General features: G+C 43.0%; 1 protein-coding gene across 7 annotated transcripts; it reads left to right on the plus strand.

Annotated features, from left to right (window-relative positions):
• The first annotated feature begins 5303 nt into the window (after positions 1-5303).
• KIF26A (kinesin family member 26A) lies at positions 5304-107833 on the plus strand. 7 transcript variants are annotated; one of them, XM_069018406.1, is made up of 16 exons: positions 5304-5540; positions 6221-6382; positions 8683-8928; positions 38863-39363; positions 56418-56584; positions 79391-79574; positions 91512-91721; positions 93699-93792; positions 94277-94539; positions 94790-94973; positions 95264-95423; positions 97093-97255; positions 97811-101195; positions 104633-104823; positions 105700-105850; positions 106363-107833. In XM_069018406.1, the coding sequence occupies exons 2-16, from the start codon at positions 6248-6250 to the stop codon at positions 106536-106538; spliced, it is 6210 nt and encodes a 2069-aa protein (XP_068874507.1). In that variant the 5' UTR covers positions 5304-5540; positions 6221-6247; the 3' UTR covers positions 106539-107833. The 7 variants fall into 7 exon arrangements, with proteins under 7 accessions (XP_068874507.1, XP_068874505.1, XP_068874510.1 ...); XM_069018404.1 differs by lacking the exons at positions 5304-5540; positions 6221-6382 and adding an exon at positions 8241-8520; XM_069018408.1 differs by lacking the exons at positions 5304-5540; positions 6221-6382; positions 8683-8928 and adding exons at positions 35172-35429; positions 35636-35698.
• The last annotated feature ends 6289 nt before the right edge of the window (positions 107834-114122 follow it).

The raw sequence follows: 114122 nt of genomic DNA on the forward strand, positions 1-114122 counted from the left end.
GGCTTCCCGTCCCTCCCGGCAGCACGGAAAGGGGACCAGCCTTGGTGCCCACCCCCCGTACTGCGCAGCCTTACCGGGGACTCCCCGGAAGCGTGTCCCGCACCGAGGGAAAAGGTGGTTCTAAAGCGGCAGGCAGAGCACGGAAAAAGTAATCCTCACCCCTACCCTCCCCATTGAAAAACACCCAACCAAACATTGAAAAGAAGGCAGTTGTGGGCTTTGGGATTTTTCGTTTTGTTTGTTTTTGTTTTGTTTCTTTGTTTCCCACTCTTCCTCCGGGCTGTGGGTGCTCAAATGCATCTGGGAAGAAGTCACTGGAATAGTTTTAGAACCCCAAATCTACAGTGCAAGCAGGATACTAATGTGCCTGGGCAGGCTGTTGATTCACAGGGTAGAGATGGTAGCTAGGGCTGAGCGTAAGAAGCACCTAGGCAAGCAAGTGAGGGTTAAACTGGCATGATTAGAGTGACAAGAAATTAAACGCGAGACCATGGACTGCATACTGTCTCTCTTTATGACTTGCAAATTAGAATGGAAATTAAAAAGCTTGAACACAGAGATCCCCACGCCTCCCAGACACGGACAACTGAGCAAAAGATTGTCTGTAACTGTCTTTCATTAAGTGATGTCAAGCTTTCCTTCCCCTGACCTTCACCAGTTGTTTACAGGAGGGTTTTCGATCTCCTGTTGGAGAGAAGGGTCACGAAGAGGCAAGACACCGAGACAGAGCAGACCCGAGATCAGCTCCGAGCTGCCAAGCCCAGGCAGTGACAGGAGAGTCCTTGCACCAAGCTGTTTTACCCAGCCCTCCCTACGAGGCAGGTCACGACCTGGCGCTTACTTAAGCCCCTACTTTGCTCCGGACTTGTGAGATCCACGTTGTGGCTTGCATTGCCCTAAGGGCAGGCGGGACATGGTCGCGGCATGGCAGGGAGCCCCGTTATTGTGGTGGGAACTGAAAAGGGGTCCTGTAGGCTGGGCTGGGCCCCGCAGGACAACAGGTGTGGCAAGGAAGCACAGTTAAGATGAGCAGAGGGTAGAGCGCCAGAAAGAGGCACCCAAGCGCAGAGCTGGATGGAGAGCTACTTAGAGGCAGGACGGAGTTGGCCAGCCTGACTCACCTCGGGGACAGAGAGGAAATCTGCCTCTGCGGGTGAATTTAGCCACTCTTCTCCGTGTGTTCCCCCTGTCGCTTCTGGTGCAGGCATATCCCGCTTGCGGAGTCACTGCTGAGGCATTGCAGAGTCACCCCGGAGCTGGTACTGGTATGCCCCTAACTGGTGACCGGGAGAGGGCCGGGGACTTCTCCGAACACCCTCCCCCCGGGCCCCAGGGGTGTCCCAGGCGGTCGGTCCAGCCCTGCAGCTTCAGCCGGGTACCGCCAGTTCTCCGGGGTGGCCGCGTCCCCAGGTGCGTGTGAACACGCGCGGGGGAAGGCGGGGGCTGTGTCTGCCGCTTTCACCGATACGATCGTTCTTGTCTCCGCAGCGTGCAAGGGCTGAAGTTTCCCTTGATGGTCTCAACTGCCCGCCCTGCAGATCAATTAAACCGGCCTGATCAACATAAAGGGGAGGCCGCACAGCAAACAAACAAACCAACCCAAAACAAACCGGCGCCCCCGCGGCTCCCAGGGCCCCCCCGCGCCCCCCGGGCAGCCCGCGGTGGAGAGCGCCCGGGAACGCCCCGAAACCTGCAGCGCCCCGCGGGGAAACAGCTCCGCTTTACCCGCAGGGACCGGGAGACGCCCCCGGAGCCCTCCCCGCTGCCCCGTGGGCCCCGGGGCTCCCCGAGACGGACGAGGCCGGGGGAAGCCGCCTCCGGGGCGGCGGGGAAGGGGCTCCCCGAGGGGTCCCGCTGCCCCCTCTGAGGTCCGGGCCCCGCTTGGTTTGCCTCGGGGCCGGCTTTGAATCGGGCCGTGCCCGCCTCCCCTGGCCTCCCTCCCAGCCCACTCCGCCATCGCTCTCTTTAAAGAACCACTCATTTATCGTGTTTTCCTAATTACGTTTTATTCAGCTATTCATGAGCTATTTGGTGTTCCACTGACTAGGGTTATTCTTGCTCTGCTTTCCTTTCCCTCCCTCCCCCTCTTCCCTCGCTTTGATGTCCTCTTGCATATTATACAAACAAGATCAAAAGCTACTTTTGCCACCTCCGCCAACCTCACACAATATTTGTTACGGGAGAAAGTGTGTTTCGGGTCGAAACGCTGGCTTGTTAAAGAGAGGTACTACCCAGCTGAAACCGGGGGGAGGGAGGGGAGAACGGGAAGGGGGGGGCACAATATCAAGTACTTGAACTTTAAAGTGAGCCCTATTACCACGTTGTTTAAAGGTCTGATCATGTCAGGTATAATACTGAAGAAAAATGTTATGTCGGACAAAATGCTTATATTTTCCTGCAGTATTAATGAGAAGCTTGCCCTGGGCTATTTCCCCATCTCAGAGGGCAGCAGATGCAAAAAGTCCTTGGGGAGTAGATCTTTGAAATTTCATCAGCATTCATGGGTGACCTAGCCTTTTCAAGCACAATGATAGACATGATAAATCATCTTTGCAACGAATTCTAATTATCCTTTATATGGCCAGGTTGCCTCTTGAAAAGCAGATATCTAACACTTTTCCACATTGCTTCCAGATTTCAGCGAGGATGTCAAAAGTCTTGTGCCATCCTTCTTCCCTGCTGCTGACCATGTTGTGTGACATTAGCCCTAAACCCCTGAGTGTGCCAGAGTCAAACTACTCTATTAAGTTACACGCTTGCCTGTATTGAACTAAATTTAATTCCTCTTCTCTCTTACCCAATGAAATTATGTGGTGCAGTGTAAGATAGGATTAGAAGTATATCATTATAGCAATTAATACTATAATGCCTCCATGATTAGTGTGCTACATTGAATTTCATGGATTTTTGCTCACTGTTGCCTAGATTTCCCTTGGGTCCTCTAGCCCAAACCATTGTATTCTTAGTAAATTAAATGTGAAACCACAGCAATATACTTAATAAATCCACTATCACCTGTACAGTGTATTAATAAAGGGGTCTGGTGCAACCTGTACAGCGTCACCTTGCAGCCTGAGATGCACACACTGAGAAGGCCATTTCCCTCGAGATGGGAGTTGGCTGCCATGTCCCTCCTCTCCTGCCCAATTTTCTCTCTGCTTGCAGAGCAGGCCCAGGGGGGCAGAACTGCGGGGAGCCCAGCACTGCTCACCCCAAAGCAGGGCACAAAGGGGATTCATTTAGGCTCGTGGTTTGCAGGCAGAACGTCTTGCTCCATGGTTATTTGTGGAAGGGAATGCATTGCAATGCAGTAACCCCACACCATGCTTGGGGACTTGGATGAAATCCCTTACCCAGGGAGGTTCAAGCCTTTCCCCACCTCCCCTCAGGGAAGAGGTGGAGGTCTTTAAAGAGAAGCCTGTTTGAAGTGGCCCTGATGGAAATGGGGTTATTTCAGAGGTACAGTAATGGCTGTCTGGTTATCTGCAGTCAGGGCTCTGTGGAGGGGAGATAAGATATTTATTAAGAGACCCGTTTTAATGCTCAGGGATCGCTTTCAGAGGGCCCAAGAAAAATGGACTTTATCTAGTATATTATTATGTACAGTCACCCTGTTGATGTTTTACTTTAGTTTAGACACCATGAATAAAAGGTAATAACTTTCCCTTCAGCTCGTTTATCGGCAAGACACCTGAGGGCAGTGGGGTGGGGAGATATTTGCTTTAATAGGGGTGATTAAAGGAAGACTCTCCAGGATTAGGGGTGAGGTTGGGGTTGCACAGGGACTCTTGGTGCCTGACATTCAGGATCTCTTTTAGACCCAGACCTTCCTAGGGACTTTGCCAAGAGTCAGGGAAGAGGGAAAAACTGTGCTGAGGAAGGGAGATGTGGTGGGCTGGAGGTGGCGTGAGGACAGGGAAGGCCTGGGCTCTCTTTAAGGCCAGGCCAGCATGGTGTGAGTGCTTAAATTTGGTTGGTCTGAAAATGTGGGGGATGGAGACAGATGCTTCAGGCCTTCTCCAGAGCAGGCAACAAGCCTTTGTTTTTCTCAGCTCTTGAATGTTTCCAGGCCAAGGTGGGAAAGACTCCAATGCATGGGAAATGACATTTCATGCTTCTGGTTCTAGTGATGGGCACTGTTCTATCTCATGCTGAACACCTGAGCTGAGAGCCTGGGGACAGTTTTTACCTGGACTGTTGATGTCCATACTACCATTTTGCTTGAATAGGTTTTCATTCTGTCCTCCTCTTCACCCACTTCTTCCTACTCCCTTGGTAATGTGACACCTTCCAAGCACGGGGATCTTCTGTGGCAGGGGAACATCCCACTTGTGCAGGGGAGGGTGGTGGAAGACTTTGAATGCATTTGCACTTTGCACAACAAGACAGGAGGCTGGGACAGGGTTGGTGGGGGGTGAGAGGGTGAGTCTGGGCAAGATGGCCCAGGGATTGAGTCCCTGCAGACACTATTCCCAGACAGGTTCAGGGACCAGCTAACACACTGGCACATCTTGGGTCCGATATTTGGACATCAGGAAGGGATGCAATGAGGAGCCAAACAAATCCTTGCACCTTTGCTGTAAGCATCTCACCAATCCCATCCTCCTCTCCTCCCTCCCAGCACTGCTTGAGTGCCTGCCTGTTACATCTGTACACCTCGATCCTACAGACACACACATTAACTCACTTTCTTCATTTAACACACACAACCATCATCAGCTGGAAGCCCAGAACAGACAACTGAGTAAATTCAGAATAAAAAACCTACGGTGTCTTTTCATAGCCATAGAGACTTAAGACTTCTCTCTTCTCTCCCCTTCCTCTATTTCCTTTCTTTCCTCCCTCCCTCCCTTCTCCCTTAATTCCCCTTCTCTTTCCTCATCTCTATGTCTCCTTTCCTCCTTCCCTCCCTGCTCTCCTGTAGCCGCCACCGTCCCGTAGCTCCCTCCCGACGTGCCGGGCTCCGACCGGGGCCAGGCTGCGGGGCAGGAGCTCAGCCCTGCCCCGGACGCAGTTGCGGATGGGAGCAGTGGGCCCGGCTGCCCCCCGCCCAGCAGCACCCGGTGGCCGGGCGGGGCGGCCGGAGCGGAGCCCGTATAAACAGATTATTCAACTCCCTTTCACTGCGGACTATATGAAGTTGCATAATGCCTTTGTCGGGGAGGATTATTTGTTCAGCGGGAAAGTACGCGGGAAGGGATTAACGCTTTGCCCGGAGCCCCCTCCCCGCTTCCATCCATCCCGCCCCGACGGAACGGGCCGCTCCTCAGCGGGGACCCCCGAGCTCTGCCCGGCCCCTGGGCTGGGACACGCGGCGGAGGCGGCGGCCGGAGCGGCAGCCTGCAGGGAGGGCTGCCCGATCCGGGAGCATCCATCGAGCACCTGTGTCTCGGCCCCTCGATGAGGAGGAGCTCGCTCCTTCCTGCCGTCCGCACCCACTGCAAATACAATTAAGCAGTGGGGAGAAAAGAGGGGGAAGCTTTTTGGAGGAGTCAAAGGCCGCGTCCCTTCTGGAAAGTGCTTCACCTCTGCTCCCTCAGGTTTTCCTTTTTTTTTTTTTACCTTCCCTTTTTTTTTTTTTTTTTTTCCTGTGCGTGTCTTTTTTCCCTCCTAAAGTGACTTCACTGGCAGCTTTTCCCTCCTTGCGCTCACCCCGGAGGAGGAGGAGAAGGAGGAGGGAAAAAACAACCCACCAACCCAGCCACTAAACCCACCCAGCAGTGGATGGGGGGAGGCAGGAGGCTCGCAGTGCGGGCTCCTGGCCAGCGGGAGGTGGGAGCCCCCTCGCTCGGCGAGCTGATGGCCGGCGGCGGGGGAGCAGGGCGCTGCCGGCCCCGCGCACCCAGCGCAGCGGCGGCCCCGGCCGCGGCCCCAGCGCCGGTGGGGCGCTGAGGGCTCCGCGCCCGCGCTCGCTCGCCAGGCAAGGTGCGCTGAGGGGGATAAAACGGGAGGGAGAGCGGCGGAGAGCAGCAGAGAGAGGCAGGGAGACTGGCGGGTCTGCCCGGCTGCTGACTACCTCACCCCGGCGGCGCATCCTGGCATATGACGGAGTAACTCACCCGCGTCTGGCTTTTTTTTTTTCTTTTTTTCTTTTTTTTTGTTTTCCCCCTTCTTTTTTAAGGGGTGGGAGGTGTTTGCTATTTTATCCCCCCCTTTTTTTTTTCTTCCCCCCCCCCCCACCCCGTGAGTGTGTGTATACAAATACATCGCCTCCGCTCAGGGAGCCGGATATTTCCAACCCCGAACTATGGCTTTTCAAAAATCGCCCGATGCCTCCAACGCCACGAGGAAAAATCCCAGCCTCTTGGAGATAGGAGCCTTGTGTTTGGACTCGGAGATCATCTTCGGCTTCACCAGCCACCTCCTGCGGAGGAAAGCCAAGGTAATGGGATCTTGCCGTGGTCCGGGGGAACTGGGGCCCGGGAGGGGGTTGAGGGCTGGCTCACGGGAAGGGGGTGGCAAACTTGGCGGTGCGAAGTTGCGGGCGGCGGTGCCGGGCAGGTTTCAGCACCACGAACAGTCCTGGCGGCACCGCGGAGCGGCGCGGGGGGACCGCGCTGCCGGATTGCTCCTGGGGCTTCCCCATGGGGTCTGCGGCACCTTACGTGACCCCGGTTTCAGATGGGGAGGGTGGCACCGCGTTTTGCTATTTCCAGGAGGGCTTTGTATTTACCGAGAAAAAGAGGTTGCTTAGCCCCGTAGCGCGGCTCACCCCAGCGCCGGTCGGGAAACCCACCCCTTTATCCCCCGCCCCGTCCAACCCGAGCCTTGGAGACGCGGGAGGGTTTTGCAGACGTTGTTTGGGCACAGGACATTTCGGAGGAACTTCCCGGAGAGCAGCATTGCCCCGAGCAGGCGGGAGAAGGAAGCCGGGGCGCAGCGCCCGGGTGCGTGTGTCTGTGCCAGTCCCGCTTCCCCTCCCGCCCCAAGAGGGGCACACGGCAGCTCCTGGGTACCAGCCCGTGGCCCCCGTGTCTCCGCTTCACTCCCGCACCCAGACGTTTCTCGGGCTGCCGGCGGGCGGTCCGGGCGGGCGGGGGGGGCACATCACAGTGTAGGGGGGGCTCTGCCCGACGTGCGGGGCGCGCCTCAGGGCTGTGCTTGTCGCCCACGGCCCCAGCCGTGCTCCAGGGTATGCACCTTTGGGGGTGGGGCCGGTGGGGCGCTTCACACACGTGCTTGGCAGAGTCAGAAAAGTTTAACCGGCGGGGGGAGAGGTGCCCCTTGGGCGGGATTATTTTTTCCCCACTCTTTGTGTTCGGCGCTGCCCACTTCACCACAGACCCTACCCCACGCGCCAGCAGCACCCACTGGCGCGGCGGCGGGGAAGGGGCCCAGGAGCCGCGTTGGCACCTCCGGGGAAGCGGCCGCCTTCTCCCGGCGCGGCCCCGCGGGGCTCCGGCTGCGGCTCGGGCTCCTCCGTCGCGGGCGGGACCGCGGGCGCGGCGGCGCCGGCAGGGGGCGCTCTGGTCACAGAGACGGCGGCGGCCGCGCCGAGCCCGCGGGGCCCGGGCCCGTGTCGGCCCCGCCAGCGCCGCCCGCGCGGGACCGGCCCCGTGACAGACAGCGGCACGCGCTTCTCTCTCTGGGGGCAAAAACTAAAGAAAGGAGAAAAGTGCTAAATATACGAGCCGGAGCGGCAGCCAAGTAGACAATTAGCTGCGAACGTTAATTTTTCCATCTGTCAGGTCAATTTTCGCGTGTAGGAGCATCCCGTCGCGCCCGCTGAGCGGCGGGGGAGTCGGCCCCGCGGGGTCTGTGCCCCGCGGCACCGCGCATCTGCCCGCGGAGGGGGGGCACCGTATCCTAGCCCGCGCAGGAGAGCGGCAGTGGCGGGGCGGAGCGAGGGGAGCGGATCCCGGCCGGACCCTTGAGCCCCGCTGGCAGCTGGTCCGCACCCCCAGCGCCGCTTTTCTGCCCCCGCGCCGGGACCCGCACCCCGCGCCCGGCCCTTTTTTCCGACTCCCAAGGAACTTGAGTGTTAGAATGTGAAGGAGGCAACGACTTAAGTCACACTGATTTTGGGACTATCCCGTAGGGTCACTGTGAAATGGCATCTTCCTCCCCCCGCCGCTATCCCAAACCTAAACCCAAACCCCAGCCCGCCCCGGCCGAGGCTCCCCCGCCCCGTTTACCCCACCCCACCCGCCCCCGCCCAGCCCCTCCTCCCCTGCCCTCCAAGCACTTTTCCAGCTTTTTTTGCCGGCGTGCTCCCGTGCTCTGGGTCCTTCCCCGTGCCGCCGTGGGGAGCTCACTCCGCCTCCGTCTCCCATCCCAAACTTCACTCTTGTCTCATCATGGGAGGCAGCATCACCTAGAGCGGCAGCCCGGGCGGCGGGGACGCGGCGCGATCACTGTTGGCACCCCTGACCCCCGCCCCGCCATGGGCGCCCCGGGCCGGCCGCTCCGCCGGGCACCGCGCCGCCCGCACTAGCGGAGCGGGGCACGGGAGCATCCCCCGCTGTCATGATCACGGCCGCCGGCAGGAAGGCTCTGGGACCTGATCCCCGGGCGCCGGGGGTAAGTTGCTACAACACTCCTCCCCACGGCTGAGCTTTTTTTTTTTTTTTTTTCCTTTAAAAAAAAAAAATTTCTCACTTTTTTTTTTTCTCTTCCTCGCGAGGAGGGTGGGAGCAGCGTTGCCTCCGCGTCCCGCGTTGCTGAGCTGTGCTGTCTCCGCAGGTGGCGGAGGGGAGCGCGGCGCGGGAGCTCTCCCCGCGGAAGAGGCCGCCGGCCGCCGCCGAGGAGGAGCGCTGCGCCAGCCGCCCGCCGCCCGAGGGAGCGGGAGCCGCCGCGGGGGCCGAGCCGCGGCCGCTGGAGCGGGCGGCGGCCGGGGGCTGGTGCCGGAGCTGCCAGGCGCAGCTGGCCGAGCTGAGGAGGCAGGCGGCCCGGCTGGCTGCCGGCGGCTGCCCGCCCAACGCCCCGCCGGTAAGTGCAGCGCCCAGCACCGCTGGGGGGGTTGTGGGGAGGGGCGCGGGAGCCTGGCCCCGGCCCGCACGGGGTCACAGGTACATCCCCAAAGGATTTGGGAGGGGAGCGTGGCGGCAAAGCCGGAGATTTCCAACCCAGGAGGGTTCTTCAGAAGTTCAAGGATTTCCCGTCCCGGACTTCTACCAGAAAGCGAAACTGTGCGGCTGGACGCTCACCCGCTGTTACAGCCACCGGCTGGCAGAAACAGTTAAAAATAAAATAGGGAGTTTGGGAAGAGGAGCGAAAGCGCTGAGGAGCGGCTGTGCGGCTGCTGTCCGGGACGCGCCCTCGGGGCCGCCCCAAAGCCCTGGTGCCGCGGAGCTCCCCGTGTTGCTCCGCAGGACCTGGGGCCGCCCAACCCTGTTGACAGCGCCGCGGGGATGCCGGCTCGGTGTTGCGACTGGGATTTGTCTTCATCCTTCTTAAGAGAAGCTGCCGGTGGTAGACGTTCAGCTCCTCCTTCCGAGAAGCCCATAAAGTGCAGCTGAGAATCAAACACTCATGTTTATGGCACTGGAGGAAACTTTGAGGGGGATGATTTTTGAGTGGGCTGTGCTTTTGCCCTCGGGGTGCTTCAGTGTGCCTGGCTGGCTGATGGGCTCACTCCTGTCCTTAATGTCCCTTGGGCAAGCATTAGCTGTGTCATTTTCCTTCAGTTTGTGCTGCATGGTGGCACTTCATATCTGGTAGGGAGTGGAGAAAGTGCATGATGATGCCAAGAGGTTCTCTCTTACACAAGTGCAGCTTTATTTGTGTGTATTGTAACTGTCTGCACAGTTTTTCCATTCCGTGTTTATGTCTAGCAAAGGTCTTTATTATCCTTGTCCCTTTTCCTTTGTCAGAGCAGGTAGAGCAAAGCTTTTGAAAGGTGAAAAAAGACAGTCTTGGTACAGAGTCTTGCCTAGACATCTGAAGAGATCCTGAGAATTAGCTGATGGGGCAAAATGCAACAGAAGACCCTGAGATTCTGTTTCAGGACACACAAAACGTGTGTTGGGGTTTTGATAACATTTGGAACTAATGTATTGTTTTCTAAACAATGCTTATCTGGATGTTTGCAAGAATGGGGAGGAGGGTCTGAAGAGGAAGCCAAACCCTACTGACCTTCGTTTTCATTCAGAGAGTTCCTGTATGATCTACAGAATTCCCATTGAATCTAAATATAGTTTTGTTTGGAAGTGCATTGTGGAGCAGTGTCCGAATGCAGAGTGAGGTTTGGATTTTCAGGCCAGATCCAAAGCCCTTTGAAATCGAGAGGAATCTCTCTTTTGACTTGCTGGGTTTGGAGTGGGCTCTTATTTCTGTGGTGTAAAAGGTGTATCTTACCTCATTGGATTCAGGACTGCTGGACCTTTTGTTTTCTTGGTTGCTGCAAATGGTTGAAAGGAGTTTAGTTTGTCATGTGAAGTGCCTGAGATCGGCTGTTTCAATGAGGAGCACAGAAACCCCTCTTCCTGTTGTTGGGGTGTGCCTCTGCCATGAAGAATTGTGTCCTATCTGGGAGCGGATCTCTGCCATGGGAAAAAAAATTCCAGTGTAGGAGAGTAGGGGGCCTCAGCCAGGTGTTCAGGTGAGGAGACCTGTGAGCAAAGGCCTGTTTGTGTGGTCTCCTTCCTGCAGGTCTCAGGGGACTTCCTTGATAAGCACTTGATGATGGGTAAATTAATCCCCCTTTTCTGCAGGGTTTCAAAGCATGCCTAGGAACGTAATAAAATAGGAGTTGTCACAGTGTCAGAACCTCGGCAGACCTGAGCACGGAGTAACGGATACCTGGAGTTTACTCAGTGTGCAGTATGCAGTAGGGCTCGATGGTTGAAATTTTTTGGAAACTCTATTCTCTGACACTTGTGAGACCTGTAGCCTAATTGCAAGCTCAGATTCCCTCTAATCCTGGTGTGGTGAGCAGCTCCTCAGGAAGGAAGATGCAATAAACAGTTGTACTTACTGCCTCGTGAGCGTGAAGTAGGTTAGCAGGAGATAACAGTCAGGGGTTCGGCTACTCAGCTGCTGTGAATTGGCCTTGCAGTGGGAATCTGATGCAATATGCTGGCAGGGTGAGCACTGTGTAATGTTTGTGCCAAAAAGGCAGCTTGCTTGATTTTCCCCCCTCCCTTTCTTGTTTAATTATATAACAAGACATCTGAAAAAGCAGCTCCTCTCTGTAAGGGTTTCATGCCTGTACAATGCAAGTCCAGAGTTTCTTACAAGCTCTTGTCAAACTAAGCAACTACTGGATGAGTAAACACTAGAAGGCTGCTGCTTGGAGCATGCTGCTCTCAAAGGATTTACCTCCTTTGCCATAATAATTAAGAGATCTTTCAGCACAGATTCAGAAAGGTTTCCACACCTGGTTGAAAGCCCTTTGGAAAGGTGGGTGGGTGCCTCAGAGATGAAAGAAGGGCTAGTTTCCTGCTGTTGATATCTTTCCTGATGAAAGAGTGGAGGTGTATTCTCATGCGTGGGGCAGCTGACAAGGGATTGAATTCACATTAGAATAGAAAGCCAACATACTGTTTGCAGTCTGCAGGGATAACAAATCTAATTACTCGAGAGGGCTATGATTCATACCGTTTGTGTTGCTATCCTTTCAATTAGACATATTTAAAATATATAAATAATTTAAAGTTTCGGTGCTCAGATGATGTGCATTGATTACAGAATACTGTTAGTTGTTTGCCTTCTCTTCAAAGTCCTCCAAATCTCTGTGGACAGCTGATAGAAAGATACACCTCTTTGCTTATGTTAAAACTCTTTAAAACAGTCTCCCAAGCACAAGATTTACTGCATCCTACACTCTCAATTTCCTTCATTTTACTGCTGCTGCCTTTACAGTTTTCCACCACAGTGAGGCCTGTGTGTGAATCAGAATGTGATTTTCATTAAGTGTGGATGGAACCGAGCAATGTTTAATCTGAAATTATCCCAGATTAACATTTTGGTATTGCAGTTTGACATCAGTTACTGGGTCATGCACTGAACTAACATAGGAGGGAAAAACAAGGTGTCTTGGTTTACTCCTAATTGAAAGTTTTGCAGGCTGTGTCCCTGGAGAGTAGGTAATGGGATACAGGATCCCTACTGCCAGAGTTCTGGCTGGAGTGGAGAGCAGGTTGCTGTGCCTGGAAGTTGTTGCTGTTGGCAGCTGTGGGACAATCCAGGGGAAATGAGTTGGTGGTCTGTGTCTCACTCCTAGTTGGCAAATAGCCTTGTCACAAACCACCACAATTACCACTAATTGGCATAATTGTTGGCAGTTCCAGGGACAGGCTGAGGACTGAATGGGATGTAGATTAAATTAGTAATAATATTACTTAGCATTACTTACTAAATTCTTCATAGTGCTTCAAAAATGCTAATTAATCAATTTGTGTGATGCCCCTGTTGGGTAAAACCCAAACATGCTGTCATTTCTGAAGAGGTGTATGTCAGTGAGGTGTGTGTCTCCAGCAGGAAGTGGAGAGGCAGGAACTCTTCAGTATGAGAGATGTGCTCCTGTAGCTGCATTTCTAGAAGTAAACTCTCTGCTGCCTCTGGCACAGGCAATAGCCTTAAGGATATACAGCTACTGTAAAATGGTTTTAGCTAATGCCTTATGAGCAGAGGAAAAAAGACCTTGTGGTGTGAGGAATGCACACACGGATGCAACTACATCCACAGGAGGGATTTATACTGGTGTAAATACTTTGGTTGTAGAAGATTAATGCTTGTGCCCAGGTATACTGTATTAGAAGAACTGTTTTATCAGTACTGAAAGGAGGCCAAGCCCAGCAGAAGTTCACTTTGGAAGTGATTAGCTTTGATGATCACGTTTCTCCCAGCCCAGGGATTCAGACAGCCCATTTCACTTTTCCCCATCCACCCTTACCCCCAGTCTGAGCAGTTAATACAGTACCTACTGACAGTGCAGGTGGGTGCCAGAGGCAGCATGAAACAGGGCAGAAACATTCATATTTTGTTATAGCCTGAGTTCAGGAATTTCTTGCTGTCCTAGTTTTAAAGAGCTGCTTTTCTTCCCTGTTCTGTTGTTTCATTTTTAATTTTCACCCGTTACATTATCTGCACTGTGTGTTACATGAGGCACACCACTGAACAGCTTCCAAGGGTCTGAAGGACAAAGAAGACAGTGTGGCTCTATTGTTGATGGGGTTGGCAATTTTTTATTCCCCAATACCTAGAAAGTCCTGTATTCCCAGTTGCCCACGTAAGCTGCAGCTGGGTACAAAGGATCATGCTGCCAGGCCTGGTCTGCAGGGAGCCTCAGTGACCAGGACAGGTTATACCTTTGTTGCTAGTGAACCATGAATCATTTCAGGGAGCTGAGCAAGTCCTAGCCTGCTGTATCCTTGTCAGGGCTCGGATTTACACTAGCCAGAGTTGGAGGAATCTTGGGTTCTCTGGGAAAAAAGGGAGGATGGCACTGGCTTTAGACGTGCTGTTTAATGGATGTGTCTTACCTGTGCAAATGCCAGACAGTGCTGCTGGAGTGAACTCCCATCACTCCTCCTTCTGCTCAGAGTGATGGTCTCTGGGGGGCACACCTGTATGTGCTGCTGATTGTGTCACATGAGGCGGAGATGAAGAGCAGAGTTTTGGGATGGGCATGCTCTTCCCTGTGGGTTTCTCCTGTATGCTAAATAATCCCCCCATGTTTCCACAAGCAGCATAACTAGGGAAGGAGGGTTTGGTAGGATGGATTTTCACTGCATTTGTTCTCCCCATCCTTCTGCATTAATCCCAGCTGTTCCCTCCTTGTCCCAGATGACTCCATAAGAGACAGCATCTTCTCTGCAGCTGCACACACACTGTTTGGTTGACAGTAAGATAGTACTTGGACATCTGGCTGCTGCCAAACAACTAATAACACATGGGTACTGCCCAATTTCTCTCACAGACAGTTTGTGGAAGTTGTAGGAACTTGTTCTGAGCCTTCTACCTCAATTTCAGATCATTTGACAGGTTCAAAAGCTGTTAAGAAGGGCTGTCAGTAAGAAGGGTGGAAAGAAGGGCAGTGGAGCCATTCTTCTTGCTTTGGAAAACCAGGCTGAGAGGACAGGCATGGGGTTGAGGACTGTGGTCTTAATGTGTGAGAGTCAGGGATGCTTTGTAATTCCCTCCTTGGCTACTCTGATGGCCTGGTATCAGCAGAAATAGTGGCAAGGAGAGCTCATGTGATCCCTGGCCCCCAGCACCTGCCTCCTCACTGTGGTGTGCACTGTTGAGTGCTCCAGGAGCCTGTGCTACATGTGGAACAACTTGGGAGAGGGCTCTGTGTCCTCAGTGTTTGCCTTCAGGGTCATGCTCCCCTGAAAGAACAAGGATTCAGAGCATATGGGGGCTTCTTGCAGCATTTGAGGTGCATGTGGAATAGGTCTAAGCTTTTAGAAGCAATCCCCAGCTTCACTGCGTTTTCCTTCGTGTGCCCGTTGTTTTCTCTTACTGTGTCAGCCCTTACTACTGGGTCGCCCTTACTGCCTTGAATTTGGGAGTCACAATGGTGACACAGCTGAGTCTTGGCTAAGTTTGGGGTCCTCTGTTACTTAGGGGCTCTTCTTATTTTCGTGGGAGGTCTTTCTGCAACTGCATTGATATGGATAAGGGGAATTGAGTGGGAGAGCTGTCTTTCACAGATTGCTCTCTAGAGGAATCCAATTTTCACGGCTCTTTACAAGCACTAAATGCACCTTAAAATGTTCTATATTTAACATTTCAAAAATACATAAGTGGAAAAGTAATGTCTTAGTTAAAAAACATGAAACTACGGGGCATTTTTTAAAGATGCACATTAAATATTTTGTGAGAGAGACTCTTGCAGAGACTTGGCCGTGGAGTGCTGCAGGCAATGAGCTCAGATGTGGATTTCAGGTACGTGTGCAGTCTAATAAGAGGGTTAGTGACAGCACTGTGTCAAATGTGTTGACATGAGCAGTTCCCGTTTCAGGCAGCGCAGTCGTTCCCCATGTGACAGGACAGGCTGCGGAAACTAATTGTAATGAGTTTGCTTTAGACACTTAGGATTTTCAAGCACGGCCTTTTAAAATACAGGTGAGAGGGATTCTCTTGCAGTTTGGATGCTGGAGGCAAGAGACTTTCTCACTGGGGGATCTGAAGTGGGGGAGTGGGGATTGCACAATTAGCTGAAGGTGCTGTGGTCTCCCGGCTAGCTGAGGGTAATTAGTGTTGCTCTGGCTCTTTCCCTGGCTAATTCCTTCAGCACCCTGCCCTATTAGGGGGAAGGGAGGAAACACATAAACCATTTCAAAATCCCAGGGGGTGGAAAAGAGCATCTGCTCCTAACATCTGAGGTTACTTTGAACCTGTTGAAATATGTAGTAGCTGCTTTATTGTTTTTGCCAAGAGTTTCCACCTACAGTGATCCCAACCTCTGACTTGTTAACAGTGAGGTTGTTGGAGGCAGCAGTCATCCTCCTCCTCTTCCCTGGCTCACAGCAGCTGATAGTGGCTGCTGCTCTGGACCTGGCACTGCAGGGTGTAGGAGTCTGAAACCACCAAGACTTTCTTTTTTTTTTTCCCCTCAAGTCCAGGATTACCCATTGTGTTCACAGTTGCTGCATGTATCTCCTGCTGCTTGGGTACCCCAAAATAGCTGCACTCTCTGGGCCTGAGTTGTCCTTGCCACAGTGACAATGCTGATGTAGAGAAGAGCCAGTTAGTCCCTGGGCTTTCAGCTGGCAGGTGAACATTTTGTCATGAAAAGTGAGCAGAGATTTTGCTTCACCCTGGTTACATGAGGAGAATCTCTCTGGAAGCATCTGCATGTCTTATGGAATATTTTTCCATGCCAATGCTGTTGCCTTTTTCAAAACTGATTACCTTGAGGAACTAGATCTGTTTGGATATTGGTCACACTGAGTATGGCAGGCAGCTGTCCAGTTGGAAGTACTGTATCTGCTCTTTATTACTTACTGGAAATAAGTGGAATTTAACTTGTCTGGATTTGTCTCCTTGTCCTCTGACTGCAGACCTGCAGCACTGGAATAACTATTTTGTATTTATGTATTCAGTATATCCCCAAGTGGAAGGCACATTGGGAAGGTGGGAATCTTGTCTATTGCTGGCTGTGCTTGTGATTGGGACCTGCCTGACTTCTTTTACAAGTGTCTACTAATTTTGTGTAGTCTTTCACATGAGTGGTGCTTGGGAGACAACCTGGGCCTTACTTCCAGGAGAATCATGCTCCCTGCTGCATCTGTTAAGAGGAATTGTGTCCCCCTTCAGGGATTCAAGATCTGAATGAATCCCCAGATCTGTCACTGAGTTTGTGGGCAAGCAGCTGAATTTGGGCAAGCAGCTTAATATGCATGGGCTTAATTTCTCTTCTGCTCACCAAAGAGAAAATGCTTCCATCTTTTGTCCATTTCCAGTAAAAACATCTTTTGTGGTGGGGACTGTCTCTTGCTTGTATGGCATTAAGCATCATCAACTGCTGTTTGTAGAGCTGACTGCTCCTGTAATATGCATAATAAGAATATATAAGATAGGAACACAGAAAACAGCGGGCTCTGTGACTTGAAACTGAACTTTCAGGTGAGGTGTCAGGGAGGGGTTTCTGGAGCTGGGGTCACTGCAACAGCAGAAAGAGCAAGAAAAGCTGGGGATTTCAGATAAACTGTAGAGGCAGTAGCAGATAGTTCTGAAAATCTGCTGGTTCACCAGCAGAGGATTGGTGAGGCTGTGGAAGGAGACTGAAGGTCTGTGGTGTGTGTCCAGTTGAAGTGGAGCTTCGGTAAGCAGCAGGTATCAGATCAGCTCAGGGTGAAGGGGTTAGAGCTGTGCTGATGGTATCTAAAAAAGGTGTATCTGCATACTGCACGATGCCTCCTTGTGATGGAACTGGAAATCTGCCTTGTGGAAATGTGATGTGGCCTTGTAAGCTGGGGGCTCTTCAGTGGCTTCAGTCCCTCCTACTGCTGTTGAACTTTATACCAACGTGTATTACTTACTAGTTTTCCATAAGAAATGTGTTACTTTTAAATCAAAAGAAAGGTAAATTTTATAGAGGAACTTAAGAGCAAAGCTTCAAATTACTATTCCAGTCATTAGCAGGAGTAATATATTCTTCTCTAGGATAAGCTAAAGTGAATGTAAATCTTTGGCATATAGTTCTTTGGACTGACTTTGCTTTGAAGCTGTGTGAGCCTTTAAGACATAGCTGGCAGATGTTCATTCTCATGCTGGAGAAAGAATGTTTAGTGTAAATATATCCACCTATTTTAGGCAGCATAATGCCATTGTTGTGTGTTTGTTTTATCACCAAGAGTCTGACTGCCATATACATCACCCTAATGTACAGTGAATCAGGGAAATCTCAGCTCTTGCTCACACAAAGAAGCTTAAGTGAGTACAACCATCCTTCTTTGAGTCAAGTCTTAAAATTTGTCTTTGATCAGCATTCCTGGAGTTTGCAAGCTGCTGTGAGTTTCATCTGGGGCTGGGCTGGCATTACCAAACATCAGTATCTGTGCAGGATTGACTGGAACACTGGACAGCTGTGGGAAGATGATCAATTTTCGTTTAGCTCTTAGCAAATCTTCCCCTGATGTTGCTGAGGGATTTTACACTGCTGGGTGAATGGGATAGGAAGCCTTCTGTACAAAACTGAAATGTGATACTTCTGGCTAGGTGGGCATTGACTGGCTTTCAGCCTGAATGGTGAAAGAGAAGCATTAGTCCTAGTTCTCACAGCATTCAGAAGGTTATGTTTAAATGTGTTTCCTGTTTTATTGCAACATGCCGTTTGTTACAGCATGGTTTGTGTTGCTGTCTGTGTGTATACATTGATCAGTGCTGATTATACTGTAAATGGGCAGCGTTTGGCTTTGTGTTTGAACTCACTTGGGATGTTAGATGTACTCAGCTTGCATTGTATTCTCTTTTTATTGCCTTGTGTTGTTCTCACTGTATTGTATGTTGTAGCATGTATTTACTCATATTGGCACTGCTGCTTTTCTCCTAAATCTTAGACTACAGCAGTTTCCTACAGCTTGCATATAGCTTTATCAAGTAAAAACTCGTTTGCAGGGGTTGCCTACTGCTTTTGCATCTGAACTCCCTGAGGAGTTCAGGGATGGTGTCTATGCCCAGGGTAGATCACATGGCCTTCAGCAGAGTGGTGCTGCTGGGTGTTTTGGAGGAGGTGAGACTACTGAAGTCATTGAGATCAGTGGCACTGTGCTGGACCGGAGGGACATGTCCAATTCCCGCCCCAAAACAGGGCAGCAGGAGCTGCTGCCATCCCCAGACTGTGAGCTGTCTCCAGGGACTCTGTGGAGTGTGACAGTCTTTACAGTTGTCAGAAACTTGAAGACAAACATGTGGCTTGTACGATCAGGAAATCTGGCCATCCTTGTTTCTATTGCTCTACTCCTTTGGGGTCAGCCATGGTCTTCCCATATACTGCTGCTTGGCCCTGGGAAATCTGGTTCCAAGGAAGCACTCATTAATGATGGGAAACAAATTTGCTCTGCAAGATTTGGCCTTTTAAAGGATGGAGGGGAAGGACAAATGTCTTTGCCTCTGTCATTTTTGAGCAATGCTCGGTGCTACCTTTCTGGTCAGTGAGCAGAAGATGGGAGGGCTGGTTTGTCCCAAATACCCTTTTTTAGAAGATGTGCCTTAGGCGTAATATGATCTTTAATACAGGTACTGCAGAGTGTTTGTAAGCTATCTTGAAAACTATGCTGTGGGCGAGACATGGGGCAGGATTTGGCCTATAACTGTTTTGCCTGTAGCTTGAAATGCAAAGTTAAACCCAGAATTTGCAGTCAAAATGTTCAGGTGTTAGTGTAACTTGTATAACTGCAAGCTGTGAACTATTTGTTTGTCTTTCTCTGAAGATTTTGCTGCAAAGGCAGGCAAATATACATTTGACATTCCTCCAACAAGCTCTCACAAGGGTAATTTTGCGTGGATGATTGAGTGGCATCGAAACACTGTAAGATATCATCCTTTTGTGGATTTTGTAAAGAGGAGATACAGTTGTAATAATTCACAATATGCACAGAATCTCATTAGTCTGCTGAGATAGCTTCTTTCAGCAATTACCTATAAGAATAAAGTAAAAAGCATTTATTATTGATACTCACTTTTCAAATATTAAGAAATATTTCTTCTGATATTGTTAATTTTTTATTTGTAGGCTCCGAAGTAGTGTAGAGTAAGACAAATGTGTTCAAGGAAGAAAAATATATGAGTTAATATGTTAAGTTTACATATTTTTCATTTGATGGATTTATGGTTTTTAATTACATCTTCATGTCTTGCATTGGGATCCCTGGGGGCCCTTTCTGAATTTCATACTTGTACTCTTGTACACATGAGATGCTTTAACCTGCCACCTCGTGCAGTCTTACTGCTGCTTGACTGACCCCTGGTGAAGTTACTTGTTATTCAAGTTTAAAATCTGAGACTTCCACAGAGAGCTAAATGATTAGAACATTTGTGTGAGTGAGAGAGTTTCTCATGCTGACACATTGTGAAACACAGGCTGTGAAGGATTTTCTCTGATTTTTGTGTGGAAGGTGGACTTTGTGCTCAGCATTTGCTCAGCTGATCGTGAGGAGCAACACCCTGGCTCAGCCTTACTGGCTCCTTGAGGGCAGTTTGGCAGTGGGAAGTAGTCATGTCTTTGATAGCAGCCCTTTGGGGAGCCATGGCTGGGTTTAGGGAAGAGTATTTTCAGCAATATGTCATCCTGAATGTACATCTCCGTACTTCTGTCTCCAGTTGCAGGCGACACTGGATTTTCATTTCATAGCAGTTTGCATCGTGGTTCTTCTATTGACAGTGGAATCAATAACCTGTGTTAACAGGTGGAAAATGAAGCCTGTTGGCTCTTGTGCAGTTTCAGTTGATTTACATGGGTGAATTGCAGAGGAAGCCAGGCTGCACAACTGGTCAATGTCTGTATTCCAAATCCATCTCTCTGTGTTGGTATCATTACCACTTTTCTCCAGCACATCCTCTTCATTTTCTCTTCAGTGGGAACATAATTACCTGTTTATGTCTATATGTGTGGAAATAGTGCCAGGATCTGTTTGTTATAACTATTATACAGCTTATTGAAGAGGCAAACAGCCCTGGCTGACAATTTTCAGGCTTTCCAAAAGAAATTTGCTTTTGGGACTGACAGGGAGTGTGAATATTCAGGCACAGCTTGAGCTCCTCAGATTTCTGCTGTGTGTTCTTTTATTATTCTGATCATGGCTGCTCATAAGCACATGCAGCTCAAAAGCAAAATCGCTCTGTTTGTGCTATAAGAATTTAGTTGGGTTTCAGCTTCTTATTGGCAAGTCTTTTGATGACATGAAAGATGTGTTACATGCAGGGTTGGCTTTCCTGACTCACCCTGAGTTCTTCACTGAGTGTTTAATTCCTGTGGGAGGGTTTGGCTCTTGGAGGATTGGGTGCAGTGAGAAGTGTGGAGTAGATAGTTAAAGAACTGCAGTGTAGAACACTTAACCCTGAGAAGTGAACACAAGTGAGAACACAAAGGCATTGTCCTCTGAGGTGATTCATTGGAAGTCTCTACTTTATTGTTTTCTTTTTATAGTTTCTATTTTAATTTCTCTTGGTAGAATCATAGAATATCCTGAGTTGGAAGGGACCCACAAGTCTAGCTCCTGGCCCTGGACAGGAACACCCCAAGAATCACACCACGCTGGTCCAGGCTCAATCTGATTTTTTGGAGATTTTGCCACTGGAGCAGCAGTCCTGTTTGCTAGTGTGGGAAAATAGTCCATGGCATTCCATCCTTCCGAGAGGCTGTGCTTGTGCTTTCTTTGGGAAAGCTGTCTCACTAAACATAATGGTAAGAAATGGTCCACCTGCTGCTAAAGAAGTGAGCTGAAAAATGTCTGTGGTTATTAAGCGAGAAAAAACATAGATCCACTGAGTGAAAAACGTATTTCTCTCTGTACCTGAGCAGGATTCCTGAAGACTGTGCAACAACAAAGAGTTAAGGTAATTCTGATCTTACATAGTGAGTTAACCCAGGCATTTTGTAGCTCAGATGAGAACAAAACAGGAGTGACATCAGTGAGAGATTAGAATAAGCTTTGTTATCTTCAAAGACTGTTTACTTAGCAGTTGGAGAATCGCTGTTTGTAGGTAGAGGTAGGAAATGTCCTGGGGCAGGTGGGAGCTTGATAGCATTACACAGAGCCCGCAGTGTGTCTCCTCATGCATCCCTGCACTGCCTCCCAGCCTGCTGGCTGTCACTGCTTTTGTGTGCACCAACCATACTGAGGTCTTTAAGAGATTGCCAAGGTTATTTTGGATGCTAACACCGAACCCAAGCAGTATCCTTAATTTCTACCAATCCTGGTACAGTATCACTTGTATTTTTCTTACATGTATAGATCTATAAGTTTTCCTTAAAGTATTGGTTAGAGGTATTTTAAAAATCTCAGAGTTGAATTCTGAGGATAGTTACCTACCCTTGAGTATTTCAGCTATTGCTTGGTATCACATGGAAGACAATTTGGATTTGGGTTTTTGGAGGATTCTTGTGGAGGATTCTTGGATCTTTTCTGCAGAATTCCTTTTGACAGCAGTTAAGTTACATCTGATCTCCAGAAAAAGGACAACCTGATTTGCAGATTTATATGTAAAAACTGCTATAAACTTAATTTGGAGCCTGCTGGGATACATGTGCCACATGCAACTGTTTAGCAAAATCCTTTTTTCTTTATGAAAACATTCCTGTAAAAGTGGTCTTGAAAGTGAATTTTTGCCTCATTGGCATTTTTCAAAAGACAAAACACAGATGCAGTGTTCCAGGCAGATATATTTTTGTTCCCAGCTGTTTTGAATGCTCATTTGATGTTAAGTCTTTGTTCAATCCAGTCCTATGTCATTAATGACTCTGGAGTAAGTAGGTATGCAGTGCTGGAGGAAATCCTGTTTTATGCGTTCCTGTTCTAGGGGAGCCTCAGAAAGACTAACAATAATGTGTCTTGGTGAGGTAATGGGTAAACATAGTAAGAAATAAAATGTGCTTATTCCTTACTGAAGCAGAAAAACAGCTTATGAAGCATAATGTTGTCTTTGATAAGTGTAGATAATCTGACCTGCTTCAGTCTGTGGATTAAGGCATTAACTGGGGAAGGTGAAACAGCTTCTTGTAAAGAACCTGTCCCTCTGGTTGCAAAGGAGGTGTCAGCAAATGTTAATGAGGATTAAAAAGGGCTAGGAGCCCAGTCATAACCCAGCAGAGTCACATGAAAGGCTCTTCCTGCCCTTGGTGGTCAGTGAATTCCCACCTGAGGTCGAGGGTTGTGTTGTGCAGTTCAGCCTTACCCTGACTCCCATGTGGGTGCTGCTTCCAGTCAAGGGTGGGTGGTGCACAGCAAAGGTCTGGTGGAGTCTTGGGTCTGTAGGTGTCCTCTTCATGGTCCTCCCAAGATGCTGTGGGAAGGAGAAGATGGGAGCATCCGCCAGCTTTTCCTTTCTTCTGCTGAATGAGTGAAATTTAGTAGAAGTGTTTGTTTTCAAGGGTTCTGGTGGGAATTTCTTCATCGAGTTCTTGAGGAAGTTAAGGCTGGATTTGATCCTGGTCAGTAGATGGGTAGTAGGTAGAAAAACAGGATGAAATTTTGTGGACTGCTTTTTTGAGAAGAAAATGTGAAATTGTGTAGTTTTTCCATCATCCAGCTTCCACAGCAGCATGTGTGAATGCAGTGAAACATCTGAACTCCAGCCCGCTCACACTGTCTGTGTTGCAGACCTCCCTAGGGACCCAGGGCAATTCAGCTGGCATTACATTCTTAGATAAGCTTATCCCATTTAGCACATGCATTTTGATCAGCCTGTGATTACAGACTAGTGACTTGCATGCATATGTACCAGGGCCCTGGTGTTGGTGCTCCTTACACATGCACTGGTTTTAGTGGTTTAATCTGGTGTGTGCTCTTCAGCCGTGTTTCTAATCCACCTCTACCTTCATCTTTTTGACTGTGAAACAGCAGAGGTCCCTTTTCTTTGAGTGAGTAGGCAGAATCATACTTGTGAGGTGTTTTAAGACTACTTAGAAGATAAAAGCTTGTTTAAGTGCTTGTGGTTTATCTGGTTTTGCTTTATTTGATTGCTTAAATGTCAGCCACTCTGAACAGTTCTAGTATTTTCCACCTTTGTTTGGGAAGTGTCAGTTGATGAGAGGGCAGCTGATGTGCTGAAAGCATCACTCCCTTAGGAATTTGGTGTGTGAAGTGTTTAGCTGGGAAGAAAGCCCCGTGACAGTTACCCTTTCGTTTTTGTTTTCTTTTGCCTTTGTCCCCCCTGAAAAACTGTGGTTTTGCCCTGCTGGTTTAATGGTTCAAGAATGCTGCAACTCTGTTCAGCTGTGCAATGCCTTTCAGGTAGTGAAAGGTATCTGAGGAATGAGAGGGATCCCATGGGAATAACTGGCTGGCACTTGGTTGACCTAATCTGACGGGTCTATACATAGTCCCAGTTCCTGCCAAGAGAGCATCTGATGCAGCAGCAGCTGCCGGGGGTGTGACCCCTTCTGGTTTGTGGGGCCTGCGTGGGCATGTGCCTCCCTACCTGTCTGGTGGGTGTGTCTGCCTCCAACCCTTCCTGCTCTGCTATGCTCCTGGAGAAGGCTGCCCCTTCAGGAGACCTTGGCCTAGGTGGAGGGAGCTGTTGGAGCCCCGGCGGCAGGAGGGAGCTGGGATGGATACCTGTGCCTATCTTCTGTAGAGGAGCAGCTGATCGTGGCTCCATTACGCACACAGTGCTTATTGGTGGAGTGTTTAGGGGAAGGGAGTGAAGGGGTGGATATGCATTTGGCATCACAAGCTTGCAAATGCCTGGTGAAAAGTGCAAAGCGGGAGGTTGCTTGAAGCATCTCCCTCTCCTGGACCCCACTGTGGTACTGGCTCCAAGAGAGCCCACAGGAAGGATGGAAACCATCCAGTTGCTACTGCTTTCCAGAAACACTTGAGATCAGAGTCTTATGAGTATGTATCACCTCTCTTGTATCTTGCTTGTTTCAGGTTATGTTGTGATGGCAGTCCTGATCATTATCTCATTTTAATTTTCTAGAGCATGATGTATGTGGATACACCTACTGCGCTCAGAGATTTCACTGCGAGATTAGAGACATGTTTAGGAAATTAGTAATGAGAGAAAAACACGTAATTAAAAATGATATCAGTTTGGAAGCTCATCCATCTTCAGCCAGCTTGCTGGAAGAGAAAGGAGTCTTACACAATACCTAGTGGTGGGAAAATGCATTTGGCTCTCTACATTTTAAACAGGAAGGAACTATTTAAATGACAGACTTACAATAGTAATTGGGGCATTTACTTGGGAACACTGGATAACATATTGTAGCTGAGTAATGTTGCAGTAATTCTGTATAAAGTTAAGGCAGATCTTGTTATATTTGTTTTCTTTTAATGATGCCTTCACACAGTTTTTTAGAAATTTATTTGGAGCCTTTCTAAAGCAGTTGGGTAATTGTACTGAAAATAGCATTCATATTTTGAGGTAGTCATGTTTGCATATGCCAAATATCGTCTGTAACATTATGAGGATGCACACTTAACAATTTATTTGTTTCCTGAGATATGCAATTTTATGTGAAATGTCTTAAACTCAAAATCTGCAACAGAATTTTAGCTCTTCATCCCCAATGACCATTATAAAGTTGCCATATGTCTTAAAATGTGCTCAGCACAACTGCAATTGTTCAGACTGTGAATTTGCTCTCATTTTATGATGAAATCCTTAGTTTAGAATAATTTTATTCTTTAATAGGGGAAACAACATTTGGTCATATATAGTTTATTATAAAAATTCCAAACATTACATGTGCTTCATTTGAGTTTTTATGCCATTTTTCATGAACAATTAACAGTACCTTGTTGTCATTTTTGTCATGAAATGCCCATAAACTCAATTATTTTCCTGTTTGGTCCAACTTACACAGAAAACCTAAGCAGATGTCAAGAGCAATAACCAGGTGTACGCTGTAGTACTTTGCAAACTTTTAATTGCTGCAGGGATGTTTCCTAGTTAATGGCTGTGTTTATTAAGTGCTCCTATCTGTTGTACCTTGTTGAGGAATGTGCCTTACACATGGTATTCTCAGGCTGAGGCTGGCTGGTTTATGCAGTGACAGCCTTGGAGTACCCTTGCAGAGGGATGTGCTTTTTCAGTTACGTTGTTTGTAGTGTGGTTAGCAAAACTGCTGAATTGCTTGTGGTGTAGGGTCCTGTGTAATCATACATTCTGTGATCCTTGGGTGGCTGCTAATGGTGGCTGTTGACTGTCCATCTGTTAAGAGATGATGAGTGTTGTTATCTGGGAGGATGGACAGTAGGTGAGGAGGGCGTGGCCAAAATGACTTGCCAAAGGGCAGCAGTTCTTGGTGGTGCTTGGAGCAGGGAGCCCTTAGTTGGTGGCCAGGGGACCCTTTGTCTCTGGGATCTGGAGGTCAGCACCTGTGGTGGAGAGTGTGGGCATCTCTTTGGCGTTCTCTTTTGTACTTACCCATGGAGAACTGGCCTTCCAGGAGAGGTGTGAGGGGAAGAACAGTCTTGACAGTCTCCTTGGGGTCTGTGCTGTTGTGCATGAATGGGGAGATACAGATATGGACTGAGGATGGCTCTGTGTTCACTGCCCAGAAGCAACAGCACAGTGGGAAAAGCAGACTCTTGATTCATGACCCTGTGCAGTCGTGTTTGTACCCAGAGCAGGCCAAGGAGCCAGGATTGGTTTTGTTAAGAGATATATCATGTATTGATGAAAGAATGAGAGAGATCATATTTTCCCAGGAATTAAATAATTGCTTCCTGGATGAAAGGACCCAACATCTGGCTCTTGTGTTTCATGTATTTTGTCATGTAGATGTAACTGTTTGCTTTGTTCCTGCAGTAATGTTAACCTACTAATGTAGGAAGCTGTTTCAGGTCAGTGAAAAACTGCATATACATCTTTATTACATGTACTTGATTGTCTTTAGCTCTTTATAAGATATAATTAGCACCCAGTAATCATATTGTGGTGCTGTTTCTGTGATTACCCTGGTAGTTAGTGTGCACTGCAACCCGTGTTTTATAGACTGGATCTAATGTTAGCTTGATTGGAATAAAGGATAAACATTGGCCTGTGTTGTTGGCCAGTTAATTTTCTCACCTTTCAGCTGCCCAGTTCCATTGCCTCCTGCAGTTCTGAGTGAGATGTGGCTTCTGATTAGAGAACTGATCTTCAGTACGTGGTGCTTCAGGTTGAAGTGGGGCCACTTTCAGTGATGGTGTCTGTGATGGGAGGGAAGAAGAGGATTGTGGCAGGTCTTCAAGGACGGTAACTTGGCGAAGCACTAGTGCCTAGAAATGTTTTGATCCTATTGTAATGAATAGCTGCTAGTTCCTGTTGTTGTTTCTGTTTTGATTGAGTGCCCAGCTGGTGTGTGGTGCAGATAGGATGTTGGGGCAGGGAAAGGAAGTAACTGTCAAAAGTGCATCTCCCTTAGGAAAGCAAGAATGTGGAGGCATGGTAGAATTGGGGTTTAAATAGCACTTATTTTTCCTTAGTTTTCATAGTGCACTGATCATATGCAATTTTCCACATGCTGGGTAATGGAAAATTGGCCCCAGAGGAAGTCACTTTATAAATCAAGTTTGGGATTATAAAATCAATCACTCTTGAGTCACTAATTGATGTGGAAGGTAGGAATTTCCTATACAGTATGATAAGTTCGTTGGTTTTCTGGCAGGGTGTGTACAGTGCACTGTTTAGCCAACGATATTCTTTCCTGATTCTGTTGTTAACTCAGGAAAAGCATCAGGTCATTTACAGCTACACCCAAGTTGTGGGTTTGTTTCTGAGTAGTAAGGGGAGGGTGGAGGGAGTTTGTCGTGTAGGATCTACATGTGTTTTATGAAGTTTGTTTTCATCTCTTTGTGGCATAATAGCGAAGCTTGGCAGCCATGTGGGAACCATGAAGATTGATTGCTCTTGGTGTTAAGCATCTTGTATCTCTGAGTTTATATCAACACTACCCTTCTTCCAGCAGCAGCATCTGGCTCATTGGCAAGATCTGTGGACAGTTGTTTTGACCGCTCTGGAGATGCCTCTGGCTGTCACGTGGCTGCTGCCTTGGCCGTGCTGCTTTGTTATTTTAGCTGGTCCCATTTTCATTTATTTATTTTTTGGCTTACCTTTGATTCTGATTAACTGCTCCAGATACTGCAGTCTTGAATAAATCTTGCCTAACTTTCTCATACAGGGACTTCCATGAGATGCTGATGTTAATTTTTTTCAGTGACTGTTTGCTGATGGAGCTTGGAGCAGTAACATCCCAGTCTGTGCCTTCTGTGCAGGTTTTCCCCGTGAATCGCAGCGTTGGTCATGTGAAGTAAAACACACATCTTTCAGCATATCCTGCATAATGGCTTTCTCTGAGACTGGAGCTGCAAGTGTACATAAAATATTAACAGTACACAGTCAGTGCCTGAAATGGTGCTGAGAGTCCTGGAATCAACTGCTTGGATTTTTAAAGTTGACCATTGGGAGCAGAGTTTCTGGCCCTGCTGATATAAAGTGTCACAGGAGCAAATAGTAGTGTGTGTCAGCTCTGGGTTTATAGCCTCAATTGCGGTTCCTACATGCTTGATTGTGTTTTTTATTCATATACTGTCTACTTTAAAAACATAATTTTATTCAGAAATACTGTAGGTTTGGAAGACACATGGGCTTAAATAAAATTGAGTGTTTCTTAAAATATGAAAGCATCTACTTTCATTAAAGAAGCCTGTCAGGGTCACTTCTTCTCATGGTTGAAATTATCAGAGCTGTGATGTGCAGGAGGTGGGACAAGGTAGTTATCTTCACTGCCCTTTAATGGTCTGTAGAACTGCTTCAGTGCTGTCCACCATGGGGGCTATTTGACAAGCTGTCAGATTTTATAAGGATGTTAGCAAGGCATGATTACACAACTGGTTTTAAATGTGTATTTACATCTGTAATGATAATAAAGGCAACTTGGGTGGCAGGTATTTTTTTTTTAATGATTCACTGCAAATTTGACACATAAGTTATTGCCACAAAACCTTGTTTTAAAAAGAATGGGGAAATTTTCACACCAAGATGTAACTTAAGTTGTCACCCAACAACTACAAACATGCATTTCATGGGCATTTTATGAAATGGAGAGGCAGGTTGGTGAAAGAGTTCATTGCTAATTTGAAATTAGAAACAGGGATGCTTCAATTTAGAGGGGGATGCAATGACTTTGCATTCAGTATGAATGTTGCCATGGATTTCTTTTGGGCCCAGGTCTCACTCCGGGGCTGTAATTTCTGTTCTTAAAAGAACCCTTTTTTCCACTGTACTTGGCCTTTTCCAGCAGGTGATGAGGCACCTTCTTTTGCAAGGTCCCAGAACACAAATGAAAATAAAACCATCCTTTCATGTAGTACCTTCAACTGAACGGAAACATAAATGTATCTGTGATGTTAGGCATTGTCTACGGTTGTGGAATTTCTGTAGAGGTAACGTTAGCTACAGTAAATGTTTAAGAGCCTTGTTAAGTGTGACTGGTAGGACGAGCTAGTGCCTTTCATCTCTTAGTTGCTGGTTTTAATAGAATCTGGCTTGAAGGGTTTTGAAAGTTGTTGCCAGGTATTTGATTGCTTCTGTGTCTCGGGAGACAAGGCTTGTTTTGTGTGTGTGTGAGGAGCCTGAAAGGGTTTACAGAGGTATTTTTGCCCGTCATCTGTGGGCATGTCTACATGTGCGTGTGTTATAGGCAGATACAAGCTAACTTTGCCCATGGGTTTAATATGTTTGTATCCTGTGCCTTAGCAGAGTTAAAAAACCCTATTAGCATGGCTTTTGAGATGCTTTGAGCATGGGCAGAGTGGGTTTTTGTCTGCCTGTGGGTGTAGTCCCATGGATTTATGTTTGTAGAAGACAGACCTTAGGCAAAGGAAGCTGCTCCTCTTTGATCACACCAGTCCTTTGGATGGTGAGAGGTTGCAGAGCTTGCAGTTTTCACAGGACCACTGCAGGACTTCTTAACAAAAGGGTTACAGGTGGGTATTGATCACCAGACTGCTGCTGTCATCCCAGTCACATGAGTGTGGTTTGTTGGGCTTATAAGGGCAATTCTTACCCAAGCCCGTTTTCCGAGGGCTGCTCTCAATCCATTCATCCCCAGCCTGGATTGATGTTGGGGGTTGTCCTCACCCAGGTGCAGGACCAGCACTTGGTCTTGTTAAACCTCATGAGATTCCCATGGAATCAAGCTTGGCCAGGTCCCTCTGGATGACATCCCATCCTTCAGGTGTGTCAACAGCACCACTCAGCTTGGTGTCATCTGCAGATCTGCTGAGGCTGCACTCGATCCCTTCATCTATGGCATTATTGATGGTGTTAAATAACACTGATCCCAGTATGGACCCTGAGGGACACCACTTGTCACTGATGTCCTTTGAGATGGACAGACAGGAGTAGCTTGACTTGCACCGTCTAATTTAGGCATCTCATTTTGATTCCTAAATCTGGTCCCTGAACTTGCAGGGAATGAAATGTAGCAATTCTGTACTTGGTAAGGGAAGGTTGAAAGTGGGATATAATACGTAGCACAATTAATGATAAAGTTCTGGGTGTGGTGATGATGGGTTGTATTTGACACAAGAATTTTTCAAAGTGAATAGAGGGTCACAGCTAGGATGGGAGGTATGAAATTAATATAAGAATCATGCAGGTTGGAAAACTTGCTGTGAGCAAGATAGTGTTCCTAAAAATAACCTAACAGTAACTAATAGTCATCTAAGTTGAGCAGTATTTTGAAGTCTGTGGCACTTCGACCCAAGCAACAAGTCTGTGTACAGATGTGTTACTCATCTTTCCAAAAGTAGTATCATAGGGCTGGGGAATGATCTTCAGACCTTTGAAAAGTAGTCCAGCTTCCTCCATTGAAATGGGGCCATCTATCTCTTGATCACTTCCCATGGATGTTTTTCACCTGCTCTTCAGAAATTCTCAAAAGTACAGGATTTCTCAACACCATTCTGTAGCAATTGCCAATACTCACCTTTGATAGTTTTTCTTGAGTCACCTTTGCTTAAAAGTAGAATTATTTCCTATTTTCCTTACCCAAGTGGACATGGAAAGTAATTTGTCACCAGTCTCTTTGTAACCACTTTTTGTACTAGAGGACTCTGATTACACTAAATATACCAAAATCCTTTAACTTCCTACAGTATTCCTGTTTTTTAAACAACATTCTTGTTTTTTAAACTGCTATTTTTCCTGTAGACAGACCATCCCCAAATGGTCTGTCTCCACCTACGTTTTATTTGGTTGGGATCATACTTCACCCTAATGAGATTTCATAGGAGGATCACTCGATTCTTTGGGCAATATCCTCCACCTGCAGATATCCCTTAGGATCTGCATATGTATCTTTTCTTTCTAATGTAAGCTGGGGTGAGCAGAATGGGATCAATTGCATCTCTGCACTGGTATCCTGTCTGAAACTGAGGGAAAGCAACGGACCTTACTTCCATCCTAGTCCGGAGATACTGAAGGCGCAGGACCAACAGGTAGCTGATGGCAGATTTGTGAATTTATTTGCTGAAGTTGCGCTGCTGAAGAGTGGTATTAAAAAAAGCCATCCAAGAATCCACTTTAAAGAGCTGCTGTGGGATGAACAGATTGGAGAGGGAGGTTGTGTCTCATACATGCCACCTAGTAAGCAAAGGAGCTGAAGCAGACTCTGCTCTGAGGCAGAGCGTGGACGTGTGGCCAGCTTGTGGTTGAGGAGTTACAGAGTTACAGATGGTCTTCATCATTCCTTTCCTATTTATTCTGGCTTAGAGTTTTTTTTTTCTTTTTTTTTTTTTTCCTTGATTAAGTCCAGGCAAGGAGAAGAAGTTCGATCTCCACTACAGTATTGACTAAATTCAGATGTAACCCCAAAATTTTTCAGCCAAAACAGAATTTTTTTTTTTTTGGCAAAGCAGTCCAACTGAGACAGTGGAACTTAATTAAGATGAAGAATAAGTGAAATCCACTTTTGTAATAATAAAAACTGCATGGTGTGCTAACTGTGCACTGCATGCAGTAATTTGTAGCTTGCAAGGGAGTGCACAATGGGCAGCCTTTTGGTTGTGAAGGCTAAATCATTTCTGTAGGGTCCTCAAGTATTCATTTACCAAATAATTGATAAAATGAGCAAGTGAATGAGACACTAAGAGAGTGTGATCCAATGCCAAGCGCTGGTTTCCATAGTTGATTTTAAATCTACATTATGCTAATGATGCTCATTTGGAAAATGTGTCCACTCCCTAACTTCTGCTGCTGAGCGTTCTGGTAATTGGATTCAGATGGTTGGACTGAAGCAGTTGTAGGGTTCGTATACAGAGGAGTGTTCCAAGCACCTTTTTTTTTCCTATTCAGTCTTTCTAAGCTGGAGTTGCTTTCATTGTGGCTGGTGTCCAGCTGTTCTTGAACTCCCTCATCAAAGGTCTGTCTGGAACAAATGGGCACGGTTGTACTGGGACAAAGGAAGTTATGATCACTTAAACATGCTGAAGATCTCATCTGGGGCATGATTTGTCTCCCAGTGCATTGAGCTGGCTGGGCTGGGTTGCTGGTCAGAGTTCATCAGTGAGGGAGTCCATTTCACCAGGCTCACAGAGCAATTTGTCAGTGTGGAAACATAGGCTGTCATCTGAATTCTAATAGCGGGAACAGCCTTTGTTTCCCATAAAATGATATTAAGAGTTGGTGTTTCTGAGGCATTTTGACAAGGCAGCATGTTTCTGTGTAATGGTGCTGTGCTCTGATTTTCATCCCTATGCTGAAATTTAGAGCTACTTTATTATCTGGGCAGCCTCACTGAACTGAAACTGTATGTGGAGTTGGTGGCATTCAATGTGATGAGGACATCAGACAGCACTTTCTCAAGTAGCTGTTCTAACCCATGAGCACTTGGTTTGCTCTGAAGGGGAAGGAGAAGTTGTGACTTTTTATGCAGTTGTGATTCTCATAGGCAGAGTTTTTATAATCTGATTTACTGTGCTCATAGGCTAACCAAAATTTATTCTCTGGTTTCAAAGAAAAAATAATTAGGGATGGAAAGCTTTTTATCTTTTTAACAAAAGTGTCTAATTTCTATCAGAGGTTTTTGTCTGAATTTCTGAAAGTCAACTTCAGCTAAGTGTCTATTTCTGAAAGTAGTCAAACAAAGGCTTTTCAGACACCAAGTGTTGTGTGGTGATAGATATGCAACTATTTCTACACGTACTTGCTGCTGTTCCAAGTGATAATACTTTTCTGAAGGTTTATGAAAGAAATAAGAGGGAAATTAAAAAAGACACAGCGAGTGTTGGAAGATGGTGTTTTCATATGAGCAAAATCGGTACTGAATTTACATTGTGAAGTTATAGTAAACCACAGACCCAAGAGGGAAAATTAAAAGATTACTTAAAACCAACAATAAACATGCAAATTAAAAGTCATCAATTTTAAATGAAGTCATACACTATTAAAAATAAGCATAAAATTGCATAGTAGTTTGGATGTGTAGTTTATAGAATACACCAAATGTTAAAATTGGATGAAATTAAGAAAAACATTTTCCAAAGGCAAGTAAAATATCTGTTTAATTAGATTGTAAAGAAAGAAGATTAAAAGTAATATTTTGTGAAACAGTAATTACTGGTTTTCAGAAGTAGTCAGATTCCTGTGTGTTGATCTAAATTTACCAGTGATAGCAGATCTCTTTGGGGTCTTTTGTTTTGTTTGTGTCTTTTAATTAATTTAAATGGCAACCACTACCTTTATTTTGTTTTCTTTGTGCTGAACACACTGCATGGCTGTTTGTTCCAGTACTCTGCCAGCTCATGAAAGTAAATCTGGGAGATCAGCTCATCCCCTCTGGTTCTCCGAGGTTAAAAGCCAACTCATTGCAGGGGACTATACAGCAAGATAACAGGAAAGGCAGCTGAAGCCATTGGGAGGTGGGTTGAGGTGCTGATGGGAGCCTGAGATGTAAATAAACCAGATTGCTCTCATTTCCTCTTTCCACTGTATTATGCATTGCAATAGCACTATTCATCTTTATGACAGACACCTATTGCTTTAACTTTACTGCAGGCCACTGAAGTACATTAAAGTGGGCAGGAAATGGAAATAAATAGAGTTCAGTGGAGCTGCCGAATAACTAAACACAGCGCAGTCATTTTTAGTGCGGGGTCATGCGGTTTTGAGCAGATTTATCGTACTGCTTGGCTTTTGTTAGAAGGATGGGCTCTGTTTAAAAGAGATACTCTGGGTTTTTTTGTTTTGGTTTTTTTTTTTGGTGGTGTTTTTTTTTAATAAGTAAGAAAATGTGCTTGGATTTTTTTTCACAAACTCTTTGGGATGCCAGAGATGAAAAGAAACTGGGTTGAGTCTCAGCTGGGTAGAGTTAAGGGGATGCGTCTGCGTGTGCACTACCTCAGGTTGTGGCTGGAAACAGAATAATGGGATTGGAGATTTGAAGAAATCCTACTAGCAAATAGAATGGGAGGAGGGCCACAGTCCATTGGCTTAAATTAACCTTCCACCTAAAGGTAGTGAGACATTACTGTAGAGAGGCCAAACAGAATTTGGCCTTAAAAATGTATCTGCCTTTTTTCTAATGCCTGCACATTTTGCTCACTTTGGAAATGTGCATTGCTCTCCTGCTTGTTCAGAGGGATGTTTTCAAGGACAGTGAAGTTAACACTGCAAGTTCCAGATACCCTTAACACTCAGGAGATGGGACTCCAGGTGAATTCTGTTTTTGTGAAGGCTTCATGTGTTTGTTTTTCCTTGATTGTTTATATTCTGATAAGATGAGGTCAGTGACTGAATGAATTCACAACACGGGTTACTTGAAGACTTAAAGCTCATATTTTCACTCCCTTGAGATTAGTCAGATAGTTGGAAACTTTTCTTTAAAAAAGAATCATTAGCATTGTGTTTTTTTCCTTGATTACATTGAGCACTCTCTGGGTTTGCTGAATATAGTGCTTGCTTATTTTTGTTTGTTTGTTTTGACAGTGACTGCTATGTAGTTGAAAGCAGGCATCAGCCTTCAAGGTATTTGTCAATATAGAAGATATTAGGGGATATTTCACAATGTCATGTAAGATAAAAACTAATTTGTAAGCAGTGTGGCAGAGATCTGGAAGGACAATTAAGACAAAAAATCATTAACATTGATTCTTTTGCACTGGGGTAGTACATTCCTTTCTCCAAAAGCATCCTTTTAAAATGTTGTTCACCTCGGTCTGTGTTTAATTATATATTTCAGTGTGACATTCAATGATTCTTTTTTCTCTTACATTATATTTATATCAAGACTTTAATTCAGTTCAGAATACTGCTTCAGATACACTCGCACTGCAGAAACCAGTGCCAGGCAAAATTGCGGGTAATTACTGAGGACGGTTGTTGGCAATTTGACTTTTCATCATTTGTTCGTCATCGTTTGTTCGCACTCTGTGCATAGTTCCTCACTGAAAGGATTAGGTTACAGATGGGTGGGTATTACTTCAGGGACTTCTTAAGTGAGAATCCAGATGCTTTTCTGCCTCCTCTCGCTTAGTTTGGGAGTTAGAAGTCAGTAGCTGCAGGTAAGATTCAAAGCTTGTGTCTTTGTTTCTCTTTTGCAATGGAAAAAAGCTCTCTATTCTTTCTTGTTAGTTGAAAGGAAAATCTAACTGCAAACTCTGAGTACTTGGGAAGTGACAGATTAAGCTATAATTTCAAAATAATCTAATTTGAGTGCACTTATCACTGACAAACTGCTTCAAGTTCTCAGAATAGTTCAGGTCCAGGAAGGTAATTTGGTGTTTCATGCTTTGAAAACCTGGCTATGACTTTGGTGTCTGAGATGTAGCCGGGATTTTTGGAGCTTGGCCTTTGGCCACATCCCAGTTGCTTTGAGTTATGTCTGTAGTTTCAAGGGCAGTGGTCTGGGGATGTAGCATTTTACAGTTGTGAGATGTGGGTTTTGTTTGTGTGCCCCACCTGCAGCACGTGGTGTTACCCCCACAGCTGAAGCCCGGCTGGCTCCTCGCTTGTTCCTGGGGAGGCGGCAGAGCTGAGGTGTTACATCAGAGACGGAAGCCTCAATTACAGGGACTGTTGCCCTCGCTTTGTTACGTGTTGCTGGATGTGCTTTCAAATCTGTGCTCCTTTTCCCTACTCCTGATTTCGGAGGTGAAGCCTGAAGGCAGGCTTCAGGCTAAATGCTCCAGCGCTGCAGGAAATGGGTCTTTTGCCGTGTGTTCTAGCGGGAGCACAGCCCTGCTTTTCTAAGTTTGCCATCCTGCCCAGCTGTACCTGCAGACCAGCTCCTCTCATGTGGGCAGTTTGCATGTGTGTGTTTAATCTCCCAGCAGCAGTTGGCAGGCTGGCTTGTGTCTGTAAGAACTGCGTGCTGAAAAGCAGTGGTAAATTCAAGCATTCAGAAAATTTGTCCTCATATAAGAACATGTAATTATCTCATGCCCTGACCTTGCTGGGGGCTGCTGGGCTCCTCAGTTCCTAGTAGCGCCATTTGTTTTACAATTCTAACAGTCTGTGATGTTTGAATATCTAAAATTTGTATGCAAAAGTTAACAAGCTGAGTCTGAAATTAGGGTTTTGGTTTCTGCAGTGGGAGGGGAAGCTGTGAGTGTTACAGCATCACAGTATTCTGCTTATCCTGCTTGTTCAGGAGGTAAGAAGAGCATTTGGAAAGTAGGTGTGACAAAGACAGAATAGTTTATTTATGCTGTGGAGGAACAAAAGAGTCATGTTCTTTGTAGCACAGCAGACTAAAGGGGTTTTGGAGCACTGTTTGGAATAGAGGCTTGTGTGCTGTATGTTTAATTTTTGTGCCATTCCCCTGAGTGATTTGCACACCCCCTTTGTTTGACTTGCCTGTCTGCTGGTGGAGCTGTAGCAAGGATGGCTTTGGCTGCTTCACCCCTCCCACGTGTGTGTCTAACACATTTGGTCACTCCAGTTTTGTTTCTTCCCTCTGTTAAACACGAGAGTGTAACTTCCACCCCAGCCTTGTTAGGGCACGAGCTGCTGAAGCAGGGGCCCCCCAGGACCAGGCATTGTCACTGGGCAGTAAAACCTCTTTAATGGGGCTGGCTAAACTTCTAAGTTATGGTTAATGTTTTTAACAGTAACTTGTGTTTCCTCTGGCCTTCACGCCCAACCATTAGCCAGGTGTTTTTGTCTCTCAGAGTGGAAAAATAAAAGTAATCTAACTATCCAGCTGGGCCCTCACTGAAGTGCTGGAGGAGATTGGCCACAATGCAAGCTGGAGGTCACAGAGGCTGGATGTGTAGGTTAAGAGGCTCCTTGTAAATGCCTGGCAAAATATAAGCATTGGTAATGAGATGCCTTTTTTTTTTTTTTTTGCTATAATTTATGAGGTTTAAATTTTGCATGCTATGTGCCTATAAGATTTGCTCTGTGTAATTTTCTAAATATATATTTTTTAAATTTTTTTTTTGTTCCCCCCTTTAATATGACATTCACTTGATTTCTTTGTAACTGCGAGACAGGCCTGACTCTGATCTGCCATATGCTGTAAACTGTGTTTATGGAGCTAGAATTGGGGTCATTAATTTTCTTTACATCAAAAGAAGTAATTTCTTTTAAATGAGAAGCCTGTTTCACCTAGTAATTCGCTTTAATTGCTTATTTGAAACTTTTGACATTTGATAGCAATTTAAACATTGCCAGATGAGGCTCATGCAGTTGGGACCTGCAGGTGCTTCCTTACGTGCCCAACTTGGATCAAAGGAGTGAGCCCAGGGATGTGCCTGGCCGCAGACGGGGCGCCCTGTGCTGGAAGGTGCTGTGTTTTGGGGCTGTTTGAATAGATGCTGTGTGTCAGCCTCAGCAAGTATTTGCTCAGAGGGCTCTCCCTTGGAGAAGTTTCTGAGGAGCACTGAGCACCACGGCGCTGTTTGTTTTTCTTGGGAGATAGACTGCATGGCCTTTGTTTTGCCCAAGGCTAAATAGTGCTTGCAGCACTGAGTCTCTGTGGGTTTTTTCTAAAATCTATAGACTTTAGAAAGTGCAATAGCACTTTCTGCTGAAGGGCTAGAAAAAAGTTCTTAAAATATTAATTGCCTTTTTTTTCCTGACTCATATCTCTTCATTTAGTATTACCATCTTCTGGGAGGTTTGGTGGGAAAGAATTTTCTTCCTCATGAGGGTAAGCAAATGGTGCAACTTCAAAGGCATTTTCAGCAGGATCTAAACTTCAATAAAGAGAACAGACAAAAATGAAACAGTGTCTTTCACTTCACTTTTTATGCTGGTTCACTAATGTGAATGCAATTTATTGTTCATTCAGTGGCAGGAGTAACTTTTCTGAGCCTGAGAAGTTTTTTTTTTAAGTCAATAAACAATAATTCAGATTATTGTGGAAAGAGCAGCTTTGGTTAATGGGTTTTGGCTGTGGAATAATGTGATGCTAGATACACTCACAGTGCTTTCTATCAACATTATACTGTGTCTCGTGAGAGATTAAGAACTATTGCAGGAGAGGTCCAACGGCTGAACATGAGACAAACTCTGTGCTGCTGCTGCAGAAGTTAAGCAGTGTTTTAGTACTTTCTGAATTTAGAGCAAAGCCAAAGTACCAGTGCCAAGACTTCTTTAAAGGGGTTTATTGATGTGCATTGTAATTAAAACCAGAATTAGTTTTCTAATAGGACATTCATTTTCTAGAGAGCAATTGCAGCTTGGCATAAAGTAATACATTTTTAAAAACAAGTGCCAATCTGGGGATATCCCCAGCATATGTTGGATGGCTGATTTACCAGCCATGTGTGTCCTACTTATTAACAAGAAAATTAAATATTTTCATTTAAGATAGTTATACAAATAAACCTTTGGCTGTGCTGTGATTTCATTAAAACCTTAATTGTTTAGAGAGCTCTATGAGAGTGTGTGAAGTTGGGTCAGTTTTACTGCCCAGTGTTAGTCTTGATAGCAGATTTACGACAGGGCTGGATTTAATCTCTTGACTGATCTTTACCATAGTAGGCCTGGGATGGGAAGGTGTTTGTGTGTTTCAGGAGATAGGTAGCTCTATCTATGAAGTGGAAACACAGTGCTGGGTTTCAAAATGTCTGAGCAGCCTTAAAATGAACTAGCCAAGGGGTGGTGGGGAATTGCTCTGTGGAAACAAAATAGGTGTTGCTTTTAAATCAGCGTCTTAGTCTGTGCACTGTCACACCTTCACACATGGCTGTAGGCTCAAATCTATTTCTCATCAAAGCAACTGTAGCAGAAGGGAATATTGTGACCATCTGGATTGCAAAGATCAGAAATAACAGTCCTGTGGGCAGCACCATATAAACTGGCTTTTATGCCACTTGATTAATAATTTCTGAGGGTAAGGACAGAAAGATGTTTACCAGGTCAAGCATTAATTTTTAAAAATACTTTAAAGTCTGATTTTCCTGGGTTTCTGATGGTGGTGTGCCTTTGAATAGAGCTATTGTATTTGTAGGTTCAGTATCTCAACTAACATTGTTCCTGAGCATGGGCAACACGGGCACCTTAGATGTCTCCAAAGGAGAGTTAATTAGAAGAATGAGCAGTTACCAAATACACTGCAGCTCCACTGTTTAATTCTGATGATAATTTTCATGCTGGGTCTAATACAAATGAATTCACTTATGGTTTATTAATCCACTGCGAGCCTGTTAGGGTATTTAGCAGGAAAAATGCTGAGAGTTACCAGAACAGATTTAAAGTACTTCCGTGAGTGGAGAGCAAATCAGAGAACTGTTTTTTTCCTCTTCTTTTTTCTTTCTGCACTGTTTTAACTGAGTATGGTTTCTCTTCCCTCTTTCTTCACTTCTTTAGGACCCACGATTATCAGCTTTAATTTTTGACAAGCTTCAAGTGCCTGACTATTTACAGAAAAACAGGAATGAAGGAGAGAGCAGATGCGAAACTTGTGCCACTCACTTGAATCAGCTGAAGCAGGAAGCCATTCAGATGATGCACACCCTCAGCCAAGCCAGCTACCCAGAAATGCCCGACCTCCCGCCCAGCGCCGGGGCAGTGACCAGCATGGTACCCAGGATGGTCACTGTCTCTTCCCAGAGAGACCTGCCACTCATTGCTGGGCAGGTAGGCAGGCAGCCTGGAAAGTCACCCAGTCTCTTCTCTGCGGCAGAGAGGAAGAAGGGACTTGGATGGTCTCAAGGTGTGGGCAGTTTTCCTAACTCCAGCGTTCAAGTGACGGTGGCCCCCAGCGGTCTCAGTGGTGCCCTGAGCTCTGTCACCATCCAAGCTCAGCAGTACCTCGAGGGCATGTGGAGTATCTCCAGGGTGAACAGCTTCCTGCCTCAGGCTTGTCTAGTAAGTAGTGATAATTCAGCTGCTTGAGTTTTGTTTGCATGTGTGTGGACATAAAGAAAGACACAGGTAAAATCTGAGATATATTTATCTTAGTGGGGATCAGCTAATGATATTCTAAGCCATGTTTCAAGAACTGAAGAGTTAGAGCTTTGAATGATGTTCTATCAGATGTCACAAGGAATTTTCTTTCTTATCTCGCATGGTGAGATCCTTCAGATGTTTTTGCACCTATTTTAGCTTCATATTTGCAGGTGATGTTATTTGTCTGTCACATACCTGGTAACCCCTTTAGAAAAACACAAAAGGCCAAGTTTGTCACACATGAAGCTCTGGGAGTTTCATGGGATTATATCAAAGATGAACTTGACCCTCAAGTCTAGTGCTGAGCTTCTAATGCTGTGTACAGTTCAGCAGTTGCTGTTGATGGACTGTGATGCAGAGCATTAATCTGCAGCTTAGATGTGTTGCAAAACAGTTTGCTGCTGAGGAGGGGGCTCAGAAGGTTGCTTCAGAGCCACATGCCTGTAAATGTCACTGCACTTGGATTTTAAGCCTTGATGTTGATTTCCTGTATTCTGTGTGCATTTTATGAACTCTCGTGGGAAATGAAGAAGCTTTATAGAGGTGCATGTTACCTTTAAAAGCAAGTTCATTATGTGGCTATCTATGGAACTGTGCTAAGAAGAAGGATACAATATGTGGCTGGTTTTGACTAAGATTTATTCCTGACCAGTTTTCAGGTAGTGAACAGGGGAGTGTATATAGTTATGAAGTGTGTACAATTTGAAGTAATGGTTTTCACTTAAAGATGATGTAGCAGGTCTTGCGAGGTCAGGTATGCTGGTGCCAGGCAGCTTTAAATTTAACATAATGCCTTATGTACTGTTGTATGTAAAAACTACCTAATATTGCTTGGTAGCTTCAGCTGGTTGAGCTCCAAGATCATCAGAGATAAATATTTGCGTGCTGCTGTGTAACATTACTTTTCCAGGCTGACGTTGTGTTTCCTTCCAGAAAAGGCTTGGAGACTTGATTCTTCCCTCCCATACCTTTCTCTCATAAGGAAATTCAGCTGCATTCCACCTCTGAGGGGTTCCCATTTAAATCCAGTGAATCTCTGCTGACATCAGATCATTCACTGAGAAGAGGGAAAATGGCCTGTTCAGGTCTTCATAGTTTATAAGGAAATGCTGCTGTGAGAGCTTTTCTCTAAAATGTTGGTCCGTGCATTAGGGATCAATTTGGCCATATAAGGTGTATGATTGTACCTTTAAATTGCCTTTTAAGTTCTTTGTATATCACAGAAATAGAGAAGGAAAAATGGGAAAGCTACTGGGCTAAGAAGCCTGCACTCTGAAAGCAGAAGTATTTCCATCTGTCTGCTCATTCCTTGTCTGCCCTTATTCTTGTCCTAAATAATTCAGTAACAGCCAGCTCCAGATTTCTTCCTGCTTAACCACGCTGACTGATAGATGTGGTTTTCCCTAACCACTGCGCTATTCTAAGATAAAACTGTTGCCTCATTTAACCCCTGTGAAGGAAAAATGTGTATAATGCACCAGAGCTTAAGTGTGATTTAGAAATGTGCAAAGAAACTCAGTAGCCTGGAAAACAGTGACCTTTAACGAAAGGACAAACACTGTGAGTTTGTCTCACTGTGAGGCAGCTTGGATGGGATCCAGTCATCTGCAAGGATCATTTAGATTTATAAGCAGTTTTTGGAGAGAAGCTAGTCTTCAGTTGTTTCATCTCTCCTCTCTCTTTATTTATTTTATTCATTTAAACCCAAATGTAGTTACTGAAGACTGTGAGTGCATCTCTTTCCAGATGGTGCTTCTTGTGTCTGTCTGAATTCTTCCACTGCCTTTTGTATTGTTAAGAACCTGGTGTCTGATGAAGTTTTTTGGGTGGGTGAGGCAAAGTGCTTCCCCTACGCTCTTCCCCTGAGGAATCACAGGTGTTGAAGGAAATAGGATTGGAGAAATTTCAGGAAACAGCTAGTCTAGCCCTTGTCTAGTATAGTATCCACTGCAGGACATTCTTGTCCAATGCTTATCTTACCTCATCTTTTAATTTTTCAAAGACTGGGATTTTCTGATTTCTATTGATTCTCACATCTGAACTTCCTTCCCTATTAGAAAAGTTTATTTATATACTTTTTTTTTTACAGGTTAGAGAGTTAATTTTGTCTTTTCTTTCCTGAAGTTAGGGACACGGTTTAGGTTTCAGATTAACCCAGAAGAGAGCTGTGGATATACATACTTTTAGTGATGTATGTCTTAGTAGTATTTCCTGTCTTGTGGAGAAAAGCTGGTCTGGCTAGAGGAATTCTGGAGCAAGAGCTACTACAGTAGAAAGAACAGCATTGAATATACTATTTATTATGTGTGACTGGATCTTGAAGTCTTCAGCTTCCAGTTAGGCAACATACTGCACAAATGCAGAAGAGAAAGATGGCTCTTTCCCCAGGGAGTTTCCACTCTTGGTTGTGATACCAGTTATTTTGACCACCCTGTAAATACTCCTGTTTCACTGGTAATCTGTACTTATGCCTTTTTTCCTTATGCAAGGGTACTTGAAACAGGTGCTGAACTCTCTGGTGGGAGGCTCCTATCCAGTGCCTACCCTCCCAGTGATTTAACCCACATATGAAGTGGCCATGATTAATTTTATAAAATTGGCAAGACAAAGGTAAAAGCTGGGGTTCATCTCAAGTATTTTTAATTGCCAAAACCCCAGGTGTTTATTATAAGATAATTACTGAGGCTTCCTTTGTGGCTGTGGAAGACCAACAGGCACTTCCAGGAGATGCTTTGTCCTTCTCATGTTGGATGTGTGTCTTGGCCTGCCTGTGGCTGAAGGTGCCTGTGGCTGAAGGTGCCTGTGGCTTCCAGCTGGTGCTGGTAGAGCCCAGGTAGGTCATGTGGAGCAAATTCTTTTTTGGATGCGGGGTGCTGTGTCCCCAGTGCCTTCTGGGTGGGAAAATAAACCCCAGTGTACATCTGCCAAAACCCAGGAGACCTTGCAGCAGCACACATTTCTCCAGGATCCGTATTTTTTATTCATGGTTAGTTCTAATAGTGGCAGTAGTGGAATTGTCTGTGGAGAGAAAAAAAAAATAGATTTGATTTCTGCTCCTCTCATCTCCCTCCCCAAACTCGCATGTATTATCTTGTAATGTCACTTATGGTTGTGAAAACACTTCTGGGCTGAATGTTGGGGGTCAGAAGTGCAGGACATCATAAATTTTTAATATGTGTTTGGAGTTCAAGTGTGAAAAATCCATTATATAGATTATAAATTTTTTGAACAGGAACGTGTGTTTGAAGCATAGTCTGGGTGCTGCTCAAACCAAAATAATAACCATGGGCTTTGGGAGCCGTGAAGAGGAACAGTAATTAAGGATCTGGAGGAAGGTTCAGGGGAGGGGAAGACTAGGATTGCAACCAAGGTGCAAAAGGTGAAGATGTAATCAGCTGCTTTACCCAAGTGGCCTGTTGTGAAAGATTACAAAAAATAATCAGCAGTAGCAGTGGTAAGTTGTCCGAGCAGACAGTGAACACAGTGATGGGGAGAGAGCTGGTATAACTCTGGGTAAGGCAGCTGATTTGTGGTGAATGCCTGACAACTATAATTAATAAATAGTTCTATATTGATGTTTCTAGTTCTAGACCTGACAAGTGAATATAAGGTTACTACTCAAATGAAAAACATTAATAGTGCTCAGCACTGCTACCCAGTTTTATGCAGGAGAGGACTGAGGGGAGTTTGGGCTTCCCAGATGTGTTGGAATCTGGCTGAGAGGTAGAACATTAAAACCCCTGAAAACACCTTTTACGCCTGTTAGAAGTAACTGCATTTATTGTGTATTGTAGACAAAAGAGGTCTTACTGTATATTTTAAATTGACTATGTTATTATTATGCAGTGTTATGTACTGCATAAAAGTGCTAAAGTAGCCATGCCATGTGCTATAAAGACATCTCAGTGAAATAGAGCTGATTTGCAAATTGCTTTTTCTTTCATCTTACACAAAATGAAATCCTGGTCACACTGTATTTCTTACTTGAGTATATACAATTGGCCCTGGATATAAGGCAAAGTATTGTGACTCCTTGAATACTTACCAGTCTGTAAGTGGATTAAAAAATATATTTAAAAATGCACCATTAAGAAATTGAAAAAGTTAGAGCACTAAAAAATTTGAAGTACCTTAAGTAAAACTTTTAAAGCCTATGTATGTAAAGTTGTAAAATTATCAAAAGGTCAATATATGTCCCTGAGAGTATCCACAAATTTAAATTTAGGTATGAGTTTATTGCTTGGATCTGTGAGGTTCAGAGAGGGAGGGTTCATCCACAGCACAGCACATGTAAATGTGTGCATAGACTCTAAAGTTAAAGAACTTACATTTATTTGTCTTACATGAAAAACCTGTGAGTTATTTTAGTCACAATTCAGGCTTTCCTGTAGTTTGAGTAAGTCTTCTGCTTACCCTAATCTAAACCAGATGGATTCATCTGAGAGTAGTTTAGCCTCTGTTGACTTTCCTTAAAGCCTCTTTGTTTGTTTATAGCACGGGTGACTTACATTTTGTTTAAAAGATGCAATAAAAAGCTGACTGTGGAAAACAGAACAATGACAAGATTTACTTTCCAGCATTTACTTTTTTACTTTGATAAATGTCATACCAAATGGATTTTTAAATTAATTTTTAAAACCCTTCTTGATAGCTTTCTCAGTGACCTTTTATTAATACAATGTGGGAAATATATTTTGTAATGAAACAATTAAAATACAGTGCGTTGACCATAAATCTTGTCTGTGAGACATATGGATGTCTTTGAGCTTTGGGACATTACTCAGACTCCACGTATAACATCTTGATCCTCAAGAAGTCAATGTCAGACAGATGGTAAGGCAGGGACTGCACAGAGGCTTTTCTGTTTTCCTTTTAGCTCCAGTGTTGTTGGTGTCACTGCTCTTGTAGAGGAAGTACATAAACAAAAGCAGGTGGCAGAAAATACTGATCTTCAAAGTTGGTGTTGGTCACTCTCCATAACAAGTCTCAACAGCAGAAAGAAATCTTTTGGTCCAAGTTACTAGATGCTTTCTCATACTAACATAATTTCTGCTCCCAGGGAAAAGACCTTTCCTATGACTGCTGCATCTCAGCTGTGCAGTCACGCCTTGCTTTGAGCTTTGCTGCCTTGGCAAATGCAGAGGGAAAGGTGTGATGTGGGAGGACAACACTGCCACTGTCAGTGCCCCTGATGCCTTTTCCTGGTCTTAAAATCAAGAGTCAAACACGGTTAGAAGGGAAAAAGGGATTTTACCTCTGTATTTATTTTAAGGATCCTTAGGTGCACCACATCCAGGTGGAATGCACCTCAATGCACACCGCAGTGCACCCCTAAAAGATCTGGTATAACATTACAGGTCTTACTAATTAGCATATCTGTCAAAGATTCCCCAGTGAGAGGCTTGAATGAGCCCCCCGCCCAGAGGAACCTTCTTCTGGATGGTTCTCTTAGTTTACAAAATGTGTTCTGGAGAGGACCTTGGGGTCTGGGGCTTTCTGATCCCAGCTATGAAGCTTCTAAGATGTTTAGTCTCCTAGCTTGACAAACAAGTCTAAGAATGTAGGTGAAAAGCACTAAGAATACAGAAGCTATAAAAAGGTATATAAAAGGGGTATAAAAGAAAAGGCAAAAAATCATCATGGCATCACCTCAGCAACCAGGGAGCAGACTAGCTTGGAAAGGGTGGGTTGGAAATTCAGCCTTAAACGTACAGCTGAAAATGTAGCCCTCTGTTTTGTGCAGTTGCTGGGACCTTTGTGGTCTCTTATTCTAGATTTCCCTAGTGTAGGGTGCTGAAGGTGAAAACGAGGTTACTTTTGAATGTATTTCCAGGTATCAGAGTGATACAGGAAAAACATTAGGAGTTAACAGAAAGGTTATTGGCTACTAGATGTAAATGAACATTTTCTTAGGTGAGGGTGTGGATTGCATTTCTTTTTATTGTGTTTGACACTTCCACCACAGTATTGGTTTTACAGTTGTGGGGTGGGGTAACTATTTGAGAACTCAGACCCTCTTGTGGCTCAAATTACCACCTGTAACCAGTTCTTTAGATCTTTCACCCCTCCAGGCTAAGCAGTTGTTATTACAGCTCTCAGGAGGAAACAAGTCCATACTTGCCTCTGTTGCCAATTGAAGTCAACAGGCAATAATAAGGAATGTTTGCCCAGAGTTCACCTGTAACTCATCAGAGGTAGATTTAAGACAAGCAGACTTTAGAGATTATGTGGAAATGATAATCCACTGGATTTACGTTTGGCCCACAGTTCATTCTCTCATCTGGCAAGTGTATCATAAGCTACACTAAATACCCCAAGTATTTAAATTCTCTACTCTTGCCTTTCAGCTTGTTTCTTTGGCCTTTTCTGTTCACTTTGCTCCCTTCAGCTTCTTTTGCATCCTGCTGGTCCATTTATACTGTGAATTTGCTCCACTATAAATCCTCCAGTTAACTGATAATGAGTGCATTCCATGCCACCCCAGCACTAGAAGTCACCATACAAGGAAGATTCATACTTTTTGGTTGGAGATCAGAAGTGGTGTCATCCAAGATTTCAGAAAGAACAGCTTTAATGAGGCTACTGTTGCATGGACTACATGGGTTAAGGGTGGGCTGCAGCTGAATAATACCCTTTGGCTTCAGAAGTTAATGCAGCAGAGAAACCAAATAAATTCAGGCTGAGCTCAGACCTTAGTTGTGTACAGGCTGGTGGAGGGGAAAGTCTTGCAGTGGTGTCTGTATAGAACATGAAAGGAACTGATTTACCCAGCTGGATGCAGGTAGGATTGCCCAGCTGTCCTGCTTGTGTTAAAATAGAATTTGAGCATCTCTTTTTCGTTTGGGAAGTGCTTTGAGTTTGACATTTTCTCAGTAGGCTGTTTACTGGAGTGATGGCATGTTGAGGTTGTGGGCCTTAAGATGGTTGACCTGTGCACAGTATGTGCATTGCTGAAAGCATCTCCTGCTGGAAGCATCCTGGCATGAGCGGCTGAGCATGGGGCAAAAATTGGTGCTCTTTGTTACTTGCAACTAGAATCACTGAAGTGCCCTGCCTGGTAGCTTCTGACAGGAGGTTTAAAAAGCATTCATAGAAAATGATGTATCTATTTTTGTGTTTCAGCACTTAGGAGAGAATTTATGATGTATGGAGAGAGTTCATAGATATTTCAAGCATTTCATATGTATGTGTTTAATGGAATGGATTGCCACTTTAGTGAACATTGCATCAAATCAGCTCTGTTAATTGAAAAAGATTTTTCACATTATTGCTAATGATGTGACACAGTTTTGTTAGAGATGGTGCATAAAATAGTGCTACTTCAAGTGACGTTAATGTATGAATTTAACTTCCTTTTTCCCCATTTACGTGCATTATTGATTTTATTTCATTGTTGAGCAGCTAATGGATTTATAATTTGAATACAGTCACTGTAATCAATGATGGGATTATTAGACTTATAAATAGAACTTCAAAACTACGATGAGGTAATTTCCCAGTGACATTGTAGAGAGTGGGCTGCCCAATCAGGAAGACTGAGTGGATGCGGTTCTCCAAAGACAGATAGGAACAACCTCATGTTCAGAAGTCCTGGTCCCCCTGAGGGACTTCAACCACCTTGATACCTTTTGGAGGGACAACACAGCAGGGCATAAGCAATCTAGGAGGTTTCTGGAATGTGTTGATGATAATTTTCTTCTCCAAATGACGGAAGGGCCATTGAGAAGAGGTGCTGTGCTGGACCTTGGTTGTGGTCAGTGATGAAGAGTCTACTTGGAGCCCTGAAGCCGGTGGTGTTCCCCAGGGTTCTGTGCTGATTCCAGTGTAGTTCATATTATTCATCAATGCCCTGGATGAAGGGACAGAGTGCAGCCTTGGGAAGTTCGCTGAGGAGGAATGGCTGGTACCCCAAAGTGCTATGCTGCCATTCAGCAAGACCTGGACAGGCTGGAGATGTGGGCAGAGAGGAACATATTGAAATTCAACCAAGACAAGTGCAAGGTCCTGCACCTGAGGAGGGCTAACCCCATGTAACAGCACAGACTGGGGGCTGACCTACTGGAAAGCAGCTCTGGGAGTCCTGGTAGACAAGAAGTTAACCACGAGCCAGCAGTGCCCTTGTGAACAAGAAGGCCAGTGGTATTCAGGGCTGCATTAGGAAGAGGATTGCCAGCAGGTCGAGGGGGATGATGCTGGACACCTGCTCAGCCATGGCTGAGGCCACATCTGGAGTGCTATGTCCAGTTCTGGGCTCCTCTGTTTAAGAAAGACACAGAGCTCCTGGAGAGGGTCCCATGGAGGGGCTGTGAAGATGATAAAGGGGACTGGAGCATCTCTCTTATGAGAAAAGGCTGAGGGAGCTGGGCCTGTTTAGCCTGGGAAGAGACAGCTGAGTTAATTCCTCTGCATTTGCATAGCTGCTGCTATTTCAAATCTGGATGGGTTTGTTCTTTTCTGATACCTTATCTGAAGGGAGCATTTGAAAGGTGTTGTAGGCACGAGTCCATTGCTGTGGTTTTGGTGTTGTTGGGCAAAGATAATGGATCTGCCATTCAGAACTGTCCCGGTTCTGCTTCTCAAAAAAGAAGGTGATGAAGTTGTGCAAGGCAGTTGGCTGTTTTAGGGGGCAGGTGGCAGTGGAAGGATGAAGAAGGGGAGAGTGGTCCTTGTGATGCCTGGCTTGGGAATGGTCTAGGTTTAGTTTGTTCATGCGCAGTAGCTGTGTGGGCATCCCCTTGAGTCTCGTCAGCATCTACAGATGACTCTGAAGTACTCATGGGGGATATGGGAACAGCACAACCTCCTGTTATTGGTTAAGCTAAGATTCTCGTGAAAAGATGGAATGGGAATGATAAGAACATTAGTAATGTCCTGCTGAGTCTCAGCTGCAGCCTGTCTAGCCCAGGGCTGTCTCCAGCAGTGAAGCTGGAAATGGTATTTAGGCAGAGCTGTGGAGCCTGGCTGCTTTCTCCAGTCTTCTTATACTCCCCAGCATGCTCAGTTGGAGTATTCACAGGGACACATACCTGTCTGTTCCCTTTAGGATCTGTTTAGGGACCTGCTGTTCAGGAATTTATCCAAACCCTCTCTGACCCTGAGACACTCTCTAGCTCCACAGCCTTCTTTGTTCCAGCAGGTTCCATGAGTTCACTAGCCCAGTGCAAAGAAGTATTTCACTTTCACTCAGTTTATTCAGCACCTCCATGACTTTGTAAACCTCAGTCAGGCTGTCCTCAGTCTTCCCTTCTCCAAGCAAGAGTCCCAGCCTCCATCATCTCTCCTCCTGGGGCAGCTGCTTTATCTTGACCATTTACTTGCTTGTCTCTGTAATTTCTCTTATTCCACTCACCTGTCTTGAGATGCAGCACTAGGACTCAATATGTGGTGCTCATTATGTGGACACTTTCCTTGTTCTTTGTGCCCTGCCTTGTGATATCCAGAATTTGCTTGCTGGGTTTTTTTTTGGCTGCTGCTACATCTTGATTTAGAGGAACTGTCAATGACCCTTAGATCTTCCAAGTCATAGCTGCAAGTTTTGAGTTCAGCATTGCTGAGGAGTCATTTAGGTTGTTTTTCCCCATATATGTAGTATTATCTATGTCAAATCTCACCTGACATGTCTTTGCCCAGTCACACTTAGGAATTTATTCTGGGATTCCTTATTATTGCCATTTGGTTACTTGAAAGAGCTTTGGGACATCTGCAGGCTTGCAGATTTCACTCTAGTCATGGTGAATCATGTTTGGGTTACATGGCCCCAACACTGGGAGAAAAGAGCAGGTCAGCAGAAACACCCACAAGAAAAGAGTGTCATCTGCACAGCTCTATCCCTAAGTTGGGACCTCCGTGTCCTTCAACAATGATTCCAGTGATCACAGTTGTCCTTGTCTTTGCAAACTTAATGCTGCTTCATGAGCTTGCCTGTATTGAGCTTTGGTCTCTAAATATGGATGTAATAAAGAGCCAGTTTTCCCTTCAGGTAATGAGGGCTTGTACCTCGTCGGGTGAGCTGCTAGTGAAGGGTGCCTTCCATGTGGTATCTGTCAGGCAAATTGATCCCAAGGGATGTTCTTTTTAAAGCAGCCACATCTAGTATATAAGCAGTTCAAGTGTGATTGAGATAGTAATCAGCTATGACAATCTCTGTCCACCTTTGCTTTATTTGATGACATTGTATGTCAATCATTGTAACAATACAGTGATTATAATGAAATTGGGAATATGGTAATTTCTTTTGCTGAATAGAGAGTAATCAACATATGGTGAGATTTTGGTTGAGTTGCCCAAATCATGGAGAAGTTCTGTTGTTGAGTCAGGAAGGTGGCACAAGTTCTCCCAATTCAGAGCTCTGTCTCCTGTGTTTAGTGGCTGTTAGAAACACATCTGGCCCATGGAAGTCAGTCCTAATGGAAAAGCATTTGTCATCTTGTAGGAAACCCAATCCTGAAATGACAGAAATTTGCATTATTATGATCCTGTTAATAAATTCCTTTGCTTGCTCGTATCAACCTTTGACAAAAAGCAGGGATTCAATTGTATATTTGTCCATTTGAATAAATACCCAGAGCAGTACACAGACATGTTTTTTGGCTTTGGAGGCTGTAACTATCGTAATACATGTCAACAGGGAGGGCTCTGGGCAACACTTTCTGATGCTTGCTTGCCTAGAGGCATTAGAAAAAACAGTTCCTCTAGGCTGGCTGTTTTAAATCCACTGCACATGAAAAATTCTGTTTTGAGAGTGTTAATGTGTAGCAGGATCTATGTCCTTGTTGGTAGCTCATTTCATGACCTCCTGACTTTTCAGGTGGTGGGATTACATGTGCAGGTAGGAGGGTGCTGTTCATGTGACAGTCGGTCAGATAGCTGTGAAGAAGGAAAGGAAAAAGGACATTGCTTGCTGTCTCTGTGGCTGTTGGTATCCTGAGTAGCCGAAGTGAAGGAATTGGTCAGTCACTGTCTGCTGACATCTTTGCACTACCAGAGCCCTGCCTGCAGGGGTTGCCCACATTCTCAATCCAAAATAAGGAATGACTGACGCTTCATTTTATAGGATGAGGCCTGCCCAAAACCCTAATAAATTTCTCAAGGACCAAGGAGCATGGTTTAGGAGAGATCTGGGTCAGATTGAGATCAAAAGCCTTTGGTCAGAAGGGAGAAGCTGCTGATTCCCCATCCTTGTACTGCCAAGGATACCAGGGCTGGATGTAGCTGGGTGTGGGCCCTGCCCAAAAAGATGAAGAAGCACAGACTGCTGATGATTTTTGGTGGTAAAGATACAAACCTTAAACCTCTTTAGTAATTCAGATATTATTTCAAAAAGCAAGCACTCTGAGGTTGTCTTTGGATCGCCTATATTACTTTCCAGTCTGTGACAGCAGATGGGCCTCCTATTTCTATTTAATTCTACTTCTCTATAATTTTTCTCCTTCTGCCTCATCTTCAGAGATTGATGATAAGCCAGGCATTAGCAACTCTTGTAGCTGAAAAACCTTTTTTCAGAGAAGGGATATTATGCTCTGCATTTGATTTACATTGAACACGAGATGCATATAAAAGTCTGAAACTACAGGTTTCGGCATTCTTGTTACCACATTGCAGCTGCAGGTTATAAATGACTACAGTAGTGTATTGTAGTTATAAAATGCCCTACTTATTTTATAATGAGCCCTGGCAGAAACAATGTCAAATGGCAGTAAAAAGTTTATCCAGAACACGTTTCACTTCAGCCTGGCATATGCTGCCCTGTAAACTTCACGTAATGCTCGTCAGGCAGGAGGAGAGATTTCTCACAGGAGACGCATGCAGGACTTACCCACGCTTATGGAAAAGAAGGGTTTATAGTGGGAGCATTATCCAGCTCGAGATTTACGTCACGTTTGTTCCAGTCAGTGGTAGTAGGTCATAAGAGTCTTTGCATGAATCATTTAGGCGGAAAATTACTGTTTTATCATATATAAACAGTAGATTTAATATATTACAAAATCATTACATCAAGCAGTTTTTACAGTTTAATTGACTGTGACGTTCTAGGACGTTCTAGTCAGAAAGGGGAAAGTAGTAAGTTAAAGTGAGTTCTCTAAATTCTCTGTCTGCCTGCTAGTCAAAAAGGGGTAAAAAAACTTAGAAAAGCGGGGGGGGGGGGAATCACCAGTACAGACTCGGGCTGTACCAGAGCAGTTAGAGCTTCACCTGCACGGCCCTGTTGAGTGCTTCCATTATGGGACCAACTTTTTGAAGTAAAATAAATTGTATTGAGTTGTGATTCTGATAAACAGATGTGTGTCAGACTCGTAGAGGTTCTTCTAATTTTCTTCATTTCCTCTTTAGTGATTCTGTTCTCGATACTCTTTTGCAGCTCTATCAACCTTCTGGTTTTCTTTTGCCATGACAGTATTATCCTGGGACTGATCTGTTTTTCTGTAGGTTTTTATAGTCCCATGTTTTACTTGCCTGTCACCGGATACATATTTTGCATGTGTTTCAGAGACCAAGTGGCATGACCTAGCTTGGATTTTTAGGATTCCTGGACATTCTTTGGACAAAGGTCAATGTCCAGAGAATGGAAATACTCAGAAATCTGGAAAAAATATGGCTTAGTTTTTGGCTTTGCACTTCAAATGCATGAAGAGCTGTTAGAATTGTAATTGGCCTTTGGATGGTAGTGGCCTGACAGAGTCCTGTGTATCTGGAAATTTCATCTAGGGCCAACTTCTTTATAGTGTAATTTTGGACTAGTCTGACTTGCTTAAGCCTGGGCAGATGTTTCCTGCCATCTAGTCACAGCAGTGAGCCTGTGTGCTGGGAGTCAGAGATGGGACAGGGGATGCCCCTGTTCTGCTCAGCACACCTCCACCTCCGTACCCTGAGGATGTCAGGTCACCTCCATCTCATCCTGCCCTGTCCCCCAGCCTTTGGCTCTCTTAACTGGGAACAACTCAAGCTGTAACTTCTTGTGGTGGCCCTGCCAACTTCAGCTGTGTGTGTGGATGCTGCCAGCTCGGAATGCAGCATGGCTAACTTGGCTCCCATGTCCTCAGGATGGGCACTGGGACCTGGTCCCAAAACCCTCCTGTCCATGACACAGGCACTGACGTGAAGCACCAAGACATTGCTCATTCCTGCACATGTAAAATGCTTAGTTTGACATTTTCAAATGTTGTCCTTGCTGTGCTCTTACTGGTGCCAGTTTTCATGTGGTTTTGGAGAGAGTAGATGGAAGGGGTCCTATAGAGCAGTTTTGGAAATCCTTCCTTTGAGATTTAGCTTCTTTCCAGAGGGTTTTTGTTTTTTTTTCCAATGGCTTTTGTACAGCAAACATTTTCTTAGAAAATTGAAACAAACATTACTCTCTGGATGTGGAGCCCTATGACATTTTAAATATTCAGTGCAGTCTGTAACACTTTATAGTGACAAGGTTGTGCTTTCTGCATTTGATCATTAATGATTTATGAAAATTCAGTAAATGGAGAAGCACAGTTCCCTCTCAGCTGCAGTCTGGAGGCTTCTCTCTGTGCAGACTTGCACGCTTGAAAAAGTCAAAAGTTGCTCACATTCCTCCAAAGAATTCTGTTTTCCACACACAGTCCTCAGAAAAGTACTTGTTGAGATGAGGGAGGTGCATGGAATAATGCCTGCATTTAGTTTAGAGGGGGGAAAAAAAAGCCCCTTTTTTCTTTTTTTTTGTGGTGTGGCAAACTGGAGTGTCCAGGCCTGGGAATGTCCCATTACTTGTCTTTAGTTTTCTTGCCTCAGGGTAAATGACCTGGACCTGACAAATTTCCTCATACGTGGGCCTTCCTCATCTCCTGTGAGATGTAGCTTCTCAGGGAGAGCTGAATGTGGCTGTGCTGGAAAATCCTGCCACTTTGGATGGTGCAAGCAGTCCTTGAAATGAATCTTAAACTTGGAAGAACTTTTGTGGTTTTTCAGTGTCTCACCATGCAGCAAAACTAATGTTACCTCTGTATTTAATATTAACTGGGGAGTTGAAGACAATGAAAATTATACTGGTTGTCTTCTGCAGTAGTCTTCTGATGATTTTATCTTGTATACCTTCACTTTTTCTTCCTTTATAAGAATCAGTGCCTTCTCATTGGCTTCCCGTCATCCTCTTTTTGTGCTCGCACAGAGCTGAGAATAAAACTTAGAGAAGCAGAAATTACAGTTTGAGTTTTCAAATGTGCCTAATGTGGGAATGGCAATTTATCCAACTTAGATATGTTGATTTGGAAAGTATATTAACCATCTGCCATCTGAAATATCAGGTTTGATTTGGATATTTCAAGTTACATGCCTTATATGTCCACAATCATTGGTCTCTTAGAAATGTAGGCTTTTAACTTCTCATAGAAATAAAAAAGTGGTGTAAAAGGAATGTGTGTTACACATGGCTTGTATTTTTGTTAAGTGTGAATAGTCTTTACAGGAATTGATCTGTTAACAGATTCCAGTCACTTCTTACAAGTCTGTTGCACTTTGCTGTAAAATTCAATAAAGTTTTGTGCTAACTGTACAGATTTCATATTTAGCTTTAGATCATGCCATCATTTGGATTATGCATTAATTAGTCTGATTAGTTAGAAACACATTACTGCTCCTGTCTTTTTTTCCAAATTTTGCTTAAATGCAATTTTCTTTGAGTCAAGGTCTCTTGTCTAGTATAGCCCCTGTTGAAAGTGAGTGGAAAAATATGTCTTGGGAATTCGACTTGAGCCTGTAATTTTTAATCTGAGACAGCAGCTTGTGTGGCAGAGGGTTATGGTTGTCTTCCTGACAGAATGTGGAGGAGTATTCAGACACAGATGTTATCCTTCCAGTGGTTGTGGGGTTGGGTGTCCTCCTCTCGCTGGCCATCATGGCACTGCTGCTGAGCAGGGCTGTTCCTGGTGTGCCACTGTAGGCTCCTTGTGCTGGCTCCAGAGGTTGTGGTGTAGATTTTTTTTAGTTTGTAAATTGCTAAATCCGTATAAGCTCCACTTGCTGCCAGTTCATGTAACCCTGAAGTTCAGACGTCACACTGGATTTTACCCATCTACATGTTGTTCCACATGCCATAATATTTCTGTGACTGGTATAGGTCAAGACACACATTTGTTGCTTCAGTGCGTTAATGATCCAATACCTGCTGTATCGACCCCCTCAAGGTTCATTACTCCATCACTTAGTTATAAGCAGTTAACCACGAGTGGATCTGATCCTTTTCCAAGCTTTTCTGTTCCTGGCTGTCATTGCCAGTAGATCATGGATAGGGTAGACAGACAAACTCCCTTTTTAAAGCACTTTTTCCTGCCACACCATTTCTTTGTGCCAGTCTTGACCTCTAGCAGTGCTTGGTCTTTCTGCTTTCATCACAAAGAAATCTGATCTCATGAGATTTCTGTATTACAAAGTGAAGGGTTTTGCAGAGGGTTGTTCAAAGTTTCCAGTTTGGCTTCTAGCATGAGTAGCTTCACTAGGATTAAGTTTATCTGCATGAATATTATTTTGTGTCTTAGTCTCAGATCTCTTAGGTGATCTCCATAAAAGTACTTTTCTGTATAGCATTCTATAGTAAAGCATTAGTCAGCCACTCCATAATACTGATAATAGTATTAATCTTGAAAGAGCAGACCTTCAGAAGAGCTGGGTGCACTTTCTTCTTGTTGACTTTGTTGGGAACTGGGAGTATAGCACTCAACCTATAGGACTGAGTTCAGATGAAACTCCAGACAGGCTTTCATGCACCAGTTGAGCCCTACTTGGTTGGCAGAGTTTTTTTCCTTGGTACCTAATAACCGGGTTGCCTCAGTTCTCATGAGAAAATCTCTGTTTGTATTGTCAGTGTATGAGAAAATTGAGGGTGTGTATGTAACTGGGAATGCCCTGTTACCATGTCTGCATATCTGTAGTAGTAAAACATGATCTATGGCAGCTCAAAATCTAAAATTTGGTGGCATCCCAGGAAGTACCTAATTGTGCTTGTGCTTAATTACAAGGCTGTCTCCTTTCCTGGAATCTATTTTAGCTAATTAGTTGGAAATGTCAAAGTAGTATTTCAGATGACAGAAACATCATATATTATCATACATGAAGCAATTAACTCTTTTGACAAATATTTATTGTGGTGTCATCTTTAATTAAATCTTCAGGACTCCTAGACACAGAGCAGGTTCTTCTGAAAAGGAGCCTTCCCAGCACTGTCAAGGAGCATTTGACTGATGGCGCTTAATTGAACTCAGTACTTGAAAGAGTTGGTCGCCTAAACATGAAGATATAGACCTGACACAATTTCACAATACAGATGTCTGATATTTTGGCAAACTCTCAAAACAATTGCCCCACTCCAAACTGTGTCTCAGATACTGCAAATGCTTTATGCTGGAGAAGATGCATCTCCAGTCACTCCTGTTCTTCCACTGGAACGGTTTGCAGGAGAAAAGTGTTGTACATTTATGCTGCTAAGAAAAATAATACTGAAAACCAGGGCTGTATAGATGTTTCTAAGAAAATCAATTTTCTTTTATTCAGTTCTTGGGGTTATTCATGTGGAAAGATACTACAAGTGTGACTGTTTGGTTAGTTCCTCTTAAACAGATAGGTCTTGTAGGTGATGTGCCACTGAGAAATAATTCCTGACAGTCATAACTGAACCAGATAAACAGTTCTGCCAGCTCCCAAATAACACTGTAAAACAAAAGGGTTCTGCTTACCGTTTTCCATTTCTTCATGCCTGTCAAACTATTTAACTGTGCATTACTCCTCACAAAGGTTCTCCGTGTTTTTCTGCTCCTCTGCTGCCTTCATGCTTTTTACTTTCTCTGTTGCTGAACCTACTGTGGTACAGTTGTCCACCTGTATCACTCCTCACCTGCCGCTGATCTTTGCCTTCACCCTTGCAAAGACACTCTTTGGAAGAGCTGCATGAGATTTTTCCCTGTCACGGGCATGTGTTAAAGTGTACTAACCTGTATGTATGTCTTTACTTTTATCAGGCAGAAGCAGCACCAGAAAGTGGCCGAGATGTTCCCAGTGTTCAGATCAGCTCAGGGCAGCACAACTCCGACCCTGCGGGAGCCGGCGGCACGGCGGCCTCCCAGAGCGTGGTGGCTCCAGCCGGGGTCTCAGCAGGTACCTCGGCTGCAGCTTCCTTCTTCATAAGGTAGTTCTTCCTCCTTTCTGGTTTCCATAACTGCTTGTGGGTCTTCAAACAGTTGGGAAATGCTGTTCAGTCTTTGCCATGGTGCTGGTTGATGAGGGGTGGAGTTGGTCACCTGGTCGTGACTGTGGCTTTCTGCTTCCACTGGAGAGCAGGGATGGGATGGGGATGTCCCGATTTTCTCTCTGGAGACTTGGAACCAAAGTTGACCAAAACCCAAAAAAATACATTTTGGGCTTTGTCTGGTCCTTAATGGCCATCTCCGCCGCAAGTCTGCTCTATTCTGTAGGTTTCCTTGGAGCAAAAGCTGAAGTAACAAGTCTTTTTCACTCAGATCAAAATAAAAAAAAAGTTACATTTTTATTCAGTAGTATGGCCTATGTGTCCAAATAAAAGCTTTTCCATAGTTGGTAGCAACAGTTAAAACAGTTTGACATTCTTTTTTTAGCAGTAGCCCAGAACAATCTTTTTTTTCCATTCTTGTGTCTTATAACAAAAATGATATGTTAGTTTTGTTTGGATGTTTGTTGTAATTAGCACTGTTGATTAAATGCAATACGCTGTCAAGCAGATGGTATTTAAAAGAACAAAATTCAGGGCTTTGTACTTGCATTCCAACTCCATTTTTAATTCACAACTGAACATATTTTGAGACAATATTGAAAAACGTATGTCTGTGAATGGCACTAAAGTAAAATTTATGCACCAAGAATCTGTCTTAGAATGTAATCACAATGGTAATTGTATTGTTTCCTTTTCATTGGTCTTTAACATGTTTTGTCCCATTAAATAAATGATGTTTACTATAAGTTACAATCTGACCTCAGGAGCTCAACTTTCCAAGTTCTGTTTTTTAAAAAGAACATGATTTGATTTGTCAAATCCCTGCATATCACAATCTGTCTGTGCACAAGAGGTTGGGAAATGACTGCCCCAAGAGCACTGTGTGTAAGTTAGTGGATTGTCTCTGTGCTGTGGGTTTAAAGTCAACACAGAGAAATAGATGGTTTCCTGCAGGAATGATTTGTTTCGTTCAAGAATAGGTCTCTGAAATCAGTGGGAGTGGAGAGGAAAGGTAAGGGGAGAAGCTCAGATGTCTCCTTTCTTGTTTAGTTACCTAAGCAAGGACAGACACATCCTTTCCAAAAGATCTAGATTGGACTGCAGCACAGCTTTCATTACTGTATTTCATACTGTGGGTATGAACAGTGAGATTTTAGCTTAATCTACTTTGGATTTATTTCAGTGTTAATCTGTATGTCATAAGCAAATGCAAAGATTTGTCCCTTTTGCTGGGGAAGCCAGAAAATAAAATACCTTCCTTGAAACTAAGAGAAAGAAACCAGTGCCTAATAGTCTAAAATAAGACCCAAAATATTTTCTCTCAGTGATGCTTTTGTCACTGGTCAGTAAAACTCTTTTTTTTTTTTTTTTTTTTTTTTTTAAATTTTTTTAATTTTTTTTTTTTTATTGTTAAGTGATTGTCATTGGCTTAATTCAAAGATCCTTGAAGTCAGCAGCAAGATTGCAAATGACATCATTGTATGCTGGATCAGGCCCTAATTGCATCTCATGAATCTGTCTTTGCCTTGAGTGAATCAGACTTTTATAGCTTTAGCAGCTCTGTGCTAGCTAAAACATTTTAAAACCCCATTAGTACGCTGCTTATTCCCTACCCATGTTTCCTATATTCAAAATTGATTCTCTTGAATCTTTTAACTGAAGGACAGAGCTGATGGAAATTTTTGTGCACAAAGCACTTCTTTTCTCATTCTGTTGTTGTTGAAACACAGGGAAAAAAATCTCACAAAGACTGGGGGAGAGAGATCCATCACTGATCCCTGGCACTTGCAAATAGGTTGAGCAGTTTCTCAGGTGGGTGCAAAGTCCTGGCCAGGCTGCTGCCCCAGCTTTGGCATTAAACTCAGGAGAGGCTCACTCTCCCATTGCTCCTTCTCTTCTGACTCTTCTGCCATTGGGACTGTAATGGGTCAAAGTTTTCATGCCATGCAGTCTCTCACCCTCAAGCCATGCAGTCCTCTCAGTGGGAGGGGAGAGGAAGAGGAGGAAACACTCAACAAGGATGAGTGAGAAACAACACAGATACTGGCAGAAATGGCTTATCCAGGGACCACAAAGAATTAGGATATCACCGCTTTGGGGGGTTTTGTTCAGTACTGGTGGGCTATCAAGCTTCTTTGCTTCAGCCTGTCCAGTCCTGCCTGCTTCTCTTTGCACCATCCAGCCTTGAATGTGTTGAGGAAGAAGGTCACCCCTGCCTTGACTCTTTTGCAGCAGCACTCACTTCTCTCTCCTCCATCTCTCTGTTCAGCTAATCCTCTCAGGAAGCACCTGGAGATGAAAGAAGAGTCATGGCTGTAGTGTTCTGCTGTAGTCCCTGTTCATTATATTTGCTGATTTTTTCCATACTGCAACTCCTCAGCCACTTAAAATCTGAACTTCATAGCAAGGCCAGTGTGTTACTCATGTTATGCAGAGCCTGGTACATTTTGTTCTTGTTCTCTACTGGAATAAATGCAGTTAATATATTGACAATCACACAGACACACACATACATATTTATTTTTTGCAAATCATTGGCCTCTCTTTGACCAAGTCTACTGAGGACCTTCATCTTCTTACGTGAGCCTTTTGTAAAAAGATCCATGGTTAAAACTTTGTCTTGTTAAAAGGGCTGTTTTGCCTTAGGAATAAACTAGCTAGGCAAAAATATGCATATATGTTGATGTCCAGTTTATTTGGGTGCAGGGTTAGTTACTTTGGAAGACAAAGCCTTCATAGGGTGCTTGTGGAAACTGCAACTGTGATTTCCTGAGCGACAGCATCACTAGATAGAGATTTTTTTTTTTCACATGAATAAAGGATTCCAATCTTATTTTTCATGAAACAGCATTCACTGTGTTTGTACAGGTCCTAGCACAATTACCTGTGACATGGTTTCCTGGCCACATATAAATGCCTTTTTCACATTAAAACTGGAGTCTCTATTTGCTGAAATAACACCATTATACTCTTGCTTGTGGACTGTTTTCTGCCTGAGAAGGGAGATCTGTGCAGGATTTTTTTGGTTGGTTGTTTTGTTTTTTTACTCCAGTTTGTTCCTTGATGAGAATCAGAGTTTTGTGTGTTTGTAAGGTCACAAACTCAAAAGACAGTAAAGAGAGTTCATGTCCTCACCTGGAAAATAGTAGATAAGAGATGCAACAAAAAGGATACCTGGTGATAAGAGGTACCCATGATTAAAATGAGTATCTTTAAGATATTCTTTGCAAGGAATGCATTGATTTTGTTAAGCATATGTGCAGTCCAAATCTACATATTCATCCAAAGCTCTTTCTCATTTGAATGTCATATTTAATTTCTTCAAGCTTAATTATGTTCTGCTTAAAAAAAAAAGTATTTTATTCATTACCAAGAAATGCAGAGAAGCACTAAGTATTTGAAATCAAAGCCAAATATTAAAGACAGCAGACAGAAGCGTATTAAGAAATTAAATCAGTTTTAAGCTTTTTTCCTCACTGTGATCTGTCACAGAAGGAGGAAAGCTTTGATTAACATCTGACTGTGTCACGCAAGCAAATTGCCAGACATTACTCAGTGGTCGTGTTACCAGAGGACCAGAGGATTTAGCAGAAAATGGAGCTTCTCAGTAGGTCACTGACAGAATGAGAAAGCCAGGGCAAAAAGCACAGCTCATGTTCATGGATGGCTGTGAAGAGACTCCCAGTTCACCCTTACAATTCAAGAGGAGAAGTTTATTCTTGCATTCTTCAGATTTAAGAATGCAACTGGCTTTGTCCCTTGGTGTGGCATGCACTGTGCCTTGCCTAGTGCTCCACACTTTATACCAGTTTCCAGGTGGTGTTTTTGTATAAGGAACCTGAACAAACTTTATATTACTAAGGGAAAATAGGTGAGATAGTTGTAGGACCCTTCTGTGGGTTATGCTTGCAGCTAAGTAAATATTGTCATATTTTGTTATAAAGCTCTAATAAGCTTTATAACAAAGTTGGGTTTTCTTGTCACGTGAACAGCTGGGGAAGAGAAGAAATGGTGTTTCCAAGAGCAGGCAGGAGAAGGGCAGCGAGGAGGAGAATGGGCATGCACTTGGGAAGAGGTTAATGGGCTATCTGACAAAAAAGAAAATACCACTCCCTTGGGAGGAGAATCAAGACCCCCAATAAATCGAAGCTGTCACCATTAACGTGCCATTTCTGCCTGTTGGTGGCTGGTGACAGTGGTGGCAGCAGTGCCTGTGCAGCTGGGTGGGGGTGTGGTGTTTGGAGAGCAGGACTACCTGCCCTCAGTGCACAAGCTGGAAGGAAGATTTGAGCTGTGGCAGGGCAGTGAGGAGGAATCAAAGCTGTTTAGAAGAAAATAGGTGTCTAAGTAGGCAACCCTGAGTGATGTTGAGCAGAAGACAATCTGTCCCTCTTCTAAAATTCTCATCTTGTTTGATGTTGATCTTTTCAAACTGGTTTGCTTACAGGGTTGCACTTGCTGCTGTGGAACTGCTGCCTTTGAAGAGGGGAAATAACTTTATAGTTGCAACTCCCTTCCCTTGTATCCACCTGCTTTTGTTTTAGAAGTTAGTCTTCCAAACATAGCACTCACTGGTTTTCAGGTTTCTAATTATTTTCAGTGTTGCTGGGCTTTGCTAGATTAAAACCATTTAAGATAATAAATCTGGAGAATCACAGTGGTGAATCACACCCATTATCTTTCCACTCTCCTCATCCTCCTGCATGTTTGGGAAAGCTGTGTCAATTTGGGCATGATATAAAACATTGCACATGATATGCTTTTTGCAAGCAGATTTTCTTAACAAAAAATACAATCTCTGAATAATGTAATTGAACATCTGAAGAGTTAAAATAAGCATAATTGTCTCTTTATAGAGTCAGGATATTCCATCATATTTTAATGCCTGTGAATTTGGATTAAAGAATCTAATTATTCACTAATGAGCAGTAATGGTACATATAAACTAAGGGTCACTATCCTATTACAGGCACCTGATGGTTCACTGATAAGCATTTGGTCATTAGATTGACCATAAAATATAGTCAATAATTGAGGTTACTCATAGAGCAGACACCTTATCAGCTTTAGGCATGGTGGGACAGCTTGTCAGTACTCTGTGTCCTGATTGTGCTGTGACTGAGCATATGATTAGGGTATTGAAGCAGTCTGTATCTAATGAAACTGCAGGAAAGGCATAGCAATATTAGCACAACCACTAAATGACTAATGTGTTTTTGTTCCAAGCCTTAGACTCTTCAATTAGTTACAATAAACTCTGATCTAGTGTAGTGGTAGGCAGAGAATTCAGATATTTTTTGTACAGGCTTTCATTACTACTAGTCAAAATCTGTAACATTTAGGGGACAGATGAAATCTGTGTGGCTTTGAATGAAAAATAGTGGAAATAATAAAGCCTGTCATTACTGGTTTTACTTCATTTTTTTCAGTTTTATTTTTGCATTTTTAAAATTTAGAATACTGAGACAATGCCTAGTGCCTGATTTAGAAGATGAAGCTGATAGCAGCAAATTAGATGTCTACTTTTTGCTTTAAAGTCCATTCATGCAGTTCATGTAGGCTTGTGCATATAGATCTAAACTTAGGATGTGTTCTTTAGCATTTTGTACCATATGGAACATTAGTCAAATAGTCTCATCTTGAAAGCTTTTGTAGAGATATTGATTTTGCTGTGCTTCAGACTGTTGCAAAGAAAATAACCTCAGAACCAATTCTTTTATGATTTTTTTTTCCTTGAGGATGCCTTAACTTTCATAAATTATTTACTATAGTGAAGGATGCAAAATGTCTTTTGTCTTTCTGAACTGCTGTTCAGGCTTCTCTGGTGCGACCTTGGAAAGTAACCATAGAAACATGTTAAAAGCATCAACTGAAAATCAGTAGTTCAGTTTGACAGTGATGCAAATTCTGTGAAAGAAGATTATGATGTATTAGGAACACTTGAGGCATATATTACTGCTAACCTGTTAAACCTGATTATTCCATGACTATCAATACTTTCAGAATTTAATGCAGGGGAAAAAAAGAAAAAAAAAAAAAAGAAACATAATTTTTTAAATAAGTTGCCATGTTTAAGATATTTGTAGGTAAATCACTTCAGCCTGTCATTCTCTGTCCTGTTAAAAGCAAGAATTATATTTCTGGTAAGCTCATAATGTAGTTCACAGTTCCCTGTATTTAATAGCTGTAAACTTCTGCCCAGTACCCTGCTGGGATGCACGGGTATCCTAGCTTTGTGTGGAGCTGGCACAAATGAAATCTCTTTGACAGATAATACAAATAACAGGGTTATGCATAAGTAGTAGTTCATTAAAAGGTGAAGAAAACATGTGATTCATTGGATCCCGAGTTAGAGATTTTTGTGCTGACCTGTGACAGTTAAGTTAGCCTGTGAGGTTGAAACAGAAGTCTCTGCTATAGCTGCAGGTAACCACTGTAAATTCTTGATGAATCATGGGTCAAGAGAAGAAGCAGAGTCACTTGTTAAGGCTTCCTCAGTAAGCATAACCCACACCCAAGAAATCCTGTGTTGATGTGATGTGGGAAAATTTAATTTGAACTAGTTACCTCAGAAAGTGGGGTACAAGCCCTTCCCAGTTGGGGCTGCTTTGCTGGCAGGTACATCCAAAAGCCATGCCTGGTTTGGCCCTATTTCACAGTGCCATAGCAATATGCCAGGAGTTGCAGGGCTCCTCAGGGATGTGATGGCTTGCTGGCATTAATGCAGCCCAGCAGCCTCTCAGTGCACCATCCCTTCTTTGTTAAGTGCCCCAAAATGCCCCACTTCCTCTTGCTACCATTTGGTCACTGCTTAGGAACAGTGGCTGAGAAATTTGTGGCTTGAGGCAGAGCTATGGATGTGCAGATGAAGTGGAGCATCCAGCTGTTTCAGGGGCAGCCAGATACATAATTAATGTTTTCTCCTTAATGACTCCCTGCTCTGGATTTAGAAGGCTGGAACAGCCTGATCCCTGCAGTGTCTTCTCCACTGCAGGGGGCTGGAGAGGGGTATGCCCTCCTGTCCTCCTTTTCCTCTCTGCATGGAGCCAGGGAGAGCAAGACAGCTCTCATGCAGATGTGCAAATGGAAAGGGAGCAGGTGTCACCAGAGGCTTGCCTCGTCTCGCTGGTGCCATGCCACGCTGCTGGAATGTGGCTGCTCCCCGTCCCTGGAGAGCAAACGTGACCTGCACGTAGCACAGCATGGTGCAGGGACAGGAGATGGGGCAGGGTGTGAGGCTTTGTGCAGTATCTTGTATCACTTAGGGCAGCTTAGGCTTTCCTAGTTGCTGTGGCAGCATAATACTGCCTATAATTAAGGACAAACAAAGAATGTATGCTTTAGGTATATCCCATTTCATGTTCGCCCGTGAGGAGGATAAATTAGGAGATAAGCCTGAATTTATTAGGCTTTGTTCTTGGAAGCACAAGTGACTCTCAGGACAGCGTGTTTAACAGCAGAACATCATTACTGGTATCACTGCTAATACAGCATCATGCATTTACACACTGCATTACCGGCGTGTGGTGAGCCAGGCTCCCTGCTAGGAGCAGCTCATCTGTGACACTGTGAGACTGACAGGGCAGAGATGAGACACTGAGCTGTAGTTCAGCAAAGGGAGAGGTGAAGAAATTGGAGTAGTTGAGAGGAGAGGGAAGGTAGAGTTTGGAAATGAGTAGTGCTGAGTTAGACCACTATAGAAAGCATGAAAATGTTTTGAAGGCTGACAGATCTGTGGTCAGGGTATGCCTGTTGATTTAGAGGGGTGAGGCACTGAATGATCAGCCAAGGTGGAGAGCCCGTGGTGAGGATTTGACAAAGCCTCAGAGGGAACTGGGAGGTGACCAGATGAAGCAGAACTGGGCATCTGTGAGTCATTGCCTTGGAAGATGAAACTCCTGTGTAGAGTGTTAGGGATCATTGTGTGAACCATGGAGAGATCGTGGAAGACAGCAGTGTCAGGGAGATTTTTGGAAGGAGAAGCCTCCGTTGGATAGCACAGGCTGTAGCACTTGTGTGGGAGCAGGTTGGGCTGTGCAGGAGGTGGCAGGATAAAGAAAGGAGGGAACCTGGTGCCAACCAGATTGGCAGGAAATATGAAAAGGAAGAGACAGAGGAAGAGGGGAAAAATAGGATCTAGTAATGTGGGGACCTCATGACGAGGTCAGGATTTTGGAGAGGGTGTTCTAGGTCTTAACTCCAGCTTGAGAGCAAAAGCAGAATTGGGGCACAACAAAGCACTTCCAGTGTTTTCTGCTGACTGAATACCTTAAAGATCTTTATTGTTTGAGGCCATCCCTGAGGAGGGCTGATTTTTTTCAGCCCTGAATGCCTTGATGAATGATCATACAAGAGGTTCTGGAGCAGCAGAGGCAGCCCCCCCCAGGAGATGTGGTGACTTCTTGGGCTGGTGTAGGTGGTTCAGTGCAGACAGTGGTTGGGTATTGGGTTAGCTCTATATTCTGAGGCATTCTGGATGCCCATGAGGGAGAGAAAAGAAGACTAATATAAAACAGATGTTCCTACAAGTAGGGGAGAATCTATGTCTTCAGAGCTACCCAAGTTGGAATTTATTTGTGGGGGTATATGGGGGTCAGCGGGTTTTAAACTAGGAAAAAGTCTGAAGTACTTGATTGGAGTCATGCAGATACTACTTCTTACTTTGTCCTCTCCTGGATCTTCTGCTTGCCTGGATTTAATATTTTTTCCCTTAATTTTTTTTTCTATATGATCCTTTCTTTATTTTCTCCTTCCTCTGTAGCTGAATGCACTTGATTATTCTGTTTTCCTGAGCGTATGGAATCTCACTGCTGCCTAGCTACCAGAGTCTCTCTTTCCCCTTGGCTTTTTCCCTTCTTTCTGCCCTTCCTAGCTTGTCAAGAGGAGCACTTCTGCCTCCCCCTCAGCCCAGCCCTCCCAGTCTGCCTGCTTTTTTGGTTCCTGGACTCCTGAACACCAGCGCTTGCTCTGACTCCGTTATTTGGGGCTCCTCAGCTTGGCAGCAGTGGCAGCTGCACTGGTGGTTTTTCTGCAGTGGGAACGGAGCATTCCATAGGTAAAATGATAATGGTGACTTTCCTGTGGGGATGTAATTTGACAGTTTGCACCTGTTTTACAAATTTATTAGTGACTTTCAGCCTCTTCCAGTAACATACTTAACTATCGTAATAACATCATTAAGACAGGCAGACTTAGCAGGGGAAATAGTTTTCAATCAGACTGATAGTTAATTGAATATTGAGTTTCCATGGCTAACTTGGAGTCACTCTGAAACTCAGTTTATGGTGTGCAGGATGTGGTTTGCTGGGCAGATGGACTTTGAAGTGTCACTGTCTCTTTTTTGAGCTAAACAGCTTTGCTTGCTTGTGCTTGTCGCAGAATAAGACATCCCACATTATCATTTGTGACAAAAATAAAATGTCAAGCCAAAATAATGCATCAGCAGTATAGCTGCAGTGCTTGACCAGTTGATAAAGTAGCAGGATTACTGTGATGCTACTTTTAAATTCTCTATGAAATACTGAATTTTGGCTTTCTAAAACTTCCTTCATCCCTCCCGCTGGAGGATGAAAGATTTTTTTTTGGCAGGACATTTCAAAGAGCTTAGCCAGTATCTCACTCATCATCACTTAGTGCTGCTATTGGGTTTGCTTTCTGCTTTGTTTGGCTTTTTGTGTCCTCAGTGTTGGAGCTTGCTTATTATGAAGCACTTGCCCTATGGAGTAAAGGATTCAATGGATGTTAATCAGCATATAATGAATCTAATCTAAATGTTATTAGTGAAGCTTGCTGGACTTCAGGGCAAGCTTCAGAATATCGTTTAATGATGTGTCTCAAGCAAGACTTTAGGAGTTGCTCATTTCTACTGAAATTTGAACTTACCATCTTTGGGTCAGAAATAGTCAGATCTCTCCATCTGCAGTGATGGAAAAACATGCATCTCAAATTTTCCCACTAAGTGTTATTTTAAAGGGTGCTGCAGTATCAGCCTGTTACACCTCTGAGAAGTATCACTTCAGCACTGATGTCAGTTAAATAAATCATAGTAACCCTGGGTTTAGAAGCCCATGTGTCCCTCCTCTGTTTAAAAATACTTATTGTGTAGGCATACCACTTCTGTACTTGGATGATTTCCACTGCATCATTTAGTGCTGTCAGTGACCATTTAACTCACTAACAGTAGGAATAAGTAAATGCCCCCGTGAGAAGTTGTTTGCTTGGCAATAGAGGTGTCAAGCCTTTGACTAAGCATCTGAAATAAAACCCAGCTGAAGTGGGAATGGATCCTCTGTGGATTTTCTAGATGTGCAATAAAATATGGAGCTGAGGGAGGTGGAATTGATGAAAAAGGTATGTCTGTGGGGATGGTGTGTTGGGTCAAAGGAAGGTAAGAGGAAAATGTAGCCCACCTCAGAGCTTTTATTGCAAAGAAGGAATTATACTCACAGATGCCAACTTGTATTCAGACTGCTATATGCAATCAGGAGCAGGGAAATACTGGATTTCTCCCTCTTTCAGCCCTTTTCTTTCCTGTCAGATATTTGTCTGAGCCTAGTGCTTCAGATGAACCCTTGTTAGCCATGCCATATGTTTTATCTCTCATCTTTTCCACTTGCAAATACGTCTACCTCTTCCCTGGAGCAGCCTGAATGAGCAGAATGATTTTTGTACACCAGGAGCTGATACTGCAAAGCAAAATTTTAAGTAATCGACTTAAGTGTTACTTCAGTAGTGAAGGGCTAGTTAGCACCATTGTTTCATTACTTTGTAGTTTTAAAAATGTCTTTCTTACTTTTTCTTGACAGAACACAAATGAGACTAGAATTCTGTTTTGCTCAACCTGACTGTTTCATGCCTCTATGTCTTGCTGGCAAATAAGTCCAACTTTTTTTTTGCCTAAGGAGCGTGCTTAGATTGATGTGGTTCTGCCTGCTTTAGCTCAGTTAGCTCATGAAACAGAGTGGGAAAATATTGCTGGCATTCAGGTAGCTGTATTTTCAGTACATAGCTATCTGTGCAGTGTGCAGCCCAGGAACTGACATATTTCTGTATTAGGTGTTGACAGTCTTGCTTACTTAAAGATTAACCTACACAGGTTTTCAGCAGTTTGTCATATGGTACAGTTGTAAACAGCGAGTGGGGAAGTGCAGCAATATGTTCGTCTGCTCTTGCTTTGTTTAACATCATTAGTGAGCAGAGCTGGAAATGGTATGTGGCAGGCTGCTGTGACTAGCTGTTATTATTAGAGTATATATATATATATATGAAATATATCTAAAAGTCAGTTCCTGAACATTGGTCCTGGCTGCTGAAGCAATGTTCTTTGGATAGAAAAGTGTCTTAAATCTACAAGCTGAGGAGAACATGGAGCTGACATTACCCAAGACAATTTTCTAGCAGTAACCTCAGAAGCTGCTGGTTTGGGAGAGCAGTAAAAGTGGTTGGAGTGCAACGGTCAGTGCTTGTAAGGATCTGCCCTTTGGTGTTCCTTAAACTTGGAGAAAAATTACAGAGAAGTGTAGTGAAAATTCCTTCTTGGATACCTGCAAATTGCTTGAATGCTTGAAGATGGGCCAGATTGGTTGCTTCTGTTAAATTAATAAAAGATAGCTGAGTAGAGTCTCTACAGCATGAGGGAGCTCTTCTGATGTCAGGAGTATCTTTCAGGTTTGTTTTAGCTTGTCATCTTCTGGAGGTTGTTTTGAGTTTATCCCAAAGTGGCTTTGCCTGGCGTTTCTGTACTGTGCCTGAGTTCAGGTGAGCCTTGATTATTGCTTACTGATGCACAAAGCCTTGATTCCATACTTTGTGAAGTTGTGAATAGAGTTGGGGGCAAGCAACAAGGATGGTCAGAAATCAAGGAAACCTGACCTGTGAGGAGAGGTTGGAAGGATTAGGACTTCTTAATTTGAAAAGAGAAGATGGGCTGGGGTGTGGTAGTGGTTTTCATCCAGGTAACAGCTGCCTCAGGAGAAGGAAATAAGCTGCTCTGCATGTCTCCTGGTGAGGTGAGGGGAAAATAAGGAATGGGAGACATGAGATATGAATTTTCTAAGAGTAAGAGTTGTTAAGAAACCATCTAGTAAAAAACTGTGAGACGATGATGTTCCTAATATGTCAACACTGCTGATTTTTATTTCTGCCTTGATTTTAATAAGAGATAGTAAGAGAAAATTACAAGGTCAAAGTGAGAAGCTGAAATTCAAGTCTGAATTGCAAGATTATGCTATGTGCATGAGGCAACACATGAACTTTGCCTCAAATTGGAGATACTTGCTCTCACAGTGTTGGTGAGGTAACATCCTTGCAGTATTAGATGTGGTTTGACATTTTGGAACGTTTCAGAATAATGGGCTTCTATTGAAACTTCATTACCCTCACCCATTATAAAAATGCCATTGTTTGAGGCTGTGCATTGTGATCCAGATGAACGAATTATTTATTGAGGAAGTCGAAACACAGAAATAAGGAACATTAATTGTTTGTTCTTCCTGGCAGTGCTTCTCAGCAACATTGCTGGGACAGCAAAGCAAACAAAGGTTTGATGCAGAACTTGTGTAATGGTACAAAGTGGGGAAAGCGTTTGTGTCCTCCAGAAGTTGTACATCCATCGCAGGAACCTAGGAAGCTCGGGGGAGGAAGAGACCATACCCTCGAGGTTTATCATATGCTTTATAAGTGGCTCCTTGGACAAAATTTACTCTAGAAATACAGATGGTGCCTGTCCCTTCCAAACCTTCATGATGTATTTAGACATTCCCAGTTTTCTCTTTAAAAATGTGTCTTTCTAAATCACATTTTGTTTTCCAAGTTGAATGCTGTTAGTGGAAGCAGATACCTTGTTGGCTTTTAATTTTGCTCAGGGTTTTGGGTAACAACTGCATTTTTTTCATTGTGCTACCTTTCTAAGTTTAGAACCACAAATCAAAGAGCAATAGCAATAATAAAAATAATAATGCCAACCAAGTTTATCCTGTGAGTTGTGGAAGGCTTGGGACAGGGTGCTGGAGGATGTGTTGTCGGACATCTATGTGTTGCCTGTTCTGGTGAGTGATTGTCAGAGACTGAAAATAGTTCATACCTCAAACACTGTTATAAAGTTTTGCTCATTATAAAGAAGCTACAACCAAAGAAGCCTCCCTGAAGAGTGGGACTTTGAACTGAAAGTCAAACTGCTGATTAGATAAAGGGAAACCCATTGTTCAATCATCTCAGGCTGAGTTTGGGGTGGGGGGAGAGCACAGCTCACAGAAGCCAGACCCCCCTCCGCTTCTCCCCCCCAGCTGAGGCAGGGGGAGGAGAGGAGGAGGTTTTGGGTACGTGGTGTAACCTCTGGTCAGAGGCACTGAACACCCATCCTCTGTTACACAAACCGGCCCAGCTGTGGAACCCCAACCCCACAGGGCACATCCACGGGACCTTCATGTGAGAGGCTCGGCCCCACAGGACTGCACGTGATGGAACAGACCCAGAGTCTGCTGTGAGGGACTGCCCCCCACCCCAGGGGACATGCCTGGACAGTGCTACCTGGCTGGAGGGTGTATAAACCCATTGGATTCTATGCTTTTTTGGGGGACCAAGAAGACCAGCTGGAGAGGATCAATGGAACATTGTTGTGATCCACAGAGTGGTGATATTTTCCTTATTCTGTCCATCACTCTTTCTGTCCCCCCCACCTATTTTCTATTTCTTTATTTCTTTCTCTCTCTCTCTCTCTCTCTCTCTAATATTTACCATCAAATAAAACCCTTACTATTGTCACTGGCGTATGGTGTCGTTTGCAACTTAATTTGGGCAGAGGCATTTCTAAGAACCTTAAAACTGGATCATAACATTTATTGGTGTAGTTGGCAAGCGTACTATTCTCTGACCCCAAGTGCCTTTTTACAATAGTATGGTCTCCTCTGAGGAGATTATTTCCTGTGGTTTCCTTCTTTAGGGACACAGCTACTTCTAGGGATTCCGACGCAGCCCTCCCTAAGGGGGTTGTGGAGGTCAAGGTTTCTTCTGTGGGGACCCAGACTCTTGGGAATTCTGATGCAGCTTTCTCTGAGGATGTTGTGGAGGTGATAGTAAACTGGTTTTGGGTGTTTTAGTTTCCTTTTGTGTGTTTTGTTGTGAAAAGCCAGAATTGGCAGGTTTCAGTCCTGAGGCCCATTCTGCAGCTCTTATCTTGTGGGAAACCCCACCCCCCCAACAGACTGTGGTTTATTGTGGAGAACTAGAATTGGCAGGTTCCAGTCCTGAGGCCAATTCTGCAGCTGCTGCCTTTGGGGATGGTGTTGTCCCTATGCAGGCTTAGCTATTTATCCTGCAGCTTCCTCTGTGGGGGCTATAGAGAAACTTCAGGGGAAAATGCCTGTCCTGAGTGGCCACTGTGAAAAAATGTTTTGTTGTCCTTCCTTGGTTAATTTGTTAGTCACTTCTCTACTCCTGGGGTGGACTTGGTAAAAAAAAAAAAAATTGAGATAAGGAGCAATTGGTTACTAAAAAATGATTGATTACTAAAAATATGATTGGTTATTAAAAAAAAGGGGTTTTAGGCAGTAGCATAGCTTGCTGCCGAACTCGATCTTGTCCAAAAGGAAAATCACTGGAACAAAAGGAGCAAACTGATAAGCGAACTGCTCCAGGGCGAAAAGCAGAAGCCTGCTAAAACCCTGAAAAAAGAAAAAGCAACTCAAATGCCTGATTCACAGACTGCAACTCTTGCAAAACTTTTAAAAGCAGTCTCACTCCCTCCGCTGAACAATCAATTGGAGGAAACCCCACGGAAAACCTGTGGGAAACAACAAAAGTTGCAGCAAGCGCTTCACAGAATAAAAGCTAGAACTCCACCTGAATAAGTTAATGCAATTAACAACTTGTTTCACTCAAGCATATTTTTCTGGGAAGTTTGTTGCTTTTCCCTTTTCTAGGAATGCCAAACATCCATGCATCGATGATAAGGAAAACAGTTTGAGAGCAGAGAAAGTGCAAGCAGCAAAATCACACCTAAATGTGATAACTATTGCTTCACGTAGACTCTCTCACTTTGTGTTAGCCACAAAAAGTTTTTACTTCTTTTTAATAATCAGTCTAGTGGGCCAGATTTTCACTGTTCCTTTATAGGAACCTACCAACATGAGATGGAGCTGCATGAAAACCAAGGAAATTTAAAGTGTCACCATAATTGCTTGCATTGTTAGTTTGTTAATGTTTGTAATTTGTTTGTGTTTTCATTGCAAGTGACTTGGTAGGAGATCAAATATTAGTTTAAGCATTCTACATATTCTTAAGTTTAATTTTTGTCTTACTTGTTTTATCTTTTTACTGAAAAATGGTGTGGCTAAGGTCTTATGGATGTATAATTTGTCTCAACCAATATTATCCTGAGAGTTGGTATAAGAATTTTTACATATTTGAAATCCTACAATATGTACTAACCTTCCCAGTTCTGCCTCAGAAGGCTTCAAAATTATTATAATCTAGCTAAATTTTTTGGATTTTCTAGTTAGTGAATTAACGAATCTTGATAAAACACAAGCAAATGCTACATAAGAAGTGATTGAATCCCCCTTCCTAAACCAGGAGGGCTGCAGAAAAGCCTTCTACCATCTCTCAAACTAATGTACTGTTGAATTTCATGCCATCAATTTGCTCACTAAAATTCAAAAGAAAATACTATTTGAAAACTAAGTTTGAAAGGGAATTAATTTAATTTTTAATCCCACCAATTATAAAAAGCCACACTTTCTGGTTTGTGTCAAGATTAAATGCCAACAGTGCTATAATCTGTCTCCTGGAAAAGTGTAGCCCTGATGTAAAGATATGTTTGCACGAGAACATTTTGTATGGAAATGTTTTGTGTGTTAATCTTGTATCATAAAAATGAATCCTTCATAACGTGTAGAGTTATCCAGCAGAGAAAGAATATTACCTATGAAACTCTTCAAACTATATGTGAATGCAGTCAAGAAGAAAACACACATCCTCAACCAATCCCTTCACATTTATTCCAGGGTGCAAAGTTAATCAATTATACCACAAGAGCTGGGAATGCTCTTGAAACTTGGCTGATTGACACATGTTAATACATGTACCTGTTGAGGATACCCCTCTGTGGAATTTAAAAATGAAGACCTGCTGCATAATTCTATAACTAATTTAGAAACATACTGAACCAACATCTAAGAGATACAATACTGTGATATCCTTCACACCCACTACACATTAAAAAACACTGATTCCTGGGATTCACGGGGTGGAAGAACTGACTAATGAAAATTGAATTGATGATTAGAATTGAATTTGCATTTTGACATTGTTGGACACTGTAAGATTACTTGTGTTGTTGCTTCTCGTGTTTCTATCCTTTTTCCTGTTCTCTCTCCTCATCACCTCTGTGGACAACCCACAAAGTGAAGAAGACCTCTAGGAAAGAGACATTTATTATGATGTTTGAGTCACGGGGTGGCTGTCAGAGACTGAAGATAATTCATGCCTCAAACATTGATATAAAGTTTTGCTCATTATAAAGAAGCTACAACCAAAGAAGCCTCCCTGAAGAGTGGGACTTTGAACTGAAAGTCAGACTGCTGATTAGATAAAGGGAAACCCATTGTTCAATCATCCCCACCTGAGTTTGGGGTGGGGGGAGAGCACAGCTCACAGAAGCCAGACCCCCCTCCGCTTCTCCCCCCCAGCTGAGGCAGGGGGAGGAGAGGAGGAGGTTTTGGGTACGTGGTGTAACCTCTGGTCAGAGGCACTGAACACCCATCCTCTGTTACACAAACCGGCCCAGCTGTGGAACCCCAGCCCCACAGGGCACATCCACGGGACCTTCATGTGAGAGGCTCGGCCCCACAGGACTGCACGTGATGGAACAGACCCAGAGTCTGCTGTGAGGGACTGCCCCCCACCCCAGGGGACATGCCTGGACAGTGCTACCTGGCTGGAGGGTGTATAAACCCATCGGATTCTGTGCTTTTTTGGGAGACCTTCACCACCAAGAACACCAGCTGGAGAGGATCAACGGAACATTGTGATCCATGGAGTGGTGATATTTTCCTTATTCTGTCCCTGTCACTCTTTCTGTCCCCCCCACCTATTTTCTAGTTTGTTTCTTTCTTTCTTTCTCTCTCTCTCTTATTTACCATCAAATAAAACCCTTACTATTGTCACTGGCATATGGTCTCGTTTGCACCTTAATTTGGGCAGAGGCATTTCTAAGAACCTTAAAACTGGATCATAACAGTGATATAACTCAATACAAATACATAAGTCAAAACAATAACTGGAGCTGCAGGTAGGATGACAGGCTGTGACATTCCCACAGTTTCCTTTGGAACTGGTTGGCAGCAGGAAAAGATTGGGGTGTTGGTTATGTGGGGGGAATTTATGTCTGGTTAAGCTGGGAACTGGGAAAGTTTGGGAGAGCTTTGCTTTAGGGTACACTGGTTCTCAGTGTAAGCCTGCATCCATAATTTTTCAAACTTTGCAGATGGCTCAGAATCAGGATAAAAATCACTTCCGTGATGTCTGTCAAGGTCAAACTAAAAGTCTTGAGTAAGCATACTCTTGTGTAAACTCCAAAGTTCAGGATATTTAAGGCTTGGACTGTACACGTCTTTGGCCTTGACCCTTTCAATGAAGCCCTTAAGCATTCTCACAATATGAATAATGATAGTGATCTCTGAAAGATAAGACTGACTAATAACACTAAAACTGTTAATATTTAATGAGTCATGTTGAAATGAATGTGCAGAAGTTTTCTTTTATTATTCTTGTCAGTGGAGCTTAATAATGGGAAGCAGTTCTATTTCTGACTTCTGCTAGTTTGCCCATAAATGTACTGTGTCCATTAAGTCCTCTTCATTTATCTCAGTTGACTCTTTTGTAGTAGGATTTGCAAAGTATATTTCCTAGCTCTCTTCCTTTTGAAGGTTAATAAAATTTACAAAAATTTTATGATTTTGCATCATTATGAAAGTTTCAAATCTAATTTTCCTTTTTTTTTTGTGGAGAAATTATGCTCAGAAAGAGTGCTTTAGGGATTTAAATTGTGCTGTTTACTTTCACAGCTATAATGTGCAGAACGTGTGCAGGGAGTGCAAGCTAGAAGCAGCTTGCTGTACATCAGAGTATCTGAAATGTCATGCTAACAACATAGGCAGAATTTAAAATTAAAAATGGCATGGCTCTTTCAATGAGCAGGCTTTGTAGCTACTGTTGTTGCACAGTCTTGTTCCCTAGATGCTGAGCATTATGTAATTGATCTGGCTGTGGTTTTCCTCACTGGTCTCATCCATGCATGGCAGAAAACCTAGTAATCTGTAAATTGTGTGGGGGAAAGAGCAGGTTAGAGCCTGTCCCCTGTCATTTGATATTTGAGTGCCCCTGCATGTGCCATATATTAGTTTTATTTTCTACCGTGACACCTAGCTATGAGGAAAGAACTCTCCAGAGCATCTTAAAAGACATCTTCTATTAAAGAGGGAAAGAGTTAAGCAAAATACAGACAGTAGATCTCACAGCTGGAAGTAAAAGCAATATACATGGATGTCTCTCATGCTTTAATTGGAAGAGAAGCGTAGGAGTGTGGGGCTTAGTTTCCCTTGTAAGAATGTTTTGTAGCAGAGTGCTTGTGAAGGCTGAATGGGGAAAGAGAAGGTAGGTGGAAATTGTAAAACTCTGTCGAAGCTATGACAAGTGTTTGGCAAATGCCTGGAGAAACAAATGACTGTAATGCTTAAGTTTTGTGTAGAATTCCCTGCAGGTCATAATTTTCCCTGAGAGGAAACAGAAGTTGATACTGGACAAGGTCAGACAGCCCATTGTGGTGCTGAAGGTGTGTGTGAGGGCCTCCTGTGCAAGACCAAATTTGAGAAAAAGAAGCAGGTCAGGCAATGGACATAGCACCAATTAGAGTCCCTACAGAAAGTGATGTGGTATGAGCTTGAGTTCTGTCTTTCTGGTGCTAGACAAAAAGGACCCAGTTTAGGATAGCTTTACCAGCCCTGTCTCCATGGAAAAAATTTACCCTGAGTAAAGGAATTCTGGAGAAAAGACACAGCTGAAAACTTAAGTGCAAATTCAGAAATGTGTTGTTGCAGAAAGACCAGCACTCTGGAGTGTCTCACGGTCAGCTCCATGTAAATGCATCCTCTCATGAATTTTACTGAAGTAAAGAGGTTTGTGAAGTTAGATTTTGTTTGATTTATTTGGGCCCATGTCCAGAACCAGCTTGGCCTATATTTTGGCCTAATGAGTAGGTGGCTGGGATGCCACCAAGTATATTGTTGGTTCTACAGGAAGCACATAGGGATTGATGAGTGTTTCTGTTGTGCTCTTTGCCTGGACCTGTCCAGGAGCCCAAGCAAAGCATGGGAAAGCTGCTGCCCAACTGGCTTTTTGTTAAAGAACTGGCTGTGCTTTTTATAGGAGCTGAGGATGACAATTACTTGAATTCATATTCAGAGTCTACAGTTTGATAGTGATGTTTTGTTTTGCCTCAGCTGCCCTATGCTTTCAATTAGATCCTTACCCTTTCGCTTTTAGAAAAAAAACCCCAAAACAACAAACAAAATCAAACCCAGCAAGCTGTTTGATACTGCTTGTACAAGATGTCTGTGGTGTTCCAACTCCAGAAATAACCTCGTTTTAATGTCAGGCAAAGCCATTCCTGCATTCAAACACAGAGAGGTTGTAATTAAGCTTTGTGCACTGTTACCTGACAAGAGATGCTTTTTAAGTGTGAGCCACACACATCATTATTAGTGGAGTTGGCCGATTGCCCATCAAAGCACTGATTATTTTCTACAACAGCTACTCCAGTTCCTCTGCTTTCAGTTTCCTGTTATCTCACATGGACATCAACAGTCACTTTGCCAAATTTCTTAGTAAAATCATCACCCTCCAGACTCACAGGAAGAGGATTTATCAGCACTACAGCAGTTAATTGCTTTAGGTAGCATATGCCACTGTCCTTTGAACAGTGGAGGTGCAGGAAGGTTATGCATACTGTCAAAGTGAACCAGTTTGAAAGTGGTTCTGTCTTGGTGCAGAACTTAAGGCAATTAGTAACAGATTTAGTGCCTTAGATCTGCTTATCAAAATGCCGCAGAAATGTGCTACTGAGGTATTTTGAGAAATGCTATACTTGTAAAAAGTGGCATTTTCTGATCATTGTTTATATGCTTTGCTCAGCTTGGCCTTTTTGGGTGCAGTTACTCATTGAGTGTTAGTGCTTAGTTAGCTGCTTGAACACACAATTCCTGAGTAAATTTGTCCTTTGTATCTCATTCTCTTTCATGTATGTTTCCCAGAGGAGCTCCTGCAGCCAGATCTGTTGCAGGAGTAATTATTTCATCAGGATTTAATGTATATCTTGATTGCTCTTTGAAGACATTCTCTTGAGGAGTTTTTATAATTTCAACAAGGGATCATAGCATGTAAACAAGAAAATAAACATTATCTTTCATATTAATCAACAAGACAATTAAATAGTAACCAGGATTGTTAATTGGTACTTAGAGATAGATGCTAATGACTGTCTTGAGTTCCACAATGACAGTACCAACAGGTAGAGACTTTTCTGCACAGTAAAGCTGCATATAATTTAGGAGGCATTACGGTTTAATGTGCAGCTGCAACCACAGTGAAGTTGTGCAACTGTGTTCCCAGTGTCCTATTTCAGCATATGGTTTCATACTGAATGAAGTATTAGCAAGGGGATTTGAGATTTAGGCAGTTAAATGAGTTCTCATTGCCACCAGACCCTTGAGGTTCTGTATAAACCCATGCTTGTGGTATTTTGCTTCACTGTGGGATGCAGTTCCTGCTGGTTTCAGGATGCAGTAGGAGTCAAAAGCTGCTTCTTTCCTCAGAGGCAAAAGTCCAACTCATTCCTCAAAAGACAGTGGCTTTGGGCTCCCTCTGAGTTTGGAACTATAGCCTCATTTTTTCATCACAAGAATCTTTGTCTTTTTCTAAATACTGTAGTGTTTATAGAGGGAGAAGGAAGCACATAGGGGGTCTGCATCTTGAGAAGTTGAAGTAAAAGGGTTCAGGAGTTTAACATACAAGTTTTGGAATATAGAGAAAAGGACTGGGGGTTTTGGAGATCTGTGTTGAGAGTCCTAGCTGTTGTACTAATTTGCTGTCTAATTTAGACTCAAGTGTCCAGTTTTGCTCCTCAGACACAACCAGTTCTTTGTACTGTTGCTCATTTGAAGCCAATAGTGCTTCAAATGAGTGCTTTAAAAGCTGGAAGAAACTGTGTGGCCCTTCCGCTCTTGGTGTTAATTTTTATTTCTAACCTACAATAAATCTAAGCAAAGAAATAGCTTCCCTCTCTGATCAGCTTACTAAGCTGTCTTAAGCCTGAGGCTGCCTGACAATGATGACAAGATTCATGGCAAGGTTAGGCTTCTAGATTTACCCTTAATTCGTTATGACAGGAAAACACTGCCTTAGTTTCTCTGTAGGTCTGTTGCTTATAATACTTCACAGATGCTACTGCCAGTTTGATCTCACTGAAAAGTACTTGGAGATCTTGGGCTGAAAGACAAGATGAAAATGTAAAGTAGTCATTGTATAAAGATACTTAATAATTTGTTCAAAGTGACAAGCCCTTATTTTGCAAGCATGGACCAGAATAGTGGTTTGTCCCCAGAAGACCTGCTGGCATCAGTGGACTCAGGGTGTCCAGAGATGCTGGCAGTGGGACATCTTGGCTTTTGCTGGCCTAACAGTCATTCAGAGTAATGCTAAAAGGTATGTTGGATGCTTTTATGATCGTTATCTGTGGATGGACTATCTACTGACAGTCTCAGTGTTGGATCATACATGTCGTTTTCAGGTGGTAAAGCTCTCCTTGACTTTGAGCTTTCACCCTCATTGCCATGCCCAGCTGCCAGCATGTGCTTGCTAACATATATATTTTATTCTGCTTAATTCTGCAGGGTGATTTTTATTTTCCCATGTTGTGTTTGATGTAGAGAAGAGTTTCTGTTTTTGTTTCTTGCTCTATTGTTTGGTGTTGCTGATGGGGAATAGCAGAAAAAACTGATTATGTTCCTATTTTTATTCACAAGGAAGAATGTTACAATTTTAATTGTATGTTCTAATTTTTCCTCCTTCATCTTTTATGTTTTGAAATTCTACATTTCAAAAGCAGGATCATTATCATTCAGCACATTAAAGCGTGTCTTTTTAATAGCTTTCCATTTTAATGTGAAAGAATGGAATTGGGGAGAAAAAACCAATCTGTCTTGAAGGAAATTTTCTGTTATCTAAAGATTTTCTGTGCAGCCAACAGGAGAGGATCTTGAGCTCGGCTGACTTGGAGCGCTATCCTCTGCCTTGAGTAACTTGTGGAGTACAAAGAACCACTTTCATAATGTTATCACCAGCAAAGTCCATCTGGTTCTGCCAGTGACAAGGGGATTATTTCAGCTTTTTATTACGTCAGTGAGATGTTAGTTTTTAGGATTCAGATGTCAAGCTGTTGGGGGAAAGAAGGGCAAATTAGATTACAGTTGAATTTCTGTTGGGAGAGAAATTAACTGAATATTTTGCCAGTAATTTTTTTACCCATATTTCCTCTATTAATGTCCTGATGACTTGTCCTTATGAAATCAGATTAGAATACAGTGACTTGATTTGTAAAGCAGGCAGTGATGACAATGAGGATCTGTTTGTCTGGTTCAGATTCCTGTTAACACCTAAGTAACACTGTCCTTTCTTGCTATTACTTTTATACAGAGCAGCACAGAAGCTTAACCTGTCTTCGAAGAGAAAGAAATACCATCCGCCCCTGCCACACACACACGACTTCTCTATTTATGCTACTAACTTTAGTGGCATCCTGCAGCTCTGTCCTCCCCCAGCACCACCATGCCTTCTGAGAGCTGTGTCCAAAATCAAGGACAACCCTGGCATTGGAAAGGTAACTTTGGATTTCAATATTTTAAAATATTTTTCTAGACAAATTTTAACCGGGCTGGAAGCTTTCGGCCTAGAACTGAGTTGGATAGACTCAAGCAAAGGGTCTTGGGATAGACAGAGAGCCACATCCATTTGAATGTGCCTGAGTGCTGTTATCTCCTGTGGACTTTGCAAAGAGTAAGAGACAAAATTTCCTTTGGTATCCAAACCCATTTAGTCCAAAATGGGTTTGCCCATACAGGCTCCAGCTGTGGAAGAAATAGTCTCTGTGTTGCCAGCAGGACTCAGCCACTGGTGCTTGTGCTGTGTCTGCTGAGGTTAAGGAGAGATGCTGAGGGGGCTTTGTTTTCCTCTGCTTCATGTGTCATTGTAAGAATATGGAAATGGAGTAGCAGTCTCACCAACTTAGGAAACGCAGCACCTTTGAAATTGAAAAACTGGTGCTAAGTTTATCTAAAATTAATTAAAATACAACCCAATTACTTGGAGCTTTATTCATATTTATAACTGTTTAATCACCCACACAACAGAGTCTGAATACTTATTTACATAGGCTACAAGAGATTAGTGTTTGAAGATAGAATTGAAGTATGTAATGTGCACAGGAGAGCTAAAATATGCACCTAGAGTAACTATACGAATCAGCATTAACATAAAGAGTTTGTCAGCCTAAATATCTAGAGCTGACACTTGTTCACAGATAATATTCCATATTTCCTAGCTGACTTTGTGCTTAATGGAAAATAAAGGAGTGATTTGGGCTATTTTAAGCAGGTGGAAATTCACAGATGAAAATGTGTTGGTTTTTTTCTCTTGCCTTTTCAGTGTCTTAGAAAAGAGGATGTAGTATTAAGTGATGGAATACAGTAAATCTGGCACAGTAATTTAGACATTCCCAGGTGGAGGAGGGTTTGCGGAGGAATGTCCTTTCTATGTCTGTTTTTTAACAAAACCCATTTGTTGTGCCTGGTTTTTTTTCTGTGAGACTTAGTACTTGGCTGTGGCACCAGGAGTAACAGGAAGCATGGCACTTCGGAGGCACTTTGCCTTAGGAAGACCTTTAAAGTATGATTGTATATCCTTGTGCCCACATCTCAATAAAACTGTCTCTGCACTTGTGTGCCTGCAGCTGTGTGTAGCCAAGAGACTTCAGGCTTTTTCCTGTGCTTTGAGGGTGGCTGGTGGAGCTTTCCAGCATGACTTGTACCTCATGGAAAGTACTGCTTTATCTGGCATCTTCAAACAGATTAACAAAGTCTATGATCAAGTGCATGATTTCAGCGGGCTGGAGATAATATGCCTTGGGTCATGTGCTCTACATATTTTTTCATTAGTGAATAGAGCAGGGAACTTTCCAAGAGAAAAGCTCCACCAGGATGCCAAGGATATGGTAGGACCCTGAGCAGTTCAGCTGTGGGAGCTTCTCCTTCAGCAGAGGATTTGTCTGTCTGTTGACTCTCAAAATGCCTGTTACTTAGCTCTCAGCTGAAAACATTAAAAACATAGAATCACAGAATATCCTGAGTTGGAAGGGACCTACACAGATCACAGAGAATTGAAGATGCTGTTTACTGTTAGAGATACTGAAGATGCTGTGATTCTTGGGGATGGTGCTGTGCAGGACCAGGAGTTGGACTCAATGATCCTTGTGGGTCCCTTCCAGCTCAGCATATTCTGGGATTCTGAGAGGGTTCCAGCTGTGTCCTTCTCACCAAATCCTTGTTAACCACAATTTGGAAGAGTCCTGTGCTTTGCTGGAGAGGATAAGAGCTCTCTGCTAATTGAATCAGCCCTTTAGTTCTTGAGTTCTCTCAAGTTAACTTGAGAGTTAGGTTTTAAAGCATCCAAATGGTGATGGTGTATGCTAGTTACTGGTTTTAATGCTCCTCGAAAAGCAAAGTAGCTGTGCATCTCTGAAACGCAGAGTAAGATATGCAGTACCAACTAAATGTCTCTTAACCCATTTCTCTTTTGCAACTTCATAAATATCAGTGTTTGCCCTTAAAAAGCCCTGCAGCAATACAGATTTTTCTAAAAATGAGTCAGCCCAAATGAAATTTCATGTGTCCGAATTCTTAGAACTTGTGATCAAAGGAGAAGTGTCACTTTTCTATAGGTGTTCTTTAGTACTAAAAATTCATAGTTTCACCTTTTCTGAGCAATGCCAGATAGCTTTTGGTAGCATTTAGCTCACTGTGCATTAGCACTCTCCATTATTTCCTACTCATCAGCTTCTGCTGATCAAGATTTACTCAGCTGGTATCTCATGATGAGGGTGATGGGAATAAAGTAATTACTTTTCTTCCTCACTGCTTTAAGTATCACAGCAATGGAGAGAGCAGTCAGTAAACCCTGGCAGTTGTGCTGTGGTCCTCTGTTAACATCAGTCTGTGTTCTAACAGCTTTTTACTTTACACTCCTCCTGGTTATCATTTTCCTCAGCTTTTTCTTGCAGCCTGTCCAATAATGAATATAAGATACACATGTGAGACAGAATCAGTGATGAATTCTGGAGTCACTTTTTCCTACCACAGCATCTGTGGCTGTGGTTGATACTCTCCATGGTTTGTGTGATCATTCCCATTCCAGCAGTGTCCCTCACTATTACAGTGTGGTTACAGTGGGTTAAGCAGCTGGTGGGGCAGCCTTTGCCTCCCTCACCTCTGAGAAGTTGTTCTGTGAGAAGGAAAAATAGAAGTAACTAACTGGAAACCATGCAGTGTCCAAGATGCTTCAATGAGAGGAATGTGCCTCCCTTTATGAAAAAATGAAGAGATGAATGATATGCCAACTGTGCCAAAATGCTATTTATTCTAAGTGAGTAATGCCTGAATGCTACAGTGACTAATTATTATTTGTACATTTGTACATTCTGTGCAGTCCCATTTCTCTCGTAAATCCACTGGAAGCTTAAAGTACATGTTGAAGCACGTACAACAGCAAATATGGCCTGCTTTCTGTATTGTCTCTGCAGTGGTAATTCTTAACATTTTTTCCATCCACTGATACTCAAGGTTGGTTCAATATATTGTAGGAGGCACAGAAACAATGTGGAAAATGGGAAATCATTTTGGGGCCAACAGAGAAATAAGAGTTATTCTGAACTGGGTGATGGGACATTTGAATCTAAGGAACTGATTGAAGGTAGCATCTGGACTATCTTGTGTTCTTCTGTGGAGTCTAGAACTGAACAGGTCCTGCCACTGGTTGTGGGACCTTGTCTTGAATGTTTGAGCACAACAGACATTTGGGGAAAGGAAGAGGCTTGAGTTCTTGCCTTTCATAAGCTGCATGATGACAGCAAATGCAGTTACTGTGTATTGTGAGCATTGCTGGGTGAGGCAGGAATGTGGAGAGATCGTGATGGCCACTTCTCTCACTTGCACTCAGTTATTGATTATTTGAGCCCAAGATCTAAATTTATTCTTAATTTCACATCATCATCTCCATGTATATCATCCAGTTCTTCTGCAGTGAAATTGATACATGGCTTTTATGGTTGAATACATTTGTTATTAGAGACTTCAGCAGAGAGCCCTTACATATCTTTTGCAATTTGTATTTATAATTTCTCACTGTTTCAAGTATTCTTCTGAAAGGTGGAAAATAAATGTCTTACTAATTTCTTTTGCACTTCAGAAATACCAGTTTTTCTGCTAATAATAATTTCAGCAGCAGTATGTGGACTTGTCCTGTGATACAAATCTTTAATTAAGCCGTTCGCTTAATTTTGTTTAGTAAGATTGCAAAATGTTATACACTCTCACAGGTGCTTGCTGGGGTTGTCAATACTTGGGAATACCAACAGGGGAAAGTTTTTTTTTTTTTAAAAAAAGGCAACAATTTAGAACAGTAGGTCTGCCTGGGACCTGTGTTTCATATAATCAACAGTAATCAAACTCATGCACAAAGAAAGATGCCACTATCAATTCAAACTGGATACTGAAAGGAATGTGCTCACTACTGATAAATGTTACGTAGCAAAACTCGTACCTTTCTCTTGAATGTGCCAAAAGCATCAGAGTCCAAACCATTTAGTTGAATCCCACTTAAAAGGCAGTGATCCAGTGCACTATGATTCTTGTAACTGAATCATTTTTGTGGTCTCTCTGGGTGTTATTAAATTTAATGTCAGAATAGTAGGAAAGACGTCTGAAAGCCATTTAATATTGTCACTGGAAAGAAGTTAGATTATGCTCAATTTCTGACATTAATGTGCTACTTAAGATAATTTATCATATTGTGGTATTAAGAAAGACATCCTTTTTACAGTGGCTGCTGTGTAGCATTCTAATGTGCTATTTTTCTTTAGCATGGTGGGAAGCCTTTTTCATGCAAAATGTTATTTTCTGGGGTTCTATTCAGCTCATTCTTTATAATACTGCATCACTTACAACGGCAACTTTAAGTGCTTGTCTCTTCCAAGGATTCTGTCAATTTTTTTTATGTTAGGATGACAGAATCCTCCTATGTGAGACAATTGAAGTGGAGCATTTAAAGACAACCTGAATTGTCAGACCTGTTTCTTGGACAGGTATATGCATACTGCTCTCCATTTATGAGTTTTAGACATTCACTTTCATTTATGCTTTACCAAGCCATCGCTGAGATACTGCAGTATGATTTACTGATCATGCAGGGTTTTCTTAAGCGTGCTGTGTGTCCCATTCACTGGTTCTTACAATGGTTTGATGAGGGATAACAAATAGGTACTTAATTTTGTCATTTTTACTGCTCCTCGTTCCCTAATGACTGAAGCGTTATTTCTGATATAAGTCATGTGTCACAGTAAGTACTTGCCTATTGATGTAGGTAGAACTGTATCATCCAAGGTACTGGCATCCCTGCCAAAACGCCGTGAACTGCTTAGACAAAAATGTGGAAAAGTGAGATAAAAATACAGAAGTTCTTGTACTTTATTTTCACCTTGAAAAAATGAAATAGTTTTCCTGCATGTTTTCTGAGTGTACAGAATTAATTCTTCTTTAGCAGAGTACAATATAGAAGAGATTTTAATTTTTCCTTTTTTTTCAGGTTCTCCCAGGGGAGCTAGATGGTCTATGCTAGAGTGGCAATTTTGCATATAAATTTGCCATCCACTGGTAGTGGCAGTATATGAAAAGCTTGTAAGAGCTACCCACGGTAAACCAATTTAGCAAGGGTTATTTATCTGTCAGTTACAATTAAATCCATGAAAAATATTGGCTCTGAACTAGGACTTTTGTAATTTGATTTACACTGTAGTTGAAAAATAAGTGATTTCACTGGAAAATGGTCTTTATTCAACGGATTGTGAATTCTTTGTAATTTCTTGGTGAGAAATCTTAGTTCAGAATGGTGGATGTCTAAACATAGTTATTTAATTAACCTGCTGTTACACGCCATTTTGTGAACATTGGACAAAATTAACTTCCTGGCTGCACGATGCCTGTCAAGGATGCATGTTTCTAGGGAATATTTAGTGTCCATTCAAATTTGTTATAATGACATTTATTGCTAAAGACCAAATTGCTTGTTCATTTAGGGATTATGATACTGCTGTAATGCAGAATATGACCAGCATTTTTAAAATGGATTCCAGTATAGTGCCAGCACCTTCGCAAAATGCAGACAGATAAAGTAAGAATTTATTTTAGTAAAAAAGGCTTGAGCACATGTATTTTAAAATTTTACATGCTTTTTAATCCATTCCTTTTATTTTTTTCCTTCTCATTATGTCTAATATGAAACTTGACAACTATGTAAGCATCAGATGCTAACAAAGCATCACTACAAAAACATAAACACTGCACATCCATTGATTTCAAAGGAGGTACCATATGTTACAGTTATGCCTGTGCTAACATACTTGGCTGGGTTAGGATCCTAATTTCCTCAACATTCAAAATGCCATGGAGCTAGTCATTACCTAGTGAATTACTGGAGTCTTCTGTGTCTACATGTCTGCCCCTAATTAAACCATGTAGAGTGTTTGGTACCCTCCACTGAAAGATGAATGACCAATTTTGCGATATATATATATATATATATATATGTGTGTGTGTGTGTGTGTGTGTGTGTGTGTGTGTGTGTGTGTAAAATTTTTTGTATTTGTTGTCTGAAATGTGGTAGAGGTCTGTGACAGTCTTAAGAACAGAATTCAAATTATCTGGTTCTTTAAGTGTCAGATGGTCCTTCCCCTTTCTCTGGTGTCAGAGTTTAAAGCCTTTCCATCTCTCTTGATTATGGGATAATAATCTATGAGAACCTGATTGTCAATCTCCTGGCTGTTTCTGTCTAAAATTATGTAGGGTTGTGTCATTCTCTTTTGTTGATCACTGGTTCTTTTCTCTGCAAATTCAGCCTTGGACATGATTTTTTTCTGGGACAAAGCATGCCTCACTGATCTTGGAGGAGTTCTTTAATGTGTAGCTTTGTGATAGTTTCACTCAATTCAGATCCAAAATACATGGGCCTTATTAGATAAAATTGCTAGTTCTGACCATCAGTCTCACCTTCACCTTCAGAGAGTTACTTCAGGTTTTGGGTTTCGCAGATTTTTGGTCTGTCTTTTGCTTTTTCCAGACCTGCTTTCTGGCACTGACCAGATGCTCTGCACTGTGTTGATGAGCCCTGAAGCCAGCCCATTATTTTGGTTGCTGTCACTCCTCTGTCCTGTTCTCAGCTCCAGCTGGTTCAGTATGTTGGGGAGATCTGGAAGTTACAAGCCCACGCCAGGGGGTCACATGGGATTGGCAATGCTGGAGAAGGTCTCAGCATGGGAGCAGTGGCTGTGACGTGACAGTGGGGCAGAAGCTCTCTCCTTGTGACCCTTTGGTGTGAACTGGAAGCCAGTATCAAAGGAGGAGGAGGGCTGCAAGGGGAGGAAGGGCTGCTACCAGCCAGGATGTACATCCCTGAGTTTCTGAGATATTTTAGTGTTCAGGTGAACATTGTTAAATATACATCTAGATTTGACTTCCATAAAGGTTAAAGATCTCAAGGTCTAGAGTATTTTCTCAGGACTCCAGCAGGTTACTGATATTTGAGTGGATCTGTGATTCTCTAGTGATCTCATCAGATGTTTCTAAAAATAATGGGGTTTGGCCCCAGAGTCCTCCACACAGCCTTGTCTTCCACACAGAGGACTTTTCTTTTTCCCCCTCTTTTTTTTTTTTTTTTTTTTTTTTTTTTTAGAAATCTGCCCTTTTGCCAATTTGTCTCCTTAAAATCCCGCGTGTTTACATAAAACTGGTGTGATTTTTGTTTTTATGCTTCCACATCCATCCCTTAGGTTTGCTCTCGCATAGCTAGAGCAAATGAATTCTAGTGGCTGTTTTCTTTTGTTGCCTTTGTCCTGACATCCACTGTAAGCTGACAGATAAACTTAAAAACAAAAAAAATTCCTTGATTGCTCTGAAACTCTCTCTCACCCTTGCCAGTGAAGGTTAAAATTACAGCCATCGTTGTGCTGGGTGAGGGACCTCTGACCTTATGCCACCCATTTCTAGAGCTTTTCCAAATTAGGTGCTTGTTTATTTATTTTTTTGAATTCTTTATCTTGTAATGACATATTCAAGATACATTTGCCATCTTCTTTTCCCAAGCACTTTTGATTTTAATAGGATTTCCTTCAGCAATTCTGCTGACCTCCTGGTTTCTGCAGAAACATGAGTTTGGAAAAGTTCAGTAATGCTGTGTGAACCCCCAGTGTACAAAACCCACCAGATTAGAGTCAGTTAATTAATGAGATGCTTCAGTTATTTCCATGATTTAGGCTGTCTTCAGGCACTGAGAAAAATGTTAATAATGTGCAAATATTGTGATATTTATGTTTCTTTTATTTTTATTTGCAGAAATTGAACTCAAATACAAACCTAGCCTCTTTTTCTATCAACATCCTCATTAAAATAGAGCCTCTATCCAGTATTCAATGCCTGCATGAATGTCTATGTACAAGGTCTTACATCCTTCATAATTATAAACTTCCACTTGTAATTCTTCTTACTTTGAATTGTTCTCTGCATTGAAGAAAAAACAACAAAGGGGGAAAAAAAGGTAGTAATGATACCCACTTTTAGCAAAAAGGGTCATTCCCATCTCAGGATGGATGTCTGTCTTAGCTCTCCTTAAGGAATCTAAAAGTGGTGGGGTGCCCTGAGCCTGACATGACTTTTCTGACATCACCAAATTTGTATTGTCTTTTCTTTTTTGTGTTCTCTCTCTCTCTCTCTCCATTCACCCTCCAGTCCTCTCTTCGATTCCTGCCCCCCCGACCTGTTCTTTTTCCTTTACTCTTCCCTTTCTTCATTCATTCTCCTCTAAATTGCTTTTCTTGTATTTCCTTGCTTTGTAAAAATGTTAGCAGTAGCTGGTACCGCTGCAGTTGGAGCTGACCCCAGAAGGCTGGACATATTGTTGAATAATTGCCCATGAAGGGTGATCCTGAATGGACCGGAAATTAATTGCACTTAATTCTAGTAATTCATTTTCATAAGCAAATAAAAGCATTACAGTGCAGTCATTGATGATTTTCTCCCTAGTTATGGGCCAAAGTTACTTTCAGATTTACAGGCCCCGTGTTATCCTGAATCCTCCCCTCGCTGCAAGCCCTTGTTTCTGGATGATTTCCTGCACCACGTATTGCTGTCTGTACAGGTGAGCATGCCTTGTGTGTGAGAGCTAGATAAAGAGACCCAGGAGAAGCTGCAGTTCAACTGATCCTTGAGGCAAGAGCCATGCTGGCTCTATAGTACCCATGTGACACTGTTTTCCTGCAGTATTAACTCCAGCAGAATACTGGGATGAACTTCAGAGATGAGAATATAAACCTGTCACTTAAGATTGGTCCTCAACCACAGGCATGCAGGAAGTGTGAGAAGAATAAACAGTATTACACCAAACCTTTCCTTTGTACCCACAGAAGCATGTGTGTGCACCCAGGATCTGCCTGCTCTTAGGTTCTGCTCTTGTGAAGGGATATGTTTGAGTGATCTTTGTGCTTGATGGTACTTCCATGAGCATTTCTGCTTCATTTCTGAGTGAAATCAGTCTGGCTCAGCATTGTGAGTGAGTGTGGTACATTATAACGCTACAATTACTGATGGATACCACTTACAGATATATTTAGTGGGCAGGGAAACTAAATGTGAAATCAGTGTTTTTCTACTCTGAAAATCAGCTTTTATACACAAAACACTAAAAGAGGAACTCCCTCAAGCTGCTTTTCTCTCCCCCATCCCATTTGTCTTGAAAGCTCACTTCCACTGTAAAAATGAAGATGACTCTTGAGACCTCTTAAGTTTGGGATCTGATTCATCATGGAAAGCTGTTTTAGTATGTTTCTGATTCAGAGAGGTGGTCTTAAAAAGCTAGTTTTTCACACAAGGATTTTCTGTGACTGAAGCCATCATTGCATTTAGGGGGAGCAATGCTCTGATGGAGGTAACTTGCTGTTTAAGTCAGGAGCAAATCAGTTTTCCTCTTATCCAAGCTCTGGCTGCTATAATCTAATAATAGGTGGAAGAGAGAACAGAAAGGACTGTTTAGATAAGTGCTTTGAAAACAGCATATATTTTAAAATTCATTTTAATCAAGTGACCCTGAAGTGGGCATTTATACTTACATATATTTGTATATTTAGGTTTTATTTTTTTTTTTTTTTTGCCCTGAGGGAGGTTATTTTTTATGAGCACCTTAGTAGCATGTCAAGGTTGAGCTAGCAGGATAATACACAAAGCTGGCTTCATGCAGCTTTTATGGGGAAACAGCCTTGAGTGTGTCACCTCTGATGCACTTTGCTTTTGAGGCAGCTGTTTCATTTATTCTAAGGTTTGCTTGTTTTCTGGGACTGTATTTTCATATTTATATAACCCTGAAAGGCAAAAGAAAAGAAAGTGTTGAATCAGGGGACTGCTTGAGTCAATAGGTGGAAGAATTAGCTGCTATGTTTGGTGGAGCCTCCTGCAGTGTTTATGGGAAGGGTTGGTCGTTTCTTAGCCTCTTTGTTTGGAAAAAATGTTGGGGAAGAGCTTTTAGAGCTGCTTTGTGGAAAACATTTCCTTTGAGGGTACTTGAGGAATTGTGTAGGATGCCTGTGTGCAGCTTAGCCCCTGTAGAGAGGAGGAGATGGAAGAATGGAACAGTTGAGAAGTTAAATGTTCAAATTACCTGCCCTTCCCAGCTGATAAAGGCAGGGACAGTTCAGCATGGTGCTTCCTGCTGCTCCCACATCTGCTGTGGATAATCCTGGCTTGGGCACTGCATTTCACTGCGCACACTGGGTGCAGATGTGTCTGCTGTCACCTTTTCATCTTGTCTGGAATGAGGGGCAGTCCCTGAGGGTGGCTCAGCCTGCTCTGGTCTCCGCTTGTTGCCTGCATTTCACATGCTGTGCTTTGCTGAAGTAGGTTTTCAGCTTCGGTTCTTCCTTTGCCAGTATTTCTCTGAATACAGAAGTGACAGGCAAGTGCTGACTGCAAAGCCCATTTTTTTGGTAAAGACACAAAGAACGTGTCCATGGAATAAGTGCACACTGTTTTAATGACATAATGTTCTCAAAACTATGTAAGTAGGATTTAAGCAAATCCTTACAGACACTTGGCAGATTTAAGCAAAAGACTTACTGAAATGGAGAATCTTTCTTTATCAGAGACAAGTGCTTTTGAACCCAGCTTCCACATGCAATATCCAGCTCAGGGCTAAAAGTGAGCCTGTCTCATAGAACCATAGAATTGTCTAGGTTGGAAAGGATCTTCAAGTCCAACTGCCAAACCCACCACTAATGTTGTGTGCTTTAACAGGAGTGGGTGTTCGTGGCTCAGTAGCTGTGTTGGAGAAGCTGAAGGTGCTTGGTGTATCACAACCATAGAGGCTCTTCAACCACCTGGTTAACTCTGGTGCTGTGAGAGTTGTCTGGTAGTTGGATAAGGAGATTATACTGTTGTTCAGCTTGTTGTTGAAACATTTCATACACCATGGAAAAAGTTATTCTGACTGAACATTGCTTTTCTCTGCAGTTTGATCTGCTGGGAAGTTCAGAGTTGAAGTTGCACCTGTAATAGTAATTTACTTCAGTGCAAGGTGTATAAAACATTATGGTTCTGATGTGGGAGCATTTCATAAGGATAAATGGTTGTAAGTGGGTGTGAGGTAGTATTTCACAGGTTTTTAAAGTTAAGAGTGTGTTTTCCAGGAAGCTTAAAAGAAGCAGGTGTGCAACTGTTGCTGAATTTTCTGAAACCCAGTCACTTGGCTCCCAGAAGCTGCTTTGGAAACCGCAGCTAACATGTTGGAGCTTTCTAAAGATACTGTCTTAAAATCCTGTGCGTAGGATGTCATAATTTGTAGTGCTGCAATAGAAATGTACCTTCTGAGTGCTTTCTTTTCAAGCTTTTTGACCTTTTAGTGGTTTGTGGTTTGGTTTTTTTCCTTCTTTTTTTTTTCCCATTAAATCTGCAACTAACTACTGAAGAGCCTAGCAATGACGGCATAAAGGCAACTGCCTGGGACAGTTGTAAGAGAAACACCTTTTTATTGGAATATTATGAATGAGAAAGTTTTTAGATTTGTTTCAAGTGCAGTAGCTGTCTGAGCCTTGTGTTACTCAGACTGGTATTCAAAGTGTCCTCCTGGTCAAAGGCAGGAGACCAGAATTTTCTTTTCTTTGGCATTGTGTTACACCTACAGGGGATCATGCTTGCAGATCAGACATTTATAAATTGAATTGGTAAAACTGGAATATTGTCAACTGCAAAGTGCACCTTTAAAACCTAATGAGTTCAGTGAAGACCCCAGGCTGGAAAATCTGGCTCTGTTTTTGTCCCATGGTTGTTCTGACACATCTAAACATTACAAACAAACACATCATGGGAAGGGGAGTGGGTTTGGGAGGAATGTTTTGCATGTGTTTATCTGTAGCTGGAAACTCAAGTTGTTGCTTTCTTCTGAATTCTTGCAGGTGAAAGTGATGGTAAGGATTTGTTCCTCTCAAGGAGCACATGAAACATCTGAATCCATGTCCTTCCTAAAGGTAGACCCACGAAAAAAGCAAATCACATTTTATGATCCAGCAGTGACTGGGCCTTCCAATGCAGGTCACAGAAGAGGTGTTGTTGCTGTCCCAAAGATGTTTGCCTTTGATGCAGTTTTCCCCCAGGATGCTTCACAGGTACTGGAGTCACTCACATAAACCTCCTAAGTGTTCTCATGGCCACTGCATTTGATTGCTTGAAGAATTCCTTCTGTTTCTGGGGAATTTTATTTGAATGAGTTGCCTTAATGCCTGGAAAAAACATGGTAATTAATAGACAAGTGTGTAAATTCTTACGTCTTCTGTTTAGTTGAGATGTAAAATTAAGGAATAATAGCTGGGGAGATGGATTGGCTGACTAAATTACCTTCTTGTGTATTCTCTTGTGAGAGAAAGACACACAGCCAGTTTTCCATCCAGCTACATTTTAACCCATTTGATGGTACTGAAATAAAGTCCTTCCCCACAGCTTTCAATAGGAAATAAGCATGTACTTTAATAATGTTAAACTAAATGCTGTTAGGAGGAAAGATAAAGTTAACGTCTTGGGATTGTTTTACTGAAACAGGGAACTTTTATATTGTCTGCACCTTTTCCAGTTTGTTTGTGCTGTGGTTTTGACTGATTATTTTATGTTGATGGTTGTGCTGATGGTGATGCATATCTTTCTTTTGGCCTCCAAAAGGGAGCATTGGTTCATTAGTAGCCCCAGACCTGAAATCTGCTACACAGACAGGATGGCTGGTCTTCGAGAGGGTTAGGGTCTGCAGTATATTCAGTGAGGTTATACTCATGGACACCTGATAATTCCTTCTGAGAAAAATATTTGGTTCAGAAAATAAAATCCTAGAACAGCTTTAAAAAGAAGAACTAATTCAACAGCATTTGAAGAACTACACCAAGTCTGAGCTGTGGAAAAAAAAATTAGGGTGAAAAATGCAGCACAAAGCATCCAAGGTGAAAATAGTCTATGAATGCTGAGAAAATATGACAAGGTCTAGTTCATAAGCCCCTCCTCAGATCTTCTTCTAGGGTTTTGTTTAATTTTTTGGATCCTAGATTATAGATAGGAAAATATCTATGAAGTCTAAGTTCTAGCCAAGCACTAAAGACAGAGGATAACTTGCCACACACATCAGTGCCTAAAGCAAAGGTAACCACATCTGAAAGCTGTTTTTAAGATCCTGCATATGTTCAAACAGGGTCTTTGTGCAGAAATATACAGCACTGATCTCAACATTAGTTCAGAACTGGAAGTGAGGTTTTCTTGCTTGTGCTGCCAGCCTTGCTGCAAGGTGGCTGGTTACAGCCTGCTTGTCTGCTGGTTTTGGCACCAGTCCTTCAGGCTGTTGACCCCTGGTTTGGGATGACTCTTCAGTTCCTTGTAGAGGGCCTGTTGTATGGCCTGTTGTAGTGTTTTTGGGTGACATTGGCCAATGCAGCCCCTTCTGTGCAGGCGGCATTGCTGGAGGCAAGCTTGCTGCCATGCACCTGCAAACAAAGCCTTATCATTTCACTGGAGTTACATATTTACAGCAGCCCCCTCCCCTGCCCCCAGTTGCTGTACTTAATAGATCATCTTATTGTGTATTTGAAACCTTCCCTGACGTGGATAAACTGGTTTTAGCACAATCAAGTATTTTAGAAAGTTCTCTTTATTGATGATGATGTTTCCGCTGAAAGAGGAAAATGTGATACTATGAAATCTTATTCAGGGATCTTAATGCATTTTCTCCACTATGGATGTCTTTTTAATTCCTGTGAGCACTCCTGAGTAGCTTAATTTCAGTGGAGTTGCTACTATTACTGAATAGCCTTGGCTAAGCTATTATATCAGCAGGAAGCCTGGTTGGATAGCATTCAGTTTGCTACATTAGTCATAGAATCAATATTCCAAGAGAATAGGTTTAATAGAATTGAAAACTATTTTAGGCTGTAGTAGCATATTTTATTTTTTAAGATAGCATAGTTACTAAAATAATAGGACGGATGCCATCAAAATGGGGAGAATATTTTACCTCAAAAATATTGAGTCATTCATTTCATTACAGATGAATAGTAAAAACCACAGCAGTATATGCTCTTTCACTTATTTGTCTCCAATTTTTCTTTCAGGCTGAGGTATGCTCTGGAACAGTAGCAGAAGTAATCCAGTCTGTTGTGAATGGTGCAGATGGTTGCATATTTTGCTTTGGTCATGTCAAGCTTGGTGAGCTCCCAAATTCGTTACAGTTAATTACTATGTCAGTCTGGTAATTACATGCTGTCAGCTCCTGGAACAATAAACCTGGAGTATATGAATAGATTAGAATTTCTTTTTAATTAGCTTTGCAAACTTATCACAGTTTATTTCTACACTGTAAGTTTTAATTTGAATAGGTAACATGTAGCATCAGATTAGCTTATTCAAGAGCAAGTTTATGTAGATGCATTGTGATGAAAATCAAAAGATCAGAAATGTTTTTAACATTAATTTGCTGTGAGTCTGGCTTACAAAACTTGCAAGCCTAGTTGAATAAATAGTAATGGATTATTAATTACATACTTTGAATTTTTGCATCTGTTCTTTCCCTTATCTGTGCAGCACATGGCATTACATGTAATGTACAGTGGTGATACCAGGTGGCAATATGAAGACTCACTGTCTTGTACAAGAAAGGTTAATTGTGTTTATGTTTGTCTTTTCATTCTAGGAAAATCTTTTACCATGATTGGGAAAGATAACTCCACACAAAGCCTTGGTATCATCCCCTGTGCAATTTCTTGGCTCTTCAAATTGATCAATGAACGTAAAGAAAAAACTGGAACTCGTTTCTCTATCAGAGTATCTGCTGTGGAGATCAGTGGCAAAGATGAAAACCTTAAGGATTTGTTAGCTGAAGTAGCCACTGGCAGCCTTCAGGATGGCCAGTCTCCTGGGGTTTATCTGAGAGAAGATCCAATATGTGGAACCCAGGTATAATGAATATCACAACATAGATTTTTCTGAGCCTGACTTTCTTCTACTTTTTATTTCCTTTTATCTGACAACATTTATGACAACTTTTAAGCCAGTAAAAAAAATTTATTGCTTTTAATTTATAAGCCCTTCTCCCATGGTGTACATACTTGTTTCTCTTAGTGCCCTGGAGATTCAGCCAGTTCAGCAAAAAATAATAAAAAAAATGCCCCTGTGCTAATTAGTCATTTTCTTGTTTATATTCAAGCTTCAAAACCAAAGTGAGCTAAGGGCCCCGACAGCAGAGAAAGCTGCCTTTTTCCTTGATGCTGCAATTGCTGCCAGAAGCACCAGCAAGCCTGAATGTGAGGAGGAAGATAGGAGGAATTCACACATGCTCTTTACTCTTCACATATACCAGTATCGCATGGAGAAGAGTGGCAAAGGAGGAAGTATGAATGTTCTTACCATACTGTTTATTTCTAAATGATGTGGTCTTGCATTAGTTTTAATAAATTGCAATTAACTTAGAAAGAAAAAATGAACTCTCAAGCCAGTTGAGTCACCTTTAACTTTTGTAGCTGTGACTAATATCTGGTTTCCTTACAATTAAATATTAATTTGGTCATTATCCCATGCTGTATTCATTATTCTCTTCATTTGAATGCCTTTTGAATACCAGGTTTGGCTTGAGTCCATGCAAGAACGTGATGTACAACTGTTTTTCCCCTTTTTGTTTTAGTGTCTGGAGGACGCAGTCGTTTGCATCTCATTGATCTGGGGAGCTGTGAAAAAGTGCTGAGCAAGAGCCGAGATGGAGGAGGCTCTCTATGTCTGTCTCTCTCTGCCCTGGGCAATGTAATTTTGGCCTTAATTAATGGTGCTAAGCATGTGCCATATAAGTAAGTGAATTCTTGTCTGCATTATCTTAAATTTGTGGGTGGTGTTACCTGAGAAATGGATTGCATCAACAATTTACTCTTTCCCTAAGGTGAAGTTAAAGGCAGTTGTGTCAGAGAAGGGTCTGTCTTCTTTTAATGTCGCTCCTACAGATACATGTATCTGTTCATCTACTTGTCCATATTAACATACACACAGGTTTTTAAATGTTCAAGTAACATGAAATTCTTAGTTACATGGCCAAAAATGGTACAGTGGTATATACTGAAGTTAGGTGAAGTGCTGGGGAGGGTTTGATTGTTGAAGAAAGTGAGGGAAAACGGCTAAGATGTTTTCTTTCCTTCTCTCTCTCTTTCCTGGATTTGGAATTTTTGGCTGATTGCAGCCAGCTCTACATTAGTGAATAATTCAACCTAGATTTGATAGATTTTCTCTTCCTTTTGCAAATATAAAAATTATATTGAAATTTTGGAAAATATTTGAGTGTTGATCAAGTATGATCATCAAAGGTTGTTATTTCTGTATGTCTTTTTGGATCTTTTTACATCTTTTCAATTAAAAAAAAGAAGACCACCATGTTGCACATTAGTTTAACAGAAGCAGATGTTTAGGTGTGTTCCTTTGTGGGGTGGCTCTGAGAATAATTTTGTGTCAAACGCACCTGTGGGGAGCCCAACTTACAGACAACAGCCACATTGTAAGCACCCTTACCAGAACTTGGCCTTCAGTCCTTAAATTTAATTGCTGCTTGTCTTAATGCATTATAACTTCGTGCTGTTGTTATCAATCATGTCGTTTCACATATTTATCTAGTGATGCATCTCAAACAGGTGTTTTTTTCTCTCTGTATTAGGCAGAGAGATATTTTCCTCAGGCTAGTTGCTAGGTTTGTGTATGGAGTAGAGGATGTATGGGTTAGAATAGGGAAGGGCAGATCCTTAACTTTGTCACCTACTGTGGTTTAGTGACCAGATGTGACAGGAGTTCCCTCATGTTGGACCAGCTCAGGGGGGCAGTAGGAAGCATGGAACCGCGGGGAAAGATGTCCTGGAGACCAGTGGAGGACAAAATGTCATTTGTCTTGTCAGCTTTACTGTCCACAGTGGAGGATTTGCATCATCAGGAAAGCCTCCAGAGAGAAGTTCTGCTTCCCTTCTGCTATGTCAGAGCAGACCACAGGTGGCAGAATGGAAAGTAGATTAGTTGGGGTGACACTTACATTTCTGGTATCTAACACTGTTATATCTGTTCAGAGATTTCTTACCATTTCTGCTGACTTCTTTTATTTAGTATTAAAAGTGTTTGCACAGAGCTCACAGAGTGTAACTATCCAGGTACTAAGTCTGTTCAGCTAAAAATACAGCACTCATGAGCTTTATTTGTGTAGTACGATCTCAACCTGAGATAACTAGTTATTAGTCAATTGGTTACAATTTTCTAAGCAATAAAATGAGTTCTCATACTGTAAATACCCAGGCAGATACATTAAAATATTGGTAACTTGGTATGTGTACATTTAGACACATTTGAAGTGTCAATAACAGGAGCCTATTTCTTATCTTCCTGTACCATATATGCATGAGAGTGAAAGCACAGCTTGTGGTGTAAAATTCTGCAAAAAAAGGTGGTGATTTCTTTAAATATTCCTGGTGTTCTCATTTTTTTGCACAGGGACAACAAGTTGACAATGTTGTTGAGGGAATCACTTGGGAACATCAACTGCAGGACTACTATGATTGCACACATTTCTGACTCCCCAGCCAATTACGCAGAGACTCTCACCACCGTTCAGCTCGCGTCGCGAATCCACCGCATGAGAAAGAAGAAATCCAAGGTTGGTTCACAAACAAGCAGAAATTAATTCATTTGAAAATGAGTTTTTCTAACCTTTCGGTAGGGGAACATGGGATTTCTCGATGGTAGGAAGTAATACAAAATGCATAAAAGCTCAGGAGAGGAACTGAAAAATGACTTGGCACTGAGCCATCATCCTGCCCCCAGTCCTTAATCCTGAAATTCCCTTCTTTTTGTTTCAAACACGTATTCTTTCTTTGCTTACATGTCAAACTAACTCAAAAGCTTCTATCAGTATTAATAAAATCAATAGAGGAGGAACAGAAAACTATTGAGGAGAAAGACAATGCATAATATTTAATGGAAATTGCCTGAAAAGGTATGATTGTTATATTATTACTAATACAGTAAAATCTATGTAGTGTGTTATTTTAGTTTACCCTCCCCTGTAATATTTTACCACTAGATGTAGTTGTGATAGTATACACAAAGCACAGAGTATATTGCAAGCCTGACCTTTTAATCAATTACTGTACATATATATACTTACTTATCAATTGATGCTAATAACTTTTCCCTTACTTGTCATTTGCAGTATGCATCCAGCTCGTCTGGAGGAGAGAGTTCGTGTGAAGAAGGACATGTCCGGAGACCTCCCCATTTGCGACCATTCCACCCACGAACTGTTGCCCTTGACCCTGACCTTCCTGTCCTGAATATATCCAGTGATCCTGATTATTCCTCCAGCAGTGAACAGTCTTGTGATACTGTCATCTATGTTGGTCCCAACGGTGCAGCTTTGTCCGACAGGGAATTGACAGATAATGAAGGTCCGCCAGAGTTTGTTCCCATTATCCCGTCCCTAAATAAGAAGAGAAATAAAGACAATTCTGCTCTTGGTAGGAGTTCTGACAAGGACCATTTTAAATGCAACACTTTTGCTGAACTGCAAGAAAGGTTAGAGTGCATTGATGGAAGTGAGGAACCCATGAAATTTGCTTGTGGAGAAATCTCTGTTGGGTCCAATTGTAGTCCCGTTCCTGGAAGTACAGAAAATGCACAGTCTAAGTTGATAAAGGAAAAAATATCCTCTCCTTCTGGAGGATTTAAGAAATCGATTCCACAAGAAACTGCATCTCCCAAAAAAGGACATAACCTTCCTTTCCAGGCTGTTGCACCAAGGGGTGGCAATGGCAACTGTCAAGAAAATAGCACACCTCACCTGAAAGCAGAGCTTTCCAAGCTGCAGAGCAGAGCTGACAACAAAATAATAGACTCTATCCTGGAGGGGGAGAGAGAGACAATCACTGATTCCCTGCAGACTTCAAGGTGTAGCCCTTCAAGGAATCTAGAGCAGAATAAGGCCACAGCTGACTGTGCCACTAAGGAGAAGTCCTTGTACGTGAAGAGACCCCTGCCAAGCCCAGCACCTCCCCCTCCACAGCAGAGAGAACACTCCCCAAGCTCCAAAGCTGAGAATTTGGAGCTGGACAATAGCAATGCAGTTCGGACTCCTCCTGTGGGAATGAGCAAACAGATGGGAAACAAACCTGAGCAAAACCTTGTAGGAAGCACATTTCTGGTTGGTAGCAACACCCAGAGTCAGTCAGGTGCGATAGAGGTACACAGCTTCAGGTCAGCATTCAGAGGGAAATGTTTTGATCGGGATATACTGACCACCACAGTGACTTTGCAGCAGCCTGTTGAGCTGAATGGAGAGGATGAGCTTGTTTTCACAGTGGTGGAAGAGCTCTCTATTAGTGGAATTATGGATAATGGGAGACCTTCCAGTATCATTAGCTTTAACAGTGACTGCTCCCTTCAGGCCCTTGCCTCGGGTTCAAGGCCGGTCAGTATTATCAGCAGCATAAATGATGAGTTTGATGCTTATACCTCACAGGAGACTTCTACTGGTGTAAATATTGATATTGTTGTGCCCTTTGCTAAGGATCCCTTTACCAGCAGCAGACGTTCCTCCATCAGTTCATGGCTCAGTGAAGTCAGCATTTGTACAATTGAAAGTGATGGAGCCCAGTCTAGTGACAGTTTTGTCGCACAGTCATCTTACAACTGTAATAAGTCCGAGGAATCCTTCAACTTGGACTCATCCCATTTATGTGTCCCCCTGAAAAGCGCTCTGAATGACAGTGGATTTTGCTTCTCTGAGCTGGAGAGTGAGAGCTTGAGTTCCAGCAAGCTTTCCTCAGGCATCAGCAAAAGCCCTCAAACCTCTGAAACTACCAAAGCATCTCAGATAAAAAGTGCTTTTTGTGTCACTGATCAGCCAGTAAAAATTAAATTTAGTAATTCTCGTGATGCGCCTGTGATAGAAACAATACATTCTAGTCTTCCTAGGAAAACAAAAACTACCTCTTCTCCAATCCACAATAATACTGTCCTCAGCTATAAAGAGCTGCAGAATCCACATGGTATGTTTGAAGATCCTTGGCTGTTACGCACTGATTATCACTTGGAAGCAAAACCTGCAGACTCGCTGCTGTCTCCAAAACCTCACACGTTTGGTACTGAGAAGCAGCCAGAAAAAGCTGCCCAGTGTTTTGGCACAGCATCCAGGCCAACAAAGTCACAGACTATGCTTGCCTGTTCGCAGAGGGTTGTGGATGGTTGTGAAATGGCCTGCAAATCCTCCAGCGGAGCTGCAAAGAAGCCAGAAGCTGTGATGAAGATGCCACAGCTGAAGAGAGGAGCCACCACACTGGGAGTGATGCCAGTGTCACATGCTAACAGTACTTTGCCGGAGTCTGTGGCCCGAGGGAATTCGGATGCTCCCTTGGCCACTGGCAGCTTGAAATCGTCACTGGGAAAGAAGAACGCGCCACAGAAATCAACCATGTTGCCCAGACCAGGTGGGCCAACACCTCCGACACCTCCTGTACGTAAATCAAGCCTGGAGCAGAAACCTGTTGGTCTGGGTAATGGTGGGGGGAAAGCCTCTGGCCTGGACTTTGCCAGAGCTGCCACGCCAAAGTCTGAAGATGAAGCAGATTTGCGGTTGAAAGCTGGCTCTTACTTTAGTGAAAGTGTCAGCTGCAGAATGAACCTGAAAGGTGACCACTCTTTGCCCAAGATGACGTCTAGCTTAAAGGTGAAGGCGTCGAAGAGTGAAACCGTGCACCGATATGGGAGCCACATGTCTCTGGAGAGGTGTGACAGCCTGACATCAGTTGGATCCAAAGCAAGCATGGTGAGGGAGAGCGGGAGCACTGGCAACAGCCGCGCAGGGCGTTCTGTCCCCAGGCTGGGGGTTCCCCCTGTTGCTTCCAGTGTGGGTTTACCACTGCCCTTCACCGCCCCTGCGCCTGGTAAAAACAGCCAGGCAAAACCCACAACTAACCAGAAGGTGCAAGCCAGTGGGAATAAAACCCGGGGCCTGTCTGCCAGCGGGTCAAAGTCTCTCAGCTCCTCTGTGAAGTCCCTGACACAGCCTGCAGGGAAGGGCTCTGGCATGGCCCCTGGTGGGAAGGCAGCCCCCCGTTCTGTGCAGCCTGTCAGCGGCAAACCCGGCCGTGGGACCATCATGGGCACCAAGCAGGCCATGAGGGCAGCCAACAGCCGCGTGAACGAGCTGGTGTCGGGCGGCTCTGCCAAGGCGGGACATTTCCGAGGCTCCACCGACTCTGACAGTGGCAATGACAGTGGCATCAACCTCAGTGACGAGAAGTCACAAATGCCGGTGCTGCCGTCTCCGTACAGCAAGATAACGGCACCGCGGCGGCCACAGCGCTACAGCAGCGGGCACGGCAGTGACAACAGCAGCGTCCTGAGCGGGGAGCTGCCGCCAGCCATGGGCAGGACGGCTCTGTTCTACCACAGTGGGGGCAGCAGTGGCTATGAGAGCATGATCCGGGACAGTGAGGCCACCGGCAGCGCCTCCTCGGCACATGACTCCATGAGCGAGAGCGGGATGTCGTCACCGGGTCGGATGCGGAGCCTTAAATCTCCCAAGAAACGGTCAACAGGTAAGACATGAAGGGGCAGGTGGCCAGGTGTCTGCTCGTGCTCCACTGCATCCTGAGGATGGAGGCATTTTGTGGCATCTCTGACAGAGCAGAGAGGAGGCTTGGAGGGAGCTCAAAGCAGGGAGGTGGACTGACTGCATGCGCTTGTGTGTGCATGTGTATTGCTGTGACAGCAGCTACTTGTCATTTATTTTACTTCAAAGCTGCAGGTGTGACACAGGTGCTGTGGTGGAGAGGGCAGGAGAGGTGTAGGGTGCCCCGGGGTGCTGGCAGCCACCTGCTGCCTCCTCCCTTGCAGGGAGGCTGCCGGCAAATAGGGGACATTCCTTCTTCCCTCAGCAGGTGGCCCAAATAGGAGGGTGTTATGGGTGGGTTGGGAAAAGTGAGGTGCTGGGTGACTGCTGATGAGTTTTTGTGAGGAACAAGTGAGTAATCCTGGAAGACTGGTGAGAGAAGGGCAGTGAGGAGAGGAGGAGCTCTGCTGCTAGGTGTCTGTGAGGGAATGCCAGAGACACCAGCTGGGACTGTGGTTTAGAAACAAAGGAATAGGCCTGGAGGTGAGTAGAGTGTTCGTGAATTAATGAGGATTGCTAAATGTGCATTCGATTACCCAAAGGTAGGGCTTAGGGGCAGAGCAGTAGGGTGTGTGCGTAAGGTGCAGCGACTCCTAGGTTAATGCTACCAGCTAATCGCAAAATTATTGTATTGCACTGTAGTAGTATTTATATTAAGAAATTTCAGGGTGTATGTGTGGATACTATAAGCAGTAGGAAACTGACTGGGAGAGCTGCTTGGAAGAGGCAGCTCTTGCTCACTGTGTCTGACCACGTCAAGCAAAGGTGGGCATATGGGAGCCAGACCCCCTTTTCTTCCCTCTGGTGCCTTTCCTTACTGCTGTCACTGGTGGTGCTCATGTAAGTGCAGCTGCAGCCAAGTGTATTTGTAGCCAGCTTCAAAATCCGGCTCATGTGATTGATGTTAAGTGTTAATTTCTCTGACCTAGGTTGAGATCCTGGGTATTGCAAAGAATCCATGGCAACCAGTGCCATGTAGCTAGTGACCAGCAGCATCCTCCAACAACCTGGGCATGCTGACTGTTGGAAATACAGTAGGAACCAGTATCAGCAATGCAATCTGAACTTCTGGTTCAAAGTGGCAATTACTGCAATCCCTGTAGATACCCATGATGCTCAGTTCTGGCAGTAGAACCAAATGAGTGAAGCTGATCTCATGGTGCTTTCTGGTCAAGGCAACTGAGTTGCTTCAGCAAGTGATAAATCATTTGGGAAACTTAGTGCAACATTTTCTGCACTTCTCTTTCCATAGCATATCAGCCTCTTAAACCTCTCCTACAAATCAATATTAACAGCTGTATAAGTTGCACACATATTGAGAAGGCATTACCCACTGGTGGATTTGTATTTGTTTTTGCCCCAGGAAGTGCTTATAAGGTCTTTAAAAATGACAAACTATTTCTTTTTCCAGTTGTAATTGCTCTATATCAGTAAATTATGTATTACTTTTTTGGAGTGCTTTAGACTTTGAGAAAATAATGTGTTTTATTCATGAAATGTGGCTTACCAGGAAGTGTGTCAGATATTTCTTATGAGAAATGTTTGGTTCAGACCCATTATTGTTCTAAAATAATTGTAATGTTTGCACATTATTAGATATTCTTGGAGTAGCTTATGTTACACCAGACTGTGTTGGAGTCTCTCGATTTAAAGACAGATCCTACTCCTGTATATGTCACTGTAAACCTGTCCCCTTATCCTATAACTTCATTCTTGGAGAAATGACGTTGACCCTGGCTTGTACAGTGGAAGGAGATGAAGTTTGCTTGCTTATTGCATGTGTTTGACCTCTGTTTGGTGTCCTTCTCAGAGGAATCTCCTGTCACCAAAGCAGTTACAGGATCAGGGTTACAGTACGTGGCTTCATCCGACAGGACTATAGTGGTGTTTCAGGCTAGATGGATTGGGGTTGTGAGAATGGTGGTGTAGAAGTAGAAGCAAGTCTTCCCCTTTTGAAAACATTCCCTTTTTGTTCTTGTTACTTAGAAATGAGCAAGGATGCAATTAAGAATGAGGGATGTTTTTCCTAAGAATATGTAAAGCAGGTAACTGTTTGGGTATCAGTGGAGTTGTGTTGCTTTGGGGGTGCCTGCTGGGATTTTGTCTGCATTTCATGTTGAAATTCATGACAGGGCTTAATTGACAGCCTTAACATGCACTTACCTCTCCTGCAGAGGTCTCAGCCCAGAAGTTACTTTGATAGCATTGTCCTTCAAGCAGAGCTGCCTTGTCTGTTTGATGTGCTCCCTTTTGTAAGAGCAGAAGAAACAAGACTCTTGCCTCTGAGCTCGTTTTTAATAAGAGGAGGCTATTAAGTACTAAATTTATTGTCACCAGTCACCTAAAGCCAGCTTATACTTACTGCTACTGTGTCATTTCAGCTTTTTTCTGGTGGCCTTCATACCTCCTTTTTTTAGGGATTGGACTGCAGCCTTGTTAATGTTGCCTGACCAGCTCTATGGACATACTTGTCCTTGACACATGTACTGTAAAGGCCAGCCTTTAGAGAATGGAAAGAGACTTAATAATCACAAAAAAAAAAAAAAAATGCTGGACAGCAGAGTCCCAACTCTTGCAATCAAAAGTATCACCATTTTGGAAGGATATAACTCAGTCTCTGCTTCATGAAACTTGAACCCTAGCAGATGCATCATGGTGCAGTATGATTTTCTTGGTAAATCTGGGAGCATTTTATTGAAGGTTCCCAGAACTGGTGAATTTTGTCATGCGCTGAGCTTCTGGGTGCTGGTGCAGAGGCGTGATACATCTTAACATTACAGGTGCTCAAGTTGCAGATTGGTTGATGCCTTTTGAATGCCTCTCAATCCCACAAAGTCACTGAGAGCTGCTGGTATTTAGCACCCTAAAATAGCAGTAGTAATTCTGGATGGAACTGTTTGAGCTTTGCAAAGAGGTAATGCAGTGACGGGGATCTTAGATAGCCTTGCTTGGCTTTAACTGAGGGAGCTGCAGATTTCTAGATAATTAAGCCATTATCAGTGTTAGTTTTAGATTTTTCACTATCTCATTGCCTTTGCAAGGTAATGAATACCATTGTAGTCCACCAAAGAAAAATGAATCCAGAAATTTTTTTTGCAGGGAGAGAATAAAGAACTGATGTTCAGACATCTGCTTTGGGAGAGGAACTGCTGTTGCTCCCATCTGTGAACCAAGTGAAACCTACTTTGTCAAGGCAGTAAACTCAATTAGCAGCCTGAGGGTATTTTACTAAAAGGAAAGATCAAGAAAAGCATTTCTTCCTAAGTATGCTGAGAACTTAGATCCTTCTTTAATTCACTGCAGTATGTTCTGCAGCGCGTTAGTCTCTTAGAGCCTGAGGAATGTTTGTTTTCTGTATTTTAGGTCTCCAGCGTCGTAGACTGATTCCTGCTCCGTTGCCAGATGCTGCCTCCTTAGGAAGAAAACCCAGTGTCACTGGCCAGTGGGTTGATCTACCACCTTTGCCAGGCACTTTGAAAGAGCCATTTGAAATTAAAGTTTATGAGATTGATGATGTGGAACGATTACAGCGACACAGACAAGAGGAAACTGAGGTCAGCACATATTTTACAACTGTAGACAACTTAAATTACAATATACAGACAAAGTCCTTGCTTGAATGCCAGAATGGTGTTCAGGAAATTGATTGCAATTAAAGTACTATAATTATTAATTTTGCAATTCATATGTTGGGGTACCCTTAACACAGAAAATGAAAATGATTACTGTCTAAAATTAATTGTGTCTAACATGACTGATGGTGTAAATGGAAGTTACCAACTAATACATTATGAGAAGACTTCATAATCCTAGCCTGGCTGGTAAAACCTTACCGCCTCCCTCACTGATAGGGTCATTAACTGTTTATGTAAATGGCAGGATTTTATTAAATCAGGGATATACTGAGTTTAACTTACTTGTAATAGGAAAACACTTCAGCTAATTCTATTCTAGAGACCAGAATTTTATGTTCTACTGATGCCTTTTTCCCATTTCTTTTGTAATAGCCTTTCCAGGATGTTGAGAAGGTAGGAATGCATTTAAAAAAATAAGAATTAATATGTTTTAGTATTAACTGTAACTCTGATACTATAATTGGGCTGTGTTTATCATTTTCACTACTGGAAAAAAAAATATCTACAAACAGTAGTAATTTCAGAATGCATTAAGAGATGTTTGCTAATCCAGAGAAGTGCAACAAATGCTCAAGTGATGTAGTTTGTGGTTCCTCTAGATGAGAATTAATTCATGTAAACTTAAAATAAAAAGACCCCCAAAAACACATAAAAACCCCACCAACCCCACAACCAGATAAAGCAACCCACCTGCTCACTCTTCCGAGTAGTGAGCTGGGAGCAATTTGTGTCAGACTGTTATGGGCCAACTCACAGCAGGAAAATTCAAGGAATGGCCTTTTTATGTCTTAAAAGGGTCTGATGTATTTCCATACCAAGCTGAAGATACTAGAGAGGCGCCAGCAGCGAATCAGAGAAATAAAGGCAAAGCATGAATTTTTGAAGGAAGAGTTGGAAGAGACAAAGTGCAGGTTGATGATGGATCCAAATAAGTGGAAAGAAGACTGTAAGTATTTTGCAAAAACAGAATTATGATCAGCCTCTAACAGATTTTCGGCATGTCAGCAGTCCCACTGAAAAACGTAATCACTTGCTAAGATATTTTGCTGAATTGAGTCCTAAAATACTCTATGACTCAATCTGTGTTTCTGTAATATGTGATTTGAACAAAAAAACCATCCAAACCAACCAGAAGAGAACATCAAAATGGTGCAGAGACACACTGTGGTGCTTGTTAATATTAAATATATAATCTTTTACTATTCTTCTTTCCAAAGAAGGAAAAAATTGTCCATATCCATGTTATAGCTGGGAAACTGAGGCATGAGATGTGTTCACAGACTGCGTGCTGTGCGTAACTGGAGCCTCAAGGCAGAGTTTTGCATCTGCTGAACAAAGGGAAAAAAAAGGCTTAGTTCAAGAGAAATTAAATTTTACTCTACCATAGTGGCTCCTTTGTGACAGAACAATGTTTTACGATGAGCTGTTTCTCTTACTCAGTACTTTTTTGTCTGACAGTTGAAGTGGATCCTGATCTTGACAAGGAGTCACAGGAGTACCTGGAGGCACTGGAACAAGTGACAGAAGAACTGGAGCAGTGTGTTAATCTGTGCAAGTCACATATCATGATAGTGACGTGTTTTGATATCGGAATAACCGATGTGCAAGATGGAGTGAGGGAAGTGGAGGTTTGAAGAGAGGTTTTTCAAGGGACTGAAGGAAGTGAAGCTGGGTCGTCTGACATGAAGGGATAAAGTAGCTGGGAAGTGAAGGAGGAAGGGTGAAGACTAAAAAGCAACAATGAATGTTGTAAGAGAAAGAAACAGCTGAGGAATGGGAATGTTCATAAATCATTTGGTGCCTCAACGTGACCTGAGCTGTACAAAGATAAAAGTAGGATCAAGTATTGCTTCTACCAGAGGGAAGTGAAGAAATTTAGTACAAACCATGATGTTAATGAACAAACAAACATGAAATGGAAGTGCCTTTAAAGTTCATTTGATTTTCATTTTTGTATTTGGTGCTAGAATTAAAGCCAGCAAACCTAAGCAGACTACAAAATGTATTCCTATGAAATATTTTATACTGTATAGTGTATTTATGACTAAATGTAAAAAACAAACAACATTGTAGCAAAAGCAATAAGTAAATTATGTTTTCATACCTGAACTTGCCTTCTTGTTTCATAGAAAAGCTGTTTTATGTAGCAGAATTAAAATTGTATTATAATTGTTTTCTTGGTTAGGGTTCAAGATATTTTTATGAACGTTTATCTATTGAAAAGGAGTATTATGGCATTTTGAGATGATTGTTTTATCTTCAGGTTTTGTATTATTACTTTTTCAGATCAAAATAAATGTTTGTTTTCCATTTTATATATACATATATAGATCTATATTAACTGCTTACCTACTTCCTTGGTTACTAACCTCTCTTTTCACAGACCTGGTCTTTTTTGGAGTTGTAAACTTAATGTAAGGAAGTCTACAAAGGGCACTGTGGTTTGTTTTGATTTTCTTTTTTCCTCTCTGACTGCAGGAGTTGAGAATTATGTTTATTACCAAAACCATAAAACAAGCAAAAAAAAAAAAAAGGAGCAAAAAACTTTTTGTAAATGTTAAGTTAGGTCCATATTTTTATATAGTTTTGACTATAAATATAGCATTTGCATTTTGAACTTTTAAGACAAATAGTATATCTTTTTACAGTTTTTCTAAGGAAGGCAAACCCTCAGGATCAAGTTTATACATGCTGCATGAGATTTGTGCTTTTTTGAAGGAGGCCACTTAAGTGTGGAAACTATTGATAAATTGTTGCCAAACAAATACTTTTGAAAAGGTTTAATAGTGTATGTAATACCACATTTCATAACGAATCATATTTTCTAATCATCTTCCTTTTTATGGTTTTTTCAAATCCTTTGTATAAATATGTATTATAACAGCTTGCTTCAGCTTTTATCTGTGAATAAAAGATACATCTATTGTTACGAGTGCTTTTTGCCATGTATGTGATTTTAATGTTCAGAAGAGGGAGGATGGCCTGTGGCACGCTGTGTTAAATGTCACATTGCATTGTCTCTTTGCCCAAGAGGTGTATAACTGGGAACAGAGTTCTGACATTAGTCAGCATAAACCAATCAAGAGAGACAAAACACCAAAGGATGAAATAAATGGCAATGGTAATACTTACATTCTCTTAGCACTTTATAGTTTACAGAAGAAAGACCTGTGGCTCACATACTTGTTTTCCCTGATGAGAAAAAGCAATTAAAAATGGGTCTGAACCCACAAGAAAACTAGGAAGTGGAATCAAGCCCTGGGCCCCGTAGGTCCATCATGGCAAACAGCTGCATTCATTTCTCTGTGGCATTGCAGTGTTTGCTCCCTGACTGGACAGCAGCTGTGCCTGGTCCTCAGCTCCTGGTGCTGGCTGGAGCCTCCCCAGCCAGGGTTACTGTAAAGCTTGTGCTTCTAGTGACCATCTCCAGTGTTTTCCAGCCATTTGGCCACAAGGCCTATAATGAGTGAAGTTTTCCCCTCCCTCTTTTTCTTAGGTAGCCCTACCAGCATAGCATCCACACACTGAGTTTTCTTTACCCTCACAAGAGCCCTGTGAGGTGGGGTAAATTCCTTCTGCCTCATTCCACAGCTGGAGAAGTGGGAGAGTCAGAGCAAGGGTTTGGTGCTTAAACAACTTTTTGACTTTGCATAGGTTACAAAGAGTGCCTTTCTCTATCGCTCTGATTTATCCCTGGAAAAGAGTGCACTGTGTTTGTTTACTGACACTTGGCACTGTGTTGGGTTGTATGCAAGGGAATATGGCATCTTGAATTTCTAGAGGATCCCCTTGCTGATACCCTTGAATAGCAGCTATATTTACTAACTTGTAAATTCCAGCTAAATTTACTTTCTGTGTGCAGAAAGTCACAGTTCTTCCAAAGACAGAATCAAAACCATGTCGTGATTTGATACATTGTGGGTTTTTTCAGAGCAAGGGTTAGATAAATAAATAAAATCAAAATAAAAAAGAAGCAGCATGCTGAGGAACAAGTATTTATTAGCAAAAGCAAAAACCTCCAGAAACATGATGGCCAAAAGAGAATGTATTCATGAGGAGCTCTGCAATTAGTGTTGGGTTTTGCACTGGTGCCATTGCACTGTCCTCTGGAGATGCACATCTTAATGGTGCTGCAGCAGGATGAGTTGACCTGTGGTATGTCTGAGCCCTGGAACACACTCTTTTTTAAGGTAGCCTCTTAATGCCATCCTGAATGGACCCGAGGGATTTTGTTTCTTTTATTTTCCAGCCACCTCATCCTCTCCTCAGAGATCTTCATTGTTTCTCCCGCACTCTGGCAATATTATCATCCTCTGAAATAAAAATCAAACTGCTAATCATCCATCCCAGTTTTCATAAACCTGATAATTTGTTTAAATATTTCCCTATATAGTGTTTGCTGATCAGACTTGCATCCTTTGATGTTTTCTCCTTCATTTCTAACTGTGGTTATGTTTGCCACAAAGAAGCAAATGAGACATTTCAGGGCTGCTGAGTTCCATGTCAACATGGCAATAATATGCATATTAAATGCATTTAGCCTCTGGCTTCGTGGCACAAAGCAAGCCTGAGATGCAAAATAAGGTGAAGCACTGATGGATGAAATACAGAGTTTTCTCTATGCCAATATTGTTCTTTATTGGTTGTTGTGGGTAGTAAATTATCTTTCATATCTCAAGAGCTGAGGTAGTCTTTTAGTTTACTGTTTTAGCTGTTGCAGTTCTGTCCGGCTAAATATACTTATTATTTGAGTCTATTTTACAAAGACTTAATTATATCGGATTACAGATAATTTCAAAATTAAGCTGGATGCTTTATTTCATTCCTCATCTATTTTAATTTAATGATTTAAAATAGCCATTAAATTGCACACTTAAAGATCATGTTGAGCTTGTTATGATATCAAATAAAACTTTAGAAACCCACTGGCTTTGGAGAACTGCCTGAATAACTTCTGGCAGGGATTTTCCAGTTCACACTGGAATTCTTTCTCCCTTGTGTGCAGTTCTTCCCATGAAATCCCTCACCTTCTCTTTGCTGGGGCAACCTTTTTTAGGTCCCTTGATGGCCCAGTTTACCAAGCAGCTCACATCATGCCTATTTCCCAACAACACGAAAAGTAATATATTGACAACTGCTGGGTTTTTTGGAACCTGTGCAATGGTGATTCAAAGCTTAAAGATTAAATTTCAGGGACACAACTTGCCTGTTCCTCAAACCTCACATCTCACTAGGTTTCACAAGGAGGCCAGAGGTGAGCTTGCCTGTGTGAAGGACAAGGAGGGGAGAGGTGCCCACATGGGCCTTTTTGAGGAGGAGATGAAGTGTGGACTGGAACAGACATCAAGTGAGAAAGTGGAGCTCTCATCTGGTGACCGGGGATGCGAGAATGTGAGGAGGAACCTGTGTTCTGGACAAAGCCTCCAACCTTACTTTTGCCTTTTCCCATTCAATGGTCATGGTTCAATACATAAAGCTACTCCTGGGAGATGGGATTTCAGCTGGGAACGTTGCTGCGTTGCCACAAGTGTTTGGAATTGCAGTTAGTACAAGCATAGATTCCCTATAGAGAAATAAGATGCTCTGTAGATAAAAACTTGTTTAATGTATGTGTAAACCCTTTTGCCACATAGTGCTTCTGGTCTAACCAGTTCCAGCTAAGGCAGTTCTAGGACACTGTAACTGCAGTATTGAAACATCAGTTCTGAAAGAGAATGCAGTAGGAATATAAGATTATGAGTTCTTTTCTCAGCATGCAGAAAATGTTTCATTCATTTCTATTTCAAGGTACCCCTGTATTCTCTTTCTAGTTATAAACCCATGTTTTCCAGTCACTTGCATTTTATTTTTAAATATCTGTGGAACATAACTCCACAGGCAGCTGTTCTATAGCGTAGCTATAGGCAGGGTTTAAGACAAAAATGTTAGCTATAAGATGACCTCTGTATCAGATGTCCAAGCTGGCAGAAGTGGACATAAATAAAAAATGCTGCCATATTTGGGACCCAGCTCACTACAGCACTTAGGCACCTGTTCAAGCAAGCAAGTAAATCTGGTTTGTATCCAGCAAAACACTCCAATTTTGGCTTATATCCCATTGACTTGGATTTCTTTTGCTCCAGGGCTTCAGATGATGTAAATTCCTTTTGCAGTGGTTTAACAGAGCTACCCTGACTTTCACCAGATGAAAATCCTGCTAAAAACATTTGATTTATCAGTGGTATTTAGGAAAAAGGGAAGAATAGTTCTGTTGATGTGCAATGATAGCACAAGTGCAAATTAGAAAGCAAAAACTGCCTTCCAGGCTGCTCCTGTATGTAGCATCTCATGGCTTTCTGCAGAATTTGACTTGCAGAAAAATGCTTGTGGAATACAGAGAATAAGACATAACCCTTGACAGAGTAAATGCTCAGAGATTTATTATCAGACCCGAGGGGAGCTGCTGGATGACAGGGTGTGTTTGGCATGATGGTGACCTTAGAGCAGCTTAACAGGGAAGCCAATGGCTTCACTCGTTTCCCTTCGCAAGAGCCTCCCTGCAAGCAGAGGCTGGGTGGGACAGCTGGAGCATGGAGCCAAGAGGAGGGGAGTATTTCAGAGCAACCCATGCAGCTACTCCAGGTGATGCACTTCAGCAGCTTGTTTTTAACCTTGTTTATATGTCTTTTGCTTCTGAGTGTTGCCTTCAGCTTGAGACAGGTCATTCCTGGTTTTGGAATATTCCTGTCACACCCATATGAGAGAGAAGGGCAGGTGTCACTTGGCTGCACCTCACTGGAAGATGGAGAGTAAATAGATGCTCTTACAGCAGGCACAAATAACATTTCTGCCATCTTTCTACTGCATCAATACTTACTCAGTAGCATAACTCACTTGCTGCACTTTTATATTAATATTCTCTATTGAGACTAGGACCTTTCAAATCTTGATGGTAACGAGGTCTCTCTGAGACAGCTTTTGTTTGTTTGCTTTGGTTTCCAGGTGGACAGAGCAGGCCCTGGCATGAACCAGTACAACTTCATTCTGCCAAGGTTTTGCTTCATTTATTTCTTGAATGTAAACATTTCTTTGGGAGCTTCCTATCAGGTCTGGAAAAGGAAGACCGCAGCTCCTTTCCTGCTTGGGATCCCTGGGACAGCTAAAAGAGCTTGTCCTGACTTTTGAAAGACTTGGTTTTGCAGTTCTGCTATTGACTTCAGTAGGAAAAGAACCAGGTCACTATTAACTCCTGGCATCTCTGGTACTAAAGCAATATTAAATGACCAGAAGGAACAAAGCCTTCAGTCCCAGGGTAGGGAAAAAGCAGGTCCCACCTCCTTGTTATCTGGCTCTCCTACCCGAGGTCAGCGGATTGCTTCAGACTCTGCCCTTCAGTGTCAGTGATCTAATCAGACTGTGGAGCTCCTGCCACGGCTCACGTGACTCTATTTAAAGCACATCTTAATTGATCTGACCTTGTCTAGGAAATACCTTTGAGTCCTCGTGTGCTGCTCTCTGGGAGGCAGGCGCAGTGCTTCAGGGCACAGGCAGTAGAGAAATAAGCAGACATTTTAGAGTTTGGCCTTTGACTGGAAAAACTGACTTTTAAATACTGTCTCACCGAGACCTTTCCTGTTGCCTGCAACTGTGACCCTCCATTTGTCAGCACCTGGCACAGATACACTTACAAATGCTGCTTGTTTTGAAGGGTGCCACTCATTTTGTTGTACATTACCATTTAAATGAGTTACATTGGTACCTAAAGGCTTTGGTCTCATAGGGCTAAGTGCTGTACAAACACAATTTTTTAGCCTAAATAGACAGGGTATGAGAGGGAAGGACAAAATGCACTACTGTGTTTGCCTTCAAACTGAGCACATAAAAGTTCTTAAAAATATGTCTCTCACAATGTCCTTTGCTGAATACAGAACAAAACATTCAGCTGTGGCAGCTGAAACCCTGCAGACAGGCTCCAATGGGATGCCATTTTCAAACTGCTCAGTTTTCAAAGTGAAGATAATGTTATTTACTTATGCAACTGGAAATGAGGGAGAGCTTTGATTGGGCTTTTGGGGAGAGAAACAGAAGGAGGAAAATGTAATAATGTATACAAATACATCCATAATGGAAGAAAATGCCACTGCATGGATTGTACACTTCTTTGCAAAGCTGTGCATTCTGGGCAAGCACAAAGGAGTGGAGAAGATTGAGGGCAGCTGTGTGTTGCTCCCCTCTTTATTTCCTTGGTCACATTTCTGCTAAGCCCCGTACCAACCAAATAATTTGCAACCCCCCTATGTATAGCTTTGGCGTAGAAATTTTCTAAAACACTTTGCAAACACAGAGTTTCCCTGTATTCTCCTTTTCCCAGTTTTTAAGTATTTGGTAGGGCATCATCTATTATTCTTCCTGTTGCCTCTTTGGATGCCTCCCTTGGTCTCTGATTTGCTCCTTGGTATCTAAAGTATCTCTCCCTTTTCTTCCGGCTCTTCTTTGCTAATGATTCAGTTGTAAATGCAGTTTACCATTAGGTGTTGTGCAGTGGTATTGAAGTTACTTGATGGGGTTTTCCTTGATAGACAGGTGACCCAACACAAACCAAGCTCTAAAATAGCATCAAAGCATTAAACTTCAACGACATGTCTCACTTATTTTTCCTTTAAAAGCAGAACTAGGAAAGCTATCTGTAAGGAAGGTCTTCCAATATACTGACAACACACTCACTGGTTTACCATAGCAACTAAAGATCCCTTTTCAGGTGTGTAAATTGTAAACACAGGATTGAAAATTTTCATGAAGTTTACCCTTCCATGGTATGGATGTGCTGTTTAAATCACTGATGTTATAAAATCCGCTAATGTAGTAGATAGGTCTGAATATGTTGGGAATATGGCCAGGAACCTCTGTATGCACAAGGCATGCAGCTGTACAGTCCTTGTCCTCCAAGGCCTCTCCCCATCAGCAGTGTTAATAATCAGGCTGGAAAGGAGCACAGCAGTCTGACAGCAGAGTATGCAAGCTAACTGGGAACCTTTGGAAACACCAGTGTCCTGCTTCCCCCTCCCTGGCAAAAGCCTCTCTCTGCCCCTTGCATGGATGCAGCTGGTTAATGGTTTTCCAGCTGATGATAACAGAGGTGCAGGGCTGCTGGCAGCACTCGAGGACCCGTGCAAGGTGTTGCATGCATTTCAAGTGGCTGCCACCGTGTTGCTGCTTACACAGAGCCCCCGATGCTTTGC

Source organism: Aphelocoma coerulescens, chromosome 5 (genome assembly GCF_041296385.1).
Source record: "Aphelocoma coerulescens isolate FSJ_1873_10779 chromosome 5, UR_Acoe_1.0, whole genome shotgun sequence".
NCBI classification, from domain to species: domain Eukaryota; kingdom Metazoa; phylum Chordata; class Aves; order Passeriformes; family Corvidae; genus Aphelocoma; species Aphelocoma coerulescens.

Coding starts and splice junctions, on each gene's coding strand:
- KIF26A (XM_069018406.1), top strand. CDS start 6,248: ATGGCTTTTCAAAAATCGCCCGATGCCTCCAACGCCACGAGGAAAAAT. Junction 95,424..97,092: donor GCTAAGCATGTGCCATATAA/GTAAGTGAATTC, acceptor TTTTTTGCACAG/GGACAACAAGTTGACAATGT. Junction 105,851..106,362: donor AAATAAGTGGAAAGAAGACT/GTAAGTATTTTG, acceptor TTTGTCTGACAG/TTGAAGTGGATCCTGATCTT.